The sequence below is a fragment of the Eleutherodactylus coqui genome, chromosome 3 (genome assembly GCF_035609145.1).
Source record: "Eleutherodactylus coqui strain aEleCoq1 chromosome 3, aEleCoq1.hap1, whole genome shotgun sequence".
NCBI lineage: Eukaryota > Metazoa > Chordata > Amphibia > Anura > Eleutherodactylidae > Eleutherodactylus > Eleutherodactylus coqui.
Genome location: NC_089839.1, coordinates 291,198,009 through 291,342,187, shown reverse-complemented (window position 1 = coordinate 291,342,187; position 144,179 = coordinate 291,198,009). Strand labels below are relative to the sequence as shown.

At 44.3% G+C, this 144,179-nt stretch overlaps 1 protein-coding gene across 1 annotated transcript; it reads left to right on the top strand.

The window, feature by feature from the left end:
- The first annotated feature begins 55,765 nt into the window (after nucleotides 1-55,765).
- On the top strand, nucleotides 55,766-133,942 carry LEPR (leptin receptor). Its single transcript, XM_066597674.1, has 19 exons — nucleotides 55,766-55,810; nucleotides 73,003-73,060; nucleotides 75,388-75,690; nucleotides 80,765-80,888; nucleotides 85,702-85,877; nucleotides 99,219-99,367; nucleotides 100,321-100,465; nucleotides 102,492-102,785; nucleotides 106,601-106,718; nucleotides 111,655-111,854; nucleotides 113,506-113,663; nucleotides 116,077-116,230; nucleotides 116,317-116,399; nucleotides 117,978-118,194; nucleotides 120,489-120,668; nucleotides 124,811-124,906; nucleotides 126,834-126,933; nucleotides 131,136-131,211; nucleotides 131,444-133,942. Exons 2-19 carry the CDS (start codon nucleotides 73,024-73,026, stop codon nucleotides 132,233-132,235), a joined length of 3,402 nt encoding a protein of 1,133 aa, XP_066453771.1. The 5' UTR covers nucleotides 55,766-55,810; nucleotides 73,003-73,023; the 3' UTR covers nucleotides 132,236-133,942.
- Nucleotides 133,943-144,179: the final 10,237 nt, after the last annotated feature.

Sequence of the window (144,179 nt, the reverse complement as noted above, 5' to 3'; positions counted from 1 at the left end):
ATGTCTGATGTACCCTTGCTAAAGTTACTAACTGCTAGCTTTGTTTACAGAGTTTAGTAAGCGGAAAGTTTCATGATATGAGGAAGTAGATATATTGGATACATGAAAGAATATATATATCTATATTCGTAGGAAAACAGACAACAATGGAAAAGTACTGTCATTTGGTATACAGAATGCTTAACATATAAAAACAGGTCCACTGCCCACTATTCAAAATATAGATGGCATGCAAACATTCCCTTTTTTTATCTTATGACAAGTTTTGATGAGTGGTCGAGACTTAAAATACCTGTCGTGCGGATCCAGAGCGATCGGCCTTGACACGGCACATAGGCAAGCTTGGAGTCAGCCACACAGGTATAGATAATTAATTTATCTTACCGTGTTCTGATGATTTGTTGGGCCCGCCAAGTCCAAGGTTGCCTATGTCCGCGCCTTGTTTCCGATTGTCTCTAGATCCTATCAACCACTCCCCGTACGGGCCACCAACTGTCGTGGATTTCCTTTTTGTGTCCACGGCCTACTCAATTAGGAATGTTTACACCCTTCCAGATTAATTATGAATTGATTATGCACATAAGAAGATTTCACACTGACACAGGTTCAGCATGTATAAGCTTCCTCAATTCTGCCTTATTGTTGGGCGCGCAGCCTCTTTTAAAGAGTTTAACATATCTGCCCATCTGGGCAGGTCAAAGATTACATAGATACAACATATTGTTTAATTATTGGATAAGCATCTTGAAATTCTTCCATCCTCCGGTCATCTGTTATTGGCCATCATGTGGTAGCAGGATGAGATGAGTGGGTTGTCTTGGCCCCACGTGTGGTTCCTCCGATATGATTGGAGCTTACAGCTTGAACTATTAATTGCATAAATTCCCCATGTTATTTGCATAAGTTTCCAGTAAAACTGCTTGGGTTATTATTGCGGTAGCTAGAAGCGGTAAAATGTAGATATATTGGATTTCCACTACAGTACTTCTGGACAATACCATCAACTCAGATGCAACATGTCCCTTAAAATCCCTTTTCTCCACTCCCACTTAGACTTTTTCCCTCCTAGTTGTGGAGCTGTCAGTGATGAACAGGGAGAAAGATTCCACCAGGATATTTCTGTGATGGAACAAAGATATCAGGTCCGTTGGAATGAAGCAATGCTTGTGGATTACTGCTGGTCTGTGTGTAGCGATGCTCCGGAACTCACTTACAAGAGGCAAGCCGAAAGAAAACGACCTCATGAAATCACCACATGATTCTCTTCACACCGAACCCCCTGCCAGGAATTCTTCCATCAGTTTAGAACTCTTAGGCCTCATGTCCACGGGCAAAAGAAGAATTAAAATCCGCAGCGGATTTTAACTCTTCTCCTGCACGCGGATCCACGCCCCATAGGGATGCATTGACCACCCGCGGGTAGATAAATACCCGCGGATGGTCAATAAAAGTGATTTTAAGAAAAAAAATGGAGCATGAAAAAATCTGGACCATGCTCCATTTTTGTGCGGGTCTCCCGTGGGCTTCTATTGAAGCCTATGGAAGCCGTCCGGATCCGCGGGAGACAAAAATCGGAATTTTCTCACCCGCTCCGGTTCTTCCCTTCGCCATGGCTCCATCTTCTCTCCGTCGCGGCCGGATCTTTTTTCTTCGGGCCGGCGCATGCGCGGGGCACGTCACTGACGTCACCATGCGCATCCGCCGGGCCGAAGAAAGAAGATCCGGCCGCGACGCAGAGAAGATGACGCTGCGGCGAAGGGAAGATCTGGAGCGGGCGAGAGGTGAGTTTATTCTTATTTTTATGCCTCATGTCCGTGGGGCAGGAGGGACCCGCTACGGATTCTCCATGGAGAATCCGTAGCGGGCCTGATTTTCCCCGTGGACATGAGGCCTTAGAATGTAACGGTCATTAAAAAAATTTCAAATGCACTTTCAATGTTGTAAGCATACGTAATTAAAATGTATCACTTTCTCTTAATCCGTTAAAATAACATACTTCCACCTATTGTATATCAGAGAAACTAGAGTTATTAAATATTGTTCTTTGTCATATTCGTTTTTCTCACCTCAAAATTAAGGAAACATTCCAAAATATTTTTTTTGTTGGCCAGTGTTATTGAAATTATTAAAATGCATGGTGAAGGAGTGGATGTTCCACCAAAAGAAATGTAGAAAACACAAAAAAAAAGATTATTATGTCTTTAAAATGACATATTTGCAAAAATATGAAATTTTATTTTTTCTCCTCTAAATTGCATTAATTTCTGAAAAGAAGTTATAGGGTCAAAATACTCATGTCACCCCCAGTGAATATATTAAAATGTGTATTTTTTAAAATGGGGTCATTTGTGGGGGTATCTATCATTCTGACACCTATGAGCCTTTGCAGTCTTGGCTTGGTGTAGGAAAACAAAAATGTTCCTCAAAATGTTAATAATCAATGTTAAATTTGTACGACTTCTAAATGGTTAAAAAAACTGAAGTTTTTCCAATGTGAGTCCAGAATAAAGTAAACAGATGAAAATATATCTCATCAAAAATTTGTACAGTATGTTTGCACATATTTGAGATATTGCAGTTCAAAATGTGAAAAAATGACAATTTTTAAAAAATGTTCCCAATGTTGTCGCTTTTAATAAATATACACAAATTCTATTGGTCTATTTTTACCACCTAAATGAAGTACAATACAGTGGTACCTTGGTTTACGAGTGACTCAGCTTGCAAGCTTCTTGACTTGCAAGAAATCCATAGCTGCACATTAAACTATGGCTGCAACATACAATAGAAGCAGAAACCAAAAATTCTTGTACAAAGATAGGTGTCATGTCTGTCAAGACCTGTTGATGAAATGATGGACAAACTCTAGGGGGCTGGATACAGGGACAGATTTGGTGATATGTTCACGGGAGATGTATAGTAGCTAGACGAAGGATCTGACAAACTAACTAAATAGCCAGATACTGTACTTAAAGGGGTTGTCCCGCGCCGAAACGGGTTTTTTTTTTTCAATAGCCCCCCCGTTCGGCGCGAGACAAACCCGATGCAGGGGTTAAAAAAGAAAACCGGATAGTGCTTACCTGAATCCCTGCACTCTGGTGACTTCTTACTTACCTGGTGAAGATGGCCGCCGGGATCTTCACCCTCGGTGGACCGCAGGGCTTCTGTGCGGTCCATTGCCGATTCCAGCCTCCTGATTGGCTGGAATCGGCACATGACAGGGCGGAGCTACACGGAGCCGCTCTCCGGCACGAGCGGCCCCATTCAGAAAAGAAGAAGACCGGACTGCGCAAGCGCGTCTAATCCGGCGATTAGACGCTGAAAATTAGACGGCACCATGGAGACGGGGACGCCAGCAACGGAACAGGTAAGTGAATAACTTCTGTATGGCTCATAATTAATGCACAATGTACATTACAAAGTGCATTAATATGGCCATACAGAAGTGTATACCCCCACTTGCTTTCGCGGGACAACCCCTTTAACATAACTCATTGAAATACTCTGACTGGATCTGCCATTAAGTGGAGCACCTGCCCCGTAAAGGGCAACCCTTCATTGCCTGAACGAGTTATGGTCTGAGGTCAAAGAGGGCACCAAACCAGAGATCACAGAATGCTGAACTCAAAACAATGAACACTGAATGAAGTGCACCAAAACATCAAGCATGGAAGTCTGAACACAGACCACTTTGCACTGACCAACAAACTAGTAGTATAACTGGCGTCTTCAGCCAGTTTAAATACCCACGAAGTGATCCTGATAGGCTGGCTGAGCTTTCAATCACCTCAGCCAGCCTATTAATGCTAGACCCAATTATTACTCTTTGTCTTGTGCTGAAATGACACTGGGTGGGGAAGGGTAACATCACTCATTAAGGAGAACACCAGGAAGATGAGTGAGGAGACTTATTAGGCCATCCATACTCCTCTGGGTATTATGCAAATAAGGGAGATGGAACTTATTTACCCAAAATTGCGTTACGTAAGCCCCGATAGAGTTGGGCTGTAGACCTCCTTGCTCCACTGACATGGGAAGTTCATCTGCCTACCCACTGTGACAACTTCCAACCATACCTCCCCACGCCTTTTTGCCTGACTCCCCAGCTACCTCCAGGGAGGGTGGGCGGGCGTCTTCCACACGATGCTGCGTCTGCTCTTCTCCTTTCTTCTTCACCTTCTGGCTTCTCCTCTTCCTCTTCTCACTCCCCCTACGCTAAACTCCCGGTCGTTCTTTCTGAACCCTTTCTCTCCCAAACCCCAACCACCAGTCCCTGGCAGCTTCCTTATTCAATTTGCTGCCCCCAGACTGGCGGTATACTACCATTACCTACTCCCTTTTCCCTAAAATAACCACACTCAACCATTTCTGGCTTCTCAAGTGGGATGGCCACAGCTTTATTAAAAACCGTTATCAACAATTTTAAAACATCTAAACATCTAGAAAAAACTATACCCTTCCCATGTATCTATACCCCTTTTTATTTACCCAAAATTGGCGTACGTAAGCCCCGATAGAGTCAGGCTGTAGACCACCTTACTCCACTTACATGGGAAGTTCATCTGCCTACCCGCTGTGACAACTTCCAACCGTACCTCCCCACGCCTTTTTGCCTGACTCCCCAGCTACCTCCCGGGAGGGTGGGCGGTTGTCTTCCACACGATGCTGCGTCTGCTCTTCTCCTTTCTTCTTCACCTTCTAGCTACTCCTCTTCTGACTCCCCCTCCACTAAACTCCTGGTCGTTCCTCCTTAACCCTTTCTCTTTCCAAACCCCAACCTCCAGTCCCTGGCAGCTTCCTTATTTAGTTTGCTGCCCCAATTCATGTTGATCCTTGTACTCAGGAAACCTCTCTTCCTCCTCTATTCTTCACTACATGAGGGCTGAAGGTGCCCCCATGTTGTTGGCACTTTTTGGCAGGAACCAGAAGACATAGACATCTTTCCCGCTCTCAAGCACTCCCTTTTATACCTTCACTCATACCACATGACATGAAAGAATTGTTACATTTACAGACAGTCAGCTCATACTTTGCAGACATTAACTTCTCATTTGCTGTAACTGTGCAATACACATACCAGAATGACAAGACATTTTGCACAGTGCATCAAGACAAGACATTACATGTATGATATTATGGAGAGGGCCAGGAAAGCATGTACTGGGACACTACAAGATCAATAGATAAATTTCAGATTTCTGCTAGATTTGAGTTAGCTAGAAAACAGTGCATTCTGGGAGTTCAGAGGACAGTGACAACATTTCAGAATTCTCCTGTCGCATCACATTAGGGTGGCTTCAGACGAGCGTATGCGCAAATATGCTCACTTCAGTACAACATATTTGCACAGTGAACAAATTTGGGTGTGAATGGAGATGAAATTGATATCCAGCTCAAAAACCATACATAATGGGTATCAAAAAAATTTTACAATCTACAGTTATAACTACGATACATAATAGTAGAAGACGCGAGGCTTTCTGCTCATTCCAACTATTATTTATACTGGAAACGGCCAATTTACGCAGGCCCCCCATCCGGTGATGCTTGTTACTAGACAGTGAGCTCTTAACAAATGAGCCTGAAGTATAATATCCATCTTGCTGATATCTCCTGGGTAATTAGGGGGGAGAAAAAGCAGCTTTATTCTGTTCTCACTTTGTTAAATATTCCGACTTCAAGAATCAACAAAAACACTGAAAATTGCCATAGAACAAAAGGAGCAGCTTACCCAGAACAAACAATCAGATTACGGCTTTCATTTCCCAAAGGGCTTCTGTAAGAATGAACGCTGGAAACTGATTGGTGGCTCTGGGCGACTCAACCGCTTTAGCTTTGTGCCAGTTCTGATACTTGTCCCCTATAGTGTTACATCATGTAATGTGTTGTACATGGAGCGCAGTGAAGTAAAACTCTCCCAACTGCAAAGTATTGTTCTACCAGCCCGTTGCGACCACGTTAGATCTACAGAAATGAACATCCTGAATTGTCACCCACCGATTGTAACTTCTCTCACTGGGGGCCCGCCTGAAAATATTTGAAGCTTTGCTTCTACTGGGAGCCTGAAATAATTGCTTACCATGATGTGCTTTCATGGGGGCAGCCCTTTAATACTTAAAAACAATGAGACAAAGCCAAGAGGTTGCATAATACAAGTCTTTAGATGTCATAGAGGGGTTGTCATGTTGTGTCCTGGGGGCTCATTGAAGTTAAAGGGGGTTGTCCGAGAATTTATATAGACTTTTAGTATTGATGATGAACTATCCTCAGGACAAGTAATCAATAGTTGATCGGCAGAGGTCAGCTGCTCAAGATTCTTGCCAATAAACTGATTTCCCACACTGCTCTCAGTGAATGAATGACATGAGAGAGCTGCCTGTGATTGGCTGAGCGCCTCAACCAATTAGAAGCAGCTCTTTCAGCAGGCGGGAATTTTAATTTCCTGGCCGCTGAAAAAACTTCAGTGCAGAGCCGGGGACTGCGCTGAGAGGACGCGGCTGAGCCTTGGCAGCTGAAGAAAAGTGAGTATGTTGTTTATTTTTTTTTACACTAGCTTGGCTTGTTTTTCAGGGAAGGGCTTATATTTAAAGCCCTTCCCAGAAAAACAATTAATGTGTACCAGCAGCTGGATCGTCTAGCACAGCTGTCATCTGTGACAGCTGCACTAGGGAATTCTTTATTCCCCTTGTGGATGAAGAATTCCTTTGCTACATCTGTCACATCCGTGACAAGTGCAGCAGGGAATTCTTTATTTCCCACGGGGATGAAGAAAACATCTGCCGCATGCCGGCAGCAGGCTTCATTGAAGGCAATGCACGGAACCTCACACATGCGTGTTTTTGTGTACATAGGTGCGCACCTATGTACACACACGCTCGTGTGAAGCCACCCTAAGGGCTTGATTTCTGCGTGGCTAGTTGTATTTTTCAGCTGTACTATTTAATGTACTCTATAATGTACTGAAAAACATTTAAAATTTCAAAGTGTTGTGAAATGGAAAAAAAACTAAATTCTGCCAACTTTGGGGGCTGTCTTGTTTTTAGGCCGTACACATTGCACACAAATGACAGAATTTTATTCCATCAGGCTGGATTCAGACGACCGTATATTGGCTCGGTTTTCATGCCCAGCCGATATACGTCGTCTCTCTCTGCAGGGGGGAAGCCTAGAAGAGCCAGGAGCACTGCTCTGAGCTCCCGCCCCCTCTCTGCCTCCTCTCCGCCCCTCTGCACTATTTGCAATGGGGAGAGGCGGGGCGGGGCTAATTCTTGACACTTAGCCCTGCCCCCGTCCCACCTCCTTTCATTGCAAATAGTGCAGAGGGGCGGAGAGGAGGCAGAGAGGGGGCGGGAGCTCAGTTCCTGCTCCTGGCTCTTCCATCCTCCCCCCCTGCAGATGAGGACACCGTATATCGGCGCGGCATGAAAACCGTGCCGATATACGTTCGTGTGAATCCAGCCTAAGTCAGTATGACTACGGCAATAACAAATTTATATATATTTTTGAAAAAACATGTAATTATTTTCTGCCGCCATCTTCTGACAGCCATAAGTTTTTTATTTTTCTGCCTGCATAGCTGTGTGGGGGCTCGGTTTTTGCAGAACATCATGTAGTTTCTACTGCTACCATACTGGGAGTACATATGACATTTTGATCGCTTTTTATTAAACATTTCTCTTTGAGACAGGGGGTTTAAAAAAGCCAGATTCTGGCGTTGTGTATTTCTTTTTTCCATATGACTTTAACCATGCGGGATAAATAATGCATTAGTTTGATAGGCTGGATGCTTACAAGCTCAACAATACCAAATATGTTTTTGGTTTAGCTTTTTTTAATTCTATATGAAATGAAAGGGTTATTTTGACTTTTAATATCTTTTATCTTTCTAATAATTAATTATAATTTTTTTAACTGATTTTTTACAGCTGTTTTTAGTCCCCATAGGGAACTTCAACTTGGAATTGTTTGATCGCTCCAACAGCATAATGTCATACAATAGTATTGTAATTCTGACAGACACAAACATGGCTTGATAGGCAAACAGCCATGGCAGCGCTTGGGGTCTTTAGAATGCTCCAGGCTGCCATCTCATCGCAAGCAGAGGGCTGTGTGGGACCCTGCAAAACTAATTGGAGTAATTAAATGCCGCTGTCAGAGTGTTGTATGCAACTTCCCATTGACTGAAGAGGCCAGTTGGGAGATCTGTTGGACTTGAGATCATATAGCGCTGCAAGCAGGAGAGCAATTCCCGTGGTACTGAGCCTTAAGAGAGACTGCTGGGAGAGAGAGCTGCCAAATGACTGAGGAGTCGGCTTGGGAATCCGTGGAGGACATGTGCTTGAGAATCTGTGCCTGTTAGAGAGGGACAGCGGCGTAAGAAAGGAGGCAGCTCCATAATGCTCCAGAACCGACATCACTGAGAGAACAAAGCCGCAGGGACTACAGCTAGAGAGACTGATACAAAGGATTTACATTGTCCTGCAGTTCTGCAAATTGGGGTACCCTCAACAGACATCGAAAGACATGTCACTTACATTACGATACTGAATATGCAACACCCCAGAGGGATGACCCCGGACACTTGACTATCGTGTAGAGCTGGGAGGGATAAGTGTTGGCTTGTCCTAGAGGCACTTACCAGGCTCTGGGATGACACGTAGCCAAGGCCAAAGCAGGATCGCAGGCTACCTTCGACACCCCTAGGCTAGGGAATGCCAATAAACGGGTTGATGGGGGTAGTAGTAGTTATCACTCGTGACGCCACCATTCACACACACCAATATGCCATGTGGTGGAGAAAATAACACAGAGACTTGTGTATGGTACCTCGGGTCCCCAGGAATGGTTAGGGCACAGTATACTTTACTTAATGAATAAACTTTTACAAACAGGTATTCGAGGCAATGCAGGTACAATTGTCCTTAAGTGCCAGCAGGCTAGAGCTCAGAGGTCAGGGAGGATACTCAGGATGAAAACGGTCCTACAGTCCATGTTATCTGTATGGCACCGCTACTGGACTGGGAGCACTCCAGAGGAGAAAGGAAGTAGGGGTGGCTCCACAGACTCTCTGGCAGACAATAATTTAAAGCAAAAGACTTAGCAATAACACCCTGCACAGCAGGCGCGTGGGTGTGTCTCAGTAGAGTACCTCTGTTGGGTGATCCTGACTTTGAACGGCCGCACAGGAAAAACCTGTAGTGTGAATTGGTACCTGTGCAATGGGTTCCTCTTTACAGAACTATTGTAAAGTGCTCTCTCTCAGATCTTGGGATTCGCTCCATTCACATCCAGAGTCCAATCGCTACAGGATATCTCTCCTCTTCCCCCATCTTCACCTAAATGGAAGCTGAAGGTGCTTCCATGTGGCTCTGTGTTAGCACTCTCACAGGTAGACAAGATGGATGGACCTTTTTCCGCTCTCAAGCACTCTTATTTATACCTTCACTCACACCACATGACATGACAAACTGATACATTTACATGCAGGCAATGGTTTTATTACTGTTAGGCTGCCTGCAGACCGGAGCCGGCGGCCGGGCAGTGACGTTTCTGTGCGGAGCCCCGCAGAGAAATTGAACATGCTGCGGTTTGTTTGCCGTGCGAGATTTTGCATGGACAAACCGCGGCCGTCTTCCTAGGATTGCGTTTGCTATCACAATCCTATGGCAGCTTCCAAGGGCAGAAATTCCGCGGGAAATCCCGCCGCAGAATTTCTGCCCGTCTGTAGGCGGCCTTAACCTCTCAAACGCCGCAGCTGTGCAACACACACACTGGATATGACAGGACAAGCTTTGCACAGTGCATCTACATAGGACAAAACATGCATGACATTTATGGAGGGGACCAGGATGGTGTTCTGGGCCACCACAGTTTCCCCCCTACTTAAAGGGGTTGTCCCACGCCGAAACGTTTTTTTTTTTTTTCAACAGCCCCCCCGTTCGGCGCGAGACAAACCCGATGCAGGGACTTAAAAAAAAAACCGCACAGCGCTTACCTGAATCCCCGCGCTCCGGTGACTTCTTACTTACCTGGTGAAGATGGCCGCCGGGATCTTCTCCCTCGGTGGACCGCAGGGCTTCTGTGCGGTCCATTGCCGATTGCAGCCTCCTGATTGGCTGGAATCGGCACGTGACGGGGCGGAGCTACACGGAGCCGCTCTCCGGCACGAGCGGCCCCATTCAGAAAAGAAGAAGACCGGACTGCGCAAGCGCGTCTAATCCGGCGATTAGACGCTGAAAATTAGACGGCACCATGGAGACGAGCACGCTAGCAACGGAACAGGTAAGTGGATAATTTCTGATAACTTCTGTATGGCTCATAATTAATGCACGATGTACATTACAAAGTGCATTAATATGGCCATACAGAAGTATATAGACCCACTTGCTTTCGCGGGACAACCCCTTTAACAATGAAGCCACCCCGCGCCTATGAAACAGAGTGTATATATCCAGAGTCGTGCCATCTTGAGTGTCTGACTTTCATCCCTTTAAGAACACACTGCGCAGTCATGGAGTGTGCAACTCCTACCTCCAGCCACCTATATATAAGGATGTACCCACCCCCAGTATACTCTGACTAAAGGAAGTGTCATTTCTATGTGTGGCTTCTATTTATGATAGCATGTAAAGAATTGTGACTTGCAAGTGCATTAGAGAAAAATCTACTAGGCTGGACAGAATCCAAACGAACTAGTATTGCTCTGGAGTTTCTTTCATTACTTCACTCCAAAGGCTAGTAGTGTAAGATCAGTGGAATAAACGTCACTATTTCTTACTGTACCATACACAAAAGTATGAAAGGATGGCTGGCAGGAAAAAGAGAGCAAAAATATCATGGGAGCAGTCAGTAGTTTAAGTTAATACCGCTGTCCGTGATTTGAATGAGGTGACTGAAAGGCCCCGCCCCCTGAGACAGACTAGAACGGGCTGCTGAATACTAAGGACTGGACTAGGGGTAAACAGGAGAGCTCCAGTCTTACCCATTTAACTATCACACCATACACACAGTCTCAAGCATACAGTGACTGTACTAAACTAGCATGAACTAGCATCAAATTGTTTTATAGGACTAAACATTAATTATGCATGAAAATACTGAATGACTTTAGGCATGAAAATTACTGTAGAGAGAATGAGCAAATGAACTTTAAACTTATAATGTGCCTTTACTTTACTTTACTTCTCTTTGCTTCCTCCAGCATATACTTAAACTTTAGTATAAAACTTTTAAATGCGAGAAAAACATTAGCAAGCAGATAATAACTTTGCAGTCCTTGTATTAGGCATTATGGAAAAAAAACAAGAAAACAAAATTGTCTCTTATGTAAAGAGTTTTAGGGAAAATGTAAGTCATTCTGCGGCAATAGCATTCTTCCTATTTCTGCCCACCGGCTCTCCCTGTCTTCCACATCAGCCGCAGCTGCTGCAGCACTGTCACCTACCAGTGACTCTTCATCATCCTCCATTCTTGTGGAGCTGGTAGAAGGAGAAGTAGACGCAGTGTCAATGCTGAGCACAGGGGACACAACGGGTCTCCTCAGCGGTGTCTGTCAGAGTAAACGGGCTGGAGTCTGTCTCTCTCCCATGAAGTGGAAGGTGAAGTTAGCGTCCCCATAAGTGAGTACAAATGGACACAGCAATTCTAGGATATATTCCCGGATGACTCCATTGCTCCGGTGAATCAGGATCCAAACCAGGTGTTCCGCCTAGGCCATCACACCATCCTTCCTGAAGAAGTATTGGGTTCGCGGAGGGCTTGCAAATCCCTCCATGTCTTCTAGCATTGGGAAGGTGGGCAGCCTAGTGATCTGTGGGCCCTCCTCCCAGTACAATGGCAGCCTTTGAGGAACCGGCTCCATAGCGGCCACAGGAACTCGGCGCAGCCTCTGTTTTATATCAGTGGGATTCATTTTGCTGATCACCTGGCCAAAGATGCTCTGGACCCTAGAGTCTGCAGTCGCAGTTAGCTCCTCCCACTTTGGGCACCAGCAAGTCCAAAAAGTAGGGGTAGTCCCCCCACCTACTTTGTGCCAGGCCAGGGTGTTGTTTTTTTGGTGCCAAGCAGCTTTGGTGGAAGCTACTTGGTGGGAGTGAGTCGTAAAGGAGAGCATTATGAAATGGGCGCCATCTTGGGTCGCCCCATTAGAACTTAATTGGCAGTCCATTAAACTTGTTTTGGCGCAGCAGATTAGATCCTGTGCCAGAAAAAGGTATGGCTGCAACACCCCAGAGGGATGACCCCGGACACTTGACTATCGTGTAGAGCTGAGAGGGATAAGTGTTGGCTTGTCACGGCGGCACTTACCAGGCTCTGGTCCCTGAGGGATGGGCTGATGGGGGAAGAAGTAGTTATCACTCGTGATGCCACCATTCCCACACACGCTACGCGGCAGAGAAAATAACACAGAGACTTGTGTATAGTACCTTGGGTCCCCAGGAATGGTTAGGGCCTGGTATACTTTACTTAAAGGGGTTGTCCCGCGCCGAAACGGGTTTTTTTTTTTTTCAACCCCCCCCCCGTTCGGCGCGAGACAACCCCGATGCAGGGAAGTAAAGGAAGCTTACCGGAGCGCTTACCTTAATCCCCGCGCTCCGGTGACTTCAATACTTACCGCTGAAGATGGCCGCCGGGATCCTCTGTCTTCGTGGACCGCAGCTCTTCTGTGCGGTCCACTGCCGATTCCAGCCTCCTGATTGGCTGGAATCGGCACGTGACGGGGCGGAGCTACACGGAGCCGCTCTCTGGCACGAGCGGCTCCATAGAAGACTACAGAAGACCCGGACTGCGCAAGCGCGGCTAATTTGGCCATCGGAGGGCGAAAATTAGTCGGCACCATGGGAACGAGGACGCCAGCAACGGAGCAGGTAAGTAAAAAACTTTTTATAACTTCTGTATGGCTCATAATTAATGCACAATGTATATTACAAAGTGCATTATTATGGCCATACAGAAGTGTATAGACCCACTTGCTGCCTCGGGACAACCCCTTTAATGAATAAACTTTTACAAACAGGTATTCGAGGCAATGCAGGTACAATTCTCTTTAAGTGCCAGTGGGCTAGAGCTCAGAGGTCAGGGAGGATACTCAGGATGAAAACCGGTCCTACAGTCCACGTTATCTGCACAGCACTGCTCCTGGACTGGGAGCACTCCAGAGGAGGAAAGGGGGTAGGGGTCGCTCCGCAGACTCTCTGGCAGACAATTATTTAAAGCAAAAGACTTAGCAATGGCACCACGCATGGCAGACACGTGGGTGTGTCTCAGTAGCGTACCTCTGTGCGGTGATCCTGACTTTTAACGGCTGCAGAGGAAAAATCTGTAGTGTGAATTGGTACCTGTGCAATGGGTTCCTTTATGCATAACTATTGTAAAGTGCTCTCTCTCAGATCTTGGGGCTCGCTCCATTCACATCCAGAGTCCAATCGCTACAGGATATCTCTCCTCTTCCTCCATCTTCACCTACATTGAAGCTGAAGGTGCTTCCATGTGGCTCTGTGTTAGCACTTCCGCAGGTAGACAAGATGGACGGACGTTTTCCCACTCTCAAGCACTCTTATTTATACATTCACTCACACCACATGACATGACAAACTGATACATTTACATGCAGGCAATGATTTTATTACTGTTAACCTCTCAAATGTCACAGCTATGCAACACACACACTGGATATGACAGGACAAGCTTTGCACAGTGCATCTACATAGAACAAAACATGTATGACATTTATGGAGGGGACCAGGATGGTGTTCTGGGCCACTACAAGCACGCTGGAGATATGTAAGTTAGGTCGGCCCTCAAGTAAAGGCCCGACATGTGCACATGGGTAGTGACTTAAACACAGCCCTGCTATTTGAAAAACACAAGAGGAACACATATTCATCCCCTAGTTGCGGACAAGTTATTGGCCAACACTTGCTTACTTTCGGACTGTGTGAGGGTGACCGCCATTGCTGGGATGAAATGTTCGTACCACCTATTCCACAGTGAAGTGTGCCGCTGATCTTAGTGATTTATAAGAGATTGTTACCACCTCCCAGTCACCTTAGAATTCTGCACCCTCTTTGCACAATGAACAAGGTTGATTTCTGCGCGGAACGGCGCATAGTACTGTACTTTTTGCGCATGCCAGGCCTGTTCACATGTACGACCACTCTCCACTCCGCCGCTATGATTTAAAAGGCTATTTAGCTTACTGAGTTGCAGATGTGTTATATTTTTCATGGAATTACGCAGTGTATTGCGGATTTGCACGTGCATTTGCACCCCTCCCATTGACTTCTATGGTCCCCTTTGCTACACAAATAGGCAGAAAGAGCAGATCTTTTTTTTCTACTCGTGACCGAAATGCGTGCAAAAAAATAGCTCATGTGAAAGAACCCATTAGCATCAATAGGTTTTATTCTCTGCATATTGCGCTTGTATATGTTGCGAGCTCAAAACACGCACAAATACGTCATTCTGGATAAGCCCCAAAAGTCCCAGACCAGCACTTAAGGCGGTTTCAGATGACCGTATGCGCAATTGTGCATGCTGCAGCTTTGATTTGCAAGTGTGTTTGCACATAGTACTGTACTTTTTGCGCACGCAGGGCCTGCCATGATTTAAAAGGCTATTTAGTCTACTGCAGTCCAGGTGTGTGCTATTCCCCGCAGTTTTGCGCAGTGTTTCATGCAGCCCTTTGTGTTTTGCTTGTTCATTTGCGCATCTCCCATAAACTTCTATGGGACCTTCATTATGCAAATACACAGGAAAATACAGCAGGTTTTATTTTTCTTGCGCGCCCATGCGATACACGTAAAAAAAATGTTAATGAAAACGAACCCATTGATGTAAATAGGTTCTATTCTCTACAAAAATGTGCGCAAATACGCCGTCTGAAGGCAAAAATATTTTCTGTTTTTTTTTTTTAACATAAAGTGTATCCATTGTAAAGTGATCTCTGCAAGTACCTAATGTACTTTCTGCATCTGTTTCTCGCCATTTTCAAGATCTCTGCTTTCTGTCATTGAATGGGAGCAACCATACTTTACTTTTAGAAGCAAATGTCCTATCCTGATCCTGTATAACCTGCCTCTCTGAATGTAAACCATGATTGTAGTCATTCACTAGCAGCAAGCAGAGATCTCACAAATGGTAAGGAAGTGATAGAAATTCACGGTCCAGATTTAGTTTCAAAGTTTTGCTTGAGTCCATTTTAGTCATCTGTCTCCTGCTAGGAGCATGACTGGTTTCTAACTTTTTTTTAACTTTTATTTTACCACCCTGTGATATATTCTGATTTGTCAGAGTTAAAAAAACTCTAGCAGGGTTGAAAGAACTGGAACATTCAGTGTTGCCAAAGAATCAATGACTTGAGATGATACGTGTCAGCTGGAGCAATCCAACCAATGACGTCTTAGGCCTCATGTCCACGGGTAAATTATTATTTGAAATCCGCAGCGGTTTTCCCGCACGCGGATCCGCGCCCCATAGGGATGCATTGGACACCCGCAGGTAGTTAAATACCAGCGGATGTCATTTTTACCGTCAGGCGCGGATCCGCATGCGGGAAAAAAAATGGACATGCTCCATTTTAGTGCGGGTCTCCCGCTGGCTTCTATTGAAGCCTATGGAAGCTGTCTGGATCCACGGGAGACCCGTACCAGAATTAAACTCACCTGCTCCAGACAATGCGGATCTTCCTTTCTTCGCGGCCGGATCTTCTTTCTTCAGCCCGGGTTAAAGAAAGAAGATCCAGCCGCGAAGGAAGGAAGATCCGCATCATCCGGGGCAGGTGAGTTTATTCTGATTTTTAGCCTCATGTCCGCGGGGCAGGAGGGACCTGCTATGGATTCTACATGGATAATCCGCGGCGGGCCTGATTTTCCCCGTGGACATGAGGCCTTAAAGCGCCGCTTACATATTGAGAAAGGAGCTACTGAATGGGATGAGCTCACTGGAAATGTGCGATATTACTGAACCAGGTCAGTGCAAATGTATATGATGCACTGGCTCACATGAGCGGGTCAGATTCCGCATGCAGGAGGCCAGCAGCAACTGTGGGCCCGCATTCAGCAATTAATTGTATTACTGCGGAGGCTCGCAGGCGGGCATGTGCAGTACAGTTTTTTTTAAATTTTGTTTGCATTTCCCGCACCCTTGCTTAGTGATGATGCGGGTACCTGCAGCCCTTTTGTAATGTTAATTGCATATGGGCTATGGGTCGGATGGCCTCCATTCACATCAATAGAGGTCATCTGCTCGCAGACTCTTGGGCAAAATAGAGCTTGCTGCAATTTTTCTTCTACTCGCAGAATACGCAATTCATATCCATGAGTGTAAATGAAAAATCAAAAATGCATGCCTTTGCAATGGACGGTGATCGCGGAATTCGCAATATAAATCCGTCCACATGAGCCCAGCCTTAAGGACATAGACCTGTGGTGGTGAACCTATGGCACACGTGCCAGAGTGGGCATGCAGAGCTCACCACAATAGTGATTATCAGCTGGGGTGCCGTGGCTCCCTGGCCGGTAATCACTCAGTGACGCTGTTAGCAGTGTGTGCACCCGGGATCCTCCTCCCCTGACCTCTCCTCCTTGATTCCGCAAGGGTAGCGAAGAAGGGAAGATGCTTCCGGGTGCACACACTGATGTCCACAGCAGTGCTGAGAAGAGAAGGAGGTAAGTATATGGGTTTCAGGGCCTCTCTATTACTGCCTGGGCTAATATAGGGGACACCACTGAGGCCACTATTACTACTGAGGCCACTCTGCACATGGCAGCATACCTCAAGCTGACCTAGGGTATGCTTACACGTGTCCGCAGCGGAAAGTTCTGCAGCAAATTCCTTAGTATTTCCTCATCCAAAAAAACAGTCAAAATCCGTACTATTCATGCAGATTTGGACTGGAAATCAACAGCGTATCCGCAGCTGATTTCATACTATGCGGCGCTCCCCCTCACTTCCTCCATAGGCTTTCTGCTGTCAGCGCTCCCCAGCTTCCGGTTCCAAACAGTCTGGTCAGGTGTGGCGCCGCTCGTCAGGTGAGAACACTACAGTCCGTTGGGAACCAGAACCAGGGAGTGCTGACAGCGGGAAGCCTACGGAGGAGGTGGGGGTTGGGGGGGGAGTGCCAAATAGCATGAAATCTGCTAATTTCCAGTCAAAATTCGCACCAATGGTACTGCAGTGCTCCAGCTAGAAAAAACATACAGGGCGTTCTACCCTGTCAGGAAATAATATCTAAAACATTATTATTATGTAGTAAAAACTAGAGATTTTTTAAAAATAAAATACATATAAAATATTAATTTATTAAAATACGTTTAAAATTAAAACATAGTAATAATCACTATAAATATATGGTAAAAAGACAAAATACACAAAAGATTGTTATATATATATTCAAAGAATAAGCCTTATTTCATAGTCCTACATCAATATTTTATTGCACAAGGTTTCAGTCCTTGAGGGCTAACAGTGGCATTGTGAGTGCAGCTTTAGATGTGACTAGAGAATAAGACATGAAGTAAATCAAGATCAGGAAAGCAGCGTTTCCCAACATTATATTTAAGATTAATCTGCAGGAACATCTTCTCCTGTCTGATGAGCACATCTACAGCAGGATAAACTGTTCATCACAGCAAAGTGCTCCTATGAAGACCCCCAACTCCCATCCTGCTGTCATTTGCTGTTCTCTAGGATCCTTGATTACCAAATAAAGCCAGTGTGACGTCTCAATCACCGGCTCTTCTCACGCACTCGCTGGATTTGTAGTTGGTAAGTGGCATTACAAGGTGAATACTTCATGAAGATATCATGAAAGGAGTCTGAGGTGGTGGGGGTAGTACCCCAGAGTTGGGGTCCCACAGTATTACTATTACCAGCTAATGTAAATGTGTGTATGGGTTTTTAAACACTGGAGTAACTATAGGGGATGCAGTTGCACCCGGGCTCTCCTCTTCATATAGGCAGCCCAGTACTATGAATGAAGCACTATAGTTGGGGGCCCTGTTACAGGTTTTGCATTGGGGCCCAGAAGCTTCAAGTTTTGCCTCTGTTTATAAATGTGTGTAATTGTGTTAAATTATGTGTATATGCCTTTAAATGGGCACTAAAGGGTTAATGTCTGGTGATTCTACCACCTAACCTGACATAATTGTGCATAGTACACCCTAACCTGCTTTCACACCCGTCAGTCACCCCTAGCTAGACTAGGATTGGGTAGTCAGTTTTCCCTTAGCTCAGGATTGGTTAGTGGGGAGAGTATAAACGTCTGAGAGTGGGTGGGGTTAGCTGGTCTAGTCCTGGAGTCAGCAGAGAAGAGAGCCAGAGATAGAGATCGGGGAGGAACAAGAAGTCCAAGGTGACTGACAGCCAGTGCGATGGGAAGCCAAAACATCTAAGTGTGAGTACATGAACACCAAGAACTGTTTACAGAAGAGGAGAGTTCAGAGGTGAGAGAGCACAGAGCAGAGAAATAGGGAAGGAAAGGAAAGGAAAGTCGTCAGTTAACCCTTGACAGTACATGTCAGCTAACGAAATTGATAATGAATGATGCTAGTAATTACTTGGTAATCTCAATAACGCCCAGTAATGGGAATTGTGTAAGTGTTGTTGAGCTGAAGTAATCTCCTAATAAAGTCTGGAATTGTTTTTATCTAAAGTCTGCTCCCTGAAGTGCTTCCCACCACCTACAACAACTGGACTGAGATACCACACGATATTACAGGAGAGTCAGTGCTACTAACCCCATTGTTTAGTTATGCACTTTTTGTATTTATTATTTTTGTCCGAAATGGGTCCCTAGCAGCTCCGCAGGTATCAGGCTACAACAACTGCTTATTTTATTATTTTAGCTTTTATTTTTACCACTGGTGTAGCTCAGTCCAGTAAACCACCATTTTTACCAGCTGCCAGGAGGAGCAGTAGAGTCACCGTATCTACCATCTCATTTTTGCCCTGCTGCTTAAACACCTCCTAGGTCTGGGTCACTACAGTGGTAATCTAAATAGGTCAGTATGTGGTTGGACTATATAGACTAATGTCAACCCTATAGAACACTTTGGGAAATGTCTGAACATGCATTTTATTTACATATGTACTATTTAGCTTGTGCCAGAATTGTGGTTTACATCATTTTTCACTAAGCCACACCTCCTTTCTTGTGAGGTGCAAAAAGTATCTAAAACATAATATGGTGTACAGCATGCACCGCAGTTTCTTGGCAAAGATTGAGCTAAAACTCTAGTGCATTTAGTTTAGTAGAGGTCTCCCATTTGTTTAGCTTCACAGGGGTCCAAAGGAGACCTACATTGACTGTGCCAATCCAGCTTTCGGGTTCTATCGACCCTTCGTCAGGCTTTGAGTAAAACTAGTTTGAGTGCCACACAAATATAACCTACAGATGCAGAGGGGAGCGGGGGGACGCCTCTTGATCTAAATAAATATTCACACACAGAAATCTGAGACTTAGAATAACATAAGACAATCTGAGCAGAGAGATAAATACTCAATCAGTCCACCGAGCTGAGGAATGTGACAGTTTTATGATGTCTGTTATCTTTAATGCACATCGAAGTAGATGGAAATAGACTGTACATAGAAGAAGATGGCAATACTAACTCTGCAGCACCACCTATGGGATGGCAACATTCTTCAATCAATTTCTTTTTTTTTTTCATGAGAAAAGCAAAAAACAAACAAAGTAATTGGACACTTGAGCAAGAATCATTCCCCTACTACACTACAGAAATGGGAGCCTGCATCTTCAACAGTGAAATAGGTCCCAGGACTATCTTTTGGGCCCAACATAAAAACGCCAGACGCTATATTGGCCCGGCCAGGCGCTTTTACGTCTCAGGAATAGGGCCATGTGATCTGATGCATGTGATCTGATGGAATCCAATGCATCAGATCACATCGTATATCAGCCGGCCGTGAAATAGTCGTATCCTGGACTCGGTGCAATGAGTTTGTTACAGGTTTTGCATTAGGTCGTTAGGGCATGATTATGAGACTTGTTGTTCTTCAATAATAAGCCGCAGTACCAGCAAAGTTACTGAGTTTCCATCTAGATGAAACTACTACATTCAGAAGGAGTCAGTAGTTTGCCTTCAAGTGGAAACTCATCATATCCATTGCTTTGATGGTTGGTAATGCCGGATTTAGTGTCTTGGTGGGTACAGACGATGACATGACTCGTTAGTAAAGGAAGCATTCACTGTAATGGCAGATGCCGCTCAGCTCTGTCCTCCCAACAATTAGGATCTCTAGAGCATAATTGTCAGTGAGGCTTTTTCTTGTTCTGTTTCTTTACCTCTTGACCATTAGCACAATGCACTCTATGCTGCACTCTCCGTGGAGATGGAAGACTCAACGAGCCACTCCAGTCTTTTCATCCTGCAACAAACAGCAATTTTTGACCCTAATTGGTCTAAATTCGGTATGGGCAAAGGTGGACTTTAATAGAAAACTAGACAAATAGCCCTTATATACCATGCTTGGTGTCTGCTAATGATATAAATTCATATACAACAAATAAATTGCCTGTTATTATATATTAGAGTACTTTGTGTCCAATATTCAGCTATTGTTCACTGTTTTCAAGCATTTCAGGATGTACCGACTGCAGATCATCCAGTAAGGCAGCCTGTATTCCTGTAAGGTTACGGCTCATAGAGTTAAAGGGCTTTTCCCATTAAAGACATTTATGGATAATTGACGGATTGTTTAGGCTTCTTTCACACGAGTGTATAAACGGCGACGCCGTTCTTACATTTTCATGCCCGCTCCATATAAGCTTCTGAAAGGGCGTTTTTCTGCGATCACGGACAGCGTTTTCTCAGCCATTCCCACAACCGTGAGCGTAATTTTTAGCAAGAAAATACGCCGCACCCCGGAAATCCCTCGTTCTGCCTTCCAATGCCTATATAGAGGCACCTGTAAGCTTTTCGCAGTGTTGGACGCTGCAAAAATGCCTCCCCCTCCCTTCTCTTTCCCTGCTCCCATAGGAGTCTATAGGACCCGCCAGCGTATATTGGCCGAAAGATAGTTCCAGAACTATCTTTTGTGTGAGTGTTTATGCGCCGGCCACGTATATGTTCTATTTTTCACGCTGCCGGCGTATTTATGCGCCGTATATTCCCCGTGTGAACGAATGCATTGAAAATTAATGCCTCTCATGGGCGCGTATATATACACCTGGGTGTAAAAACGCGCCGTTTATGCGCTCGTGTGAAAGAAGCCTAAGGGATCAACCGCTTGGACCCTTAGCAAGACCAATGCAGCTCTAAAGCTCCAGGTGAAAGTTTAGAACAAAACATTTCCTGTATTATAATAAAAAAATCAAAACATATTTATTATTGATCCATTCCTATTATTTATCCCGCACTGTAAATGTTATCCGGGGGGGAAAAAAAACAAAACGGTTTTTGGTCACTCCGTCTCCAAGAAAAACTTTAATAAAAACCTATCAAAAAGTTGTATTCACTCCCAAATGGTACCAAGAGAAACAACAGGACATCCTGCAATCAATAAACCCTGTTTACTAAGAGCTCATCCACACAGGACTGAAATCCGCAGGATATCTTGCAGAATGACCGAACGGAAATTTCGCGAGATTTCCGCGGGAGAAATGCAGCTTCAAAACCAATGGCCTTAGAGAGGAGAGAGGCCACCGCGGAAACGGAGAAAGAATTGACACGCCGTGCCTTTGAATTCCGTGCAACATGTCAATTTCAGGGCGGCTTGGCCGCAACGGATTGGCCGCTGCGTGTGGACGATATTTTTGCAGATCTCATCCACTTTGCTGGCTAATCCCGGGATTAATGTTGCAGGCGGAATTTCCCTGCCGATAACCTGTGTGAACCCCACCTTACAGCAAAAAAAATTCTGCAGGGGGTGATAGACATACTGCAGACTTCCAAATCCCCAGCTTGCTTTATTGTGGAAATGTCATGGATTTCCATGGAGAGATGTATTCATTGTAATGCAATCAGTGAATTCCTTTTAAAAATCTGCTCCAAAATCTACATGCGGATTTTGGTGTGGATTTTCTCGACCATGTGTGAACCCTAAATAATAAAATTTTGGCTACTAGCATCTGCCACCAGGGTCACTTAGATGCCTAAAGGGATTGTCCATTGTGTGGAATGGGAACTGAGTTGCAATACAAGACACAATTCACAGGGTGGCGCAACCATGTTATTCCAACCCTAGGCAACTCCTTTAATCACGAGAGCTATATAAATTTTCATGTAGTGAGCTCCCCCTAGTGGCAGCTGATGACAGCCTGAAATTTATCAATCTATGTGCACTGCTGCCAGTCAGATACTGGAAACAATGCCAACAGCTGGAGAGGAGTATGCTAATCTTGCGGAGGGCAGTGACCTGTCCACTCATCTGATGATGTTAGTGAGGAGAAGGCTGCATGTGAGCAGGACAATGATATTATGTGAGAAGGGGATGGAGATAAGTGAGAGGTCCAAGACTGACATACTAGAAGGAGCAGAGTCTTCTGCAGCACAGAGTATTTCAGCCAGGACTGTGCTGATATTGTAGGTGGCATTGACTGCTTGGGACAGACGCAATGTGCCAATGTGAGAAGGAGGACAGAAACACATAGTTTAGGGTTCTAAAGAGCACAGAGTTACGAAAAAGTCGTGGAAATGTTCAGAGTGACTTCTTACTGGAATTATTATCTCTGACAAATACATTCATTATTTAGATATTTGCTTTTTAGAAGAAAATTGTTTTCGCTGTCATTATAGTGTTCCTAAATTAGAAGCTTAGAGATTTGCTAATGGCGAATGTACCGAGTCTACATACGGTAATTTCCTATCACTCTAAAGAGATTATAAAGCATAAAGAGATAAATACTGAACAGAGAGCATTTCATTGTGACTATTTTACATCATGGCACAAAGAGATACATAACGTTCCTGCCTGTTGGACAATTATCAGCTATTGAGATTATTAAAACCTTAGAAAAATGCTGTGAGATATGAGTATTGGGCTTGACATTTGCCCTTAAAGCTGAATCATTGTTTCAACTTTCAAAAAACTTATAATAATAAGTATTTGTGAAAAATAATTTGCAGTTGCAGCACCACTAATTACCACCAGTTGGCAGTGTAGAGAGACCTTCATCTAAACTGTGGTAATCTTGTACAATGTAATTTGTATACTACTTTGTTCAGGAATGGTATATACCATACGTCTGTTATTGCCATGTATTGCATATATTATATGTTTTACTTACTTTTGGTGTGTGCGCCAAGCACATCTATAGATTCACACACTGATGGAGTGTCCTTTTTGGAGGCGTGGCCAGGCGTGGAACAGGGAGGACGCAGGGAGACCTTGTTCCTCAGATCTATAAATGTTCTAAGCAAAAATCTCCTGCTGCGGAATCTAAATCCCCCTATAAGTGCCCTCCTCTGTTTCCCTATACCCACCTGCACATCTTGAGTCTCTGGGTGGCTGCTGATTCCACCTGGTCTGTTCTGGGAAGACTGTAGGTCACAAGGGACAACATGATATGCTACTGCGTATCTCCAAAAAAGAGGACACTGTCTTATATAAATTTTTGCCTCAAAAGAGGCACAGTGTCTTATTTTCAGGGGTGTCTTATAATACTTATCTAACAACCAGTGTTTGGGTCCCTGGCGCTGGGCTGCAGCACTGCTACAGGCTTCTGTGTCCTCCTGCATGTCGACAGCGCAGTTCTTCCTGGTATCGGGGCTCTGATTGGTTAATTGAGCGCCACGCCAGCCAATGAGAGCTGACGCTCGATATACAAATCACAGCCATTCATTGAATTACATCATTGAATGGCTGTGATTGGTTAACGAGCGTTGGCTTTCATTGGCTAACGTGGCAGTCGATTAACCAATCAGAGCATTAGCTTGCTGGAAGCGGGGTATTTAAGAACCGCTACCAGGAAGAACTGCTCTGTCGGCGTGACGGCTGCTAGGTGAGTATTGTTTTTTTTTTTACATGTGGTCTAGCCAATTCTTATTTTCAGGGGAGGGCTTATATTTTAAACCCAACCCCCCCAAAATCAGGGTGGAGCTCAGTGTCGTGGTAGGGCTTATTATCAGGGAAACACAGTATTTCAGCATGTTCAACCTCTGCTTATGCTTGTTCCCTTTTTTCCTTTCCCTTAATACTTTAATGGTGGTGGACGCCTCATCCTTAACTTTTTTTTTCATTTTTTATGTACTTCTCTAGTTGGTTTACTGTTTGAAAATGTTTTCAATAAGGAAAATTTTTGGGTGCTCTCCTTGGGGAGACAAGACACCGCTCCTGCCCCCTGAGTAATAACACTATTATCTGGCCATTATATGACTTGTATCCTGGAATTAGCACAAGCTTTGCCCTTTGTAATTTTCAGTTCTCTCTCAGCTGGTGACTGTAGACTAGCTGCTTTGATGTCTTTCATACACCATACTTGAAGAAGTAGCAGATTCTGCTTCCTCTTTTTAGCGCACACAGAAAAAAAACTATCTGCTGGACAACAGTAGAGAAGCACTGAGCAGTGTAGATATGACTTAAGTAGCAATTGTAAGGACTGTGGATGTGGAGCCCCTGTGTCAACCTACCTGGTAGGTGAAGATCTGATTCGGCACGGCTGACAGCCAACCCCAGTGTGGAAGGTAAGATACCAGATGAACAGCCCCGTATATAGATGGAAACTACGTAAGGTATCTTGCTTGTCTTCTGCATCCCCCACTTGGAGTGCAAGGTGATCGCTTAACATTTGCGCAATCAACTTGTCCTGTAAATGCACGCAGCGACTATCACTCAAAAGTCGCTCAAAAGACATCTTTTGAGCGATCATCGTTGTGTCTAAACCAGGCTTAAGTCATACTACTTATTTCGTTGGTGTGAACCGTTCCCATGTCTCCTTATATTCTGCATTGTATCCTATAAGAATCCATGCACCTTACTCAAGACCTCCTCTATACATCCTTGACTTCTAGTTAGCACTGCAGGTAAGTGAACAGTTCTAAATACTGTACATGCGCCACCATAACTCCTAGACAACATGCCCGCTGCCTTGGGGTCATATTCGATTCTGACCTCTCTTTTACCCCCAACATCTAATCTTTCGCCCAAACATGTCAGCTGCACCTCAAGAACATCGCAAGAATCCACTCTTTTCTCACTGTGGACACGTTAAAAACGCTTACTGTTGCCCTCATCCACTCCCGGCTCGATTATTGCAACTCGTTGCTGATCGGCCTCCCCTGCACCAGACTGTACCCTCTCCAATCCATCCTGAATGCGGCAGCCAGGCCCATTTTCCTGTCCAGCCGCTACTCGGACGCCTCTGCCCTGTGCCGGTCACTGCACTGGCTGCCCGTTAAATACAGAATTCATTTTAAACTCACTACCTTCATCCACAAAGCCCTCCACAGCGCAGCGCCCCCCTATATTGCCTCCCTCATCTCAATCCATCAACCAGCCCGGGCTCTCCGCTCTGCTAACGAAACCAGACTGAGCGCCCCTTTAATTCGAACTTCTCATTCCCACCTCCAAGACTTCTCCAGAGCAGCACTGGTCCTCTGGAACGCACTACCAAAGGATACCCGGGCAATCCAGGACTCACAGAACTTCAGGCGTGCTCTAAAAACGCACCTCTTCAGGGAGGCATACCACATTCCCTAAACAAACCCCTCTGTACTCCGCCTGATAACATGCTCCCTGACCTACTGACTGCAATCCCTGCTAGCTATCATAAACCGCTCCTGCAGTCATCCTGTTTCTGCCGTCACACGGCACAATGTCTGACCATTGTCTGTGTATAGCATCCCTCACTCTCCACCTCGCCATACCGCGCACATCTCCAGCCCCTTTACCTTCTGTATCAGCCCATTACTTGTAGTATGTAAGCTTGTTGGAGCAGGACCCGCACCCCTACTGTCTCCATCAACTGATTACGATTGTAACCGTGGTTCTGTAATGTTTGTATTTTGTCTTTCTGTATCCCCCCTGTCTATGTAAGCGCTGCGGAATATGTTGGCGCTATACAAATAAAGTTTATTACTATTATTATAATTGCTTCTTATGTCAAAAAACACTTTTATATTATTGGGGGTTCAAAGTCTCATTTCTTACTGCTCAGAAGAGCTGGAACGATAGAAGGCAACTGGATTACAGAGGCCCAAGGAGGTACAAGATGTCCAATACGCCTATAATCCAGCCCTGTATATCTGTATCCGCCTTCGCATGGAATAAAGTATTGTAATTAATAGGTTCTTGCTGAGTCTGACATGGGCAGGAAGCATCATTGCCTCCCACGCAGCCTCCAGCCTCTTAGTTGTCCGGTTCACCACGGTAATGACTTATTTACCGCCAAACAGGTCTGATATTGATGCCGCTGCTGATCCTCCACCGGTGTGAGGCATTGATCCAGGTGATCGATACATATTACATTACTCTGCACATAACGCAGGACAAAGGTGTCATCCAAAGTTCTATACAATGTAGTCAGCGGGTCAGACGAGTCCATATTACCCCGTGTCTATATTACTATAGCATTGATCATTGATATTAGCCTTTGTGTTATTTCATGGTAATGGGCTGAAGAACATCTGCCGCATTTTCATGTCTGAGTGTCTGTTGTATCCTATGAGGTTTTAATTAGTAATGACTAAGCCTGATGCAATAAAACGGTGACAGTTTCACTCATGGAGCGATTTGCCTCCTCCTTTCATAAACAATGACACAGGCCGGCCGTCTGCGGGGAGCGTTGCATTAATAATACATTCACGCTGTCTTTCCTCGAATTAAATCACTAGACTGAATTACCTCATGTTCCTGCGCTTCTTCCCGACAAAATAACAGATCTGGTTTCATCACAACTAATGAATGTGAACAATGTTTAATCCTCGTTTTGATGCCAAAAATGATTGTTAAAGGGGTCTGCTGTGGACAATCCCTTTTAAAGGCCCATTCAGACACAACGATAATCTCTCAAAATTCGCTCAAACGGCAGTTGGAGTGACAGTTTTGAGCGGTCACTTTGCATAAGTGTGTAAATGAAGGCTCACGCTGTATGCAGAAGACAAGTGAGACTGCTGTCTTCTGCATACAGCTGTTGTCTACTCGGAGCGCTCAGCTGGTATACAGCTGAGTGCTCCGAGTGGGGAATGCAGAACACAGCTGGAGCACTGTCTTCTGTATACAGCTGTTGTGTTCTCTGGTATACAGCTAAGCGCTCAGATCGGGGTATACAGCTGGACCACTTCTGCAGACTTCTGCTGTGTTCTCCAAGTGGGATATGAGCTGAAACATTAGTATCAGCGGTATCCCGCTGAGAACTCAGGGCGCGGTCCTGATAAGACTCATCGTTGTCTTTCAACTTGCTGAAAAACAATGATGAGCGAATCATTAACGAAAACTGCACGATGTCCCAACGATTAGGTGTCCTGTTTAGACCCGATGATTCTCGCTCGGTTTTTAACGAATTTTGAATGAGAATTATTGGGTCTAAATGGGCCTTCAGTTAGAAAGGCCCCATGATAAGCTGATCACAGGGTGTCCTGCTGTTGAGACCCTGTGCAATCTGTGGGGGAAATCAGCAGCAAGTGTTCAATTTCCCTGCAGTGCCCCCACAGGAGAAATGAAGCATTACATGCTGCTTATTAAAATCAATGAGATGATGGAATGAGACCTATCAATATTAAGGAACCGATGACATCACTCACATGCGCTGCTCCATATTAACAGGTTTTACCGCCTGAATAAACTACTGATGAATGAGTGTAACATGCACAAGATTTGCTGCTACTCCTGAATCCTTTATTTTTGGCAGACACGACACTCCAGCTGTGAGTCTACAGCTGCTGATATTGAAGACATAGAAACAGCCCACCAGAGGAAGGAGCCCGAAGTGACGATCTCACTGAGAATGCCACATTTTAAAGCTATTAAACTAATTTGTTTCCAAATTTCTAAACCCTATCAAATAAACCTAAATTCTCACAAACGTCATCATGTGACTAGACAGGTCCCTGCCGCCCACAACGGGGAAAGAATTGACATGCCACGTCTTTGAATTCTGCACGGCATGTCAATTTCAGTGCGGCTTGGCCGCAACGGATCGACCGCAGTGTGTGGACGAGACTTGCAAAAATCTCATCCACTTTGCTGGCTAATCCCGGGATAAAAAGTTGCGGGTCGAATTTCCATGCAGAAAGTGTGCACGGAAATTGCGCAACAATTACACCCCGTGTGAACCCAGCCAAACTGTACTGTGTTGTAAGGGGATTGGGCCATCAGTGTGTGACTGTTAAAGTGCGTGACACTCCTGTTAAACCAACCTGATCAGCTTCTACGAGGAGGTAAGTTTTGGACTAGACCAGGGAGAGTCATTGTATCTGGACTTTTCCAAAGTGTTTGATTGGGTTACCGTTACTAGTGGGGTACCACAGGGGGCAGCATTGGGCCCTATTATTTTTAATATATTTATTAAAGGGGTTGTCCCGCGAAACAAAGTGGGGGTAAGCACTTCTGTATGGCCATATTAATGCAGTTTGTAATATACATCGTGCATTAAAGGGGTTGTCCCGCGCCGAAACGGGTTTTTTTTTTTTTCAACCCCCCCCCCGTTCGGCGCGAGACAACCCCGATGCAGGGAGGTAAAGAAAGCTCACCGGAGCGCTTACCTGAATCCCCGCGCTCCGGTGACTTCTCTACTCACCGCTGAAGATGGCCTCTTCCTCCGTGGACCGCAGCTCTTCTGTGCGGTCCACTGCCGATTCCAGCCTCCTGATTGGCTGGAATCGGCACGTGACGGGGCGGAGCTACACGGAGCTACACGGAGCCCCATAGAAGACTGCAGAAGACCCGGACTGCGCAAGCGCGGCTAATTTGGCCATCGGAGGGCGAAAATTAGTCGGCACCATGGAGACGAGGACGCCAGCAACGGAACAGGTAAGTATAAAACTTTTTATAACTTCTGCATGGCTCATAATTAATGCACAATGTACATTACAAAGTGCATTATTATGGCCATGCAGAAGTGTACAGACCCACTTGCTGCCTCGGGACAACCCCTTTAATTATGAGTCATACAGAAGTTATTCACTTACCTGTTCCGTTGCTAGCATCCTCGTCTCCATGGTGCCGTCTAATCTTCAGCGTCTAATCGCCCGATTAGACGCGCTTGCACAGTCCGGTCTTCTGCTTTGCTGAATGGGGCCGCTCGTGCCGGAGAGCGGCTCCTCGTAGCTCCGCCCCGTCACGTGTGCCGATTCCAGCCAATCAGGAGGCTGGAATCGGCAATGGACCGCACAGAAGCCCTGCGGTCCACCGAGGGTGAAGATCCCGGCGGCCATCTTCACAAGGTAAGTATGAAGACGCCGGACCGCGGGGATTCGGGTAAGTGCTATCTGTTTTTTTTTTATCCCTGCATCGGGTTTGTTTCGCGCCGAACGGGGGGGGCTATTGAAAAAAAAAAAAACGTTTCGGCGCGGACAACCCTTTTAATGACCTGGCAGAAGGATTGTGCAGTAAAATATAAATATTTACAGATGATACAAAACTATGTAAAGAAGTTAACACAAGAGGGAACACAAAGTGGTTGCAAGAGGATTCGGATAAGTTGGGGGTTTGGGCAGAAAAGTGGCAAATGAAGTTTGACACTGATAAATGTAAAGCTATGCACATGGGCAGAGGAAATACATGTCACCATTACACACTAAATGAGAAACCACTGGGGAACACTGACATGGAAAAGGACTTTGGATTTTAGTTTACCGTAAGCTTAACTGGAGCAACCAGTGTCAGGCAGCTGCTGCCAAGGCAAATAGGATCATGGGGTGCATCAGAAGAGGTCTAGGGGCACATGATGAGAACATTGTTCTTCCTCTTTACAAGTCACTGGTCAGACCACACATGGAATATTGTGGACAGTTTTGGCCACCAGTACTCAAGAAGGACATATCAGAGCTCGAGTGGGTACAAAGGTGGGCAACTAAAGTAATAAATGGAACGGGCGGACTACAATACCCAGAGAGGTCATCAAAATTGAGATTGTTTAATTCAGAAAAAGACGAGTGAGGGGAGACTTAATAACTATGTATAAATATATCAAGGGACAATACAGAGATCTCTCCCATCATCTATTTATACCCAGGACTGTGACAAGGGGGCACTCTCTACGTCTAAAGGAAAAAGGGTTTCTACACCAAGATAGAAGGCGGTTCCTTGCTGTAAGAGCAGTGAGACTATGGAATTCTCTGCCTGACGACGTGGGGATGACAAATTCGATAAAAGAGTTCAAGAGGGGCTGGATGTCTTTGTTGAGTGATACAATATTATATGTTAAAGTCACTTCTAGAGTAGCCAGGGTCAGGATTTCACTGCCAACCTTGTGGGTTTTCTTGTGCAGGGTGTGTTGGGTATACCAAGCATGGTGTGATTGAGAATAAACATGCAGTGAAAGGGGGATCCTGTAGATGGAAACAGCTTGTCACTGAAAGGGGTCAGAGGAGGAGGTCAGGAATCATTCTGATGAACAGCTGGTGCACAGTCAAGAGAGACCAAATACAGTGCTGGTGCTCCAACTAATGCGACCAAACATAGAGCTTGTCATTCCTTAACATGGATAAGCTATATTAGGAACCAACCAGTTCCAGCGCCATTGCCGTCTAACAGAAAGGGATGACACAAAAGGCAAAAGAGTGTAAAGATTGTATCACTGAGCAGTGGAAAGAAAATAGCCTGATCAGATAAATCTAGATTTTTATTGCATCTTGTTGATGGGAGGGTCAGAATTTGGAGCAACTGCACTAATCGATCACCCCCTCCTGTCAGATGAACGATTTCTTGGCACAACCTGGGTCCTCTGATACCTGTGGATGGGCAGCATGATGATGCTGCAGTCCTGAAGGAGGTCCAATACACTACTAGATGGGGGTCTCTAATAAAGTGCCCGTTCAGTGTATAAATCCCAGCTTGTAACCATCCACTTGTCCCATTCACATCATGACAATGCCCTGTGACCTGCAGTCCTATACTCACTAACCTCAAGTGAACAGGTCACTGCCCCCCACATGATCAGCACACTCTTCTGCTGCTGTCAGATCCCATGATCTGATTGATAACATGTGTTAAAGAGTCTAACTAATACTGAGCCATAACAGCCTGGCAGGGAGAGGTTTATGTATTTACTTTAGTAGTAAAATTTATATAGCATGCACCAGTGGGCACACATAGCCGATCAATTCCTACATTACCGGTCATCAAAACCTACAGAGACAAGCTGGACAAGGATGAGAAGTTGCAAAGATGAGAGTTTTCTGGGAAATTCTAGGACCTTTTGAAGACGATGAAATGAAATCCACATAACATTCTGTTCAATTCTTTGAAGGAGTGAGGGCGACCGTGAGACAGCGAGTCTGTGAGCTGGTGCAGACACAATGCATATGGAGGGGATGAATAGAAGTGAGAGGATGTGGATGTTCAGCTGGCGGAGGCTCTGAATGGGCTGGGCTGCTCATCCATCGTATGCAACGTCACTAGGGGAATGAGTCAGTCGTGTAAGATGACATCCCCCACCATCTGCAGGTTGTGATTCACGCCATAACTTCACCAAATGTAAAACTGTCAGCTTCTAGATGGAACTTCAGCTGCTGACCTTTATTAAGTAGATCACATGATCTTCTTACGTGTCCCCAAAAGTTTATGAATGAAATGAGGACGTGCAGCTGCTTCGGTTTCAATTATTTCCAGATGTTTAAAAACTGGACATAACTAAGTTATCCACATGTACGACATGTACGCACCCTTTTACTCATATCAAGTAAGCGCCCCAATATACATGTATACATCATGCAAGCACTCTATTACTCTTAGATCTATCATGTAAGTGCCCCAATACTTGTGAATCCATCATGTAAGTACCCCATTGCTCATATATCTGTTATGTAAGTACCCTATTACTCTTGTAGCCATCATGTAAGTCCACCGTTACTCATGTCTGTTATGTTAGCACCCTATTACTCATATATCCATCTCAAGTAAGCAGCCCAATATTATGTATCCATCATGTAAGCATCCATACGCTCATGTACCCATCATCTAAACACCTTATTATTAATCTCTCCATCATATAAGCATCCATATACTCATGTATCTATCATGTAAGCACCCTATTACGTTTATGTCTATCATATAAATGCCCCAATAGTCATGAATTCATCATGTAAGCACCCCATTACTCATATTTACACAAGCACCCTATAACTCATGTAGCCATCATGTAAGAAACCCATTACTCATGTATCCATCATGTAAGCACCATATTACTAATGTATCCATCTCAAGTAAGTGGTCTGATATTCATGTATCCATTATGCAAGCACCCTATTACTTTTATATCCATCATGTACGCATCCCTATATGCATGCACCCATCATCTAAGCACCCCATTACTCATATATCTGTCATGTAAGCTCCCTATTATTCATGTATCCATCATGTAAGAAACCCATTACTCATGTCTGTCATGTATGCACCCTATTACTTATGTATCCATTATATAAGCACCCTATTACTCTTATATTTATCATGTAAGCACGCTATTACTTTTATGTCTTTCATGTAAGTGCCCCAATACTCATGCATCTATCATGTAAGCGGGCTACTATTACTCATGTCTGTCATGTAAACACCCCATTACTCATGCACCCATCATCTAAGCACCCCATTGCTCATAGATATGTCATGTAAGCTCCCTATTACTCATATATCCATCATGTAAGCCCCCTAATACTTTTATATCTATCATGTAAGCGCCCCAATACTCATGCATCCATCATGTAAGCGGCCTATTACTCATGTATCCATCATGTAAGCGGCCTATTACTCATGTCTGTCATGTATGCACCCTATTACTTATGTATCCATTATATAAGCACCCTATTACTCTTACATTTATCATGTAAGCCCCCTATTACTTTTATATCTATCATGTAAGCGCCCCAATACTCATGCATCCATCATGTAAGCGCCCCAATACTCATGCATCCATCATGTAAGCGCCCCAATACTCATGCATCCATCATGTAAGCGCCCTACTACTCAACAGCCTGTGCATTGGCTCTCACACTGGACCAAGACATGGACAATTACGCAGGAATGCAGAGTATGGCACAAAAGACCAAGTGATTCATCCAGCCGCAATGCATAAACCATCAGGAAACTGTTGCCAGTCCCATCAAAATGATACAAATACAAGGTTTGTATCGGCTCCTTCATGTGAGATGGAATGTTACATAATAGTGGATGTGTAACTGTGTATAACATAGAAACCTAGTAAACTTGCTGACTGTTTGCAGCTGCAGCATGATCCCTGCCAGAACACTAAAGAATCCCAACGGACTCAAGAAATGCATCCTACATTCTTGTGTTCACTCCTTTATAATAAGAAACATTCCACATACAAGACCAACGTATTCTGACTCATATAAACATCTCCACCGGGGTCAGTTTCAACAATTTAGTATAATAAACTGATAGCCTTTAGGGGGCAGCACATTACTTTCTGTGAAATGCATCAAAGTACTTAAGAGTAATTTTGTCTAATGTGGATAGGAGCATAAAAGGTATTGTAGGTAGTTTTATATATACATACACCAACATGCCAAAAGTCATGGGACAGTAACTAATATGTAGGATCCTCCCTAGCCTGGCAAAATGCAGTAACTTGACGTAGCATCAATTCCACAACATCTGGAGGTAAAATGAGCCATGGAGTCTAGATAGCAACATTATATATATATATATATATATATATATATATATATATATATATATAGGCAAAACAGTGCAGGTAGGAGCTGCTAGAAGGCTATATCATGGTCAGTCCAGTACAGAAAGAGTGCCTCTATTGGTTAATCAAAAGGCACCTGTGAGGTTTAGGTAAAACGAGTGGGAGTGCCACTCACAGTTACTAATGAGCAACTGCAGCCTGAGCTTGGAGGTCCTGGGGTTCTGCCACCCTGTCTGTGAGAGAAGAGATGCCTGTACTGCAGCCGAAGAGTAGGCAATAGACTGAGATTAGGATAATGTGTAATGTTAGGGCCACAATTGATGTATAGTTAGTGGCCAAATGGCCAGGGTTTGTTTGTGCACTGGTTTACTGTCAAAGTGTGGATTGCTGTACACCATTGCTGTGCTTCAAAAAAACTGGCAGGTGCCATATAGAGTTCCAGTTGTCAAGTGAGTTTCTCAGAGTGACGCCAACCACATTAGCCTAAACGCCCAATTTCACTATATACATTGTTTAGTATATGTTACAAGTATGGAAAGCTTGAGCCTTTCTGTGCTCTTAGGTAGCCAACACAATGCCAATCAAAGTCCTCTGTCACCTCATTATAAACTCAAAATGTATGTCATAGATGTACAAAAATTAAACTGAACTTCATGATTACAGACAATATTGAAAGACTTTTGAATGTTATTATTTTCGTCATTATAGATTTACTTTAACCCTTTCCAATCCACTGTCTGACGTCTGAAGACATTCTGATTGAAGGCTGTACAGCTCGATGTTGGAAGACGTCTGGCAGGGTATTCTTACTGTATATTACTGGCTGCTCTGTTGTCAAGGGGCCTCTCTAGCATTTCCCATACCGCAGTACTGGCTCTAGCCAGCAGATGGTGCCAATGTATAATGGCAGAAAGAGACAGCCCTCTAGGAAGCCCTGAATCCAAAATTGGATTGCAAAGGGTTAATATATTTCTAATTATTGTTCTTTCAAACAAAATTACTGGAATTGCTGAATTCTATGCAAACCAAGCCCCATATCCTGTTCTGGAGCAGTGGGACTCAGGATTTTGAAGTTTTTATGTTTGATGATGAATTGTTATGTTTGTAAATTTTTTGGTAACAAGAAGAGGAAACATATGAAAAAAAGAGACAATCTGTACAACAGTCAGAATACCCAGGGTGCAACATGAGAGGCAAAGGATAGGCAAATACTGGAGTAGAAGTCAGGATAATCTCCCACCGTGTGTGTTAATATGCATTGTTCTCCAGCTTTCAGAGAAACCTATAAAAATGAGCGGTCATGGTCTTTTTCATCATTATCAGTAAATAAGAAAGAACTCACTGAAACATGAAATTACTGGTATTACAAGGAATATATTGTTTAATAATTTGACACTGACCATGAACAACTTTAGAACAGGCTTCAACCTATGGAAAATGTATTTGATATAATACTGCCATCTATGTACTTAACATATAACTACTATAATACTGCTCCCTATGTACAAGTATACACCTACTGTAATAATGCTCCTTATATACGAAACTATAACTATTACAATACTGCCATCTATGTACTTACCATATAACTACTATAATACTGCTACTATATACAAGTATACACCTACTGTAATACTGCTCCTTATATGCAAAACTATAACTATTACAATATTGCCATCTTTGTGCAAGAATATAACCACTATAATACTTTGAACGCTGGGGGAGTACAGATTACCAGTGCCAGTGTGATTCACCTACGAGGTACAGGGCAACCTGCTGGATTGAAATATGATGTCATTAATAGGTTGTATGCCTGTATGGTTCACTACACGTACCATGTAGCCTGACACGGTGTATATGCCTTTTTTGTGCAATAATAGTACTAAGCAGCCACCCCGTCAGAATAGGGAAGGCGTGTGAGTAGTTATTCATCAGTTCGTTCCACCTGTGCAATGTTCTCCTCCTTAAAGCAATTTGACTGTCTGCATATTGAGGGATGCGGTGCTTCTACCTGCCCTCCTGTATCAGTACAATGTTAAGTGTATAGCTAAATTCTGTGATAAACATAGGACTTCTATAATTATGGGACAGAAAATAATTACTATAATACTGCCCTCTATGTACAAGAATATAACTACTATAATATTGCCCACTTTATACAAGAATATAACTAATATAATACTGCCCCCTATGTACAAGAATAGAACTACTATAGTACTGCCCCCTATGTACAAGAATATAACTACTATAATACTGCCCCCTATGTACAAGAATAGAACTACTATAGTACTGCCCCCTATGTACAAGAATATAACTACTATAATACTGATCCTAAGCATATAAATATAACTACTACAATCCTGCCCCCAATGCACAAGAACATAAATACTATAATACTGCCCCGTATGTACAAGAATATAACTACTATAGTACTGCCCCCTATGTACAAGAATATAACTACTATAATACTGCCTCCTATGTACAACAATATAACTAATATGATAATGCCCCCTATGTACAAGAATGTAACTATTATAATACTGCCCCCTATGTACAAGAATATAACTACTATAATACTGCCCCCCTAAGTACAAGAATATAACTACTATAATACTGCCCCCTATGTACAAGAATATAACTACTATAATACTGCCCCTATGTACAAGAATATAACTACTATAATACTGCCCCCTATGTACAAGTATATAACTATTATAATACTGCTCCCTGTGTACAGGAAAATAACTACTATAATACTGCACCCTATGTACAAGAATATATCTACTATATTACTGCCCCCTATGTACAAGAATATAACTGCTATACTGCTCCCTATGTACAGGAATATATCTACTATAATACTGCCCCCTATGTACAAGAATATAACTACTATAATACTGCCCCCCCTGTACAAGAATATAACTACTATAATACTGCCCCCTATGTACAAGAATATAACTACTATAGTACTGCCCGCTATGTAAAAGAATATAACTACTATAATGCTGCCTCCTATGTACAAGACTATAACTACTATAATACTGCACCCTATGTACGAGAATGTAACTACTATAATACTACTCCTATGTACAAGAATATAACTACTATAATACTGCCCCCTATGTACAAGAATATAACTACTATAATGCTGCCCCTATGTACAAGACTATAACTACTATAATACTGCACCCTATGTACAAGAATGTAACTACTATAATACTGCCCTCTATGTACAAGACTATAACTACTATAATACTGCACCCTATGTACAATAATGTAACTACTATAATACTGCCATCTATGTACAAGAATATAACTACTATAATACTGCACCCTATGTACGAGAATATAACTACTATAATACTGCCCCCTATGTACAAGAATATAACTTTTTTAATACTACCACCTATGTACAAGAATATAACTACTATAATTCTGCACCCTATGTACGAGAATATAACTACTATAATACTGCCCCCTATGTACAAGAATATAACTTTTTTAATACTACCACCTATGTACAAGAATATAACTACTATAATACTGCCCCCTATGTACAAGAATATAACTACTATAATACTGCCCCTATATACAAGAATATAACTACTATAATACTGCCCCCTATGTACAAGAATATAACTACTATAATACTGCCCCCTATGTACAAGAATATAACTACTATAATACTGCACCCTATGTACGAGAATATAACTACTATAATACTGCCCCCTATGTACAAGAATATAACTTTTTTAATACTACCACCTATGTACAAGAATATAACTACTATAATACTGCCCCCTATGTACAAGAATATAACTACTATAATACTGCCCCTATATACAAGAATATGACTACTATAATACTGCCCCCTATGTACAAGAATATAACTACTATAATACTGCCCCCTATGTACAAGAATATAACTACTATAATACTGCCCCCTATGTACAAGAATATAACTACTATAATACCGCACCCTATGTATGAGAATATAACTACTATAATACTGCCCCCTATGTACAAGAATATAACTACTATAATACTGCCCCCTATGTACAAGAATATAACTGCTATAATTCTGCCTCCTATGTACGAGAATATAACTACTATAATACTGCCCCCTATGTACAAGAATATAACTACTATAATACTGCCCCCTATGTACAAGGATATAACTACTAAAATACTGCTCCTATGTACAAGGATATAACTACTATAATACTGCCCCCTATGTACAAGAATATAACTACTATAACACTGCCTCCTATGTACAAGAATATAACTACTATAACACTGCCCTCTATGTACAAGAATATAACTACTATAATACTGCTCCTATGTACAAGAATATAACTACTATAATACTGCCCCCCTATGTACAAGAATATAACTACTATAATACTGCTCCTATGTACAAGAATATAACTACTATAATACTGCCCCCTATGTACAAGAATATAACTACTATAATACTGCTCCCTATGTACAAGAATATAACTACTATAATACTGCTCCCTATGTACAAGAATATAACTACTATAATACTGCTCCTATGTACAAGAATATAACTACTATAATACTGCCGCCTATGTACAAGAATATAACTACTATAATACTGCTCCTATGTACAAGAATATAACTACTATAATACTACCCCCTATGTACAAGAATATAACTACTATAATACTGCCCCCTATGTACAAGAATATAACTACTATAATACTGCCCCCTATGTACAAGAATATAACTACTATAATGCTGCTCCTATGTACAAGAATATAACTACTATAATACTGCCCCCTATGTACAAGAATATAACTACTATAACACTGGCCCCTACTTCAAATCATATCTGCCCTTTGCTAAAATCAGCTCAGCACACAAGGGCACAGTCTGGCAAACAGCTGATTGGCAGGCGTCTTGGGCGATGGATGCCCACCAATCTACTGTTGATGAGTTGTCTTGAGAATCGGCCTTCAATGGTTTATAAATGGACAGCCTCTTTAAACCTTATGTATTTCGCATAGAAGACGGAGAAGGGGGGTGGGGGTGGAGGCAAAGATATTGTCTGAAAGGAGCTGGTATTTCACATATCTATACTGTATATGTACAATATCTGGAGAGATTCAAATTGCATGCCTACTTGTGGAGCTTCCACTGTTTCCTGCGACGGTTCTTGGTCCCGCGCTCCGGTCACTGTTTACAGCTGCAGTTTCGCCCGATTTATGGGGCGTGACAGGGGCTGCAACCAATAAAAGAGCTCAGCAATCGATCGCTGGTCCCCATTTTACTGCCAAAACAGACTTCATCTAATGTATTCTGCTGCCTAATAATGAAGAGCTTTTCATTGGTGTGCATTCACTATAACTGTCAGTGCCCTAGAATGAATGAACATATACCGCATGTGCATCCAGTACTAATTATTATCACATCAGTACCATTAGGGTCCAGCACCGACCATTGAGTGTTTGTAGAGTACAGCTCTGTACATAATGTTCCAGATGAGAGAACATGATAAATACTGGATATTCATATCAGCTATTAACTGTTATTCTGCCTATCTCAAAAGCAGTCCCCACAAATCCTGATGTCTGTGTTACATAATGTTTCTTCTTTCTAAATACTTAGAATGCTCACTTTTAAGGCTCATTCAGACAGACATATTTTCGATTTGGGTGCTGTCTGTGTATTCTATGGACAGAACACAGCCCCATTATAAGGTTATACTGGCCTTCACAATGGAACACTTAAGGCCCATTTACACGGAACAATGATCTTTCAAAATTCCCTCAAACGACAGTTTGAGTGACAGTTTTGAGCGACCATCTTTGCCTAACTCTAAGTAGCTAATTAGCTACTTAAGAGTTATGTAGGCAGAGGTGCATCCACTGCCATAGCTCCACGAACAAAGCAGCTGTTTTGTATATGCAAACAGCTGGATTGTTCTTGGAGCTTTCAGCTGGTGTCCCGCTGAGAACTGCTCTCCGCCCGAACTGCTGAGAAAATCAGCATGCAGCGCTGATAAGAGTCATTGGTGATTTTGTGGCGTGCTAGAAATCACTGATGAACAAATAGTGCATGATGGCCACACATTTAGATGCAACGATTATTGCTCAAAGGACAGCTTTTGAGCGATAATCGTTGCGTCCAAATGGGCCTTAAGATAGTCGCTCTAAACAAACTGAGCATGCTCACAGGGAACTACCTGGTAGCAGCACTGGTTATATAAAGGACATTTTTTGCTGTGTCACAGGAGAGAGCAGCAGAAACTACGGTACCTATGAGAATTAAGGTGCTTCTGGGATCTGCAGAAGGACATGTAACAGTCTTCAGAAGAGCTGTCTCTAGAGAGGTGTAACAGTCTGCATAGAATACAATCAATATTGTATCATTTTGTAACTTCTTCTGCTGCATTATATCCTGAATCTGCATCGCAGTACCCCCATCTACGACACCACAATAGCCTATTGGAACCCAAAACTGTGACAAAGATTTAGGGGCTCCCTGGTGTGAGACAGGGGCCAAGCTGGCCATAGGATGGTTAACTAGGCCAAATAGTGGAGGTGCTAGAATACAGAAAGGTAGGTAGAGGGGATACAGGATAAACAGTGTGGGGAGAAAGGATTTAAAGGGTGGAGGAAAAAGGGGCAAAAATAATGATAAAATAAATGATTTTAAAAAATCACAACATAACATAAATACTAAAAATAAACTATAAATTCATGAAAACCATAAGATCAGATAAGAACATGTCTAATTAAAAATCAAATGACGTTTAAAATATAGCGCATCAGATAAAACAAAGCAAAAACCTGTTAAATAGAAAAGGCTTAGTATTGTAATGATAATGACATAGACATGAAGTGGATATCATTACATACATGAACCCAAACATCAAAATAGAGGACAATGACATATAAAGACTAGTTTTAGACTAAAGGCTATAGGTCCCAAGTGCCAAATGTGGTTGTAGTGTGAAATTACCATAAAACATATTCCTAGCCAATATATGCAAAACACTAAGTGACACTTACATAAAAGGTGATGGGCTGCAGGCTTTCTCCCTTTCTCTCTCCATCCCTGACTGCCCTTTTCCAGTTGTTCAGTTCTATCTGTTTGTCCTCTTTTGATTCTATCCAGGTTCGCTTCCCCGGAGCGTTTCTGATTTGGAGATATCTACATGGAATCTTATGCATTTTGCCTCAGTTTTTTAGCGTTTTTTTTAACGCTTTTTTCTGTGCACAGTCAAAAGCATGTGCAACTTATTGTATGCGTCGTTACGGACGCGACAAAATACCAAATATGTTGTCTTTTTTTTACCTTTTTTTTTCTTTGCTAATATGAGAAAAAGCACAAAAAAAGGTTTTTTCTTAAACTTTTTTTTTACATTTTTCTTTTTTTGTTCATTTCTATTATCTTTTTTTTTTACACTATTTGTGTCCCTCTGGGGGACTTACAGCACTGCACTGATGATCGCTGTGATAAGGCAGGGTAGAGCTACTGCCCTGCAATGCCTTATCGCTTATACAGCGATCACAGGCTATGGCAATACAGGACACCGGTATCTGGCGTCCTGTTGCGATGGCAACCAGCTGGGCTATCTGCAATTATATCGCGAGAGCCCAGCAACTTCACAGAGGGAGCACGCTCCCTCTGTGAACCCTTCCCATGCCGCAATCTACATAGACTGACAGCCGGCTCCCGCTGCGGGATAGCGCGAGATCATAAGTGATCTTGCGCTATCCCCAGGATGTAATTTTACGCCCTGTTGCGGGAAGTACCCCACTGCCAGGACGTAAACTTACGCCCTGGAGCGGGAAAGGGTTAAAGGGGACAACCTCAAATTGAAAATTAAGGACTATCAAAATGACCGGCAACTCTGCCCTCATCTATGTTCTGATTAATTTAACAACCTCAAGCTTCTTTCACATGAGCGCATATCGGCCACCGATACGCGCTGTAATCTGATACAATGGTTTTCAATGCATCAGATCACATTGGCGTATTGGTGAGGCGTAAAAACGCCCGGCCAAGCCAATATAGCTTTTTTATGTCGGAGCCAAAACATAGTTCTGGAACTATGTTTTAGTCGGAATACGTCCAGCCGCTGCATGGGCTTCTATGGGAACCCATGGCAGCGGCCGTAGGTGGGAGGGAGTTTAGCAGCGTGGCTGTTAAACTCCCTCCCGCGGTCCTCCCTCCCCACCCGTGCAGGCTTACCTCTTCCTCCCCTTTTGTTCTGTGGAATGGGAGGGGGAGGGACAGGGGCGGAGCTAAGCAACGGTCTGTCCTGCCTCCTCCCATTGATGCTATGGTCAGGGGCGGAACAGAGGTGGAGCTAAGTGCCCACCCTCTCCCCGCCCCTTGTCCATAGCCATCAATGGGAGGAGGCAGGGCAGACCGATGCTTGGCTCTGCCCCCGTCCCGCCCCCTCCCATTGCACAGAATGAAAGAGGAGGAAGACAGGTGAGCCTGCAATGAGGAGGGAGGGGAAATGGGAGATGGCCTGGTGAGGTTGCAAAATTTGCGCCGGCCACACCAGGCCATATGAATGGGCGCACAAACGTTTGAGTTGTGCGCCCGTTCACCCAATCTTTCACTTACAACGTAGCGTATATCGGCCAGCTGTGAAAACGGACAGCTGATATGTGCCCATGTGAAAGAAGACTCAGTATCATAAATTACTGAAATTAACTTATTAACCCCTTCACAGCTGAGTCCCTTTAACTCAGGCACATATAAGCCATACCAGAGGCCTTCTTTAATGAGCCGGTCCTACTTCCAATATGATAGCCTCACTGGAGTCTTGCCTTTTTGCAGGAAATTCTCTATTTCCTGGATGCAAGGAATGTGTACTGATTTCTGACTAAAACAAACATAAATGGATGAGACCGGCACAATATTTACCTTGATTCCCATACATGTAACAACACCTCCAGGTAGTGAGGCGCCCCAAGAATGTCTAACAACCACCTGACTAGTTACACCGAGGAAACACCAACATCCCGGTAACAATTATTCATCATTAGATTCTGATTCTTTATATGAAAGTAACAGTTATAAAATAACCAGTAACTATAAACCAAATCTGATTACCAGCAGCAGCCTTCTCAACCACAGACTGTGTGCAGTAGTTACCTCAGAGCTGACAGACTGTGTGCAGTAGTTACCTCAGAGCTGACAGACTGCATGCAGTAGTTACCTCAGAGCTGACAGACTGCGTGCAGTAGTTACCTCAGAGCTGACAGACTGCATGCAGTAGTTACCTCAGAGCTGACAGACTGTGTGCAGTAGTTACCTCAGAGCTGACAGACTGCGTGCAGTAGTTACCTCAGAGCTGACAGACTGTGTGCAGTAGTTACCTCAGAGCTGACAGACTGTTTGCAGTAGTTACCTCAGAGCTGACAGACTGTGTGCAGTAGTTACCTCAGAGCTGACAGACTGCATGCAGTAGTTACCTCAGAGCTGACAGACTGCGTGCAGTGGTTACCTCAGAGCTGACAGACTGCCTGCAGTAGTTACCTCAGAGCTGACAGACTGCGTGCAGTAGTTACCTCAGAGCTGACAGACTGCATGCAGTAGTTACCTCAGAGCTGACAGAAAGCGTGCAGTAGTCACCTCAGAGCTGACAGACTGTGTGCAGTGGTTACCTCAGAGCCGACAGACTGCCTGCAGCAGTTACCTCAGAGCTGACAGACTGTGTGCAGTAGTTACCTCAGAGCTGACAGACTGCATGCAGTAGTTACCTCAGAGTTGACAGGCTGCGTGCAGTAGTTACCTCAGAGCTGACAGACTGCATGCAGTAGTTACCTCAGAGCTGACAGACTGCATGCAGTAGTTACCTCAGAGCTGACAGACTGCATGCAGTAGTTACCTCAGAGCTGACAGACTGTGTGCAGCAGTCACCTCAGAGCTGACAGACTGTGTGCAGTGGTTACCTCAGAGCCGACAGACTGCCTGCAGCAGTTACCTCAGAGCTGACAGACTGCGTGCAGTAGTTACCTCAGAGCTGACAGACTGTGTGCAGTAGTTACCTCTGAGCTGACAGACTGCATGCAGTAGTTACCTCAGAGCTGACAGACTGCGTGCAGTAGTCACCTCAGAGCTGACAGACAGTGTGCAGTGGTTACCTCAGAGCTGACAGACTGCCTGCAGCAGTTACCTCAGAGCTGACAGACTGCGTGCAGTAGTTACCTCAGAGCTGACAGTCTGCATACAGTGGTTACCTCAGAGCTGACAGACTGCGTGCAGTAGTTACCTCAGAGCTGACAGACTGCATGCAGTAGTTACCTCAGAGCTGACAGACTGCATGCAGTAGTTACCTCAGAGCTGACAGACTGCATGCAGTAGTTACCTCAGAGCTGACAGACTGCGTGCAGTAGTCACCTCAGAGCTGACACACTGTGTGCAGTGGTCACCTCAGAGCCGACAGACTGCCTGCAGCAGTTACCTCAGAGCTGACAGACTGCGTGCCGTAGTTACCTCAGAGCTGACAGACTGCGTGCAGTAGTCACCTCAGAGCTGACAGACTGTGTGCAGTGGTTACCTCAGAGCTGACAGACTGCGTGCAGTGGTTACCTCAGAGCTGACAGACTGCGTGCCGTAGTTACCTCAGAGCTGACAGACTGCGTGCAGTAGTCACCTCAGAGCTGACACACTGTGTGCAGTGGTCACCTCAGAGCCGACAGACTGCCTGCAGCAGTTACCTCAGAGCTGACAGACTGCATGCAGTAGTTACCTCAGAGCTGACAGACTGCGTGCAGTTGTCACCTCAGAGCTGACAGACAGTGTGCAGTGGTTACCTCAGAGCCGACAGACTGCCTGCAGCAGTTACCTCAGAGCTGACAGACTGTGTGCAGTAGTTACCTCAGAGCCGACAGACTGCGTGCAGTAGTTACCTCAGAGCTGACAGACTGCGTGCAGTAGTTACCTCAGAGCTGACAGTCTGGGTACAGTATTTACCTCAGAGCTGACAGTCTCCTGCAGTGCTCAGCTACCTCAGTGCAGTGCCCAGTTACCTCAGCTCAGAGATGATACCATTAATAAAACACAACTGTTAAGCAGACATACCTTTACCATCATCACCCTGACTCGCCCTTTCTTTAGAGCCTAGTAAGGGTTAACACTAACACATTTAAACTGACAAATCTACCTTAGCCCCCTGCCCAGCACCTCGTGAGCCAAAGCCAGGAGCAGAGAGAAAGTATTATGGAAAGATTTGCATGTCTTCCCCATAATGGACCCACTCCTGGATCCGGCGCGGCAAAAAACTGAACACAAAAACCGCCGTGCAAAATCACTCCCAACTGGTACACAAGCTAAATCCTTCTATACACAGGTGTCAGTAACCAGGGGTACCACCTGGTTACTGGGGGTCTCGCCAACTTGTAGAGCTTCACCTGTACCCTGCAACTGCAGCAGCACAGGACTTGGCAGAGGTGCCGTCGCCATCTTGTAGAGCTTCACCTGTATGCTGCGTCTGCAGCAGCACAGGACTTGGTGTTGTCAGGTCGGCACTGTTCCTGCTGGCATTGGCATCTGCTGGGTACTGTCACGCTGCCAGGTTTCAGTCGCCTCCTAGCAGATGAAGGTAAAGGCAGCCTCTACGTTTGCTTCGCTGGTGGTTTTCTACTGACAAGTTCTCCTCAGATACAAGTGTTCACACAATGTCCTCTGCCTGTTCAGCTCCTCCTGGCCGGCGCTTCTGACAAGTCCTAAGCTGAAGTGCAGGGGATTCTAGACATCGCCGCAGCTATTCCTCACCGTCCGCTTCAACCTTGCCGACGATCAGCCGCTGCAGAAGGTCCTCCATCTTCACAGAGGATCTGAAGCTGTGACAGGAATTGTGAGGGGAGCTGACAGGAATAGGGAGCTGTCACCTGGATGCTGCTTGCTGCTTTCTTTCCAGATGATGATGGCCCACATCTCTGCACCTCCATATCTCACTGCTGCTCCTCCCAGCTTGTTCCTCTGGACCAATCACCAGCCACTGTCAGGCCGCCAGATTCTGCCTGACTACCACAGGCATTTCCTGCCATTTTTCTTCAGCCAATCATCTGCTGCTGCCAGCCACTCCATTACGGGGCAGAACTCACTCTCTACCATCTCATCGGACCCAGTGATGACCTTTGTAACATATCATGGTTAACCAGAAAACCTCCTCCATAGAAGGTGACATATCAGCCATCCATCATGTACATAAAGCTCCCAGATCCCATGAGGCTCCATAGAGGGTGACATATCATCCATCCATCATGTACATAAAGCTCCCAGATCCCATGAGGCTTTATAGAAGGTGACATATCATCCATCTATAATGTACATAAAGCTCCCAGATCCCATGAGGCTCCATAGAAGGTGACATATCAGCCATCCATCATGTACATAAAGCTCCCAGATCCCATGAGGCTCCATAGAGGGTGACATATCATCCATCCATCATGTACATAAAGCTCCCAGATCCCATAAGGCTTTCCCTCCTAACTGTCCCTCAAGCCTTACAATAGATTTATTAATGGAACTTGTATTAATTTTTCTTGTGCTTGACATTTGCTCCTCAATATGGCCACATTCACACCGCAGAGCCAGATTCCGCATTTGGAATCCAGCCCTGACTGCGGCCGGCGTTGTCGTACATGCGCAGTATAGAATTTCTTGCGCCGACACAAGGCAATGACACAGCACATTATAAATAATAATAATAATAAACTTTATTTGTATAGCTCCAACATATTCCGCAGCGCTTACATAGACAGGGGGGGATACAGAAAGACAAAAGTACAAACATTACAGAACCACGGTTACATAGTAATCACTTGATGGAAACAATAGGGGTGAGGGTCCTGCTCCAACGAGCTTACATACTACGAATAGTGGGGTGATACAGAAGGTAAAGGGGCTGGAGATGTGCACGGTATGGCAAGGTGGAGAGTGAATGATGTTATACACATAGACAATGGTGAGACATTTAGCCGTGTAACGGCAGAAACTGCAGGAGCGGTTTATGATGGCTAGCAGGGATTGCAGTCAGTAGGTCAGGGAGCATGTTATCAGGTGGCATACAGAGGAGTTTGTTTAGGGAATGCGTTATGCCTCCCTGAAGAGGTGCGTTTTTAGAGCACGCCTGAAGTTCTGCGAGTCCTGGATTGCCCGGGTATCCTTTGGTAGTGCGTTCCAGAGGACCGTTGCTGCTCTGGAGAAGTCTTGGAGGCGGGAATGAGAAGTTCGAATTAAAGGGGCGCTCAGTCTGGTTTCGTTAGCAGAGCGGAGAGCCCGGGCTGGGTGATGGATTGAGATGAGGGAGGCGATATAGGGGGGTGCTGCACTGTGGAGGGTTTTGTGGATGAAGGTAGCGAGTTTAAATTGAATTCTGTATTTAATGGGCAGCCAGTGCAGTGACCGGCACAGGGCAGAGGTGTCCGAGTAGCGGCTGGACAGGAAGATGAGCCTGGCTGCCGCATTCAGGATGGATTGGAGAGGGTAGAGTCTGGTGCAGGGGAGGCCGATCAGCAACGAGTTGCAATAATCGAGCCGGGAGTGGATGAGGGCAACGGTAAGCGTTTTTAACGTGTCTACAGTGAGAAAAGAGCTGATTCTTGCAATGTTTTTGAGGTGCAGCTGACAGGTTCGGGCCAGGGATTGGATGTAGGGGGTAAAAGAGAGATCAGAATCGAATATGACCCCAAGGCAGCGGGCGTGTTATGGTGCCACACGCTGAGATGGAGATGTCAGGATGAGGTCGGTTAGTGGAGGGTGGAAATACCAGTAAGTCAGTTTTAGAGAGGTTTAGTTTTAGGTAGAGAGAACGTAGTGTTAGAGACAGCGGACAGACAGTTGGTGATGTTTTGGAGTAAAGGGGCAGAGATGTCACGGGAAGAGGTGTAGAGCTGGGTGTCATCAGCATACAGGTGGTATTGGAGGCCAAATCTCCTGATGGTTTGTCCAATAGGGGCTGTGTAGATAGAGAAAAGAAGGGGGCTGAGGACTGAGCCCTGGGGGACGCCAACAGCAAGGGGAAGAGGAGGGGAGGGAAATAGGCCGCGGATTGGACGGCTTTCATTAACTTCAATGGAAACCGTCCGTGCAGAGCCAGCACAAAAAAGGAACATGCTGCAATTTTTCATCTGCAAGCAGAAACCACAATTGCTTTCCGCTCATCTGCATGAAGTATCACTTTGCCATAGCATGCTATGGGCAGTATTTGCTGTGGAATCCTGAGGGCAGACGCCCGCCACAAATTCCACAATTCAAATCCGCCGTATATGTGTGAGACCCTAATCGGTCCTTTAACATAATGTGTATCATGCTGATATGCTTCACATCATATATTTGACATTTTATTATTTTTAACATTTGACTATATTAAGACTTTGGTTCAAGTCAAGTCAATTTTATGTAATCGCATGTTCTCTTTTTACTATATATATTTACAATACGAATATATTATGTTTTATGTATATTCATGCATTTTAGATATATTTTTTAATTATTACTAGAGATGAGCGAATATACTCGTTTTGAGTAATTACTCGATCGAGCACCGCGATTTTCGAGTACTTCCGTACTCAGGTGAAAAGTTTCAGGGGGCGGGGGGAGGCGTGGCGGAGCGGGGGGTAGCAGTGGGGAACAGGGGGGAGCCCTCTCTCTTTCCCTCTCCCCCCCACTCCCCGCTGCAACCCCCCACTCACTCACGGCGCCCCCCCGATCTTTTCGCTCGAGTACGGAAGTACTCGAAAATCGCGGCGCTCTGGTGAAAAAGGGGCGTGGCTGAGTAGGTTTGCTCATCTCTAATTATTACCCTTATATCACCCCTCCCCCGCACACTCCACCCACACACTGTTTTTACTCTAATTTAATACAGATTTATTTTTTATTAATAGCTATTTTTAATATTTTTCACCAATATTTAATTTCTGTTTTCTGCTTCTACACATCCTATTAATTAAGGCACCAGGTTTGTTTGCCTACCTGTGGCCCTTATTTTGTGTATGTGTTGCTCATGTGTTTTGTATATATTGGCTAGGAATATGCTTTATATTCATTTCACACTACAACCACATTCGGTGTTTGGGACCTATAGGTTTTGGTGCAAAACTATTCTCTATATGTCATTGCCACCTATTTTGATGTTCGGGTACATGTAGGTTATAAACATTCACTTCATGTATATATCAATATAATTTCCAACTATTTTTTTTTCTATTTAACTCATTTTTGCTTTGTCTTGTCTGCTGCACCATATTTTATCTTATACGTTGTTTGATTTTTATTAGAGCTTACGGTTTTCATGATTTATATATAGTTTATTTATTGTACATTTATGTTATTAGGTTGGGATTTCTTTGATTAATCATATACTTATGTTTATGCTCATTTTTTTGCCCTGTTTCCGTCCACACTTATCCTGTAACCCCTCTACCTACTTTTCTGTATGCTACTGTCCCCTGTCTGACTGATGAAGGGACTCGCCCCAAAATGCATTTACTGTTGGATATATTTATCTGAATAATAGAGATGTTAGATTCTTCATTACATTATCTCACAACTTGTTTCTGGAGTGTTACGCTGACTCACTAGTGCTTTAGGCCTCTTTCCCATGAGCAATGCGATATTGCCGCGAGAAAATCACAGCAATATCGCATTGGTGGTCCGTGTTATTTAGCTGTGTTTTCTCAAGTGATACCGCGATTTTGTGGTGCTACAAAGTCGAACGTGGCGCTACAAAGTCGCGGAACTTTATAGCACCACCTGCGAGGATTTTCGGGGTGGAGGGGTGGCTTGAAATATAAGCCCTCCCACGAATATAAGCCATAGCTGCAATAAAAAAAAAAAATAATAATACATCACCTAACAAGCGATGTCATTTCCAGCGTAGGTCTCCTTTTAAACTCACACTTGTCTTCAGTCTTCTGCCAGCCCTTCCTGGATTGGAGGATCAAATTTCCCGCCTCCAGAAAGGGCTGGCTGTGATTGGTTGAGGAGCGCCCTTGCTCATCCAATTATTGCCAGTGCTCAATGAACCAATCACAGCCATTCATTCATTCATTGAATGACTGTGATTTGCCATGGAGCTCGTGAACCAGTCATAGCCAGCTCTTCCTGGAGGCGGGATTTTGATCCTCCAATCGAGGAAAGGTTGGCAGAAGACTTTAAGCAAATACCATTTGTCCTAAGCGGATAGTAGACCCCTATAAACCCCTATGAGACGGCTCAGAGATTTCTCTTACTAAGCACATGATTATTGATGAATGATGTGAATGGAGCTTTGCTTAGAAAATCGTGTTACATTTCCAGCAACATAAATCTATAAGCAGTGTAAAGAGGGTTTCATTAATCCGTAGAGCCCCCTCCATTCTGGAAATCAGTGGTGGCCCAAGATCACAGACTTCACCCAATGTCATCATGTATCTGAGGCCTTAGTCACACGGGCGTTTTTTTGCGCGATTTGCGCATCGCATGACGGATGCGCATGCGCAAATCGCGTGACCGGCGCCGAAAAATCAGCCAAAAAAATCGCCCGAAAATCTGCTCCTAGCTGCGTTTCATTAGAAACGGGCTGGAGCTGTCCAGCGCATTGCATTCAATGGAGCAGGCAATACAGCCGTCTCCATTGAAAGCAATGCGCTGCGGGCGAGTGTGGGATGAATTGTCGGGAAGGGCTTAAATATATAAGCCCTTCCCTGCAATTCATCCAGAAAAGTGTTAAAATAAAAAATATATATGTACTCACCTGTTCCCGGCAGCCGGAGATCCGCACGGCCGTCCTGCAGTGGGTGTGAAGGAGGTGTGACTCAGACTTGCCCCTGATTGGCTCAGCCTGAGCCAATCAGAGGCAAGTCTCAGTCACACCCATTCATGAATTCATGAAGTCTCAGTCACACCCATTCATGAAGCCCCTAGGGCTTCAGTAGACCCCTTGGAAGTTTCTTGACTCTTCTCAGATCCATCAGTCACTTGCTTATAAGAAATGAGAGGGTCTGACGCCTCTGTATCCTGTTACACTGTAATAAATAAAATGTTATCAGAGAAGTGAATGAAATGCATTCAATTACGAAACATTGTGGCCTCTTTAATGAATAGCTATTGATTCTCATAATACTCATGACGGCACTCAGACTTGAAGTGATTGTTACTGACTTTATAGACGAGGATCTCCAGCTTCATTACTGGGTCATCGTGGGGGCATGACGCATCATCTTCCGAGGTGGTTGGTTTTATAGCATTAGATGTAAATGAGAAATAATAACATGCGCTTCTCCTTGTGCTGCTTTCAAGACTATATTCATATCACATTTGGAGCTTATGTTTGTGTAAGGGGAAAGCTCTGCCGCTGCTGTTAAGCTTTGCCCCCTCCGTCTCGGCTTAAGAGAGGAGCAGCAGAGACTGTTGACAGCATCTGCTTACTGTAGGGGCCACTGCAGCGCTGTTCCCCTGCTGGGGAACAGTGCGAGAGAGCACTGAAAGGGCCCTGATGACCTGGGGCCAAAGATGGACTGGACTGACCACTGGGGTGAAGGATCTCGGAGAATGTGAGAGGAGAGGGAGTCTCCCTTCCTACAGATACAGGACACCAAGGCGTCAGTGTCAAAGTACGACAGGACCTCTGTGCTATCATGTAACATTCACCTGCTTCATCAGGCATTACATGCCACGAAGAGCATGCATTCTTTACAATGGGAGCCTATCGGTGATGTATCCAACTCTATGTCTGTACAGGGGAATGTTTGGCAGACTTCTGTTGGAGGTATATGTTAGGAGATAATCCCAGAATAAATCTTGAATGTAGGCTATAGTGTAGGCTATAAATGTGATGTGAGCTGAACCCTACTGTTCAGTATGTGATTACGAGTGATGTTTCTTTTGTTCTGTTTTTGCTCTTTTTTATACCTTTTTGTACTTTCTTTCAAAATTCTTCACACTCGCTGGCAAAATTTGCAGGTTAAAGAGTGTGATACCGATTTGAGTTTCTTACTCTTTATCTTGTTCTGTTTCTTAAGCTAGTTTCTGTACTCTTTGCCCTGTTCATTATGTTCTTTGAACCTTTTGTGTTGCTATTTTATCACTTCAACAGCCAAAATGTTGCATTTTTGTTAATGACAAGGAAATCCGATTCTTACAATAAACATAGTTTTTTATCAAAAAAATAAAGGGAACACTTAAATCACACATTGGACCTCAATAAACTAAAGATCCAAGTTGAAAATCTTTACTGATGTAAATTTGTTTAATTAGTTGAGAACAACATGACAAATCAACAGTGAATGATAACCAAAATGATTAAGAAGAAAATTGGCAGTTTACTCTTATTTTACTTTGTATGTTTATTAGAAATTACTAGAGATGAGTCAATATACTCGCTAAAGGCAATTGCTCGAGCGAGCATTGCCTTTAGCGAGTACCTCCCCGCTCGAGACTGCAGGTTCGGGTGCCGGCGCGGGGGAGCGGTGAGTAGCGGCTGTCAGCAGGAGGGAGCGGGGGGGAGAGAGGGAGAGAGAGATCTCCCCTCCGTTCCGCCCCGCTCTCCCCCGCAGCTCCCTGCCCGCTGCCGGCACCCGAACCTTCCGTCTCGAGCGGGGGAGATACTCGCTAAAGGCAATGCTTGCTCGAGCAATTGCCTTTAGCGAGTATACTCGCTCATCTCTAGAAATTACACCTCGCATTTTAACTCCTGATTTAGCGGTTGAATCTACCTGCCGCTGGACTTTTCACATGACTGTAATGTTGTAATTCTTGATTGATATATTTTGGAACATCATAAAACCAATAAATATTTTGTTAAACAAAACTATGAAGAAAACCGGGTGCCAATGGCGGATTGGCCAATTCTGGTGTTCTCTTTCGAATGCCAATCAAGTCGCATGGTGCTGGGCTATGAGCACAGGTCCCACTACAAGATGTTCGGCTCTTGTGCCACCCTCATGGAGTCGGTTTCATTTAGTTTAGTCAGAAACATGTAGACTGTGCTGTGAGACAGAGCAAACCTTCCTGTGGTGGTGTAAGTGGTGCTGACTAGCACTCCTGCTTACACAATAGCAGCAATCTCCTACTGTCAGACTGCCCGATGGCTGCATGTTCAAGCCATGCTACCCACTAGTCTGGGACCCGGACGGAAGGGGGACGGGAAGTAGGGCAGCAGACAGCGCTTGATAGAGTTGATGAGGGCAGCGTTGCGACGCCGTGTAGAAGGCTCCCCTTCACCAGCCAGAGAGAAACTGCCGGAGTGAGCAGGCAGAGTTGAGGCATTGGAGGCACCAATTTGATGAAGCCTTATAGACCCTGAATGTAAGAATGTTCTGCCCCCAAAGTAGTGGTCATGTGGCTAGCATGTCACCGCTATGAAGATCAACTCCCTGGATATGAAAATGAACAGGACTGGACCCTGCCCACATCTTGAAAGGCAGGAGAGGATTTTGGTACACAGCCAGGCACATATATATAGAAAACAAGCTGCATCACAAACAGCAGATGCAGTCAGAGCTCCATAGAGGCCAGGTCCAGCAGCGTGCGTGTGCTGTTCAGCAGCATGTCTTGTGTAGTAGACGCAGCTCAAAAGGAGGGCTGCAGAGTTCGTGATGGCGGCCAGTGAGTGTGGTGACCAAAGTGCTACCCCCATGCTAGGGGAGCAGTGCTATAAAAACAGCGCCACAACAAAAGGGCCTGATGACCAGGGGCCGAAAATGCCAACATATCCCACCCCCGAGTCTCCTTTCCCGAGGGGATCGGGGTCTGCGAAGTAGATGACTGCTCCATAACTTGGAATCCGGACGAAGGAGCAAGCTTCTAGACATACAAGACTGACCGGTCCAATAATGTTAGTGTGCGCACACTAGGGATATTATGACAGTCGAGTTTGGACCGGGGGAGTAATTAGGCAACGTTTAACTACTTGTGCCCAACTATAAAGGAAAGCCTCAATTACCAGTTTGTTAAGTAAAAAAGCAAACTTTTCTGAAAAAAGTGCTGCCTCCACCTCTGCCTGTCACGCCACGCCATCCTGAACGTGTCAGACCACCACCCACGGCAAATGCATATAGGCATGTGACATCCGGGAGGAGCCGGACTACCTGTGCAACCTGATTGGGCTGCAGATAGCGCCTCATGTACCAGTAGTGATAAGGACAGGAGCAAAACGCAGAACTAGAGAAGCAGCAGTCATGAAGGAGAAGGAGAGAGGAACCGTCTCCATTTACTTTTTGGGAGTGTCTTGCTGTTTCCTCTCCGGTGCTCTTGCTGTAATTTTCATTTGTACCAAAGCAGGAGAAATTGATGCACAATCAACTACTTCCTGCTGGGACGGATCGATATCCCTGAAGTGTAAGTGACCTGGAGTTATACTGTGATGCTTAAAGGGGTATCCCAGTTACACAAAGCTGCTCTCAAATAATGCTAATCAAAAGTTATTAAAGTCTGCAATTTGGTTCTGCATGGGACTTTGTCAGGACCAAATTGCTGACCAATAGCAGAGCAGCGGTTAGCGAGGACGTGCCCAGGAGGGAAGTCCAAAGTGGGGAATTTTGGTAAGGGTATTTTCAAGCACAGCAGAAATAATACGGCAACCATATTGAAAAATAACAATGTGGGGAAACATCAGAAACGGGGGACAGGATAAGAACGTAACGGTTGCTTGATTCATACCCTCAAACCGCTGTGTATATATATGACACAAAGTATATTATCGTCCTATTGACTTTATTATGAAAAAACTTCAGCACTCAAAACCAGCCCCATACAAGCCTGTTCGGGGTCTGTATTTCTATTGGCCTATATTTATTTTGGGGTCTGTAGAAAGTGCTATACTGTATATAAGGGCCCCTTCACACAAACGTATTTACATGCACAATACGTAGAGAATAGAACCCATTGATCCCAATGGGTTAATTACCACATTTACACAAAAATTGCAGAATGCTCTATTTTGCACATATTGTTCACACCAAGGGACCCCATTGATACCTAAAGAAGGTGCATAAATCTGCACAAAATACACGTGCAAATGCTCAATACACTACACAATTATGTGGAAAAAAAGCATTCTAGCCCACCCTTCTTTCTAGCCCTGCCCTCTCTTTCCTTTTTATGGGGAAATCCCTCAAGGATCCCCCCTATCCCGCTCTCTCTCCCCGGTATGGGTGAATTCCTCAGGGATCCCCTCTAGCCCACTCTCTTTCTCTCCCTGCTATGGGTAAATCCCTCAGGGATCGCTTCTAGCCTCGCTCTATCTTTCTCCCTACTATGGGGAAATCCCAAAGCCCCGAGGGGCTTCATCTCTCTCTCTTCCTTAAGCAGCAGCACTTTTTTTAAGCAACATGCTGCTCCCAATCATGTGAATGCACAATTTTCATGCCAATTAAAACTCGGGACTTCTGTGCGGAAAAATCTCCCGTTCACGCAATTTTGTTTACGCAGTTAGCCACTTTCTTGTGTGACTAACTTCTGCGCAATTTGCATGCTCATGTGAATAAGCCCATGCAGCGTATGGGAAAGACTGAAGGTCCTCGTTTGAATGAACCAACAACGTATCTACTCTAAACAGAATACACAAGTGAATGAGCTAACGATGACGTCACTCGCTCGCTCAAACGATAAATGGGCTTGTCTAAAAGCACCCTCATGCATAGGGCCATTAGCAGAGAACCCGTAAGTGCGCTATGACACATTCGGTCTCCTCCGTGCCCACAGGTCTGGCTCCGCCATGCGATAGACACATTGCAGCAGTTGGTAATTGCATTGATCAGATTTGCACTTTCACGCTCCGGTGTCGCTTTCCAATGAATGAAAGATCCTGATGGATACAGATGTCCCTGGTGTCCTGATGGCATCTCTGCCCGCTCACTTCACCCTTCAACGAACAGCTGTGTGATTCAGCTTTGCAGTCCTCAGCATGTCAGTCCCTCTACCCTCCCCTGTATGTGTGGGAGCTGGGCTGGCTGTACTAGGGGGTGTGATAGCTGACATACCCACATCAGGATCTGCAACTGCACACAGAGCTAGAAGAACTTCACACACTGACACAACACCGCTGCTGCAGCTGCGCTGGTAATGTAGGAGATTTCTGGGGCTCCATCAATACTTGGCACTTTAGTATTTTCCATTCTTCTTATTTTTGTCAGATGTTGCAGAGCTGAGTTTGTCATTTGGCACTGGTGATATATCTTAAGGTGTTATCGGTAGTTTTGCAGGTAAACTTTGTGTGTCATCTGCAGCGCTAAAGAGATAAATGACCAATACAGCTCTGCTACGTTAATTGATGCAGTGGATGTTTTATAGTAATACTTTAACATGAGTTAATTAGGAAATCTGAGTTTGATTTTATGTGTCAGTATCAATATTATAGTTTATATCTTTCTCTATTGTCAGTAGTCATGTCATAAACATATCATTATAGTCATCTGTTTCATCTATGTAGTATCCGCTACAAGTATCAATATATATGCATGTATCATTATTGCATTATCGTCAACTGTCATGTCATAAATATATCATTATACTCATCTGCCTTATCTATGTAATATCAGCTGCCAGTATTTATATATATGCATGTATTATTATTGCATTATTGTCAAATATCAGAGTCATGCTATATGCACATATCTTCATTGTCAGATATCATAAATATTGTTATTCTCAGTGCCAGTCTATATACATATCCCATATCTTGCTGTATAGTATTGATGTAACTGCATTTGTCCTAGTCGACTGCCATCATCTTACTATGTGCAGAGTTAAAAATGTATGAATCTTTGATGTCAACTATCAGTGTCAATGTACATGTCAATATTGTCACCTCCCAGCCTCATACTGCATGCATCTGTTTTGACTGGCAACTGATGACATGACTATATCTGCAGCGTATGGGCATATGCTAACAGTCAATATAGGGTTGTCAGTTCAGTCACAGTTTAGTTCTGATGACTTGTGATAGGGGACTGTAGGATGAATATTAAAGGGATATTCCTATCTTTGACATTTCTAGTATAGGATATGCCTAAATGTCTAATTGATGCAGATTCCGACTCTGGTCTCCACACCTATTGCCAGAATGTGGGTCCCCTGACCATGTCTTAGCTTGCTGCCTTGGTTGGGATTACAGAAGCAGCCAAAGTAACTATTCTATGCTACTTCTGTAATTCTGGCCAATGGTGGCCACGGCATTGAGGCTGGTATTCGTTTCTCAGCCATATTAAGAGGAGATGGGAATATGTTAATAATGACGGATTTCAGGTGAATCCTATAGTGATCCAGGTTGAGTCTAGTTGAACTGTGGGAAGTGGTGGCATTACAATGCACCTGTATTAGGGTGCTTTTACAAATGCATCAGGGTTCCCGCTTTCCTGCTCCGTTCGGGGAGCAGCAAAGGAAAATCCCTGTGGCCAAAAGCCTCTGTCTTAGGATGGAACCGAACAGCGCCGAACGGACCCATTGACTATAACGGGGTCAGTTTGCTTTCCGCCCAGTTGCTTGGCTTTTACATGCAGTGATTTCTCTTCCGGTATTTTGTGCCGAATCTGCAGCGGAACGTCCGACCGGATGTTCCAATGCAGATGTGAAACCACCCTTACTATTGCCGGTCCCTGAAATCAGCCTTGGTCCTAAATGGGTTGAATGAATGTAGAAAAACATAGCTGCATTAGAAGTGGGGCCACTTTTGCCCATGTGGCTGTGCTTGGTATTGCAACACATCAGCATTGAGATCAATAGTTGTCACCCTGTATCTGGAAGAAGCTATGTTTTTCTAATCTCCTACAACTTCTTACATTTTTGTATACCCTTTTTGGCGTCTATTTATGTATCTTCATATCCTTTTTATATAGATCCAGAACACTTGGAAACTTTTTGACTTATTAATGTACAGCAAAGATGTGAAAGTTTTGGAAGTATCGAATGTCTTAGCAGTCATTTGATTTTTTCATTTCTAGTAAAAATATTCTTATTAATTATTAGTCCTAGTAATAAGAGCTGGGATCTGATTGGTTCCTAGAAAGTATACCTGTATTTCTTGCCTGAACTAGTTTTTATACATGATAACCATTGACAATACATTACTATAGGGTAGCTATAGTAACAGTGTTGACTAGTGATTTCACTTCTATCACATATTGAGAAACCTAGATAGAACTGCTGGATTATGGTGCAACCCTCTAAAAAAAACTTATTGAAGAACCAGTTAGGATACAAATCCACCACATAGAAATGATGAACCAAATCAAAGTGGACTAGGCAGCTGTTGAGATTTTCTCCGATCTTAAAGTTTTGACCTCCCAGACTGCTATGAGTAAGTTTGTGACATACATTTGTACCATTTCCCCTCATGTCAAGAAATAAATGGGGCGCGAATAGCATCTCCATGGAGACTCCGCCCACTTGTATTGTCACTTTTCAGATTTGGTGAGTAAAAGGAAAAGTTGCTAAATATGGTCCAAAAAAGAAGTGGTCATGTGACCGCTGGACATCACATCATTCACAGCCATGGGGTTTAAGAAAGGGGAGATTTTAGGAAAATAATAGGGGAGATATTAGGAAATCCCTTATTTTTATTGAAGCAACTTTTTGAATTACAAGGAGTTATCAGAGTATTTCTGGACGCCCCTTTAAGTTCCTTTTGAGTAGCATTCGTCAGCCCTGAGTCAGTAACATCTCATTATATCAATCTGTCGACTATAGAATACTATATGTATGCTATGTTGAGAAGACTTTCTGCATCCCCATGTACTATATGTCATTGTGACATCTTCAGCTTTGATGCAGTCATTTATGTGAGGGTTCGTTAGGGAGACATTAATGAGCTCTGGTAACTGAGAGGAGTTTTATAGATCAGCACCTGCTTGTGAAATAATGAGTATTCATCCATTTGCCTGGATATACACTCTTCCTGGAAGACATGGGGAATCAGGTTACGAATCCGCTGTGATTTATGCAGAACGGTTCAGCCAGACGGCAGCACAAAAACTTGGAGGGTTTCCAGAAGTGTCTTCATTTGCATTTGATGATGTCATCATTAGATCATCATGTAGTCCAAGGCACTGACATCATGACCTAAAATAAGATAGAATCAACTAGTTAACCATGGCAATGTGCAGGTGTCACCTAATCGGGAGGGGTAACCTTAGGGAGAGCACCAAGAAGGTGAGTGAGGAGACTTACAAGGCTTGATAAAATATAAGGTCCTAGTTACAATTCGTACCACTGGTTTGAGACTTACTTTTCACACCACATTCTTAGGCTTCATTCACATGAATGCGTGTTTTCACGCTAGCCGCACATGCCTGAAGAATAGCCACGTTCGAGTCCCGAGATTAATTTGCATTTTCTCGTCGATTCACATTGGGCGTATCGCGGGAAAAATTCCTTTGGTCGGTAGGATGACTTCTATTAACTTAAACAGCTTAAATAGAGCTAGCTGTCTTCTTTTCCAAGCGCCGGACGCAGGTAAACTTCCTCCCCCTCCCTTTTTTTTTTTTTTAGCTCTCATAGGAGTCTATAGGAGGTTCCTATCTTTTTCGTCAAAAAATAGGTCGGTGATTTGACATTTTGACAACGCGATTTTTTCACGCGCCTGAAAATTGCCCATGTGAATGAATGCATTGGAATCCAATGCTTCACGTGGTCATGATTTTCTGCCGACGGTTTATCACGGCAAAATAGATGCATAAAACCGTTCTTGTGAATGAGGCCTTAGCAGGCCAGCTAATCCCTGACGGTCATTATGAATGCACATTCCGTTTTTAATGAGGCTGTCCTCACTTACGACCCATCGTTTACTTACAGATTGTTGCTCCCTGTAGCAGCCTCAGTAAAAACCTCTGAGTCCCTGAAGGGCGCACCAAGAGCCCCCGTAAAAGTCTATTTGAGGTGTGCAAATGCATGCACTATACGCAAGGAGATGCGTGAACCACTGTGCAATTCTGCCTTGAAAAAGAACACATCTGAACCTCATTAGATGAATTAGCTATTTAAATTGGGGCGTGGTTATGTCCCATCCGCATAAAACCATACCTTGCACAAGACATGCACACAAAAAAGACTCATTACAGGGCAAAAATGTTGCGCTGAAGCACGCAAAGGCGCATGCACCCATGTGAAGCCGCTCTAAAAGAGCTTGCTGGTTAGCTGCATATCTCTCCTTGTGAACATGGTGCAGCTGACCAGTGATTGTTGGCATTCATCTCCATGAAGACAATCAGCTGGCGCATGTGAACGATTGCCGATCGGCATGCTTTGGCGATCTGTGCTCCTTACAACTAACCGCTTCTCGGCCAGTCTATGAGCGCCCTGACACACCTCGTTTACCGTCCCCTCGGTAGAATATTAATTGATATAGAAAGGTTTGTTGTTTGCTCAGGTTCAATATTCCAAAGCTTTTAAGAGAACCTGGGACAGATTTACTGAAAAGCACTTAATTGCTTCACCTGCAGAATAAGCGCAGCGTGGCGTTGGCAGGACGGACTCCTAATGAACACTGCATAATTTTGCCTCTTACCTGTTTACGGTTGAGCTCTCCCATTATAGAGATGAACATTACATTTCACTTGTGGTAAATAATGGCTTTACTGTAAAACCAGCCTAGGTTACTGGATGAAAAAGCAAAATTGGAACAGGACGCAATGTGAGCAGCGCCGGAGCGCCTGCTGGGAGCCGTGCATTAGGGTTAGCAGGTCAGTCATTTAAAGCAAGGCAGCATGAGTGCAATATACAGGGGGGCAAAGAAATCACAATACAACTAGAAGAATGATAGGCATACCTGTTACAGGAAATGTTGGAAGCAGACCTACGCATTTCGTGACTTTTCCGTGTTCTGTGTTGTTTGGTGATTTAGGCTGACATAACTTTTTTTGGTTCAAACACCTTTCGTAGCTTCCTGCAGAGTACAATCTGGAGGTGTGAGATTGGGTGACCATGGGGGCCGTATAGCACTGAGGATTAATTTATCCCCAAAACGGTCCAGCAATATCCTGATGGGAAAGAGAACAGTCCAATCAAGGAACACAAAATCACTCCAGAATATTGACCCCCCCCCCTCTTCTGATGCCATCGAAGAAGATATATATCTGCTTTGTGCTTTAGGGCAAAAACACGTGGCCATAGGCGCAACTATGCTCGCCGGTACAGAGGGTAAGTGCGCATGAATGCTTTTTTTTCCCTTGGAGTATTCACACTCCGCACTATAGTAGGTTGGCATAAAACAGCAGGAACATACGTCCTGCCCTGTCTTTCCCGCACGTAGTATTAACGGGCAAGGATACCATTAACAATAGCATTGAAATCAATGGTTTTGTTTCGTCCCGCCATGCAGCCGTGATGAGCAATGGGTTCATCACATTTACAAACTTTGCGTGCGCATTTCGGTTGCACAACAATATATTAAATATGCTCTATCTTTCTGCATATTTGCGCTCCAAAGGTCCCATAGAAGTCGATGGTGGGTGCGCAAATCTGCACGCAATACCCGCTGAGATGCGTGATACGCCGCATTATTGCACTGGAAAAAGAACACATCTGCAACTAATTAGCCATTTCAATTGGTGTGTTTGCTGCGCACAAATGTATATGGCATGAGGGCAGAAAAAGTACAGTACTATATGCCAATCCATGCGCAAAAAAGCCCTGTTCAGTGCACAAATACATTGCACTGAAGTATGTATAATTACGCTTACGCCCGTGTGAAGTCACCCTTCAGGCCCATTTATAATGGATGAATGTTGGGCAAACGATGCCCAACACTTGTCCCTGCACATACTCGCTCTTGAGCTGCTGCGCAAGAGCTGCTCAGAGAGCTGCCAGCAGGGGGCCGGGCAGGCTGCAGGAGATTTCACTCATCGCGCTCCCCCACCCCTCTCCATTGACTTAACATAGCGGCCGTTCAGTACTGAACAGCTGCTGTTTATACTCATCATTCATCGTTCAGGATTTTATGCAGCGTAAAAGGTTTGTACTAGGTTTTTTTGTACACATTGTACACATGTCCGCATTTCATACTGCACTGGAGTTGGGGATCTCTGCACTACCCCATACTATGTGAGTAGCGTGCCATCAATGCAAAGCGAATGGCAACAACCATGCTACACAAATAGTTTGGTGATCATTACTATTAATGTAGAGTGTTGGCAGTCCAGCAGACAAATGATACATGTGTGCATACATTTACCCGCATATACATACATGTATACACACTGTCGGACTGGGCTGCCCTAAAGTCCACTAATATAATTCATTTCTGTAACATGAAAATATTACCTGTCTGAGCTGCTCTATGCTGCGTATCTGTATGTAGGGCAGCGGGTGCATTGTTCATGAGGCGGGTGAGAGGCTGGGGGCCCAATCCTGGTTAAGGGCCCATTGGGGAGTCACTTGTTCCTCAATGGGCCAGGCCAAGCCTGTTTGACACACATGTATATATACATACTGTAACACATATATACACATTCTGGGTTTCTTTCACCGAGGGGTTGGGTACAGCAGGGCAGAGTTGTTCCAGTATAAAGTTCTTCTCCTCACACATTTCGCCAACTATTGCGTGTATGTGATGCTGTCTGTACATGAGCCAGGCAGGACAACAATGATGGGAGGCTGGCAATGGGGGTTGTGTCCCTACTGGGGGACTCATGGAATGGCCGTTCGGACATACCTTCAACTCAGATATGTTGCTCGAACTTAACTATATTCCGAAATCACAACTCGAACTCAGGCTGTTTTTGGAACTGATGGACAAGTGGAACCAGCCGACAGCGATGGCGTTGTTTTGCTGAGGCGGGTGGGCGGCACTGGGCCTAAAGCTGAGACGAGGACATTTCACAAAGTACGCTTGTCGCGGTGGGGCGCCCCCAATAGCCTGTAGGGTGAGTTCCAAACCTGACTTTCAAAAAACGCACAAAACACTTCTCTCTGCTCCCGCTCACGCCACCTGACCCCCATAGGGAGATGAATGTAGGACGACCAAAACAATATGTTCACATTGCTCAACCACCTGATTCCACCTGTCCAATCAGCTGGCTCGACACTTGAACAAAACTTTTACAAATGGTTAACAAAAAATTAACCATTTGGTCACCACGTGGCACCATTTTCCCACTAATACCTCTTAGCGGGGGCCCGGATACCACAACTCTACATAGAGGGGCTACTCTTTTACATACATCCCCCCTTTAATCTTGATCATCCTGATTAGGCTTTACAACAATTTCTTTCACACAATAACTTTTCAAACACAAACACAAAGCAAAGAAAAAACAGAAAAGTCTGGCTTAGTCTGTGTCCTTCTTAAAATCCATAGAGGTCCTCATAGGAGTTGGACACAACCAGACCCCATACACATTCAGGGTCGGATTAGGGCTCAGTTCCAAAGCCCCAAATTCATGGCACTGGCAAGGCACCTCAAGGAGTTGTGTACACACATTGTTGGAGCATAGTGTGGTGCAGAGTGTGAAGGCAGCAGACATGTAGTCCTAAGCCATCACTCATGACCTAAAGGTTGCAAGTTCAATCCCTGCATGGTTCAGGTCACCAGCTCAAGGTTGACTCATCCTTCTGAGGTTGGTCAAATGAGTACCCAGCTTGGTAGGGGGTAATAAATTACCTGAAAGCGCTGCGAAACAAGTTGGCAATATACAAATAAGATTTATTTTAATTTAGTAGACGACATTAGTGTCGTAGGAGGAGGTATCGATTGCGACAGGCAAAGTGGTCACAAAGCTCTGGGGCTGGGCAAACAGCCTTGTGGACCATACCCAGTTCAGCTGCACTTATCTGCTGGCAGATCCCATTCCTCCTTCACTAGGTTTTGACCCTCAGACATCCCTGGTCTCTCTATGGCAGTGATCCCAGTACGCTGGTGAAGAAAACAATTTCCTCATCCTGCAGGTCTCGCAAGTCTGAGGAAAGTTGTTTGTGGGCAATTGAAGTCTAACACATAAATATCACGTCCCATTCTGTTTGTGATGCCAAGATCTAAACAGGTAGTCGCACGAGGGGCAGGCAATGGGGGTAGTGTCTCTATTGAGGGTCTCAGGGAATGGCCATATGGAACCAGGTGACAGCCATGGTGATATTTTGTTGAGGCAGCTGGGTAGCAGTAGGCCTTAGGCTTAGACTAGGACAGTCCACAATGTACACTTAGTACTGTGGTGCACCTCCAATAGTCCATAGCGCCTTTTCCAAACTGGACTTTCAGAGAGCACAATAAACACCTCTTCTTCTGCTCCAACTTGCGCCACCTGACCTCTCACAGTAAGATACACGTAGAACGACCAAAACAACATTTGTATTAACTATTTGGCCTCTAGGTGGTGCCGTCTACCTCTTAGCAGGGCTCAGATACCACAACTGTACATAGAAGGGCTACTCCTCTACAAAAGCACCATAGCGGAGTCCTCTAAAGTGCAAGAGGCCCTTTGTACAGTAGCTACTGCGAGATGTGAACCCTGAATCAGTGAGCCTTCTATTAAAGGGTTTGTCCAGTTGTAAACCATCGATGGCCCATTGATGGTCCTGCCAGCCGACTGTTTGCCGAGCTGGTGTTCTTGTGCACTGAGCTGATTTTGTCAAGTAGCAGACAGCTCCGCTCTCACTGCAGTGGTCAGGCTTGGTATTACACACAAATTTCCCATTGATGTGAATAAGTGTATCGAGTTGTACCACAGCAGCAGAAACAGAGCTGTCTGCTTCCAGCAGAAATTAGCTCAATGTATGAACGCACTGACCCTCCAATGCAGATGTGAACAAGTCTAACTTGGAATCCCCAAATAAAGTTGCAATGGGAACAAATGTTCTCATCTATTTGCAATCTTCATTGTAACCACAGTCCCAGCATCACAGATAAAGTCAGTCTGAGATATATCATAAAACTCCTCGGTTTCCTATGTGTACCCAGGACTCCCAATTGTCACATGCCATTTATAGTACCGCTGTTCCCTAATGTGGCACTAAGAACTTTGGACCCCATCAGGGCCTGCGTGTGATTAGAACCCCTGCACCTCTTCTAGTTCTGACATTGGAGTGCAGGCTGTAATCATTATTTCTGCTGCTTTTTTTTTAAAGTGAAGTCAGCTTGTATTCCAAAACCAAAAGACCTCAAAAAGACCTCAAAAAGTTCTGTCACATTTCACTGCTCAGCGAAGACAGAACATTGTGTCTCTCTGCTTGTTTGGGAGGGAAATAATGAGAGCAATGACAATGCTTATATCTATAACTGTTTATCGGGGCTTTAATCTGCTTTTTGTATAGCGCCAATTAGATTGAGCGCAAAATGTTCAATTATTCTACCATCTGGAAGCGCTTTATAATAGGAATACAGCCGAGGAGATCGAAAGTCTCAACCTGGGAGTTACGGTTAATGGTTCCATCAAATTGGTCCTCAGAATATGAGATTGATTGCTGTTATGCCAAAAGGAATGACGGCGTGTATGACAGATATATTCTGAATGGCTGCGGAACTTGGCAAGCATTGGGAGAAGGGAAGGCCACTGCCAAGGGAGGCTGAGAACTTTGGGCGGCTTTAGATGAGCGTATTCGCAAATATGCACGTTTCGGCGCAACATGCGTATTTGCACAGTTAAGAAGTTGATTTGTGCGCATAGAACTTTACCCTTTTGCGCATGCAGGGCCTATTCATATGTTCGTGCGGCATCCACCGACCTGATTTAAAAGGCTATTTAGCTTAGTGAGGTCAAGATGTGTTCTTTTCTCCACGGTTTTCTGCAGCGTATTGCACATGAATTTGCGCACCTCCCATAGACCTCTATGGAGGTCTGTGGTGCGTAAAACACAGAAAGATAGATTAGGTCCTATTTTTTTGCACCGACGAAAACAATGAGCGCAAAAAAAGAAAGATAAAATTTACCCATTGAAACCCATGAATTAAAGGTGCTGGGCTCTAATTGAGGCCACGGGCTTTGTAGGAGCTTCTATTGGTACCGTGTTTCCCTGAAAATAAGACACTGTCTGATTTTTCCCTCAGAAAGAGCAGTGTGTCTTATTTTCAGGGGGGGCTTATACTCAGCTGGTCCGTGGTGCCCTGATGCTTCCTGATGCTCTTCAGCGGCATTACGATAAACTGCGTCCTCCTCTTTTAACAGCTGAGCTTCTGCTGGTGATGGGGCTTTGAATACCCTGCCTCCAGCAAATCTAACGCTAGCAGCCAATCACAGCTGGCGCTTGATGAGCCAATCACAGCGCTCGCTGCTGGAGGCGGGGTATTCAAAGCCCCATCACCAGCAGAAGCTGAGATACCAGACGGGGAGGACTCAGCAGTTTGCCGCAGCGCCGACGGAGAACATCCGGACGCCGTGGATCAAGTGAGTATTGATTTTTTTCTGGGGGAGCACATTAGCTAGGTCCTATTTTCGAGGGAGGTCTTATATTTCAAGCTTCCTCCGAAAACCTAGTAGGTCTTACTATCGGGATAGGACCTATTTTTGGGGAAACACAGTAGTATTGCAGTATATTGTAGAAACAATCCAACAACCAAAAGAGAGCTAAAAATGTGATATTGAGGCCTCACTAGGCCATCGCCCATTTCCCCTCCCTCCCCATCGCAGGCTCACCTCTTGTTCCTCCCCGCTTGCAATGGGCGGTGAGGGACGGGGGTGGAGCGAAGTGCTGGTTCGCCCCACCTCCTCCCATTGATGGCTATGGACAAGGGGCGGGCACTTAGCTCTGCCCACATCCCAGCCCTTGTTCATAGCCATCAATGGGAGGAGGCAGGATGGACCATCGCTTAGCTCCGCCTCTGTCCCGCCCACTCCCATTGCACAGAACGAGCAGGGAGGAACAAGGGATGAACCTGCATTGGGAAGGGGGAGGAGAACAGAGGGAGGGAGTTTAGCAGCCGCGCTGCTAAACTCGCTCCCACCTACTGCCGCTCCCATGGAAGGAGCCCATGCAGCGACCGACGTATTTTACATCTCAGAAATGCGCCCATGTGATTTGATGCATTAGAATCAGCTGCGTGTTATGCGTTATCCAGCTCCAATAGGAGTCTATGGAGACTCTTGCACTTCACGCACCAAAGATAGGTCAGGTCCTATCTCTTCTCGCAGCACGGACCTTAGGGTGCAAGTTTTTTGCGCATCTTAAATTCCTTCATCTGAACGTTTCTATAGGAAACTACTGGTTCTAATAGATGCAATTTTTTTCATATGCCTATCCTGCGTGAAAACGACTCCCGTGTAAAAGAGCCCTAAAAATGGAATAAAAAGTGATCATATGTACCCAAACATGGCAGCAATAAAAACTACAACTCAACTTTCAAAGTGACAGTGCTGTTACAGTGTTCAGTGAGGGAACTCCTTGTAACATCACATGATGTTACACGCAGCACGAACCTTCCCGGCGCACAGATGTCCTATCTTTTGAAGGTGTGAGTAGAAAAAGAATTGCAGCTTGTCGGGCGAGAAAAAACATGTCAATGTGCGGTGTTCAGCACATCGGACAGTACACGGACAGAATTTCCATGTACAGTCTGATGCGAGTTACGCTCGGGTGCAACTTTTAAAACACCCATGTGCATATATCCAAAAGATTTTTTATTTTTATTAACCCTTTCCAATCCACTGTCTGACGTCTGAAGACATTCTGATTATGGGGTGTACAGCTCCGATGTCGGAAGACATCCGGCAGGGTATTCTTACTGTATATTACTGTCCGTTCTGTTGTCAGGGGCCTCTCCAGCATGTCCCATACCGCAGTACTGGCTCTAGCCAGCAGATGGCGCGATTATATAATGTCAGAAAGAGAAAACCCCCTAGGAAATCCAGATTGGATTGCAAAGGGTTAAGGGCGCCCACCCACTGGCGTTTGCGATTTTCGTGCGTGAAAAACGCAGCGTTTTCGGCGCGTTTTTGCCGCGTTTTCGCGGCTTTTTCGCGCCTTTTCCATTAATTTCCATTGACATTCATGGGTGCATTAGGAGAAAAATAAGGACACATATGCAACTGACAGTTCCTATGTTAAAAATCGCAACGCACCGCAAAAAAAAACGCCAGTGGACAGGAGTACATTCAATTCTAATTGCTCTTGAGAAAAAATGCAAAACGCAAAGAAAAAAAAATCGCCAGTGGGTGGGCACCCTTAATAGTAAAACGTTAAAAAAATATATAAAAATAGTAGCGTTATAATTACACCCATAGAATAAAACGAATATGTTAGTTTTACTGCACTATGAACACTGCAAAAGCAAAAAAAAACATTGAAAAAGGAAACAATTGAGGGGGGGTTGCATTTTCACCACACTTAAAAATGTTAAATTTTCCAACACACCATATGGCGGCCCAGTAAATAATACTATTTGACCTGCAAAAATAAGCGTTTATACGGCTATGTCTACGGAAAAATAAAAAAGTTCTGGCTCTTCAAAATTAAGGATGAGAAAAGGCAAACCCCAAAATGTGCCTGGTAGTTAAAGGTTTAAACAGTACCATTAAAAACAACTTATTATGCAAATAACAAGTTGGCATACAGTGATATTTATAAACAAAAAAGGTTGAATATTTAACCCTCTCCAATCCACTGTCTGACGTCTAAAGGTTCTACAGCTCCGATGTTGGAAGACGTCCGTCGGGGGTTTCTCTTACTGTATATTGCCAGCCTCTCTGCTGTTGGAGCCTATCCAACGTGTCACCTCATGCAGTACTGGCTTTAGCCAGCAGATAGCGCCGTTGTATAATAGCAGAGAAAGAGTAAGCCCCCTAGGAAAACCAGGATACAAATTGGATTGGAAAGGGTTAAGAAGGAGACAAAAAAACGACAAAGCTAACAATAAAAACGTCTGTGTCAGGAAGAAGTTAAAGGGGTTGTCTCGAGGCAAGAGTGGAATTTTTTTTATTGCCCAGTCCCCCTTTTTAAGCATACATAACTATGCACACGTGTAAATGGGTTTTAAAGCTGGATTCTACTCACAGTTCTTGTCTTTCAGCAACTTATATCACGTTTCCCAAAGATGGCCGCCGGTTCTTTTCCCAAGGTGCACCGCGGGTTTCTCCCATGGTGCACTGCGCTTGCTGTAGCCCGACGTGCGCGCTCCCGAGACGCTACCAGCTGTGTCTCCCTGACAACCAGACGCCCCGCAGCCGCCGACCGGACCCCGGGATTGAACGCGGCCGACCACGGCACACAGTCACCCACCGCCAGGCAGCAGATAACCGGCGCTAGGCCCCGGCTCCCCCGCGCTAGGCCCCCGCTCCCCCGCGCTAGGCCCCTGACAACAGACGAAGGCTCCGGGGCCCAGCGGCAGTCCCCTCAAGACAGGTGAAGGTCCCGGGCCACAGCGGTAGGCCCCGTAGCCCAGCGCTAGGCTCCGGAGCCCAGCGCTAGGCTCCGGGGCCCAGCACTAGGCTCCGGAGCCCAGCGCTAGGCTCCGGGGCCCAGTGCTAGGCTCCGGAGCCCAGCGCTAGGCTCCGGGGCCCAGCGCTAGGACACCCGGAGGGGCCCACGCCTGTTAGTGACACATCACCCCCGACCCATCACTTACCTGGGCGGCTGGGCAGCTGGGCGGCTTCTCGGGACAGCTGGGCGGCTCAAGTTTCTGCACCTTTCTCTAAGAGAGGATGGTATAGAATGGCCGCTCCAGCGCGCTCCCGAGAAGTTACAGCTTGTCTGTGCAGAAGAGCTGTAGCGGCTAGCACACTGAAGCAGCTCGTGCTGAGAGCAGAAGAACAGACTGCGCAAGCGCGTCTAAAAAAGCAAGCTGCCGGCGAATTTAGACGGAGCCATGGAGACGAGGACGCTAGCAACGGAGCAGGTAAGTGAATAACTTCTGTATGGCTCATATTTAATGCACGATGTATATTACAAAGTGCATTAATATGGCCATACGGAAGTGTATAGACCCACTTGCTCCTGCGAGACAACCCCTTTAAGGACAGGGCTGTGGAATCTGAGTCAGAGTCCCATTTCGGTGGAATTGGGGTCGGATTGGTAGAAATTAACCGACTCCAACTCCAGTTGATAAAAACATGTCCTATAAATATATGTTCTATTCATATAAACCCCTATTTATCTACACCTCTTCCCGTGACATCTCTGCACCTTTCCTTCAAAACATCACCGACTGTCTGTCCGCTGTCTCTAACACTATGTCCTCTCTCTACCTAAAACTAAACCTCTCTAAAACTGACTTACTGGTATTTCCACCCTCCACTAACCGACCTCCTCCTGACATCTCCATCTCAGTGTGTGGCGCCACCATAACTCCTAGACAGCACGCCCGCTGCCTTGGGGTCATATTCATCTCCGATCTATCATTTACCCCCTACATCCAATCTCTCACCCGAACATGTCAGCTGCACTTCAAGAATATCACAAGAATCTGCTCTTTTCTCACCATAGACTCGCTAAAACCGCTTATTGTTGCCCTCATTCACTCCCGGCTCGATTATTGCAACTCGTTGCTGATCGGCCTCCCCTGCACCAGACTCTACCCTCTCCAATCCATCCTGAGTGCGGCAGCCAGGCTCATCTTCCTGTCCAGCCGCTACTCTGATGCCTCTGCCCTGTGCCGGTCACTGCACTGGCTGCCCGTTACATACAGAATTCAATTTAAACTCGCTACCTTCATCCACAAAACCCTCCACAGCGCAGCGCCCCCCTATATCGCCTCCCTTATCACAATTCATCACCCAGCCCGGGCTCTCTGGGTGATGATACGCACAGTGTATTACATATTTACAATTGAGGAAAGTTTTGTGTTCTGAAATTGTATGTCAATAAATACATTTCATGTTCTATCTAGCTTGTTTGTTTTATCATAAAACTGTCACAATACTTGCCAGTGGACTGATTAAGTATTTACTTCTCTGCTCATCTTGTCTGGTGTTGTTTTCAGTACCAATTAGTCTCTGATTTCTGTGCCTTTTCATGTGTGAACATTCGTATTTATGTATTTAGTATGTAGTTACATCTCCTGTGATGTAAAACGATTCTACATAGGCGCCGTGCATTTGTTGTTGATGGTGTCACAATGCAGATTCAGGATACGATGCAACAGAAAGAGTTACAAAAATATGCAATATTTATTCACGAATAAAGGAATGAAAATGAATAATGTTGTAATAACAAACAAATAGTAATATTTTAATGTGGATTTACCTGATTCTTACTACAGGTAACGTAATTCTAGGATTAACAATGCTCTATGCGCAATATGAAATAACAGTCAGGGCTCCTGCACACTTGCGGTTTTTTTCCACGTTTTTTCACGCGATATCACTGCGTTTTTTTTCACGCGATTGTCAATGGGACTTTCTAATGTTAAAAATGCATCGCAAGTTGGTGCTTTGCAATTTTTGCGCGATGCGTTTTTAATATTAGAAAGACCCATTGACAATCACGTGAAAAAAACACAGCGATAACGTGTGAAAAAACGCGCAAGAAAAATCCAAGTGTGCAGGAGCCCTACGCAGATAATAGTAACAATAATGATGAAAGAGATCACTCCTGTTAAATTGAAATAGAAATCACGCAGTCTATACTTTAAGGGATTAGCATGTTGCTACTAGCAACGCAGTTCACCTGAGACACAGCCTTCGAACTCCTGCTGATAAGTCTCTATTCCATAGGCTCACGTCCCTATGACACTATCTCAGGTCATACCAAGAGCACCAGTACAGTCCTACACAACAGGCCTGTTGTTTAACTGTTTGTGTCCCTATGTTGTGCACACTTTTTTTTGCCGAGGCCGGTCTCACTTACGACTCACTGATAAACTCCTCAGGGTCCTCTTTGGTCTTGGTTCATTGCTCTGTTTCACAGTCCCGTGCTCTCCCTGCCTCCAAGATGCCTCTTCTCCCTGGATCTTGGTGTTCACTCACACCCTACACCAGCAGCAACTCAAACAGTCCATCTCACATCAAGGAGTTCCAACTCCTGCTGCCTTTACCTAAATGAGAGCAGCAGCTACAGATTATTACATGTCTTCAGCAGCAGCAGCAGCTCCACTCAGTAGTTCGGTCTATACACGCAGTCTGTGGCGCAGCAGACATTCCTTTTCTATTGCTGTTATCATTTTACTACAAAGTTCCCAGGGAGCATTCTCAGTTCAGAGTGGCCATGTTGGTCCCCCATTGTGAAGCCCAGTACACCCTTTAGGGGAGTTCCTTACACACTGAAGGCATGCAGTGTGCCTGATCTCACATATACATTACTCATTCGCCTTAGGTCTTTCCCAATGCATAAAAATAATGCACACCACTCACAAAGCAGCAGAAATAACATGGGACCAGAGGTGGGGGTCAATCACATGGGGGGAGGGGTAATCTGGATCCAATTGACAGAATATAGATTAACCAATAAACCTAGTATGCTGCAGAAATCTTGATGTATTGTGCAGGTCAGGAAGGAAGTTTATTGCTGTTCTGTGTTAATGTGGCTCACTTTTAGGACCCAAAAATATAAATTCATAAAAATTAACTTTTAATAAATATTGCTTAAAAACCTTATGGACACACAAACAGCAAAAAATCCACTATCCGGTAGGGGATGTGAAATTGTATCATACAGTAACACTTCAAGGTCAGTATCGATCTTGGATGTTTTCTTTATTATGTCTTTTACGTCCAAAAGATAGCTCTTTTTTGGGGGGGTTTCTTGGTTTTAATGTTCCAAAAAACCTATGCATTTTTTCCGAACCTGAACATGATGTCGTAATCAGCCGGAATCTACATGCAACTCATATAGTCCAATATATAATAGACACGAGATGTTTTTATGTACAGAATAGACCTTGTAATTGCCCAGATGTTTTTATGTACAAAATAGACCTTGTAATTCCCCTACGCGTTTCGCCCACTGCGTGGGCTCCTCAGGGGCTCAAGTATCTCCTGGGATGATTCCCTGGAGAAAGGTTATCAGTCTGTATTGGACTATATGAGTTGCATGTAGATTCCGGCTGATTACGACATCATGTTCAGGTTCGGAAAAAATGCATAGGTTTTTTGGAACATTAAAACCAAGAACCCCCCCCCCCCCAAAAAGAGCTATCTTTTGGACGTAAAAGACATAATAAAGAAAACGTCCAAGATCGATACTGATCTTGAAGTGTTACTGTATGATACAATTTCACATCCCCTACCGGATAGTGGATTTTTTTTTTGTTTGTGTGTCCATAAGGTTTTTAAGCAATATTTATTAAATTTAATTTTTATGAATTTATATTTTTGGGTCCTAAAAGTGAACTTGATTAAGTAATTGGGACCTTACTGCCTCTGTGAATTGTGTTAATGTGATCACATATTGTATTTCAGGTTTGTGTTTAAGAAGAAGACATGGTTCTACAATGGATACTGGCAGCCTTACTTCATGGTGAGAAAAAAATCTATCTATCTCATATCTATCTATCTATCTATCTATCTATCTATCTATCTATCTATCTATCTATCTATCTATCTATCTCATATCTATCTAATATCTATCTATCCCATATCTATCTATCTGTCTATCTCACATCTATCTATCTATCTATCTAATATCTATCTATCTATCTATCTATCTATCTATCTATCTATCTATCTATCTATCTATCTATCTATCTATCTATCTATCTATCTCATATCGATCAATCTATCTCATATCTATTTCTCTATCCAAGCTGAACTTCCAGGCCCCGGAGCCTTTAGGTATGCCCCTGGTCTGAGTACTGGTTTTGCCAGACTACACAAGGCAATCTGTAACCATAAAAACATATAGGGGGACATTTATAAAGCCTCTTATGCCAGTCTCAGGCATAAAAAGTAGCAATTTTTTGCACAAGTGGAGACTTGCACAAAAAGTTGCAACTTTTCAGCTTTTTGCAGTGCACTTGCCACTTTTCTAAAAAGTGGGCAGTGCTTGGCAGGAGGGTTGGTCGCCACCCAAACTAACAGATTTATGCCAGAAACTGGTGCAAATTATACCAGAAATGTAAGCCCCGGTCAGACCTGGTATAGTTTCCGTGCATGGAGAAGCCAAGATGCACCTAATATATGAAGCGCCGTGCGCCTGCACTGGGGAAATCATATTAAGATCGACGTTTAAGATGCTGATGTTGATAAATTCACCCATAATTCTGCCTAAGAGCTGTATACCCAAATGGAAGACATTTTTAACTCCCTCCAGCTACAGCATGTTTAAAAAACCCTAAAAAATAGTAATTAAAAACAAAACCTTTTTTTACACACTTTTTCCTCTTTGTTTATAAAAAAATTAAAACCCACATGTCCGGTATCATCGCACCCGTAATGACCTGCGCAATAAAATGAACACAGTTTTTATCCTGCATGGCAAATGCTATGAAAGAGGGGAAAAAAAGAAAAAAATATAAGAAAAATACTTTTTTTTGTTCATTTCGCCTCCCAAAAAAGCAATACAATTGATCAAAAATGCCATATGTAACCCAAAATGGTACCAATAAAAACTACAGCTACAAAAAACAAGCCCTCACAGAGCTCCGTTGATGGAAAAATAAAAAACGTTAAGGGAATTTGAATGCAGTGATGCAGCGCAAAAATAAGTTACCAAAAAAAACTTTGTTATTTTGCAAAAGTAGAAAAAACTATTAATACTTCATGATTAACGCTGTTAAAAAATGAATAAATAGCAGAATTGATGTTTTTTTTCTCTCCCTGCCCTCCAAAATTTTTTTATAGAAGTTATACAATGCATTATATGTTTGTAAAGTTTTTTTTTTTTCTCATCCTAGCTATTTCGGAACAGTTAAAAACACGGTTGCAAAAGTATACACACCCTTTATTGAACTCGTAGGCCCAATGTCCATGTGTGGATTTTAATTATAAAATCCGCGCGTGTCTCACACGCAGGTGATCCGCAGCTCTTGAAGCCCATAGGGATGCTTTAGCATCCACGGGGTCATTTGAAGCATGCGGATGTAATTTTTTCCCGGCGTGCGGATCGTACGTGGATGAAGAAATCGCAGCATACTCCATTTTGTCTGTGGATCCTGCAGGACGGCTTCCATTGAAGTCGATGGAAGCCGTCATATCCGCGGCACAGCCACAGCTGTCATTGTGGCTGTGCTGCGGATCTGCAGGAAAGCAGGACATTCAAAAACAAAAAAGCATTGCACATGCACAAGTCGCCGGCACGTCTGGATACATCCGCGTGCTGAAGATCCGGATGGCGCAGAGGAGATCCGCGCTGGAGCTGGACAGGTAAAAACAACTTTTTTTCCCCAATATCCGCGGGCACGACTGGATTCCGCTGCGGGATTCAGCAGTGGGATCCGTACATGCAAGTGGACATTGGGCCTAATATGATAACTCAGGTTCTGTTTGTCTAAAGTTACATTGAAAAATCCAAATCCATTCTGCGTGAAACATCTCATCAATGGTAGACGGGGGTAAATACTTTTTCACAGCACTGTAGCTCGGAACAATATGAGAGGGGAAGCTGCTGAGATCTGGGGTATGGTAAAAGATCTGAAGACTCCATATAGAGATGCTGTAAATTGATTGCTCCAACCTGTGGCTCTCCAGCTGTTCCAAGACTACAACTCCCAGCATGCCCCGAGATCCTGTAGATAGCAAGGCATGCTGGGAATCATACTTTTGCAACAGCAGGGGGGCTGAACATTGGAGACCGCTGCTATGGATTTAACTACTAATCTGGATGCAAATAATTTGTTTTTTTTCTAGAATGTCTCACATCATCCTTACTATCTCCTGGGGTTCACATACTTCCCCCTTCAGGAGCCTATGTCTCCTACCTGTTGACCAATGCATCTTCATATTCTCCACCACTGGTACCAGAAGTGGTCACCCAGCAGCACAGAGCTTTACAGCAGTGGAGCTTCTCATGTATCGATGTCCAACACAGCCACACCGCAGAATATGGCGTCCTTTGCCTCTGGAATGGGACAAGACATGATGAGGACACAATTGTAAAGGAGTATGTGGAGTTCAAGAAGACTATGTTCCCTGAAGATTCACATCTAGTAGGTGTGTGGGTAATGTGCAGCACAGCAATGTAGGTACATCCTATGCAGATCCTCAGTTTCAGAATGTTTTGTACTTCAGAGCTGTGTTTATAATTCTGCTGCTTGCTAGTCTGCAGAATTATAAATGCAGATCTGGAGAATAATACAGGATATAACTGAGGATCAGTACAGGATAAGTAATGAATGTACACAGTGACTCCACCAGCAGAATAGTGAGTGCAGCTCTGGAGTTTAATACAGGATGTAACTCAGCATCAGTACAGGATAAGTAATATATGTACACAATGACTCCACCAGCAGAATAGTGAGTGCAGCTCTGGAGTATAATACAGGATGTGACTCAGAATCAGTAGAGGATAAGTAATGTATGTACACAGTGACTCCACCAGCAGAATAGTGAGTGCAGCTCTGGAGTATAATACATGATGTAACTCAGGATCAGTACAGGATAAGTGATGTATGTACACAGTGACTCCACCAGCAGAATAGTGAGTGCAGCTCTGGAGTATAATACAGGATGTAACTCAGGATCAGTACAGGATAAGTAATGTATGTACACAGTGACTCCACCAGCGGAATATTGAGTACAGCTCTGCAGCATAATACAGGATGTAACTCAGGATCAGTACAGGATAAGTAATGTATGTACACAGTGACTCCACCAGCAGAATAGTGAGTGCAGCTCTGGAGTATAACATAGGATGTAACTCTGGATTAGTACAGGATAAGTAATGTATGTACGCAGTGACTCCACCAGCAGAATAGTGAGTGCAGCTCTGGAGTATAATACAGGATATAACTGAGGATCAGTACAGGATAAGTAATGTATGTACTAAGTCATTCCAGCAGCAGAATGTTGAGTGCAGCTCTGAGGTATAACACAGGATGTAACTCAGAATCACTACATGATAAGCAATGATATTTATGTACACAGTGACTCCACCAGCAGAATAGTGAGCACAGATCTGGAGTATAACCAATCCATAACCCTTATCCAACTGCACACCTTGATGTTATGTGCTGTAATCTGCTCCTGGGGTAGATGTTACAGTGTAGCATGTTGCAGGTCTCCCCGTGGGAAGAAACTACAGGAGTCGGGAAGGGGTTAACAGCAAAACTTACTTTTATTGAAACTTCAGGCAAACAAGGTGGCTGTCCATACAGGTAATTTTCATATATCCTGGCGCAGAGTTGGTGCCTGGAGATACCGCCGGTCCTCCACAATAATTCCTATATTGCTTGTCCAGGTTTCTCACTGGGGCCCAGGGAAGAATATTACAGCATTATATCTGGCACCTAACTCCTTCCTCAGACTCAATGATGAGGCTGTATATACCTGTCACAACTAGCTGTCTGCACTACTTGCTAAACTTAGGCCGCCTGCACACGGGCATATTTGCATTGCGGAATCCGGAGTGTGCGTTCGCCCCCGGGTTCTGCAGCAAACACCAGCCATAGCATGCACACGAGTGAAAATCAAGGAAAAATCGCAGCATGCTCTATTTTAGTGCGGTGTCCACACAGCCGGCTTCCATTGAAGTCAATAAAAGCCGCCTGACCTGCAGTAAAGGTTGCGGTGTCCGGGTCATCGCTTAGCGACAGCACGGGGAAATCAATACTGCGCATGTCCAATGGCGGACCATCCGCAGTAAAGAGAAAGAAGAAAAAAGTCAGGTACGCAGGGTCACCGGCCGGGCACAGAGTCGGATTTCGGTGTGGCATCCCACATCCGGCATCCGATCCATTCATATTCAGGCGGCCTTAGTATGCTCTACTGACCTGAAGATTCTGGAACTAAACAGGAATATTTATAAACTTTTGGGTCCTTCCAGCAGCACAGAGCTAAATAATACTGACGATCAGAGGCTATTTTATGCTTCTGTCTGATCTCTATGATCACTAATTCCACTTTAAACATCCATTCAGCTTGTTTAACAGGAAAAAAACACAGAATCATCACAGTAATAAACAGTTCTATAGCCCTACTTTCCCAGAATTGTATTAACACTCAGTAGTGACAAGTCTGGGTCACTACAATTCTCCCCATTTTTAACCTAAGCTGTCCTCGACGTTTGGCTAAATTAAAGACAGCAACACACCCACTTTGTCTAAGACACAGGACAAAAATATATATAGAAATATCATGCTTTATTACAAATAATTACAAGCACACAAATATAAAAAACATATATAAAAGGGAAAGACAGCGTCCTCACAATCAGCGGGTATAGGTATGTGAAATCACAATAATAAATATATATAAAGCTATAACTATAACTCTGCCAGCAGAATACAAGGTACAACCCGCGAACCTATAAGAGTACACAACAGTGGATTCACTTAACTCCTCTGTTTATTGTATAAGCAGCATATCTATGCGTTTCGAGGCTTCTGAGGATGTGGCGATCATTGGGGTTGGCTGTACCTGATATAAAGAAAAATTCCCTACTTTCAAGAGTCAAACCTACACATCCCTACAAATTGTACAGTGCCTCTTTTCCTTGTTTCAGGGTGTTCTACCTTTTTCTCTGTACTGTCCAATAGCAGAATAGTGAGTGCAGCACTGGAGTATAATACTGGATGTAACTCAGGATCAGTACAGGATAAGTAATGTATGTACACGGTGACTCCACCAGCAGAATAGTGAGTGCAGCTCTGGAGTATAATACTGGATGTAAGTCAGGATCAGTACAGGATAAGTAATGTATGTACACAGTGACTCCACCAGCAGAATAGTGAGTGCAGCTCTGGAGTATAATACAGGATGTAGCTCAGGATCAGTACAGAATAAGTAATGTATGTACACAGTGCCTCTACCAGCAGAACAGTGAGTGCAGCTCTGGAGTATAATAAGGATGTAACTCAGGATCAGTACAGGATAAGTAATGTATGTACACACTGACTCCACCAGCAGAACAGTGAGTGCAGCTCTGGAGTATAATACAGTATGTAGCTCAGGATCAGTGCAGGATAAGTAATGTATGTACACCGTGACTCCACCAGCAGAATAGTGAGTGCAGCTCTGGAGTATAATACAGGATGTAACTCAGGATCAGTACAGGATAAGTAATGTATGTACACAGTGCCTCTACCAGCAGAACAGTGAGTGCAGCTCTGGAGTATAATACAGTATGTAACTCAGGATCAATATAGGATAAGTAATGTATGTACACAGTGACTCTAGCAGCAGAATAGTGAGTGCAGCTCTGGAGTATAATACAGGATGTAACTCAGAATCAGTACAGGATAAGTAATGTATGTACACAGTGCCTCTACCAGCAGAACAGTGAGTGCAGCTCTGGAGTATAATACAGGATGTAGCTCAGGATCAGTGCAGGATAAGTAATGTATGTACACAGTGACTCCACCAGCAGAATAGTGAGTGCAGCTCTGGAGTATAATACAGGATGTAGCTCAGGATCAGTGCAGAATAGGTAATGCATGTAATTTTTATGGAATTTCTTTAGGCTGCTGTCACACAGGCGTCTGTAAAAACATGGCATCCTAAACCCTACGTTTTGCAGCATTTTCGAACTGTGTTTTCAAATACATTCGACGGCATTTATTAATGCACCCCATCATTGCAATGCGTGATGAGCTGCATTAAAAATTGCTGAAATGCACTAAAATAGAGCAGACACTGTTAGACATGCCACGCTCATCTGAGAAGCCCCATTGAAATGCCGCGCTGAATGCTGTAAAACACGGGTTGTGTGAGAGTGGCCTTAGCAATGTAAATATATGGGGAGGTTCATGTTAAAAAATGTTGGCTCATCATAGGGTGTCCTACTGCTGAGACCCAAAGCAATTAGCAATTACAATCCATGGGAAAACATGACAGCAAACTTTGAATTTCCCTGCAACGCCACCACAGGAGAAATGAAGTCTTCTTGCAATTATTGGGCTGTCAATGTAGTGCATGGACGTGTTGGGTCCTCCAGACCACCAAAAACAGTTTGCAACTGCTTTCCGCTTTCTTCTTTATGAGGACTCTCAATGAGGGACTGTCCTCTATTAACTCAGGTATTCAGTCCAAAAGAAATTGCACCAGCAGCACAATAGATACAACACCCTGTTTAGGGGAGGCAAAGTCTGCACAGCCAATCCGGAAAATGGGCTCCAATTTCCCAATCCCAAGCAATTTCCAACGAAGGTATGAATAGCAGCAGTACAGCTCCGGTGCATAAAACATTTTATTCCATCTTCTAAAATAATGCAAGCGACGTTTCGACCATTCCAATGGTCTTCATCATGCTTGATAATGCTGCCATGCATACCTTTGTTGGAATTAACTCCACTAATTAACTGGAATTAGTGTAACTACATGGGGTGTAAAGATAATAATCTCACCGATGGCCTGCTGTCTAAAACCCTTGTATTATAAATGGCACATGGTAGGAGGGAGTCTATTATAGATTTTACACTTAGAACCCTGAGTAGTGAGGAGCAAACTTTTGCCAGTTCACTGAACTTTTGCAAAAAGTTTGGTTCTGCCCAAATTAATTTGAACCAAACTATTAGTTCCTCAAAAGCCTTTTGAACTGGTACATAATGCTACGAGCTATAATAGCCCCGCATATCACATCTTTATATCAGGCGCTACCTTGTGTCTGAGCTGCGCCTGATATAGAGACGTCCAGCACATGGACATGTGTAACTGCGTGAAAAATCATTGTAGTGTGTGCTGCCTCATTGCATAATGACATTCGTATGTTGTCTGTGTGTCAGACATTTTTTTCATATCCGACACACAGATACAAAAAAACATTAGTGTTTTGAAGGCCCTAGACAGTGTTATACATCAGTGTTCAGGACTAGCGTTGAGCGAACGGAACCAATAGAACACTGTTTCGGGTAGATCTTTGCTAACATCTTAGTTGGGGTTCTTGCCGAACTGATCTTTAAGAAAAGTTCTACCTGAAACACGGTTCTACTGGTTCGGTTCGCGCAACAGTAGTCCTGAGCATTAGGTTGGACCTCTGAACCAGACAATCTCTCCTGGTGTACACCTGAAGTCTATTTTACTCTTACCAGTTGGCCTGTAGATATAATATGTGTATTTCTTCCCATGACAGATCACACGTGGCAGTTGCAGTGCTTTATGAGAGAAAATACTACGCAGATAACCTGCGAGATACAATATGTGACACAGGAGATATTCATCAACATGGAGTTTATGCCTCATCTATATTATGCAAGGTCAGTGTGTATATGCTGCAGTGTTCAATATGTAATATTGTAATCACCTAATTAATTAGGAGGAAACACTAGAATTCATTTATGAAAACTGTTTTGGAGGAGAAATAGTCATTGGTCTTGTTGCTAGTAGTAACCAACAGCAGTGCATGGGCAGCCCAGAGGAAGTATAGTTTCACCTATGTTCACCCGTTTTGGTTGGCGGCAAACTGGGTAATTGCCTGGGACCTCTGTTTCCTAGGAGGCTCCGGAGGGTGGGGTACTCAACTGTAACCTGTGAGCAGAGCATGTAAACCTTTAGACCCCCTTCACATGGGCGTATGCGCATTTCCGCACAACTGAGCGCTGTATATTTGTGGAATGAACGTTGATTTTTTTTTGCGCACGCATCAGCTTATTTTACTGTACTTTTTGCACCAAGGCGTGTTAATTTTTATGCAACAAAGACGCATCGATTGAAATGGCTAATTAGTCTATTGAGTTACAGAAGTATTCTATTTCCTGTGCAATTACTCAGTGGCTCACGCATCACCTTGCGTATTTGGGTGCATTTGCACATCGCCATTGACTTCTACAGGGACTTTGGGTGCACAAATGCACAGGAAAATAGAGCATGCTGCGGTTTGTTTTTCTGCAACCGAAATGCGCAGGAAAATACACGCATGTGAACGAATCCATTGAAATCAGTGGTTCTATTCTTTGAGTATTGCTATAGGCTGCGTTGGTCTGCAGCAGGGGTGTAACTATAGCGGATGCAGGGGATGCGGTTGCACCCGGGCCCAGGAGCCTTAGGGGGCCCATAAGGCCTCTCTTCTCCATATTGGGAGCCCAGTACTATGAATAAAGCATTATAGTTGGGGGCCCTGTTACAGGTTTTGCATCGGGTCCCAGGAGCTTCAGGTTACGCCTCTGGTCTGAAGCAATGACGTCCTGACGTCCTGGGCTGCTGCACTGCAGACAGCGCAATCTGCTCCCTTCACTGTCCATAGTGACAGCCAGTCTGGGAATCAACTGATCGGCAGCGATCCCGAGTGGTGAACTCCCACCGACCATCTACTGATGACCTATCCTGAAGATAGGTCATCAGTAGAAAAAAACTCCAAACTCCTGGACAACCCCTTTATGATGGGCTCTTTATGTTCCAATTCTTACATTTTTGCTTTTGTTTGTTTTGCCTTTTTGTTTGCTATTTTTGATTGTTTTTTCTCGCTTACAATATCTGAGACACAAGTAGAATAGATTCAATCTGTCGGCCACATGAACACAGAACATTAGAGCTCAGCCAAAAGGAACAGCATGTATCCATGCAGGGGATTAGGAAATATTCAAAACAGAGCGCGGTCCATCTAACGCTCTCGTCTGTAAACGATTCATATTTAATATGCCAAGATTCCAGAATATTTCCAAGAAAACCAGCTTGGAGTAGAAATACAAATACTGTTCCATATGTGCAGCAGAGGGAGATCTTCCCTGACGACTCAGAAATGAGCTTTTTAATAAAATATAAACGGTATATAAAGTTTTACAACCATTTTATTTCATTGGTCAAAAGCAAAAACCGCTTGCTTAAAGAGTAGCTGCACTTTTCACATGTCAGCGAGGCATGTCATAAGTTTTGATCGGTGGGGGTCCAGCTGCTGAGACCCCCACTGATCGCTAGAACTAGGAAGCTGCGGCACTCACCTGAGCTCTGTGTGTCTTTGCTGCTTTTCACCTCTTTCTGCCAGCTGAAGACAAACACAAAGAGATCTATACAAGCTTTCTATACACCTGTTTGTGGCCATCCACAGCTGCCGGGAGGCACAGAGCTCAGGTGAGTGCTGCAGCCCCCTCACCCTAGCAATCAGCGGGGGTCTCAGCAGCGGGACCCCCATTGATCAAAACTTTTGACATGTCTCTCTGACATATGAAAAGTACAGCTACTCTATAAATTTACACATCCTACATATATGCAGTTAGTGGGTTGAAAAATGTCATATATCAAGTTCTACGTTTTATATTTAATCATTCTATTAATGACAAATCAAGTAAATGGGAACAAATCTACTTCATGTCAGTGAATGGAAACATTACAGACTTACTATTCTGCACAGCTGAGAGTCTGCTACAATTGTATCTGGTCTAGATATTACCTTTGGTAAACCTCCTGGACTCAAGGCTAAGGGCGTATTCACACGAGCGTATATCGGCCGGCCGATATACGCTACCGTGTGATGCATGGGGCGGTGTTTACGCCGTTGGGCAGGAGGAGATAGCCCTTTCCTCCCCCTCGCCAACTCTCTCCAAGGGGAGGAGGTGGGACGGGTGGGAGCTAGTGTGCTGAGCTCCCACCCCTCTTTACCCCTTGCCGCTGTTTGCAATGGGAGGGATGGGGCAGGCTCCGCCCCTGTCCCGCCCCTCCTATTGCAAATAGCGGCAAGGGGCAGAGAGGAGAAGAAAAGGGAGATGGAGTTTAGCTGTCACGCTGCTAAACTCCCTCCCACCTCCCTTCTCCTGCAGCTGTCATTGGCTCCCATATGAGTCCATGCAGCTGCCACCGCCATCATATAAAAGCGGCCGACCGTCCGCTTTTACGTTGCAGAGATATGCCCCTGTGCACTGATGCATTGTAAACCAATGCATCAGAGGGACAGCGTATATCGGCTGGGGCGTTAAAACCCGGCCAATATACGCCTGTGTGAATAAGCCCTTGTACATCGCAACAAGCTATTGTATCGAAACAGGAGACAGATTTGTGCTGCTGATGTGTTTAGCTCACAGAGGATTCTCCAGACTAGATATAAATGTCACAAACTCTCAGCTGTGAGAAGTATTAGAGGGGTTTTCTTGTGAAGAATACCTTTATCCTATCTAAAGGATAGAAGATAAGTGTCTGATCATTGTGTGTCCAACCCATGAGACCCCCGTAGATCATGAGAATGGGGCTCCTGTGCCCCCTGTTTTAATGCAGTGGCAGTCATGCCTTTCAACCCTAAGAGATCAAAAGAGATCTATGCTGGCATTAACCTTAAATGATAGCAGAAATGCACTGCAACCTGGGAGCTAACAGGAATGAAGCAACATTTTGAAAGCAGCTTTGGTTGTGAATGGAGTATAAGATATAATGGCGGCCGTAAATTAAGGTGAACGTCTGGTTCGGGAAAAATCAAGACACCACTTCTCTGAGTGATTACCTGATGCACACTGTACATTGCTCTAAGACACTACACACTACTTTGATTGGCCAATGGTAGTCATGCGAGCAGCACTGGCCAATCAGAGCAGCATGCAGTGTCTTAGACTACCCATGCATACTCTTTGTTTGTCCACTACTGGAGGGTTGTTTTAAACTCAAACACTGAGCTTAAAGAAGCAATCCCTTGAAAACACATTTAAGCAGCAACATTTCGACCAAAAGGTCTTTGTCAAGTTTGGCAGAGAACTTTTACTCGAAATCCTGCTGCTGTTATGTCATTGGAGGAATAAAGACTTGATTGCTGTCTTCCTTCTATTACTCAAGATTGGATCCATGGATTCTGGCTCCAGGAGAATTTCCTTCAGTTGCCCCACTTATAAAGTGTTCTAGGTTGCTCTCCTCGCACCGTATTTATTTCTACTAGTGAAAAAAAATCAGAGAATGAGTTCTTTAATAAAATCCCCACTGGCACACCATGCGCCTAATATATACACGGGCGTATATCGGCCGGGTTTTCACGCCCAGCCGATATATACTGCCCCTCTGATGCATCGGTTTACAATGCATTAGTGAACATGGGCGTATTTCCACGGCGTAAATGCGCCCAGCCAGCCAAGATAGTGCATTTCAGCAGGGCGCTTTTTTTTACACCGGCAGTGGCTTCATAGACTCCTATGTGAGTCTATGACAACTATCGGAGAAGGAAGGTGGGAGAGAGTTTAACAGTGGGACTGCTAAACTCCCACCTCCTTCCCTGCTCCTCTCTGCCCTTTGCCGGCTGTTTGCAAAAGGAATGCGCGGAAAGGGGGTGAAGCTAAGCTCCACCCCCATCCCTCCCTCTCCCATTGCTGGCTGTGACCAGGGGTCGGAGAGGGGTGGGAGCTTAGCACACAAGCTCCCACCCCATTCCGCCTCCTCCCCTTGCAGAGATCCGGCGAAGGGGAGAACAGCTTAGCAGAGCTAAACTGTTTCCTCCCATCCAACGGCATTGCGGCCTTGGCATATATGTACCGGGCCAGGGCCATCTGAACGGGTGCACAAACGTTAGATTTGTGCGTCCGTTTCCGCATTTTTACGACGCCCATGGGAATCCAGCCTTAGGGCTCTTTCACATGAGCGCATAAACGGCGCATATTTATGCCCGGGCGTATATACGCTCGTAATAGAGCCACAGTATTGCAATCGATTCGTTCACACAGGCGAAAATACGGCGATCAAATACGCCGGCAGCGTAAAAAATAGAACATACGCTTCCAGCGTATATACGCTCAGCCAAAACATAGTTCTGGAACTATTTTGGCCGAAATACGGTGGAGCGTGAAAACGTCCTTTCGGGCAATTAAACATTGATGCAGAGTGAGCGTATTTTCTCCGGCGTAAATATGCGCCGTTTCTGCGCTCGTGTGAAAGAGCCCTTAAGGTGATTAATCCAACTCAATGTGTTTAGTAATTGTTCACTAATTTTTTGCTGCACTGGGGGATGGGGGTAATGAAGCTGTCACTTATGTTAGTAGGGTTCATATATAAGCACCATTAAGATGAAATGATAGCAGCTGCGATGTCTTATTAATCACACCTCCGTCTTATGAATTGTCTTCTGTCTGTATAAAACGTTTAGAACTTTCCTTTACATTTCTGTAGGAATGACAGCAAGGAACACAGAGTGGGAGCTGATTGCAGATGCCACAGACATGAGCGGTGTGAGTGCCGCATCTCTCCTGCTGCACACAATGAGTCCTACATCCTGTGGATGGAAATCGTAGACCCTGTCACATCTCTGCGCTCCCCTCCCATGCTGCTCCGAGCTGCCGCCATTAGTAAGTGACGCTTCTCAATGCACAACCTGTACAGAAATGATTAAATATGCAGAATAATTAATGTTCCATATAGAACGACAGCCACCTGACGATCATATAGAACGACAACCACCTGACGATCATATAGAACGACAACCACCTGACGATCATATAGAACGACAACCACCTGACGATCATATAGAACCACAACCACCTGACGATCATATAGAACCACAGCCACCTGATGATCATATAGAACGACAGCCACCTGATGATCATATAGAACGACAGCCACCTGATGATCATATAGAACGACAGCCACCTGATGATCATATAGAACGACAGCCACCTGATGATCATATAGAACGACAGCCACCTAACGATCATATAGAACCACAACCACCTGGTGATCATATAGAACGACAACCACCTGATGATCATATAGAACGACAACCACCTGATGATCATATAGAACGACAGCCACCTGACGATCATATAGAACGACAGCCATCTGATGATCATATAGAACGACAACCACCTGATGATCATATAGAACGACAGCCACCTGACGATCATATAGAACCACAACCACCTGACGATCATATAGAACCACAACCACCTGATGATCATATAGAACGACAGCCACCTGACGATCATATAGAACCACAACCACCTGACGATCATATAGAACCACAACCACCTGACGATCATATAGAACGACAGCCACCTGATGATCATATAGAACGACAGCCACCTGGTGATCATATAGAACGACAGCCACCTGACGATCATATAGAACGAGAGCCACCTGATGATCATATAGAACGACAACCACCTGATGATCATATAGAACGACAACCACCTGACGATCATATAGAACGAGAGCCACCTGACGATCATATAGAACGACAGCCACCTGACGATCATATAGAACGACAGCCACCTGATGATCATATAGAACGACAGCCACCTGATGATCATATAGAACCACAGCCACCTGATGATCATATAGAACCACAGCCACCTGACGATCATATAGAACGACAGCCACCTGATGATCATATAGAACCACAACCACCTGACCATCATATAGAATGACAGCCACCTGACGATCATATAGAACGACAGCCACCTGATGATCATATAGAACGACAACCACCTGATGATCATATAGAACGACAACCACCTGACGATCATATAGAACGACAGCCACCTGACGATTATATAGAACGACAGCCACCTGACGATCATATAGAACGACAGCCACCTGACGATCATATAGAACCACAACCACCTGACGATCATATAGAACGACAGCCACCTGACGATCATATAGAACGACAGCCACCTGATGATCATATAGAACCACAACCACCTGATGATCATATAGAACGACAGCCATCTGACGATCATATAGAACGACAGCCACCTGACGATCATATAGAACGACAGCCACCTGACGATCATATGGAACGACAGCCACCTGACGATCATATAGAATGACAGCCACCTGACCATCATATAGAACGACAGCCACCTGACCATCATATAGAACGACAGCCACCTGACCATCATGTAGAATGACAGCCACCTGACGATCATATAGAACGACAGCCACCTGATGATCATATAGAACGACAGACACCTGATGATCATATAGAACAGCCACCTGACGATAATATAGAACAACAGCCACCTGATGATCATATAGAACAACAGCCACCTGATGATCATATAGAACGACAGCCACCTGATGATCATATAGAACGACAACCACCTGATGATCATATAGAACGACAACCACCTGATGATCATATAGAACGACAACCATCTGACAATCATATAGAACGACAGCCACCTGACGATCATATAGAACCACAGCCACCTGACAATCATATAGAACCACAACCACCTGACGATCATATAGAACCACAACCACCTGACGATCATATAGAACCAGAACCACCTGACGATCATATAGAACCACAACCACCTGACGATCATATAGAACGACAGCCACCTGACGATCATATGGAACGACAGCCACCTGATGATCATATAGAACCACAACCACCTGACGATCATATAGAATGACAGCCACCTGACCATCATATAGAACGACAGCCACCTGACGATCATATGGAATGACAGCCACCTGATGATCATATAGAACGACAACCACCTGATGATCATATAGAACCACAACCACCTGACGATCATATAGAACGACAGCCACCTGACGATCATATGGAACGACAGCCACCTGATGATCATATAGAACCACAGCCACCTGACAATCATATAGAATGACAGCCACCTGACCATCATATAGAACGACAGCCACCTGACCATCATATAGAACGACAGCCACCTGACCATCATGTAGAATGACAGCCACCTGACGATCATATAGAACGACAGCCACCTGATGATCATATAGAACGACAGACACCTGATGATCATATAGAACAGCCACCTGACGATAATATAGAACAACAGCCACCTGATGATCATATAGAACAACAGCCACCTGACGATCATATAGAACAGCCACCTATTGATCGTATAGAACGACAGCCACCTGACGATCATATAGAACGACAACCACCTGACGATCATATAGAACGACAGCCACCTGACGATCGTATAGAACGACAACCACCTGATGATCATATAGAACCACAACCACCTGACGATCATATAGAACGACAACCACCTGACGATCATATAGAACGACAACCACCTGATGATCATATAGAACGACAGCCACTTGATGATCATATAGAACGACAACCACCTGACGATCATATAGAACAACAGCCACCTGATGATCATATAGAACGACAGCCACCTGATGATCATATAGAACCACAACCACCTGACGATCATATAGAACGACAGCCACCTGATGATCATATAGAACGACAGCCACCTGATGATCATATAGAACGACAGCCACCTGATGATCATATAGAACCACAACCACCTGACGATCATATAGAACGACAGCCACCTGACGATCGTATAGAACGACAGCCACCTGACGATCGTATAGAACGACAACCACCTGATGATCATATAGAACCACAACCACCTGACGATCATATAGAACGACAACCACCTGATGATCGTATAGAACGACAGCCACCTGACGATCGTATAGAACGACAGCCACCTGACGATCATATAGAACGACAGCCACCTGATGATCATATAGAACGACAACCACCTGATGATCATATAGAACCACAACCACCTGACGATCATATAGAACGACAGCCACCTGACGATCATATAGAACGACAGCCACCTGATGATCATATAGAACGACAGCCACCTGATGACCATATAGAACGACAGCCACCTGATGATCATATAGAACGACAACCACCTGATGATCATATAGAACCACAACCACCTGACGATCATATAGAACCACAACCACCTGACGATCATATAGAACCACAACCACCTGACGATCATATAGAACCACAACCACCTGATGATCATATAGAACCACAACCACCTGACGATCATATAGAACCACAACCACCTGATGATCATATAGAACGACAGCCACCTGATGATCATATAGAACGACAACCACCTGATGATCATATAGAACCACAACCACCTGACGATCATATAGAACCACAACCACCTGATGATCATATAGAACGACAGCCACCTGACCATCATATAGAACGACAGCCACCTGACGATCATATAGAACCACAACCACCTGATGATCATATAGAACCACAACCACCTGACGATCGTATAGAACAACAGCCACATGATGATCATATAGAACCACAACCACCTGACGATCGTATAGAATGACAGCCACATGATGATCACATATAGATTGACAGCCTCAGGGTGAACACAGAAGTGTTGTAATTATAAATGTACCAAGATCTTATATAAATGTCACTAATAGTGGATTTTTCAGTTATTTTTCCTCCTTTAAAAGGGGAAACACGAACAACATCTAAATAATTGCAGAAATGTTGCTTTGTCAAAATCATTGATCTATTAGTAGGTATGCGGGGAATGATTAGTGTGGCAGACTTAATGGGGGAATTTATGGGGGCAAAACTGGTATGAAAAAGTCAAGTTATCTTGCTTGCACAAAAAATTTGTGACGTTTTCCAATTTATGCTAGCTAATGCCTCTTTTTAGAAAAGGGGTGTGGCTTGACAGGAGGGTGTGGCCACCCAGCCCAACATAATTATAATTAATTTATATGCTGTAAATTATACAAGAAATATACTCCAGCTCTTTGTTATTGTGGATTTTCATGTTGGTGCACAGATGGCTCAAGATGCGCCTAATGAATTAAGAGGTGTACTGGTGGGCATTATATTAGAACTGGTGTTTGAAACACCGGATTTAATATATTCCCCCAGTATTAGTCACATCCTCAATATCAGCTGCAAAATCTATCTATCTATCTCATTTCTATAAATCTCATATCTATCTCATATCTATCTATCTATCTCATATCTATCTATCTATCTCATATCTATCTATCTAATATCTATCCATCTATCTCATATCTATCTATCTATCTATCTATCTATCTATCTATCTATCTATCTATCTATCTCATATCTATCTATCTCATATCTATCTATCTATCTATCTATCTATCTCATATCTATCTATCTCATATCTATCTATCTATCTATCTATCTCATATCTATCTATCTCATATATATCTATCTATCTATCTCACATCTATCTATCTATCTCATATCTATCTAATTATCTATCTATCTATCTCATATCTATCTATCTATCTATCTCATATCTATCTATCTCACATCTATCTATCTCACATCTATCTATCTCACATCTATCTATCTATCTATCTATCTCATATCTATCTATCTATCTATCTCACATCTATCTATCTATCTATCTCATATCTATCTATCTCACATCTATCTATCTCATATCTATCTATCTATCTATCTATCTATCTATCTATCTAGCTCATATCTAGCTCATATCTATCTATCTATCTATCTATCTCATATCTATCTATCTATCTCATATCTATCTATCTCATATCTATCTATCTATCTCACATCTATCTATCTCACATCTATCTATCTATCTCATATCTATCTAATTATCTATCTATCTATCCCATATCCATCTATCTATCTCATATCTATCTCATATCTATCTATCTATCTATCTATCTCATATCTATCTATCTCATATCTATCTATCTCACATCTATCTATCTCACATCTATCTATCTATCTCATATCTATCTAATTATCTATCTAATTATCTATCTATCTATCTCATATCTATCTATCTATCTATCTCACATCTATCTATCTATCTATCTATCTATCTATCTCATATCTATCTATCTATCTCACATCTATCTATCTATCTATCTATCTATCTATCTATCTATCTATCTATCTCACATCTATCTGTCTATCTATCTATCTCATATCTATCTAATTATCTATCTAATTATCTATCTATCTATCTATCTATCTCATATCTATCTATCTCATATCTACCTACCTACCTATCTATCTATCTATCTCCTGCCTTTAGTTCCTGTTACTGAGAATACATTAACTACACAGGAACATATCCTTAAGCTATACATAAATTCACCTTTTCGTCCCCCTGGTGGTGCGGAAATTACATTCCTGGTAATCGTGTTGTCCTGAATTCCTGGTGTTCTCTCCTTGGGACGTTGATAAATATTCCCATTAGTGATAATTACCTGCTGTCTCTCCAGACTGCCCACCCTGTTAGACAGACACTTCTAATGTGTTTAATGTAATCACCTGGAGGAGCGTATCTCTCATATCTCGCCCACTGGAGATCAATAACCATGTTACTGTTCATTTAGTTACTGGAGCGGAATGGTATATGTGAAGCACCAGTCATACCATCTCTCACCCACTTGCATAAGCTATATGGTCAATGGTTGTTGGATGGCAGAGCTGACACTATAAAGCTGCAGTGATTATCCGATTCTGAGCACTAAACCAGGGTTGTTTTTAAGAAATTTTCTGAGACTCTGGTATTGATAGTGTATAGGTCCGCAATATCCGATCAGTAGGTGGGGTCGATGCATGGGACCCCCCCTACAGATCAGATGAGTGCCATGGCCTCTTCTCAGGCCGATTAATGTCACTTTCAACTATCACGTGGCTTGAGAGCAACTCAGTCCTATTCAAGTGAATGCAAATAAGCAGGTTGTACCAGGCTCAGCCGCTACGAAATGTACAGTGATGTGCTTGGTGCTGAATGCAGTGAAGACACCATGGAGCTGACCTGAGTGGTGCGGCCATTTCAAGCAGCTAATTGGCGGGGGACCTGAGCGGCAGATCCCTACTGATCAGATATTCATGACATACTGAGAATAGGACATCAATATGCAAATCCCAGGAAACTCCTCTAGAGGTTTCTAAAAATAACAATTTTTGGTAATAAAGTTTAGCAATTCTCTAATATCATCCATGTTTCAGTTTATTCCCTTTTTCAAGATCTCTGCTTGCCGAGAACAGACTTGTTTACAGCACATCTAGAAACTGAGTACATGTACAGATTAGAGATGAGCGAGCACCAAAATGCTCGGGTGCTCGTTACTCGCGACGAACTTTTCGCGATGCTCGAGGGTTCGTTTCGAGTAACGAACCCCATTGAAGTCAATGGGCGACCCGAGTATTTTTGTATATCGCCGATGCTCGCTAAGGTTTTCATTTGTGAAAATCTGGGCAATTCAAGAAAGTGATGGGAACGACACAGAAACGGATAGGGCAGGCGAGGGGCTACATGTTGGGCTGCATCTCAAGTTCCCAGGTCCCACTATTAAGCCACAATAGCCCCCCCCTCCCAACAACTTTTACTTCTGAAAAGCCCTCATTAGCAATGCATACCTTAGCTAAGCACCACACTACCTCCAACAAAGCACAATCACTGCCTGCATGACACTCCGCTGCCTCTTCTCCTGGGTTACATGCTGCCAAACCCCCCCGCACGACCCAGTGTCCACAGCGCACACCAAACTGTCCCTGCCCAGCCTTCAGCTGCCCTCATGCCACGCCACCCTCATGTCTATTTATAAGTGCGTCTGCCAGAGAAAAAGCAGGAACACACTGCACAGGGTTGGCACGGCTAGGCAGCGACCCTCTTTAAAAGGGGCGGGGCGATAGTCCACAATGCTGTACAGAAGCAATGAAAAATCCAATCCTGTGCCACCTCCATCTGGAGCTGCACACGTGGGCATAGCAATGGGGAACCTATGTGCCACACACTATTCATTCTGTCAAGGTGTCTGCATGCCCCAGTCAGACCGCGGTTTTTTATAAATAGTCACAGGCAGGTACTACTCCGCAATGGGAATTCCGTGTGCACCCACAGCATGGGTGGCTCCCTGGAACCCACCGGCTGTACATAAACGTATCCCATTGCAGTGCCCATCACAGCTGAGGTAACGTCCGATTAAATGCAGGTGGACTTCGGCCCACACTGCATGCCCCAACCTGACCAGGGTTTTTAATTCATAGACACAGGCAGGTACAACTCCCGATTGTGAAGTCCCTGTGGACCGACAGCATGGGTGGGTGCCAGGAAGCCACTGGCGGTACATAAATATATCCCATTGCATTGCCCATCACAGCTGAGGTAATGTCGTGCTTAATGCAGGTGGGCTTCGGCCCACGCTGCATGCCCCAGTCAGACTGGGGTTCTTTAGAAATGGACACATGCAGTTACAACTTCCTGTGGACCGACAGCATGGGTGGGTGCCAGGAAGCCACCGGCGGTACATAAATATATCCCATTGCAGTGCCCAACACAGCTGATGTAACGTCAGCTGTAATGCAGGTGGGCTAAAAATTCATTTGATTACACTGTAGGCGAGGGCCCCCAAAAATTGGTGTACCAACAGTACTAATGTACCTGAGAAAAATTGCCCATGCCCAACCAAGAGGGCAGGTGAAACCCATTAATCGCTTTGGTTAATGTGGCTTAATTGGTAACTAGGCCTGGAGGCAGCCCAGTTAAAATAAAAATTGGTTGAGGTGAAAGTTTTAACGCTTTAATGAGCATTGAAACGTATAAAAATTGTTTAGAAAAATTATATGACTGAGCCTTGTGGGCCTAAGAAAAATTGCCCGTTCGGCGTGATTACGTGAGGTTTCAGGAGGAGCCACACTAAACACCCTCTCTGACAAGACACTAGCCGCAGGGCAAGCAAGCACCTCCAGGGCATACAGCGCGAGTTCAGGCCACGTGTCCAGCTTCGACACCCAGTAGTTGTAGGGGGCAGAGGCGTCACGGAGGACGGTCGTGCGATCGGCTACGTACTCCCTCACCATCCTTTTACAGTGCTCCCGCCAACTCAGCCTTGACTGGGGACCGGTGACACAGTCTTGCTGGGGAGCCAAAAAGCTGGCAAAGGCCTTGGAGAATGGTCCCCTGCCTGCGCTGTACATGCTGCCTGATCTCTGCGCCTCCCCTGCTACCTGGCCCTCGGAACTGCACCTTCAGCCACTAGCGCTGTCGGATGGGAAGTTTACCATCAGTTTGTCCACCAGCGCCCTGTGGTATAGCATCATTCTGGAACCCCTTTCCTCTTCGGGAATGAGAGTGGAAAGGTTCTCCTTATACCGTGGGTCGAGCAGTGTGTACACCCAGTAATCCGTAGTGGCCAGAATGCGTGTAACGCGAGGGTCACGAGAAAGGCATCCTAACATGAAGTCAGCCATGTGTGCCGGGGTACCTGTACGCAACACATGGCTGTCCTCACTAGGAAGATCACTTTCAGGATCCTCCTCCTCCTCCTCCTCTGGCCATACACGCTGAAAGGATGACAGGCAAGCAGCATGTGTACCCTTAGCAGTGGGCCAAGCTGTCTCTTCCCCCTTCTCCTCATGCTCCTCCCCCTCCTCCTCTTCCTCCTCCTCCTCCTCTGGCCATACACGCTGAAAGGATGACAGGCAAGCAGCATGTGTACCCTCAGCAGTGGCCAAGCTGTCTCTTCCCCCTCCTTCTCATGCTCCTCCCCCTCCTCCTCCTCAATGCACTGAGATATATACATGAGGGTGCTCTGACTATCCAGCGACATACTGTCTTCCCCCGCCTCCGTTTCCGAGTGCAAAGCGTCTGCCTTTATGCTTTGCAGGGAACTTCTCAAGAGGCATAGCAGAGGAATGGTGACGCTAATGATTGCAGCATCCCTGCTCAGCATCTGGGTAGACTCCTCAAAGTTTCCAAGGACCTGGCAGATGGCTGCCAACCAGGCCCACTCTTCTGTAAATAATTGAGGAGGCTGACTCCCACTGCGCCGCCCATGTTGGAGTTGGTATTCCACTATAGCTCTACGCTGCTCATAGAGTCTGGCCAACATGTGGAGCGTAGAGTTCCACTGCGTGGGCACGTCACACAGCAATCGGTGCACTGGCAGATGAAACCGATGTTGCAGGGTCCGCAGGGTGGCAGCGTCCGTCTTGGAGTTGCGGAAATGTGCGCAGAGCCGGCGCACCTTTCCGAGCAGGTCTGACAAGTGTGGGTAGCTTTTCAGAAAGCGCTGAACCACCAAATTAAAGACATGGGCCAGGCATGGCACGTGCGTGAGGCTGCCGAGCTGCAGAGCCGCCACCAGGTTACGGCCGTTGTCACACACGACCATGCCCGGGTTGGAGGCTCAGCGGCGCAAGCCAGCGGTCGGTCTGCTCTGTCAGACCCTGCAGCAGTTCGTGGGACGTCTGCCCCTTCTCTCCTAAGCTGAGTAGTTTCAGCACGGCCTGCTGACGCTTGCCCACCGCTGTGCTGCCATGCCGCGCGACACCGACTGCTGGTGACGTGCTGCTGCTGACACATCTTGATTACGAGACAAAGGTTGCGTAGGAGGAGGAGGAGGGTGGTTTAGTGGAGGAAGCATACACCGCCGCAGATACCAGCACCGAGCTGGGGCCCGCAACTCGGGGGGTGGGTAGGACGTGAGCGGTCCCAGGCTCTGACTCTGTCCCAGCCTCCACTAAATTCACCCAATGTGCCGTCAGGGAGATATAGTGGCCCTGCCCGCCTGTGCTTGTCCACGTGTCTGTTGTTAAGTGGACCTTGGCAGTAACCGCGTTGGTGAGGGCGCGTACAATGTTGCGGGAGACGTGGTCGTGCAGGGCTGGGACGGCACATCGGGAAAAGTAGTGGCGACTGGGAACCGAGTAGCGCGGGGCCGCCGCCGCCATCATGCTTTTGAAAGCCTCCGTTTCCACAAGCCTATACGGCAGCATCTCCAGGCTGATCAATTTGGCAATGTGCACGTTTAACGCTTGAGCGTGCGGGTGCGTGGCGGCGTACTTGCGCTTGCGCTCAAACAGTGGCGCTAGCGACGTCTGGATGCTGTGCTGAGAGACATTGCTGGATGGGTGCAGGCTAGGAGACGGTAGTGCCTGTGTCCTCAGAGGGGGGTTGGATCTCAGTGGCAGGTTGGGGCACAGGGGGAGAAGCAGTGGTGCAAACCGGAGGCGGTGAACGGCCTTCGTCCCACCTTGTGGGGTGCTTGGCCATCATATGCCTGCGCATGCTGGTGGTGGGGGCTCCCCAGCTGATCTTGGCGCGACAAAGGTTGCACACCACTGTTCGTCGGTCGTCAGGCGTCTCTGTGAAAAACTGCCACACCGTTGAGCACCTTGACCTCTGCAGGGTGGCATGGCGCGAGGGGGCGCTTTGGGAAACATTTGGTAGATTATTCGGTCTGGCCCTGCCTCTACCCCTAGCCACCGCACTGGCTCGGCCTGTGCCCACACCCTGACTTGGGCCTCCGTGTCCTCGCCCGCGTCCACGTCCTATAGGCCTACCCCTACCCCTCAGCATGGTGTATTACCAGTAGTGCAGAAACAGAACGCTGTAATTAAATGTGCCGCTTACTGGCCTGTGGTTGGAGGCTGACTTCGCTTACGGAACGCCAGGAAATAATTTGGAGGACTACTACACCCAGCAGAGACCCAGAACACTGAGGACAGTGACAGGCAGCCCAAATAGATTTTTTTCCCCAAATGTTTTTGCAAAGGCCCACTGCCTATATTCAATCAATATGTCTTCTGTCCCTGCCTAAGCGCTTCTGGCCCTGGAGTATGTCAAAGAACTGCAGAGTGTTGCACTGTGGACTGCAATACAGCGGTGATTTAACAGCCCAGACAGAGCCAGGAAATAATTTTGCGCAAGCCTGCTGTAACACTTAGCTGGCTGCGTATGAATTTGGAGGACTACTACACCCAGCAGAGACCCAGAACACTGAGGACAGTCACAGGCAGCCCAAATAGATTTTTTTCCCCAAATGTTTTTGCAAAGGCCCACTGCCTATATTCAATCAATATGTCTTCTGTCCCTGCCTAACCACCACTTCTGGCCCTGGAGTATTACTGCAGGGCGCAATGCTCTGCACGGCCGATATACCCCCCCCAAAAAAAGTGCAACACTGCAAAAAGCAGCCTCCACAGTACTGCACATGGTTAGATGTGGCCCTAAGAAGGACCGTTGGGGTTCTTGAAGCCTAAAATACCCCTAACACTCTCCCTATAGCAGCTCCGGCACCAACAGCACTTTCCCTGAGCTATGTCAGAATGCATCTGTGGCGAGCCGCGGGAGGGGCCGATTTATATACTCGGGTGACACCTGATCTCGCCAGCCACTCACTGCAGAGGGGTGGTATAGGGCTTGAACGTCGCAGGGGGAAGTTGTAATGCCTTCCCTGTCTTTCTATTGGCCAGAAAAGCGCGCTAACGTCTCAGAGATGAAAGTGAAAGTAACCCGAACATCGCGTGGTACTCGTCACGAGTAACGAGCATCTCGAACACGCTAATACTCGAACGAGTATCAAGCTCGGACGAGTACGTTCGCTCATCTCTAGTACAGATCTAATATTTCTCAATACTGAGGTTTGTTGCAACTGTAGTGTAACAAGTCTAGATATACAGTATTAGCTAAACATCCTGGACTCTAGACTGATACATTGTAACCAACTATCAGAACAGGACAGAGTCTTGTGCTGATGATATTTTAAGGGAGACCTTTCAGCATTTTTGAGTCCTTAGACTTGTCTACAACAGTAAAACTATGAAGTTGTGTAGTTTTCAAATTGTATTTTGTAACAGTTTTTGATCATCATGTCTTACCTTTAAAAAGAACATATAAACTTTTCCCACAATATATGATAATTCCTGGCAAGTAGTCAGGTGGGCGAGCCAAACCGTCTCTCCTGGCCGGCTAGGTCCCTTAACACCACTGCTATCTGTAATGTGACATGAATGATGTAGGAGTCATCCACGCACTGCTCAAAGTCTCATGTAAATGCCTAGAGATCCCAAACATGTACATGCGCAGTTCTTTTGGCCCTTTCGTGGGCCGTCTCACTAGACTAAACTGCACATGCGCCCCTAACCCCCACCTCCGGATCTATGAGCAGTGGCATCTCAGCAGATTTTGAGCAGCACATGGAAGACATCTACTACATCACCATTTCACGGTGCTGGAGAGGGGCAGTGTAAGGGGGACATAGTCTGGCCAGGAGAGGTGGTCTGGCCCACCTACCACACCGCTTGCCAAGAATTATCATGCAGCGCGGGAAAAGTTTATAATTCTTTTTAAAGACATGCATTGATCAAAAAATATAACAACATACATTTTAAAAACTACAGTACTTCATTGTTTTACCAGTGTAAACAGGTTTAAGGACACACAAGTGATGACAGGTTAAGCTCTTGGATTGTCTAGACTGGAGCAACTATGGAAAAAAATCTCAGCTGTGATCTATATGGAATATTAGCCTTTGCATGTAAACAAGAATGATTTATTTAATGACAGCAAGCAAATATCTTGAAAATGGTGAGGAATTGAGGCACACATTGTAATATGCAAATTATAGTAGAAAGTTGCAGAATTTTGCAAATTAGCATTTTGAGATTGCGTTTTTTAATTGAGGTTGTTTTTTTTTTTCACGGCTAGGGCTACACTGTGAATATTGGTTGTCTGTGATTTGTTGTAAAATCGCAGCACTGTCACAAAGCAACCTTAAGGTCTCTAGTGATTCAGTGACCATTGCAAAAAAGTTTTCACTGGCTGAATTTTTGGCCAGTTTTGAAAGGTCACCCGCTACATTATTGTATCATGGCCATGGTGATGCCATGAGTTTACTACAACTTGAAGGTGACTGAACATTGTCATTTTGCTCTAACATAAAACTGCAAAACTCTTGGAAATGAAAAGGGGGCCTAATATATTATAATCACACTCATGAATAAGTATCTCAAAGAAATCTCTCCTATCAGTAAGGCAACAACTTATTGATGACATTCTTATTTTTCACAGTAAAGCCGGACCCTCCGAGGGACATGCGGGCAGAGATAACCAGTGACGGAAAATTAAAAATTCTCTGGTCCAGTTTCGTATCCACGTCCAGCAGGTTTCAGTGTCAAGTGAAACATTATATGAACACCACAGCGGAGATCTCGCCTCCGGTAAATACCTGCATTTCACGCTCCAACGAGGCTCCAATAATATGTTACTGCAGAACTTAATTGAAAATGTCATTGAGCTCGACAGGGGATCAGTGGCCTCATTATTACAAGACTGTCATGATGGAAAGTCTGTAAAGTGCGATGTGTGAGGTTTAAAATGTGATGTAAATCTGTAAATACTGCACACAGACAGGGTCAGAGGTATAGCAGCGAGTTCCTGAACCCAATAATTGCCACTGAGCATTTCTAACACTGCTGCCTTTTATGTAGTGGAGGGCCAAGAAGTGTTTTGGACCCCAGGGCCTAGTTGGCTTAGTTGTTGCAGCAGAGCATGAAGAACCATCAAAGACTTTTTACAGTAATTATATTACATAGTGAAATGATCAAATTCTGGCTGCTGGCAGCTGCCACTAGAGGGAACTCTGTATGTAGAACTCTATATTTAGTGGTCCTGTGCACAGCCAGAATTATAGAATTGATGTAGAAATCAAGGGATTTGGAGCTCTATAGAAAAAAAATGAAGATCTGAGCGACTATAAAGATATATGCTTAAAATTCCAGGTGGAGAGCTGCAGGTCCCCCTATTGCAATGGGGTCTTGGAAGTGCCTGACTGTGAAATGGTCAGTCTGCCCCTGCCTTGAGCCCCATCAGGCAACAGGGCTGCATCTCCTATAGGAAGAGCATTGGTCAGATGATGAAAAGCTAATTTTAGAAAAATGACAAACAATATGGCTGCTATTCCGGATGTCATTTTTGCAAACTGACTGCAGCAGCAATACATAATATAATGCAATCAGAAATCTGTAATGTTGGCTGCTGCTTTAATTTCGGATTTCCTAATTTTAGAATTGCTTTCAGTTGCTCAAATAGATTCTTTTACTCTAGTTTAAAAATGCTCAAAGTCACGTCAGCTCTTGTCATTAGCAGAAACTTACCCTCTGTTTCTCTCCAGTCTTATGTGTTTGTGGAGAACACCTATATCATCCTGGATGTCCCAGAATCCTGCTCACCACTGGTATTTGAGGTACGATGCAGAGGATTCCCTGAACTTGGTGTTTGGAGCAACTGGAGCGTTCCCATAGTTCTTAAGTCCAAAGGTAAAAATATATAGATAACAGATCAGCAGAGAAAAATGGCTGCATGGAATCTCACCAGATTAGACAAATAACATACCTTTTACAAAATCAGAATAGTTGGTTCCTTAAATACTTTGTCCTGCTCCCTATGTACAAGAATCTAACTACTAGAATACTGCCCCCTATGTACAAGAATAAAACTACTATAATACTGCCCCCTATGTACAAGAATAAAACTACTATAATACTGCCCCCTATGTACAAGAATATAACTACTATAATACTGCCCCCTATGTACAAGAATATAACTACTATAATACTGCCTCCTATGTACAAGAATATAACTACTATAATACTGCCCCCTATGTACAAGAATATAACTGCTATAATACTGCCCTCTATGTACAAGAATATAACTACTATAATACTGCCCCCTATGTACAAGAATATAACTACTATAATACTGCCTCCTATGTACAAGAATATAACTACTATAATACTGCCCCCTATGTACAAGAATATAACTACTATAATACTGCTCCTATGTACAAGAATATAACTACTATAATACTGCTCCCTATGTATAAGAATATAACTACTATAATACTGCCTCCTATGTACAAGAATATAGCTACTATAATACTGCCCCCTATGTACAAGAATATAACTACTATAATACTGCCCCCTATGTACAAGAATATAACTACTATAATACTGCCCCCTATGTACAAGAATATAACTACTATAATACTGCCCCTATGTACAAGAATATAACTACTATAATACTGCCCCCTATGTACAAGAATATAACTACTATAATACTGCCCCTATGTACAAGAATATAACTACTATAATACTGCCCCTATGTACAAGAATATAACTACTATAATACTGCCCCTATGTACAAGAATATAACTACTATAATACTGCCCCCTATGTACAAGAATATAACTACTATAATACAGTCCCCTATGTACAAGAATATAACTACTATAATACTGCCCCCTATGTACAAGAATATAACTACTATAATACTGCCCCCTATGTGCAAGAATATAACTACTATAATACAGCCCCCTATGTACAAGAATATAACTACTATAATACTGTCCCCTATGTACAAGAATATAACTACTATAATACTGTCCCCTATGTATAAGAATATAACTACTATAATACTGCTCCCTGTGTACAAGAATATAACTACTATAATACTGCCCCCTATGTACAAGAATATACCTACTATAATACTGCCCTCTATGTACAAGAATATAACTACTATAATACTGCCCCCTATGTACAAGAATATAACTACTATAATACTGTCCCCTATATACAAGAATATAACTACTATAATACTGCCCCCTATGTACAAGAATATACCTACTATAATACTGCCCCCTATGTACAAGAATATAACTACTATAATACTGCCCCCTATGTACAAGAATATAACTACTATAATACTGCCCCCTATGTATAAGAATATATCTACTATAATACTGCTCCCTATGTACAAGAATATAACTACTATAATACTGTCCCCTATGTATAAGAATATATCTACTATAATACTGCCTCCTATGTACAAGAATATAACTACTATAATACTGCCCCCTATGTATAAGAATATATCTACTATAATACTGCCTCCTATGTACAAGAATATAACTACTATAATACTGCCTCCTATGTACAAGAATATAACTACTATAATACTGCCCCCTATGTACAAGAATATAACTACTATAATACTGCCCCCTATGTACAAGAATATAACTACTATAATACTGCCCCCTATGTACAAGAATATAACTAGTATAATACTGCCCCCTATGTACAAGAATATAACTACTATAATACTGCCCCCTATGTACAAGAATACTGTATATCTTCTATAATACTGCCCCTTATCGTCCACATAACGGTTGTGACCAGATAGATGAATTTACTCTACTTTCTTTATTTATAGTCTGCTTAATAATAACTGTCGCACTGTCTCATGTTACTGGCATGACCGGCTTTATACCAATATTTTTCTCTACAGATGGATATTATTTCCCCCAGAGAGTTGTGGTCAGCAGTGAATCCAGTGCTTCAATTTTTTGCATGTTCTGTGATAAAAACAAGAAAATTCCATCCAGTGCCATAACCTGGGGTCTGAACCTGGTGGAGCAAATCCCCGCTAACCAATATACAACAGTGAGCAACTATGTTGCAAAAGTCACAATTAACAATCTAAACATAACGAAGCCAAAGGGAAAGTTTCAGTTTGATGCTTTGTATTGCTGTGTCCAGGGCATCGAATGCCAGCCGCGGTATGCAGAAATCTATGTCATAGGTAAGAATATTGGTGGTTATCTTCAGTGCTCCATGAACACAGGTACAAAGGTAACAAACCCATCCAAGCTCTGATGCCTGAGGGGTCCTCTCTGCGACATAATAAGAGACCAGTTCTATAAATAGAACATAGTAGATTATATGGGGCCCTTTTAAATTTTAGCATTTAGGGACAGAAGCCAAGATGCACAACCCCTTTAAAAATAAAGGGGTCACCTTGAATCTCATTCTCAGCACCCCAGGCAAACAACTGAATGTGCTGGGGCGAGCTTTGGCCAGCCTGACCTTTCTCATGCAAGTGCCCATTCATTGGCTTGGCCATTTTGTAATAAAAGGACAGCAGAAGGTCCGTTAGGACGGGAGTCACTTTTACTGAGAAGCTCTCTATTTTCAGACCCAAAGGCGGTCCTGAGCAGGGAACCCAACTCTATCATCTTCATATGTGCTGTGAAGACACCTCTACAGGGTATGCCATCTTGGCACTACTCCTTTAAGTTTCGCCTTTATCCATGGTGTTGCGCCTGTTGGCTTTAGATTTGATAAAGTACAATGTCTCTCCCAAGCTGCTAAGGTCCTGTCATCAGGTCCTGGGGATAGGCTGCAGTACTTTATAATGAAATGCTATCTTCCAACCATCCTGAGGAATTGCCCTGCAGTATTGAATTGAGTGGAGCTCATGTAAATATACCCCAAAATGCGTTTTCTGGGAGGCTTAATATATTTAGGTTCCATTAGAGGCCTTTAGTCATAATTCCGTTCCTCTGCTCCGTTTTTGGAACAGAGAAACTAAATTAAACCGGAAACCAACTGGTCATTTTTTCCCCCTGTTAAGCCTGTCCAATGCAATTTGTATTCTGGTTTTCCTAGGGGGCTTACTCTTTTTCTGCCGTTATACAACGGTGCTATCTGCTGGCTAAAGCCAGAACTGCATGAGGTGACACATTGGATAGGCTCCGACAGCAGAGAGGCTGGCAATATACAGTAAGAGAACCCCGATGGACGTCTTCCAACATCGGAGCTGTACAGCCTTAAATCATAATGTCTTCAGAGGTCAGACAGTGGATTGGAAAGGGTTAATTTTAGTGGGGGTTTTCTAAAACGTAAAGCAAATGTTAAGCCTTCCGTTTGCTTCCATTCCATTCGGTTTCTGGTCTGCAGGACTATTTGTTCCATTAAAAAAAACAAAAAAAAAACCCAAATGAAATGGAAAGAAATGGAAAGTTTTTCATTTGCTTTCCGTTTTTGAGAAACCCCATTGAAATCAACAGAGAAAAACTGATCTCTGTTTTAGTTCCGTTTCTCAGTTTCAAAAACGGAGCAGAGGAATGGAATTAGGACTAAAGCCCTAACGTAGCTGTGAATGGAGCCTTACATGGGGATGCAAGTTGCGCCCAGGATTCTGGGGTGCAGCTCACATTGCATAGCACTGAGGCCCTGTCTGAGTGCTGTGCGATGTGTGGGACTCCGCTTGTTATAGGTCCTATTATCACGCATGACGAGCATAGAAATAGGAGATGCCGCCATTTTTTTCTAACTCAGACCAATTTTTTTGTGCGATTTGTTTTTTTTTTTTATGCATTTCTGCCATTTTTTTTCAACAGCTTTGTATCCGATTTTTACATGCGCAAATAAACCCGCCTGATTGGTTGCACACACCTCCTGGTTCTTCACATTTTTTTTAAACGTTATCATGGTTACATATGATAAAAACAGATTACAATCACATGAAACGAGTGTAATCCGCTTTTTTTAAACGCACTCATGGATTCGAATGAGTGATTTTTATCTGAAAAGCCCAACAAAATACGACCGGCTGTAATTTTGTTTTTTGCCTAGACTGTTTGTCCAATGAAAAAAAAAAAAATCGCACGTGTGAATTTAGCCATTTAAAATAATATGCTTTATTTTCGTCTGATTTTGGTCCAATTTTTATGGACAGAACGTCAGATGGAAAAAATTGTTGGTATGCATATACCCTAAGGGCTCATTGACACGAGGGAATTTGTGCAGCTAACTTACGCACACAAAAATAACGCGACTATTAGAGCCAATGGTTTCCTATGGAAACAATCAAATGAGGGAATTTTAGGCGCGCCAAAAAATTGCACCTAAAAAGATAGGACATCAACGACTGAAATTAAATCTTTGCAATCTAATTGTGGATTCAGGTTTTCCTAGGGGGCTTTGTCTTTCTGCCATTATACAATGGCGCCATCTGCTGGCTAGAGCCAGTACTGCGGTATGGGACATGCTGGAGAGGCCCCCGACAAGAGAGCGTCCAGTAATATACAGTAAGAATACCCTGCCGGACGTCTTCTGACATCGGAGCTGTACAGGCTTCAAACAGAATGTCTTTAGACGTCAGACAGTGGATTGGAAAGGGTTAAGCAACTTAAGTTGCCTGCTACGCGAAAATATAGGTCTTGACCTATATCTGGTGCGCAAAGCGCAGGAGTATCCATAGGCTCCTATAGGAGCTGGAAAAAAGGTAGGGGGAGGGAGATCAGCTGCGTCCGCTAAACCCAGAAGCACGGTGTTCCCGTGGGCATTAAGGGAAGGTCTGGAAGATGAAGGGAAGCCCTGTGGGTTCCCTTCATCCCCACGATAAAGGGAACCCCTGGGGAGATGAAGAGAACCCTCACCGCGGGGACGAAGAGAGTCCCTGGGAGGGATTCCCTTCAGCACTACTGAGGACTCCCTTATCCCCAATGGGGACTAACAGGAGCTTACAGCAGGACATTTAAAAAGTGAAAACTTGCCGTTCATAGGGACTTCAGGGCTGCTGCCGCAATCTCTCTCTCTTATCCCTGAACTCCCAAACAGCAGCGCATTTTTTCCTTCGCTCATCAGCGTTGTTTCAGATCTGGACTTTAGCGCAGAAAAGTCGTCCATTCAGACGATATTTCATCAGCTAGAGTTGCGTTTTTTTGTGTGTGAGTTCCACACCCATGTGAACAAGCCCTAAGGGTATTAAGCCAAGCATGGAGTACATGGGGCACAGTGTGAATTCAGCCAAGGGTCCAAATGCACCTGGAGCCCACCATAGATGAGGAAGTACCTGTAATAAGTGCTTGCCCTGCTCCCTGAGAGGAGGATATTTGGCACTGAGTATCAGAGCGCAAAAGTCTCCAAATTGTTTTTCTATGGTTCCACTATGCAGTAAAATATGTGCTATAAAGTAAGTAAAAGTACTTGAGCAGTAGTGGGCATCAGGGTCAGAAAGGGTGAGCTTCGCCTCCTGACTCTTCCAAAATAGACAAACTCTTTTACAGATTAGGGTTGAATTGACCATTTGAGCATTGCTAAGGGTCCATGGCCAAAATGACTCCCACCTGTTCCCCCCCTCCTACACACACTGTTATATGCAGGACCTATCAGAGAATGTAAATGAAGTATTGCATGGACGGGACAAGATAAATGTTGCCGAAAGAATTCTCTGTCACATACACGTTACATGTGTAATGCCAGTGAGTACTGAGGAAGAGGCTCCCATACCTCGAAACGTGTATACAAATTGGTTTTAATAGTAAACTTTTTGGCAACATACCTTATCTTCATAATGTATACCATGTCTGAAGGTCGCGCCACATTCACCCCTCCATGAGATAGTTTTTTTTTTTCCTTATCTGTTGCTCCCCAACCACCATGTGCCATCTTTGATACTGGTGTCTTCTTATGTGACTGAAGAGTATTTAGACCCCTCAGACACCAGGGCCAGGATACAACTGCTACAGCTGATCCCCCTATACCTGCACCGCACTACTGATGGAGCCTTATTTTATTAATCTCATTACTATTTCTTTTTGATCATTTCAGACACTAACATCAGCATTACCTGTGAAACCAACGGAGAACTTACGGTGATGACCTGCAGGTGGACCCCTAAACAAATCATCCCCCTTAGAGACATCACCCTAACCTTCCGATATTATGAGTGAGTAGAAGCCTTAACTCCCGGGATGTCAAACTCATTTTCACCGAGGGCTACATTAGCATTATGGTCTCCTTCAAAGGGCCATTTCTAATTGTAAGGGCTCAGTCACACGGGCGTTTATTGCCACGATTTGCGCATGCGCATGCGTCCGGCGATTTTTTAAAACCATTGCTTTGCAATGGTATCGGACACATGAGCGCTTTTTATGCGCTCGTCCGATAAATTAGAGAACAGAAATCGCAGATCGCACCTATCTGCGATCTGCGATTCCTGTTCTCTTCTCTATATGCGCTCAATGGGGCTGGCGGCAGCAGCGCCGACCCCATTGAGAACATATAGAAGACAAATCATTCTTCTCTGCCACAGCTGGAACAGCTGTGGCAGAGAAGAACGATGTTTGCCCATTGAATTCAATGGAGCGGCAATACAGCCGCTCCATTGAAAGCAATGGGCTGCCGGCGTGCGCGGGGTTAATTGTCGGGAAGGGGTTAAATATATAACCCCTTCCCTGCAATGCATCCTGAAAAGTGAAAAAATAAAAAAAAAGGATGTACTCACCTGCTCCCGGCAGCCTGAGATCCCCGCGGCCGTCCTGCAGTGGGCGTGAAGGGGGTGTGACTCAGGCTTGCCCCTGATTGGCTCAGCCTGAGCCAATCAGAGGCTGATCTCAGTCACACCCATTCATGAATTCATGAATGGGTGTGACTGAGACTTGCCTCTGATTGGCTCAGCGCTGAGCCAATCAGGGGCAAGCCTGAGTCACACCCCCTTCACACCCACTGCAGGACGGCCGCGGGGATCTCCGCCTGCCAGGAGCAGGTAAGTACATACATTTTTTTTATTTTTTCACTTTTCAGGATGCATTGCAGGGAAGGGGTTATATATTTAACCCCTTCCCGACAATTCATTCCACACTCGCCCGCAGCGCTTGCATTCAATGGAGGCGGCTGTATTGCCGGCTCCATTGAATGCAATGCGCTGGACAGCTCCGGCCCGTTTCTAATGAAACGCGGCTAGGAGCAGATTTTCGGGCGATTTTTCGGCGCCGGTCACGCGATTTGCGCATGCGCATCCGTCATGCGATGCGCAAATCGCGTGAAAAAACGCCCGTGTGACTAAGGCCTAAGACTGTATTTTAAAGGATATATTAAAAAGCGGGGACCAGAGGCAGGTTCTAGTCCAGAAAAATTGGGTCTCAAATCCCCCATCACAAATACCTGACTCCAAACTGCCAGGTAGTCAAAAAAAAGGAAAAAGCATGGGAGTTAGCAGAATCTGGTGAAAGGTTTCCAAAAAATTCCTTAAGGTAAAGTCATTACACACTGGGGTAAGCAGCGGTATAACACAACGTCCTCTTTGATCAGTGCAGCAGGCTCACAGAGTATGGATAGGCAGGCTGGAACAGACTGTCCTCTGTAGGATGGCAGCGAGGACCTGCTGGGATGTGCAAGCCGCCTCACGGTCTGACCCCAGGCAAGCAGGAGAGGCTCAGCGGGAGAAGTAGACAGGGGAGCGAAAACTAAAAGCTCTGGGGGCTGCAGTAACAGCCACAGTACTCAGCCCACATGCACCAACGTCACAATGTAGAACCAAAATGGCGTCTGCGATCCCTGTACCCAGCAGCAGGCTACATACGAATCCACAGTACACCAGAGGGTCTTCCTGACACAACTGAGGACCCTCTGATCTAGAAGAGGCTCTTCTGTATTGGGAACTTATGGGCCACATAAAATCATGTGGCGGGCTCGGTTCGGCCCACGGGTCTTGACTTTGACACATGTTCCCCATTCCATGTGACAAAGAGGTGGGACTTTGTCGCCATCCTGGGGCTTACTGTGCGTATAGGTGAGCAAAAAAATTCTCCTCCCCACTAGTTCTCCTCTCCTGCACTGGCAGCAGAGACCAATTATGGAAGCTGGAAAGTCTGTGCCTACCAAGACTGACCACCGGACCACCAGGAATAACATTAACTCACTAGCCACCAGGGATTAAAATATTAGCCCACAAGACTTCTGCGAAAAACACTGTGACCTACTATATTCCAGGGAGCAATCAGGAATAGCAGAGTTTAAAGGGGCTATCCAGTTGTAAACTATTGATGGCCTAGCTTTTGGATAAGTAATCAATAGTAGATTGACGGGGGTCCTTTTTCTGCGGACCCCTGCCAGTCACCTCTTCGCTGGGGTTGTGTACTTGTGCGCTGAGCTGACGTGTACAAGAAGCAGACAACTCCATTCTCACTGCAGTGGCCAGGCTTGGTATTATAGGAAAAGTTCCCACTAAAATGAATGGGACAGAGCTTGCAATACCTAGCCTGGCCACTGTAGTGGGAACAGAGCTGTCTGGTCCTTGCAGAAATCAGCTCATTGCGTTAGCACAGCAAAGAACTGATCGGTGGAGATCTATTATTGATGGCTTATCCTGCTGATAGGCCATCAGTAGTTTACAACTGGACAACCCCTTAAGGCTGCTTGCATGCGGCCAGATCAGATTCCCGCAGCGTAATACAACCCTGTGACCGGCAGGGGCCCCCCGCATACTTGTCTGCAGTTTTTGTAATCTGTGCTGCGGATGTGCCGGACGGTGCATATGCACAGTACAGATCATGCCGCGCTGTCGCTAGTCGATGGCGCAGATTCCGGGTTGGATGGCTTCCATTGACTTCAATGCAAGCCGTCCGTGCGGAATATGCCTTTAAATAGAGCATGCTGCAATTTTTTTTCCCCCCGTGAGCGGAATATCTCAATTAATTTCTACTCGTGAGCAGGAAAAAATGCTTTTCCATAGCTTGCTATGGGCGGTATTTGCTGGAGATAGACGCCCGCTCTGAATTACGCAATGCAAATCTGCCCATGTGCAGGCGGCCTTAACCTACTAGACACCAGGGATATACATAATAACCTAATAGACACCAGGGATACACATATTAGCCCACTAGACACCAGGGATATACATATTAACCTAATAGATACCGGGTATATATATATTAACCCACCAGATACCAGGGATATACATATTAACCCACTAGACACCAGGGATATGCATATTAACCCATTAGACATCAGGGGTATACATATTAACCCACTAGACACCAGGGATATACATATTAACCTAATAGACACCAGGGATATACATATTAGCCCACTAGACACCAGGGATATACATATTAACCTAATAGACACCAGGGATACACATATTAGCCCACTAGACACAAGGGATATACATATTAACCTAATAGACACCGGGTATATACATATTAACCCACCAGATACCAGGGATATACATATTAACCCACTAGACACCAGGGATATGCATATTAACCCATTAGACATCAGGGGTATACATATTAACCCACTAGACACCAGGGGTATACATATTAACCTAATAGACACCAGGGATATAAACATTAACCCACTAGACACCAGGGAAATAAACATTAACCCACTGGGCACTAGGGATACATATATTAACCCACTAGACAAAAACTAGACGCCAGCGATAAACATATTAACCCACTAGACACCAGGTATATAAACATTAACCCACTAGACGCCAAGGATATACATATTAACCCACTAGACACCAGGTATATAAACATTAACCCACTAGACGCCAAGAATATACATATTAACCCACTAGATACCAGGGATATAAATATTAACCTAATAGACACTGGGTATATACATATTAACCCACCAGATACCAGGGATATAAACATTAACCCACTAGACGCCAAGGATATACATATTAACCCACTAGATACCAGGGATATAAATATTAACCTAATAGACACTGGGTATATACATATTAACCCACCAGATACCAGGGATATAAACATTAACCTACTAGACGCCAAGGATATACATATTAACCCACTAGATACCAGGGATATAAATATTAATCTAATAGACACAGGGTATATACATAATAACCCACCAGATACCAGGGATATAAACATTAACCCACTAGGCGCCAAGGATATACATATTAAGCCACTAGATACCAGGGATATACATATTAACCGAATAGACACCAGGGATATACATATTAGCCCACTAGACACCAGGGATATAAACATTACCCCACTGGACACCAGGGATACATATATTAACCCACTAGATAAAAACCTTGTTCACCATTTGTAATCCAACCGCGTTCTCAAGCCATCCTGATGGAGATAGAGAACTATTGTTTAAATAAAGCAGGAAGATATTTATTTACGAAACCCGTGTTCCCGAAGTTTTACGTTCATGCATACTGCTACTGTTAGGCTGCCTTCACAGAGGCGTAAAATCGTGCGAGATTTGTGCGTTGCGAGACGCACAAATATGAACCCCATTCTTTTGAACGAGGTTATACACATGAGCGATGTTCTCTTGCATGGCACCACGATGCGGGATACAAATCGCGGCATGTTCTATCTTGCTGCGTGCTCTTGCATTGCAACGCCCATTGTTTTCAATGGGGCTGGTGGCAGCATCGAACCATATGCAAACTGCGCGCGATGCGGGATCTCCTGTTGCAAACAATGGGAGAAACTCTGTGATTCTCCCATTGTTGGGGACTTCACATGTATGGCGAGTGCAATATGGGGAATCACGGCCAATATTGCGCTCGCCCATGAGAAGTTAGTCCAACTCTTATTCCTAGTGGTACTACTACCACTGATAGAACCACTACTCGCAATACTTTACTACCAAGGATACTACTAATACTCCCAATACTATCCCTTCTCCGCTGCACCTCCTTATGCTCGTTCTGTACATGTCCCTGCATACGGCGCTCCACAGCAGCAGTTCTTCATGGAGGAAATGACTCTGCAAAGAGGTCTATCGCTGACATGATTGCCTCTCCTAGTATTAGTGCTACAGCTGATATTACTAATATGTTGACGATTAAATATAAATTGCATTATCTTATCCTCTTTTTTTTCCAGGGACAAAAACTATATGTTTGTGACAGATATAGAGTACCACACTTCTACCATAAAGCGCTGTGATTTGCAGCAGGACGGCTCCTATCAGTGCATTTTTAAAATAATTAAGATGATGTATATATACCACATGTGGGTTGAAATACAACATCCAGGCGGCACGCTGCGATCGCCCCCCGTGTCTCTGAAGCCCATTGAAGTTGGTAAGACACTCACTCAATTACATACCCCGTTTCCCTGAAAATAAGACATACCCTGAAAATAAGACATAGCATGATTTTTCAGAATTTTTGAGGATGCAAAATGATTTTTCAGGCTTTTTGAGGATGCTTGAAATATAAGCCCTACTCCAAAATTAAGCCCTGCTAACAGTTAATTTAAAAAAGTCAATTTAAATAGTGCCCAGGCAGCTATACATGTAAAAAAGTTAAACGCTTTTGAACAAAAATTTATATACTGTCTTATTTTCGGGGAAACACGGTAGTTGCCTCGATCTGTATAACATGGTGACCATCAAATCATATTTTACGCCCCCCTGAAATATGGCCAAAGATAGAGAGCTGCATGAGTTCCAGGGAGCTCCCCAGGAGTTCACAGGGGTGCAGAACACAACAAATTCAAAAAGTTGGAAAAAATCCCTGCGCTTTATGAGCCTTTTTTTTAAATTTATTTGCGTAGGGCATACATAGGAGATGTGGGAATGCAGACTTTTCCCTACACAGAGTCAACACAATGGCTTACTGCTTGTCAAGCCCCCAGTCACTGCAGTGAGGAACCCCAATACTACTTAGTGCATCAAATACCTGAACTTTTCTCATAGTTTGGTATTCATGTCTATTTGTCGCCACCTGCAGGGAGAGGGTGGAATTTCCACATCTTTGAACAGGTAAGAGGATGCACAGTAAGGGCTCAATCTACATGGGCGTAAGCGCATTGGTGATATGCACCAATATAGGAAATGCTGCCTAATAATTCTATTCACTGCATCTTACACGCAAAAATAACATGCGGCACAAATCCGCTCGTGTGAACGATGCTTTAGGGTGCTTTCACAAGGGCAGAATTAGAGAATTGGTATCCCAGAATTCCGCACTGAAATCGAATTTTGATGCGAAATTGCTGGCAGAATTCTGCTATTTTCAATCCTGCATCAAAATGCATGCACTAGCAGAATATTCCACAAGAGGGCAGCACCCACCTGTGTGAACACACACTTGAATTCCTTTAGGCTGCGTTCACAGGTAGCAGATTTGATGCAGATTCACCGCAGTGGAAAAAAAATCATCAGCAAATCCATATCAAAATCAGAATCATTTGATGCGGATTTTGGTGCGGATCCACAGCAGATTTCACCCCTTCAAATGAATTTAGGGCTTAGACACATGACCGCTTGCAAAACATGACTAAAAATCTAGAAGTCATTGTGGCCAAACAGAACCGTCATATGATGGAACTGAATGGACCACATTGACATAGTCAATAGGGTCCATTCGGCTTCTGACTTTCAACTCATAAAATATACCGCAGCTGCTGCAGAACCTCATAATATACACATCAGCTGCTGCAGAAATATTAATGCTCACATCTTCTCCTGCAGAACTTCCCACTACACACCTCAGCTGCTGCAGAACCTCTTATTATACACACTACCTGGTGCAGAAACTTGTAATACAGATCTCTAGACCTCAGCTGCTGCAGAACCTCATACATCTCTTCTTCTTTATAAACACTGTAGGATTTTAGGTTGAACCTGATGGACCTGTGTCTTCTTTCTTCCTTACTAATTATATTATCATGGCTCTTCCGTTATATACTATGGTGTTATATAGACTTTCTTGTCTCTTCTGTATATAGTAAAGCCGAACGCTCCACCGATGCTTCAGGCTGAGATGGTAGATGCTGAACACGACACAAGACATATACATGTGACATGGGGACGGCCAAAATTAGGTTTTGATGATGTCTTTTACCAGCTCCGTTATCGGGTGCAAGAACTGGAGGCAGAATGGCAGGTACTCAATCCCTAAAGAGGAAGCGGCTCTTATATCTTCACAACTAATACGCATCTTTGATGGAAGTTATCATAGACAGAAGTAGAAATATAGATATTTGTGAAAATTGTTTAAATTCAGAAATTAATGACGCAGCAATCGCAATAGTCTATTTGGATCTGAGAGCAGCCTGTGTATCATAATTCAATGTATCTAAAGAATTGTTACTTATTACGTATTTTAGTGTATAGTGGTTACATATAAAGTAACATATTAGCAGCAGATTTCTTTCTATACCATTAGAATCTATCCTTACAGGTCTTGTTGCTTTCTTCTTGCCCAAATCTCTTATACCGAGTGAAAAGGAAGGAATCTATCACCTGTACTTTTTTAACTTATTAAAACCGGATAGTGAAACAGTTTTTATTTTCTAACCTGTTTTTTTCTATTTTTCTATTTTCTATCTATTGTCTCTAAATTCCATCGTCTAGACATGACTATAGGGGCGGCCATCTTGCTGAGCTGCAGATAACAGCATTTAGAGATATGGTTTATAGCAGCCTCCTGAGGCATAGATACATTGTAAAGATGCAGACCCATTAGCTTCTATGTTGGCATGTTTTGTAACCTGTTCAGGGAGGGGGAGGAGGTAAGCTGTGAGTTTCACCTATTGAGAATGGTTGATTCTGTGGTATCTGTATTCAGATGTCACTTTTTATTGTAATCCTGACTGTGATGATACTGAAATGACTGCTGAGAAGTTTGTTTTTGCTATAGAACAGGATGTGTCAGACTGTTGTTAGTCGTAGTGGTCAGTGTGAGACCTGCGGGATTTTAACATTTTATTAAATACATGTTGTGAAATTGACAATTGAAAAAAATATAACAAAAATGCTAACAAATAAGTTTCACATAAGAACCTCATGTAGGCCTTATTCACACGAGCGCTGTTTTAGCACAGTATAGGTATGCAAAAAAAAAAAATCACACATATACTGAGCTAAAATGCTTTAAAAAGCACAGCTGCTCCAGGAGGAGAAAGAGAAGAAGCCCCGCTTTGTCTCTCCCTGCTATGGGTTAATCCCCCATAGCCCTGCTCTGTCTCTCCCTGCTATGGTGAATGTTAACCCATAGCCTACTCTGTCTCTCTCTGCTATGGGGATCCCCAAGGGATATCCCCATAGCGCAGACAGAGTGTGCAGGGCTAGAGAAAGGGGTGGGGTTACATGGCATCTCACATTAGAGCTAGAAGGGCAGGGCTATGGGGCTGGATCCCTCTAGCCCCGAATCTCCCACGCTCTCCGGGAAAGCCATGTAACCCCACCCCCTCTCTCTCCCTGGAGAGAGGTGGAGGGAGTCCCCTACTCCTCCCAGCTGCTGTGGAATTGCCCAGCGGCGAGGCTGGAGGAATTCCCAGCTGCTTACAGTGGGACATTTAAAACATGCTGCCAAGAAGAACATTTTAAATGTCCTGTTGTAAATTCCTGTTAGTTGCCACGGGAATTAAATTCCTGTTAGTCCTCGCAGTTTAAATGTCCTGCTGTTATCAGCGGGGAATCTTCTTTTCTTGCGTAGGAGTTTCCATAAACTCCTGCTCCCATAGGAGTCTATGGAAACTCTGCTCAGCACTCACCACAGATAGGATAGGTCCTATCTTTTCGCGCAGCACGGACCTTAGATGTGGGCATTGTAGCCATGCATGTCCTATCTTTGTTAGATGTGCTAATTTACTGCGTCTAACAATCGTTCATGGGAACGCTTCTATAGGAACCCATTGCTTCCTATAGAAGCGCTTTCTGTGTTCACCTTTCATGCTCTTAAGCAACGCTTGTCTGAATGAGGCCTTAGGGAGTGTTCACACCTTGCTGATTTGCTGCAGATTTTAGTGCAGATCTGCAGCAAAGTTCACCCTTTCAATTGAATTAAATTGAAGGGTTAAAATCTGCTACAAAACTCACAGCAAACCAGCAACGCATGAACACACCCTTTTATAATGACACATTCCTTTTTAATCTTAACATTTTTTGTCCTTGCAGTCGCCACTAGAGGGAGCCTCCTGTACACAAAATAATTATTGATCTCAATGGGAGCTATATACAGGTAGTTCCTAAGGCCCCATTCACATCCCATTTAAGCCACCCCTTGGGGGTCTATATATTGGGTGACTTTCCCATTACACATCTCTGATGAAGGCTGTAACGTATGCCACTGTACATACTGTAACCTCGCATAGCTCCTTTTAATGGTGGCTACAAGTAAAGAGAGTCGTTGACTTTCACAGATAGAGCAAAATTTAGGGACTATATAGAAAAAATTGAAACAATAGCCACATTTAAGGTTATTGTCAGAATTGGCCACGCTATATGTAGACTGAAAGATATTCAGAAGATTGACGTAATCACAAAGTCATGTATTAAACCTCTGCATCCCCAAGGTTGTAGACATTTACAACAATGAATCTGCCAACATACTCCAAGTAGGCGCCTGTCAAGCTTACACCATTCAAGTCCGATGCCAATTGGTTAACCTGTCTGACATCTGGAGTGATTGGTCCATCGCCACTAAGACAGAAGTCAAAGATATCAAAGGTTGGAATATTATCAGTGAGGGCCAAGTGGCCAAGGAAAGTGACTAAACTGATGTCAAGTCTTATTTGTATTTATTTATTTTTCAGAACCTTCGAGAGGGCCAGAATTTTGGAGAATTATGCCAGAAAATTACATCCAGAAAGGAGACAGAATTACTCTGGTTTGGAAAGTAAATATGTCTAAAATCTATTTTATTGGAGATGTAGTGGAGTTAAAGGGGTTGTCCCGAGGCAGCAAGTGGGTCTATACACTTCTGCATGGCCATAATAATGCACTTTGTAATGTACATTGTGCATTAATTATGAGCCATACAGAAGTTATAAAAAGTTTTATACTTACCTGCTCCGTTGCTGGCGTCCTCGTCTCCATGGTGCCGACTAATTTTCGCCCTCCGATGGCCAAATTAGCCGCGCTTGCGCAGTCCGGGTCTTCTCCTCTTCTCTATGGGGCTCCGTGTAGCTCCGTGTAGCTCCGCCCCGTCACGTGCCGATTCCAGCCAATCAGGAGGCTGGAATCGGCAATGGACCGCACAGAAGCCCTGCGGTCCATGGAGACAGAGGATCCCGGCGGCCATCTTCAGCAGGTGAGTATGAAGACGCCGGACCGCCGGGATTCAGGTAAGCGCTGTGGGGGTTGTTTTTTTAACCCCTGCATCGGGGTTGTCTCGCGCCGAACGGGGGGGGGGTTTAAAAAAAAAAAAAAAAACCGTTTCGGCGCGGGACAACCCCTTTAAGTTTGTCTTTTTGGAGATGACAGGGCTGGCAGCCTAATGGGGAGGAAGGAGATAACCAAGCCGTTATCATTGAAATATGGTTGACCATGTCTCTGGTGTTCAATTAGAATTTTAGCTCCTCTCCAGAACGCACAGTTATCATCAATGACTCCAGCTTTACTGCATTGTCTATTACAGTCTAGGCAAGTCTAAAATTCACCTCCTGTCTTGGCAGGCAAACTGGGTGGAGCTCTGTGATCAGGGATGACATCCCTTCTGAATGGAGTTGTTAATTTTTCCCTTTCTTCTGCTACTGGCCCAGACCACCATAATGACTTCTCCTGGTCACAAATTGTCTCCTACGAAATTGACACACATACATCTTTGGCTCCTGAATTTTGCAGCATCCTGCCTTCGATTTCCATATTTTTACATAATCTCCTCATCCATAGTGCCCCAGATAGTAATAATATCCCCATATTTGTGCTCCCTGCTCCTCTCTGGGCCCTATGCATCCGAACCAGCTCCTCAAGCGGTATATCCATCCTTGAGCTCTTCTTGTTCAGATAGGCTACTGTGTATGAGCACAAGCTCTCCATGAACTCAGCATATGAAATGCTGATTTCTTTTTCAGAAAAGATTAAATAATTATACATTACAAGCAACTGAGCCACCAGTGAAGAAGAGAAGATAATCCTGCAGCTGCCACAACTAGCCTGAGGCAAATGAGCCTCAATAAGGGGAATCTAACTTTAAAGTAACACTTTAGGCGACACTGATAAACTGTGTTCTGCCAAGTGAAAGGGCTGTGAGGGTGGAGCATGGGAATGATAGAACACCTATGAGAGAATCCCTATATTATGCCCCACCCCTGAGGACCTGCAAACACAATATCAGTTTTACCTGGAGTGTTTCTTTAAAAGTGGAAAGTTATAATAATAGCTCTAAATACCACCATCTTCAGGCACTGAACAGTGGAGTCTGATTTTTATAACTTCATACACAATGGATAACTGCATTCTTTGTTCTATGCAGCCATTACTGAAGGAGGAGTCACTATGCAGCATCCAGGGGTATGAAGTTGTACAGCAGGTGTCTGATAGCATCACCTCCTCCATGTATGTGGGCAATGTGACAAGCTACATCCTGACCTTACAGCACAGCAAAGTGACTCTGACCGTCCGAGCAATCAACTCTTTTGGGCGGTCAAAAGTGAACCACAATTTAACTCTGTCAGAGGACATAAGCAAAGGTAATGTACAGTAATGCTTTATCAATAATAGTGCTGTGTGATGGTGAAAAATGGGGCGCATCTAATAAATTTGGTGATTCTTAACCACACCCCTTTTTTCTTCACAATTTTTAAATATAAAAGGATTTTAAAAAAGGGTCTAACAAGACACATAATTCACACGAGCATGTTTTTGTGTGTGCATACGCGCACACAAAAACACTCCTCTATTACAACACATGCATTCTTTATGGTGTGTTCACATGTCCGTATTTTACAGGTGCCTGCCTGTAAAGATAGGGCATGTGTGCACAGTAGGGAATGCACGCATTGTCTTCAATAGAGCCGCAGCTGCTGCCGGTGAATCCATTAAAGACAATGATCTGCCGGCACCCCGTAATTGTTTTTCAGGGAAGAGCTTTAAATATAAGCTCTTCCCTGAAAAACAAAGATTTTAGGGTAAAAAAAAAAATACTCACCTGTTCGCCGCTGCCGTGTCCCCTGCGGGGATGAAGAAAACATCTGCTGCATGCAGCAGATGTTTTCTTCATCCTCGCGGGAAAAAAGAATTCCCTGCTGCACCTGCCACATCTGTGACAGATGCGGTAAAGGAATTCTAAATCCCCGTGGGGAATGAAGGATTGCCTACCGCAGTTGTCACAGATGACAGCTGTGGTAGGGGGATCCAGCTGCCGGCATCCTGTGGTTGTTTTTCAGGGAAGGGCTTTAAGTATAAGCCCTTCCCTGAAAAAAAAGGCAAGGTAGTGTAAAAAATAATAAACACCACATACTCACCTTCCTTCAGCTGCTGGGGCTCAGCTGCGTCCTCTCAGTGCTGTCCCCGGCTTTGTAATGCAGTTCTTTGAGCAGGTGGGGATTTAAAATTCCCGCTTGCTGAAAGAGCTGCTTGTGATTGGCTGAGGTGCTCAGTCAATCACATGCAGCTCTCGCCTGTCATTCATTCAGCAAGAGCTGCCTGGGATTGGCCTGTGATTGGCTGAGGCAGCTCTCGCTGGCTTGCCATTGGACATGCACCATACAGATTTTTTTCAAAATTCCTGCTTTTCCTGCGTCATTGTCTATAGATGCTGCAGAATCTGAGATCTTTCTGCAATGTCAATTGCAGAAGCCCTGCAGATTGGACTGCTTCCATTAAAGTCCGTGAAAAAATGGAGCATGCTTTGATTTTCCTCCGTTTGCAGAAACCGCAATTGGATTCTACAAGTGTGTGGGAAAAATCGATTTCCCATAACATGTTATAGATGCTATGTGCTGCAGATCTGCGGTGCGGACGCCCGCCACGGATTCCACAGCAAATATCCGCCCATGAGCAGGAGCCCTAAAGGCCCATTTAGACATCAACAATTATCGCTCAAAAGCCATAATTGTTGTGTCTAAATGCACGGCCATCGTGCACTATTCTATTCATTCATCAGGCAGCTCCATCCAGGGGTTTCACTTTGTGCTCAATGGGGCCGGCGTCAGCAGCGCCGACCCCATTGAGAACATATAGTGAAGATCGCGATCCTCTGGCACAGCTGTGACACCGTGATGTTCTCCCATTAAATTCAATAGAGCTGGCGCTACAGCCGGCTCTATTGGATTCAATGGAGCCGACGCTACAGCTGACTCCATTGAAAGCAATGGGCTGCCGGCAAGCCCTGCAGTGATTTTTGGGGAAGGGCTTTAAATATAAGCCCTTCCCCGAAAATCATTCCTAAAATGTGTAAAAAATAAAAAAATATATATACTCAACTCTTTGCAGCTGCCGGCGCTCAGGCGCATCCAGCAGGCTTTTCTCTTGCACTGCTCTAAAGTGCTTTCAGCAGTCGGGGATTTTAAATAGCTGAGAGCTGCCTCTGATTGGCTGAGCACTGTGACCAATCAGAGACAGCTCTCAGCTATTGAATGACAGTTGAGAGCTGCCTGTGATTGGTCCCTGTTCTCAGCCAATCAAAGGCAGCACTCACCCATTCATGAATTCAGCCATTGATTAGCGGACAGCGCACTTTATGTGCAGACAAATGCAGCCAAGTGCGTTTTTTTCTGCGTGCTGCCCTCTTCGGTTATGCGAATTTTTGTGCATTTGCGTTCTGCGTGCAAAAAGGGATTCTGTCACCATGACCTCACACGGCTCACAAACCGAGCATGTATTTGTCAAGAGCAGAAGATTAGTTATTGATGGTAAAGTGGTGCCATATATGCCAAAGCTATTGATGAGTGGGGGGTGCTGAGACCCTATCTGTTGTGTTATATGTGCTTTCATACTATTGTATATATGCCCAGGTTTTCATCAGATGTATTTTCGTTTTAAGTGAAGGCAATGGAGTCGTTGGACATGTACGCCCTGAATAAAACCGTACTTGCAGTCTGGAAAATGCCTCCAGTACCGTATGAGCTCCTGGGGTTTGTCTTGGAATGGAAGAACCTTGGAAGAAGGTCGCAAATGCGCTGGACTTACATCCCCCCCAATGTCCGTAGATATTACATTAAAGGTTTGTGAAATCATTAGGCTTTCATATGAATAGTTCCCTATGATCAGTTGTTATCACTGGGGGGAGACGATAAGATGAAGTAGGGATCCTTTTAGACGAGCCGACTTATTGTTAGAACGACCGAGTGACGCAATTGTTCGCTCGTGCAGCCTGTTTAGACAGGCAGATACGTCGTCGGCTCATTCAAACGAGAAATTGCTTGTTCATATTCACTGTATTAGTGACTGAGAGGGACTGAACGATAACGAGCCAATGATGAATGACGAGGAATGATTATCGTTTGTCGTTCGGTCTTTGCTTCGCGTTTAGACTGAACAATTATTGTTCACTTTTGGTCGTTTAAATCATTTTTTGAACAATAATCGTTCCACCTAAAAGCCCCCGTATATAAGGCCCATTATAATTTATTTAATGTATATACAATACAGGAGCCTCCAACACCACACTATATCAATATGTATTAACAGGGGCACATGCAAAACTATTAGCTATGGCGTCAGTTTATCGCCAGATCAGAATTGCATTGGCACATACTATACTATAAGAGACGAACAGCAGTTGTGTTTGATGGTTCACAGAGGCACCATACCATGCTTCTGTATTGTAGACCTGTAGCATACCTCACAACCTGTGAGCAATTGCAATTTTTTTTATTTATGAGCCATGCCTCTTGTGTCCCCTTACAGTAATTTCCCCACATGCGACACGTTATGCCAATAGCCCATTAATTTCTATTGGGCTACTCACACCTGCTTTTTTTAGATTTACGTATTACTAGAGATGAGCGAGCATACTCGTCCGAGCTTGATACTCGTTGGAATATTAGCGTGTTCGAGATGCTCGTTACTCGTAACGAGTACCACGCGGTGTTCGGGTTACTTTCATTTTCTTCCCTGAGAAATTTGCGCGCTTTTCTGGCCAATAGAAAGACAGGGAAGGCATTACAACTTCCCCCTGCGACGTTCAAGCCCTATACCACCCCCCTGCAGTGAGTGGCTGGTGAGATTAGGTGTCACCCGAGTATTAAAATCTGCCCACAGATGCCTTCTGACATAAATCAGGGAAAGTGCTGCTGCTATAGGGAGACCGTTAGGAGTTATTTTAGGCTTCAAGAACCCCAACGGTCCTTCTTAGGCCATAGAAATCGCAGATCGCACCTATGTGCGATCTGCGATTCCTGTTCTCTTCTCTATATGCGCTCAATGGGGCCGGCGGCAGCAGCGCCGACCCCATTGAGAACATATAGAAGACAAATCATTCTTCTCTGCCACAGCTGTAACAGCTGTCGCAGAGAAGAACGATGTTCGCCCATTGAATTCAATGGAGCCGGCAATACAGCAGGTTCCACTGAAAGCAATGGGCTGCCGGCGATCGCGGGATGAATTGTCGGGAAGGGCTTAAATATATAAGCCCTTCCCTGCAATTCATCCAGAAATGTGTTACAATAAAAATATATACCGGCGTATAAGGCGACGGAACGTATAAGACGACCCCCCAACTGTCACCTTATACGCCGGGAATACAGTGGAGCAAAGAATAAAAATCATTACTCACTTCTTCTGGCGTTCTGCGCCGCTGCTGCAGGCTGTCGCTCCCTCCTGGTCCACGGCAGAGCATTGCTTTCTCTACGAAGGGCTTTAAATCCCCGCCTCCAGAAACACACGAGCCTTCAGCCAATCACAGCCAATGACAATGATGTCATTGAATGGCTGTGATTGGCTGAAGGCACGTGTGTTTCTGGAGGCGGGGATTTCAAGCCCTGCGTCCAGAAAGCAATGCTCTGCCGTGGACCAGGAGGGAGCGACAGCCTGCAGGAGCACCACAGAACGTCAGAAGAAGTGAGTAATGATTTTTATTCTTTGCTCCGCTGTATTCCCGGCGTATAAGGTGACAGTTGGGGGGCCATCTTATACGCCCCGTCGCCTTATACGCCGGTATATATTTTTATTGTAACACATTTCTGGATGAATTGCAGGGAAGGGCTTCTATATTTAAGCCCTTCCCGACAATTCATCCCGCGATCGCCGGCAGCCCATTGCTTTCAGTGGAACCTGCTGTATTGCTGGCTCCATTGAATTCAATGGGCAAACATCGTTCTTCTCTGCCACAGCTGTTACAGCTATGGCAGAGGAGAACGATCTTTATGCTGACAGTGCGGGGAGGGGGGGGGGGCACTCTTGCCGCTATTGTGGCTTAATAGTGGGACCTGGGAACTTGAGATGCAGCCCAACATGTAGCCCCTCGCCTGCCCTATCCGTTGCTGTGTCGTTCCCATCACTTTCTTGAATTGCCCAGATTTTCACAAACGAAAACCTTAGCGAGCATCGGCGAAATACAAAAATGCTCTGGTCGCCCATTGACTTCAATGGGGTTCGTTACTCGAAACGAACCCTCGAGCATCGCGAAAAGTTCGTCCCGAGTAACGAGCACCCGAGCATTTTGGTGCTCGCTCATCTCTACGTATAACCCACGCAAAAAAATCTATCTTAGAGCGTAATATACAAGCATGTACGTCAAGATTGTGCTTGGGTATTGGCAGCAAGCAGCGGGTGCGCATGTCATTGCACTGATACTTATGTCTGTCTGAGGTCGGCCTTATTTTCATAGTCTGTATTCCAGACTGACTAACGCAAATGAAAGTTTGTTAGAATGTATCACCGTTCATATCTGCTAGGACTCCCTTTTGGTATATGCTGAATACATGCAGATTTATGGATACCTTTATTATGTGTGCTGGCTATGATGAGCATGAAGTAGAAACAAAATGTGAACAGATACTAAGAAACTCTCAGTCTGAAGTCCGAAGTCCAGTACGGGTCAGATATTACGGCTGCTACTGTGTACAACGTATGGGGGACTGCCTGTCACTCATACACAGTCCAGCCACATTATTATGACCACCTCCTTCTTTAGACAATGGCAACCCATGGAAGAAGTGACATGTCATGGACTGGCTTGGTGGGTATATGAGGTATACGATAGGCCGTTTGCTCACATATCACTTGTTGCTGTCGGGGGTAAAATGGGCGATTTATCAGAGTTGCATAAAGGGATGACCATTGGCTCTTAGGCCAGGGGTGATGGTATTTGTCAAACAGCGCAGTTTGCGGACTGTTCGCGTGCCGCTGTGGTGAAAGTGTATCATGAGTGGACAAATGGTACCATTGGGAATAACTGATGTGGAAACTGCGGAGCAGCACATGCGTTGATGTGAGAGGTGATCGTTGGTTATGACGGTGTGCGAGGGACGACTGATATGCTACAGTGGGGCAGATCATCATGAAAATGAACCAGGGGGCTACCAGTATGTATGTAGTAACAGTTCAGCAAACCCTACTGTGTATGGGACTCCGAAGTGGACAGAATCAGAATTGGACCACCGCTGATTGTCAGAGGGTTTGCCATTTCTGAGGAGTCACATTTTCTGCTGCATCAAATGGATGGATGTTGGCGTGTCAGGCAAAAAACATAGGAGAACAAACACCCTGCAGCCCCTGGGTGAGCTGGTGGCGTCAGCGTACTGATCTGGGGAAGTTTCCGTGGCATTCCCTGGGCTGTTCATCCATGTGGAAGGAACTTGGAACTGATTTGGTTATGACTCCATCCCAGTAAATAACGTACACCCATACATGCTGTTGTCTTCCACGGGGCAGATGGGATCTTCCAGCAAGACAATGTGACGTGGCTAGAAATGTCCATCGGTGGTTGAAAGAGCGTGACTAAGACTTCCAAGTATTTTCCTGGCCCCCTAATTCCCCAGACTTGAACTCAACTGAACATTTGTGGGACCACCTCAATTGTCGTGTTCGCTCTACGCAAACATCAGTAACTGTGAGATGAACTACAGTCAGCAAGACTCCAGATCCCTGCGACAACCTACCGGCCCGTCTAGCTGCGGTCCGTGCGGCACACGGCGGTTACTCTGGATATTAGCTGGTGGTCATAATAATGTAACTCAATTCTGTATACAGGGTATCACATTGTAACAAACCCATCTGCTGTGTAAGCAGGTCAGGTCAGGCAGAACAACTTTGTCAGAGACAACCCCACAATAGACTGAATTGCTCTGTATACCAATTCACAGACATGTTGGCACTTGTTTAGTAAAATCCACTCACGCTCTTATCTGTGTGTTTTTACAGATCACTTTTTTGCTATTGAGAAATATAAGTTTAGCCTGACTCCGGTGTTTCTGGAAGGTGTCGGCAGCCCTATCATCACGTATGACATCTCTAGAGGTAAGGTTCTTGATATAAACCGCATGCTTTCAGTTAAACTACAAAGGATGGTAACATTCCTTCACTTTAACTGATGTTCCAGAAATTCCGATAGTTGTGTGTTTCCTTGACATTTCCTTGACACGTCTGCAAGATACTTTGGAATAACACAAAATGCAAAAATAGAGACGGAGCAAACATGGATAAATAGGAGCCTCTTAAGGTGGAAATAAATGCTAGTATAGCAGCAGGGACTGCGGTGGTGTATACGGCGCAGTGGTGACAGACAGAAGCGACACATATAAAAACTGAACTTTACTAAAAATGGAAGTTAGCTGTATGCTCTGCATGGGAGGGCAAGTGTACTTAAACATTAATAACATCACTGCCAGGTATCACCAATAAAATTCAGATAGATGGCATCCAATACATGGCAGTCGATCTCCGGTGGCAGCGACTCACCTGTACGACATACTGGCCGTAGGCTTCTATTGCAACTGCTTCCCATAGCACAGACCTCTTGCATCCGTAAAGGTTGCATCTCTGTACATGAGACGTCAGACTGTTAGATGTCACAGCTTACCTCGTGGTCTGTGAAAGTATTAAATTATACTTTATACAGTAAGGCCAAATACACACAGCCGACAGCGGCAGGTGACCCTGCGTACCTGTCGTCTCCTTCGGTGACGGCCACATGGACCTGTCTTCTTCGGCTTCTCTGTCCTGCGGATGGTCCATACGGCTCGCCGTCGGCATGCGCAGTCCAGATGAACTTTTCCCGCAGAATCCGTGGCCCGTATGCAATATCAATTGCGGACAGGCCGAGAATCGGACGGCTTCTATTGACTTCAATGAAAGCGTCCATGCGGGAACCGCAGAAAAATGGAGTATGCTGTTATTTTTCATCCGCAAGTGGAAACCACAATTTGTTTCTGCTCGTGTGCATGAAGAATCACTTTTCCATATCATGCTATGGAGGGTTTTATTGCTGCGGAACTCGGAGATGGACGCCCACACCGGATTCCGCAGCAAAATTCCGCCCGTGGACACGAGGCCTTATGTTGTGTATATAACAAAAAGTATCTGTGTGTAAAAGAAAGGTATTGTATTTTTGCTAACAGGGTCTAAGATGCTCAGCATGCAGCTTTGCTATAATTAACCTTTGTAATTTTATAATAGGGCCTTTTTCACATGGGTGTGCTTTTAATGCTCGGCTATCTGAGCATTAAAGGGGTTGTCCCGCGCCTAAACGTTTTTTTTTTTTTCAATAGCCCCCCCGTTCGGCGCAAGACAAACCCAATGCATCAGTTAAAAAAAAAACCCGTTTAGTACTTACCCGAATCCCCGCGCTCCGGTGACTTCTTACTTACCTTAGTAAGATGGCTGCCGGTATCTTCACCCACGATGCACCGCGGGTCTTCTCCCATGGTGCACCGTAGGCTCTGTGCGGTCCATTGCCGATTCCAGCCTCCTGATTGGCTGGAATCGGCACATGTGACGGGGCGGAGCTACGAGAAGCAGCTCTCTGGCACGAGCGGCCCCATTCACCAGGGAGAAGACCGGACTGCGCAAGCGCGTCTAATCGGGCGATTAGACGCTGAAATTAGACGGCACCATGGAGACGAGGACGCTAGCAACGGAGCAGGTAAGTGAATAACTTCTGTATGGCTCATAATTAATGCACGATGTATATTACAAAGTGCATTAATATGGCCATACAGAAGTGTATACCCCCACGTGCTTTCGCAGGACAACCCCTTTAAATCGTGTGAACGAATAGCAGCTGCAAGCATGTCGTGGCTAGTATTCATAAGCATGCCGTTCCCTTCCCTCTCCAATTGCTGGCTGGCTGGTATAGCCAGTGTTTTGCCGTCAGATTTCTTCAGATGTCTTAGGAAACAAATTCTATTAAAGTCTGACTGTAGATGTTACCATCTTTCTATTTCAGAGGATGCAATGCAGAAGAACACGGGCTTATACATTATTTTACCTGTGCTTACCGCAACGTCTTTTCTTCTGGTGATAACTCTCGCAATCTCACGCGAAAGGTAATTTCTAAAGAATTGAAAAGCACTTATTATCTGTACTATATATTTCACTCATTGTGTGTTTTTATTTCAGTCAGTACATTTAAAGTGTAGTTGTGCTTTCAAAAAACATTTAACTTGTCATAGGGACGTGTGAAAAGTTTTGTTCGCTGGGGTCCGGTCGCTCAGACGTCCAGTGAGCGCTCCTATGAAGCAGCTGAAGCACTTGTCTGAGCTGTCTCACTGCTCGCTAGTTGAAGACAGACTCATAGACTTTCTGCAAGTCCAGAATGGCGCTGCATTGTTTCTTATATGTTTTCTATTGAGCCTGCCTTTAGCTAGCAAGCAGTGACAGCACTCGATCGAGCACTTCAGCTGCTTTGTGCTAGCGATTGGTGGGGTCCGAGCACCCCGAGACCTGGGGATCGAAACTTTATATATGTCAAAAATTTTCTGAAAGCATTCATACACTTTAGAGGGTGTTTATTTGTACTATTTGCCACCAATTTTGTATTGCTACAAAGTATCCAAATGAGAAACTGAAACAACTTTGTAAATGGTCTTGATTCAAAAATCTTCTACTCTTTTCTATATACAGACCTTTGTATCCTAATGGTTACAGACTACAAAAAAATCCAGTATAATAAAATCTGCTTTTGCAGTCATGTGCTACCCTCTTCCGTTTGTCCTTGCTAATCAACTGATAGGGGCAATATTGGAAATATGAATTGTCAGCCCAACGGTATAATCTAGGCATGTAGGTGTCACAACCAGGTACCATCTCTGTATACAGGGTTATTGGAAATGATCTTCCTGATTTAAAACACTCACATTTAATGACGCTCCTATATATACATTTGATATTAATTCAAACAGAAGCTCCAAAAGTTTTGTTGCACATCTGTTTCGGCTGCGGCAGAAGCCATGTCTGTAGATGTACAGGTACAAAATCCCTGGGATTGTTTCCTCTTGGAAAAAGAAGGGGCCATATACCTTCCCACAGGTTACAGCGCAATACACATTCACCTTGGGGGAGTCTCCTGTACGCTCCACGTAGACAGGTGGGTTTTCCCTCCCCAGATTCTGACTATTACGTTTGTTGCCCGAAAGATGGAAGGCGGCTTCATAACCAAACACTAAAGATTCCATGAAACCATCGCTTTCCATTAGAGTTTACGTCAGAGGCTTAACTTGAAGCTTCTGGGCCCCAATGCAAAATCTGTAACAGGGCCCCCAACTATAATGCCTTATACATGCTACTAGGCTTACTATATGGATAACATAGACCTTATGGGCCCCCTAAAGCACCTAAGCCAGGCGCAACTGCATCCCCTATAGTTACGCCCCTGGTTTACATATTTTTGCAGAACTTCGCCTCGCTTTGTTGTCCGGTTTCAGGGACGATAACGATTGCTCTCGGTAGGGATAACATTGCAAATGTGTGCGCAGAATTTTCCATGTAGTCAGCGGCTTGATGTCGAATGCTCTGCTTGCTCCGCTGTTTCCATGGCTACTGTTGGACAGCAAGATGATTTTCGCCTACTAATGCATCCTTTTTACTTAAAATTGGAGTACCAGTTACGGATTGTGTGCACACTGCGTTGATCTTCACCAAACTCTGCTTGAAAATGACAATGCACACTAATAACAGACCAGTTGTTAAAATGCCTGCAAATGAAGAGAGCATTTTGTGTCCTTGATTTCGTTTTATATCCCCCTAGCAATGACTTCCGCAGATAAAAGGTTTTTGGGTTCATTTAGAAAAACTGCCTGTGGTTTGGGTGCTTTTTAGGTCCCGATGACATCATCAGAGTGACTGCCACTCATAGTGTTGGCTGGGAAAGTTTGTAGTAGTGACAAACTTTCCCAACATTTCAGTGTTAACAGCCTCTCTCCCCCTCTCTCCTGTTAATATGAGATTGGAGAAGAGAAAAATAGAAATGATTGTGAAACACCACACATTAGCAACAAGGTAACCCCTTGTATTACAATCACCTGTAATAGTTAGTATAGGTCATTGCATAGTGTAGAGTTCACCTTTTGGTGCAAATTTTGACATGGTTTTTGACACAGATCCGCAGCTGATTTCCACTCTTTCAAATGAAGGTGTGAAGTCAGTTGCAAACGCTCATCAAAATCTGTGTCCAAATCCTCACCGTTGGTGTAATATAGGATTTGATGCGGTTTATTGTGAGGACTTTCCGCTGCGGAATATCCATACCAATTCTGCTGCATGTGAACGTGCCCCTACATTAATTTATTACATCAGTTCGTTATTACATAAATGAATTTAACTTGTTCATTAGTAGCAGTTGTATAAATTAAAATGATAAATGAAATACATTAAAATTAAATACAATATATTTCTAAATTTTAAAAATTAATTTCAAATTAGTTATTATTATTAGTAAGCAGAAACACGCTAAATTTCTCAAATATGCTTCCAAAATAAAGTAAACAAATGGAAATTAACCTCTGATAAAAAAAATAGTAGAATGTGCATGTAGAGATTTGATATACTGTGGTTGAAAATATGAAAAATCACCAGTTTTTTAAAAAAATTCACACAATTTCAGTGTTTTTTAATAAATATTTGCAAAGTGTACCAATCTACTTTTACCACCTAAGGCCTCGGTCACACGGACGTTTTTGGGTCTGACTTGCAGACGCGCTTGCGATCTGCAGATTTATAGACCCAATGCAAAGCAATGGGATCGGTCACATGTCCGTTTTTGATGCGGATGTGCTGATAATTTTAGGACTCAACGATTCGCAGAACGCATGTAACTGCATTCTGCGCAAATCGATCAATGTATATGCGCTCAATGGGGCCGTCGGCAGCAGCGCCGACCCCATTGAGAACATATACTAAGATTGTTCTCCTCTGCCACACCTGTGCCACAACTGTGGCAGAGAAGAACAATGTTCTCCCATTGAAGTCAATGGAGCCGGCAATACAGCCAGCTCCGTTGAAAGCAATGGGCTGCCGGCAAGCGCTGGATGAATTTTCGGGGAAGGGCTTAAAATATAAGCCCTTCCCTGAAAACCATCCTGAAAATGTGTAAAAATAAAAAAAAGTATAATTACCTTTTTCCTGCAGCCGGAGTTCAGCCGCGTCCGGCCGACAGTTCTCCTGAACTGCTCTCTGTAGTATTCAGCAGGCGGGGATTAAACAATCCCTGCCTGCTGAATGGGCTGCCTCTGATTGGTCACAGCCCTCACCAATCAGAGGCAGCTCTCACTCACCCATTCCTGAATTTTAAATCCCCGTCTGCTGTATACTACACAAAGCAGTTCAGGAGAACTGCCGGCCAGACACGGCTGAACAGTGGCTGCAGGAAAAAGGTGAGTATACTTTTTTTTTTTTTTTTTACACATTTTCAGGATGGTTTTCAGAGAAGGGCTTATATTTTAAGCCCTTCCCCGAAAATTCATCCAGTGCTTGCCGGCAGTCCATTGCTTTCAATGGATCCGGCTGTATTGCCGGCTCCATTGAATTCAATGGGCGAACATCGTTCTCCTCTGCCACAGCTGTGGCACAGCTGTGGCAGAGGATAGCGGGCAGTGCTGGGCTGTTTTGCTGAAAACGCTGCTAGGTGCAGATTTTTTTAATGTTGAAAATATGTTACAATTGCTTGGATGTATAAAACTCTTACAGAATTATTCTCTTTTAAGGTGACGCATACCAGATTTCCAAAATATGGCTTGCTTATTAAGGCCCAAAAGGCATGGTTTTGAAAAAGTCAAGAATTTTTGTTTTTAGAATTTAAAATAAATTTAAATTTCTGAAAAAAAAGCATCTTGTATTGGATGGTTGTTGGATATAAGGATTGATTTAGCATTTTTTAAATGAGCAAACTTCAAAGGGGAGGGTTTCTTATAAAGAACCCCTATCTATATGTCCTACTATAGAAAGGGCCAGCAGCTGCTGCTGGGGAAATACGGGCCTATCACATGGTTGACCGCTCATCTGAATGAGCACCATGTGATATTACATTTTCACCCCAGCAGTTACTTGAGGAGTAGGGTAAGACCAGATAGCATTTGCTCGCTGTAGGTTCTAGGAGCCAGACATGTGTTGACCAGCTGATCACTGGAGTAGATGTTTTTAAAGAAGAGGTTTCCCTTATAAGACAACCCTACTAAATAAAAAACATGACTTGTTATGAACCATTTCGAATGTTATATATGACTTCCAACACAACATATCTATTGTATTTCAGAATGAAGCAATTGTTCTGGAAGGAAGTGCCCAACCCCAAGTACTGCTCCTGGGCTCAAGGAGTCAATTTTCAAAAGGTTAGTTTGTCCACATCAGTTGAGTTGTTTTTGTCTGAGCATTTACAAGAGTCCTTGTACGTTCAGTAGAAAGTCTTCTGAAAAATCATATTAGGATATTAAGCCAATAAACACAAATCATCCATCATTGACATTCTGTGAATCTTCCTCTAATCTAGTTACTGTAGAGCATTTATGTGTTTCCCGGCATGAGCAAGCTTTACTAAGAATAAGTAATTGCGTTTTTGTCCAGCCAGATACATTAGAAAACCTTTTCATGAAGCACCATCAACACCTGGCCTACGATTTTCCATTCATCTTGGAACCTGAAGCTATTTTTGAAAATCTGAATATCGATAAAGGGTGGATGAAAGAAGATGTAGACAAAGTCTCAATAGTAGACAAGTTGTCCGCCGACCACGATTCTGCGTGCGACTCAAGCAATTTTAGCAGCTGCACGTACGCAGATGAACCTGTGGCTTCCATATACGGAGATGGCTTATGCCAATCCAGTGTCAAATATGCAACCATAATCAGCAACCCTCAACAAAGCAAGCAGTGCATCAACGAGAGGAAAATTAGCATCAGCTCTGGAGATGGATGTTTTTTGAGAAACAATTCTATTGTTATCGGGAATTTAGGAGATGAGGACCAAGCATTTCTCATCATGGCTGCATTGCATACAAAGGAACCTAAGATGACATCTTCAAACTCTAATGTTTCATCTGAAGGATTTTCTGAGCCTACTGACCAGGAGGAAAGTTTTGAAGGAGACAGCCCTGAAAGAAATCTCTATTACTTGGGGCTGGATGCCAACCAAAATAATGAAGAGGACAATTATTTCTCAAATAACCCCTTGTTGACCTACCACATCCAGGAGAGCATATCATATCAGGACCTGAATTTTAGGACAGAGAAGTCTTCCAAGCTAAAAGAAAATGACTATGGGCACCCAGGTTTTCTGAAGAGAACGTTGCGCCCGTATATGCCACAGTTTCAGATCCAGTCATCAGATGACATAGAGGTGTTTGATATGTGTACGTGATACATTGTCCATGATGCATAGCACACAATCGTTTAATGTGAATGTGAAAAGATGGCCATTTTACTAGGGGTGGATTGAGTGTTTGGGTTGTGCCTGAAGTTCAAGAGTGGCATAGGCCAATCAGCTGCTCCTTGCACTCCACTTGGGTGGTGGACCTGAGTCGTGGATCCTTGCCTGAAACTGGATAGTCCCCACCATTCACAGTCCAACGTCACCCATTGAGAGTGAGCTATGCAGCCAGCTCCGCTAACTGTATCCAGTGACAGATCCTCTTTAAGCTACAATTTCTAAATGAACTGAACCTCTTTAAAATGTGAGCTATTGTTGTAAAGAATGCCTTCAAATCACTTATCTTGTACTGATCTTTATTTATACAATATCATCTACTTTACTCACATCCAGAGCTGCATTCAAAATTCTGCTGACTTCCTTTTACCACGTTGCAATGCATTGTGGGAGATGAAAAGATCTATGTTCTATCGTCAAATATCTGACAGTGGAGTGTAGAGAAAATTTTTATAATTTTTGGGAAATCAAGAATTATGAAAGCAGCTATGGGTGTGACTGAGGTATCAGACATGACGTCAATTAAATTCAGTACAAAGTAGGTGAAACTAAGAAGTTGTTTTACTGTGCAATGATATAATAGAGATAGGCAACCTAAAGCGGCTGTCCAGATGTGAGACAATTTCTTTAATGATAGATGCAAATATATGGAAATAATAAGAGCATCAGTATTTTCCCATCATCACCCCCGGCGCTCCAGTGCTGCAGCTCCCATAGTCCCCAATGTTGGCTTAGGAACAGCTACCACCTGACTGCCACAATCAAGCAGAGGCCATAACGGTCACATGCTGTTCTCCTGGCACCATGGCTCCTAGCATCTGGGCGGTGATGCCAGGAGAATGGTGCCTGACTGCTGCAGCCTCTGATTGGCAGCAGTGTTCAGGTCGTAGGTCTTCCTGAACAAAAACCATGAGGGCCGTGGGAGTTGCAGTGCTGGACCTCCGGGGGTGAGGATGAGTGAGTATTGCTGCTTTTAACACATTTATATCTATAGTTAAAAAGTTCCTTCAATACCTGGTCAACCCGTTTCAAGCATTTTACCAGGACTATAGTATTGATGACCTCCCTATAAATGGGGTTTACCAGGACTATAGTATTGATGACCTCCCTATAAATGGGGTTTACCAGGACTATAGTATTGATGACCTCACTATAAATGGGGTTTACCAGGACTATAGTATTGATGACCTCCCTATAAATGGGGTTTACCAAGACTATAGTATTGATGACCTCCCTATAAATGGGGTTTACCAAGACTATAGTATTGATGACCTCCCTATAAATGGGGTTAACCAGAACTATAGTATTGATGACCTCCCTATAAATTGGGTTTACCAGGACTATAGTATTGATGACCTCCCTATAAATGGGGTTTACCAGGACTATAGTATTGATGACCTCCCTATAAATGGGGTTTACTGGGACTATAGTATTGATGACCTCCCTATAAATGGGGTTTACTGGGACTATAGTATTGATGACCTCCCTATAAATGGGGTTTACTGGGACTATAGTATTGATGACCTCCCTATAAATGGGGTTTACCAGGACTATAGTATTGATGACCTCCCTATAAATGGGGTTTACCAGGACTATAGTATTGATGACCTCCCTATAAATGGGGTTTACCAAGACTATAGTATTGATGACCTCCCTATAAATGGGGTTTACCAAGACTATAGTATTGATGACCTCCCTATAAATGGGGTTAACCAGAACTATAGTATTGATGACCTCCCTATAAATTGGGTTTACCAGGACTATAGTATTGATGACCTCCCTATAAATGGGGTTTACCAGGACTATAGTATTGATGACCTCCCTATAAATGGGGTTTACTGGGACTATAGTATTGATGACCTCCCTATAAATGGGGTTTACTGGGACTATAGTATTGATGACCTCCCTATAAATGGGGTTTACTGGGACTATAGTATTGATGACCTCCCTATAAATGGGGTTTACCAGGACTATAGTATTGATGACCTCCCTATAAATGGGGTTTACCAGGACTATAGTATTGATGACCTCCCTATAAATGGGGTTTACCAAGACTATAGTATTGATGACCTCCCTATAAATGGGGTTAACCAGAACTATAGTATTGATGACCTCCCTATAAATTGGGTTTACCAGGACTATAGTATTGATGACCTCCCTATAAATGGGGTTTACCAGGACTATAGTATTGATGACCTCCCTATAAATGGGGTTTACTGGGACTATAGTATTGATGACCTCCCTATAAATGGGGTTTACTAGGACTATAGTATTGATGACCTCCCTATAAATGGGGTTTACTGGGACTATAGTATTGATGACCTCCCTATAAATGGGGTTTACCAGGACTATAGTATTGATGACCTCCCTATAAATGGGGTTTACCAGGACTATAGTATTGATGACCTCCCTATAAATGGGGTTTACTGGGACTATAGTATTGATGACCTCCCTATAAATGGGGTTTACCAGGACTATAGTATTTATGACCTCCCTATAAATGGGGTTTACCAGGACTATAGTATTGATGACCTCCCTATAAATAGGGTTTACCAGGACTATAGTATTGATGACCTCCCTATAAATGGGGTTTACCAGGACTATAGTATTGATGACCTCCCTATAAATGGGGTTTACTAGGAATATAGTACTGATTAGCTATCCTTAGAATGCACCATCAATATCTGACTGGTGATAGTGAGATTCCCGCCACCCCTAAGTGAAGGGATCATGATGCTCCAGCTTGTGATACATCTCTTTATTCTTTACCCAAGCACAGCGCTGTACATTTGGCTGTGGCAGTGCCTTGTACTGCAGATCACGACACATCAGTACCAATCAAAATAATGGGACTGAGCTGTAATACCAAATGTACAGCGCTGTGTCTTAGTAAACAATGAAGGGTCTGCAGCACTTATTTCCTTCAGCTAAAGTGGGGTGAGGTGAGTCCGATCCCCTACAAACAGATACTGATGACTTATTCAATGGATAGGCCATGGATATTACATTACTGTTTAAATTAAAGGGGTTGTCCGGTCAAGGGGCTTTTAGACGGGCCGATATCGTTCAAAAAATTGTTAAAACGAGCAAAAGTGGCCGATAATCGTTTGGTCTAAACGCGAGCCAACAACTGGACATCGAAAGAGAACCGTTCATTATTTGCTCATTGTTTCTTTTATGCCGACATAAAAATCACCGGTGGCTCGTTCACTTGACGATCCGTTTAAACAGCGCTCGTTAACGTTTTCACATTCGCTAATGTGGAAGACTTAACGATTCTTGTTGAATGAGGAATGAGTCAACGATGAATCTGCCTGTCTAGATAGGCTGCATGAGAGCGAACGAGCCGGCGGTGACGTCAACTGCTCATTCGCTCACGGAAAAGAGAACCGGTTCGTCTAAAAGGAGCCTTACAAATTGACATTTCATAATTAGATCAAAATGAGTTAAAACAATAAAACCAACGATCCAGCGCTGTCTTGATGGTGGAAGTCAGGTGACTGCTGCCTGCCAATCAGAGGCAGCACTGTTCCGAACTTCAGGCATCATGGAACCCAGGATGTGAGGACAACAGGCAGTAATGCTGTCGCCTCTGATTGACAGGCAGTGATCACCTGACTTCCACTGTCGACACAGACCTGGACAATGTTCGGGGTTGCAGCGCTAGATCGCCAGGGCTGAGAGTTTAGTATTTGTTTTAACTCATTTGGATCTAATTTAAAAAGGTCCATTTGTAACTGGACAACCCCTTTAATGCTGGCTCTGAGATCGCCATGGTAACATCACTGCACTGATTGGTTTTTTTTTAGAAGTAGAGGTCACATGTTTTTCTGTTGGTGCTACCACAGCAACCCCAGAGCAAGCAGAATACTGCAGCAGTAAAGGGATTAAAGGGGTTTTCCAAGAGTGAAAAAATTATATAGACAGGGAAAAAAAATAAGGCATACTCCCCTCTCTTGTGCCCCTCCCAAACCCAGATCCAGCGCAGGAGCCCAGTCCCTGCTTGTCAGGTTCCAGAAGAAGCTGAGACAGTTGCGTGCCATTCATTGGGCACTTGACCACCTTGCCAATCACAAGTCATTCATGGCAAAATTAGCAGAAAATCTCTTTAAAGGGGTTGTACCAGGATCCCCTCTCTTCAAGATAGAGGATAACTTTCTGATTGGTGGAAGTCTCACTGCTGAGACCCAATTGATCTCAAGAACAAGGATCCTGTTTCCCCTTCTGTCTGTCACTGTGGGGTCGCTTCTTCCCCTGCAGTGACAATAACATGAAGGGAGCACTGGCCGAGCATGAATGTTCAGTGCTCTATTTATTTCAATGGAGCTGACAGAAATACCCAAGTGCTTGCCCCCAACTATCTCTACAGTCCCATTGAAAGTTAATGGCGCATCATCACACATGCACGACCAGCACTCCATTGAGTCTCCTCCTCATTGCAAGTGGAGGAGAATGGGAGGGAAATGGGACCTCAGAGGTGAGATCCCCACCAATCAAGTTATCCCCTAACCTGTGGGTACTAACTTGTATTCCTGGTACAACCACTTTAGGGTGGCTACTTTTTGTTGGATAGAGCAAAAACTACGAGACTGAGGCCTGTCTATATAGTAGGAACCAGTATCCTATAAATGTACAATGGGCCTCGTGTACTAACTATATACAAGAAAAATAGCGCAACTACGAAGCAATGGCTAGACAATCACAATACAGGCAGATAAGTTAGGGTGACTTCATATCTGCACATGGGGTTCAGCTCTCCACCTCCACTCGAGGTGCAGGAAAGGGGATTCCCCGTGGCGGAACGGGTACGTCTTAGGTTGGAACCAAACAGAACCAGACGGACCCACTGACTATGGGGTCTGTTCACTTTCCGCTCAGCTGCCCAGTTTTTAGCAAGTAGAAAAAAACGCTACATGCAACGTTTTTTCTTCTGGTATTTTTTGCCGGATCTGTGGCGGGACTTGGGGTCAGAGGTTCCAACGCAGATGTGAAACCACCCTTAATTTGTTGTGCAGGATATTCTTGCATACGTTGTAGATGCTTCAATCTTGGCGCACCCTCCTGGTTATTAAAGTACATCTCCACTGCAGCCATTGTATACACATACAGCAGTATATATAGTATCCTGTACAATTACATATCTCTTCTTTTCTGCCTAGCAACTGCCTAACTTTCTTTCTAGGTGACCATTTCAGCACCTGTGGTTATATTCTCCCTGCTGTACAACAGACTGACCCTCCATGTTGCACAGACTTGTTTTAAGTTCCAATCACTCAGGAAGCTAGAAAGGCAAGAGAAGAAAGTTCAAGAACAAGAGGGGTCGCACATGTTGTGCTATCGTTGTGCGAGGGAGCATTCTTTCTTAAATCTTGTATGCTAAATTTCTGGCCTGCAAAAGTCTCAAATTATGATGCATGCCATAACTTGCAACTTTTGGCCTTTTTACATCGGCCTGTGCTACTTTTCTAAAAGTGGGCAGGGCTAAGGGAAAAGGGGGCATGGCCTCACTGGCCAATCAGATTTATTAAAATTTATGGAAGAAACTACTGTGAATTATAGCTGAGACCTACACCAGCTAGTACCAGGTGTAGATTTCAGAGATGGCACCTATGAATACATTTGTTGCACTTGCACCTGGGAAAAATTTTCTAAGACCTGCGTAAAAGAATTGGTCTCAGTAAATATTCCCCATTGTGTAGGACACGACCAGGGTCTGTCCTTTTGTGATATTGCCAGGGAAAAATGGTGACAGCCATCGCAGGGATAATATAGTATTACAAGACGGTCATTCAAATGACGGGCAGCCATGCAACATAATAGACAATCCTTTTGAGCCCGCCAGTTGGACGCTGCTCACAAGCTTAAAGAGGGAGGGATTAAGTGGGGGACCCCCCTCTGTGATGTTCTTATGCCCTAATAGGGTATATCGACAAGGCTTATCCTTATGGAACATCCCTCTTTAAGTTTTGTCCAACCACAAATAGTCTTGGGTGTTTTTGTAATTCCTCTGCTATTTTTGGATCCTGAGGTATATTTTACTCTAAACTGAAAGTTAAACACATCATAATGTATAAATTGTAAAACTATTTTTGTATATGTGCCCTCCGCAAAGATGCTCAGATATATGTTATATTTTTGTGTCTCAAAAAAATCTAGTTCTAGAAATAAAAAGGCTTAAATAAATAGAAATCATCCAGTTTTGTTCTTCCATTGATCTTTAATTACAGTTGGGAGGAATAGCATAAAGTTTGACCTTAAGGCCTCATGTCCACGATGAAAATCAGGCACGCTACGGATTCTCCATGGAGAATCCGTAGCGGGTCCCTCCTGCCCCGCGGACATGAGCGCTGAAAATAAGAATAAATCAGAATAAACTTAGCTCCCGCCCGCTCCGGATACTTCCTTCGCTGCGGCGTCATCTTCTCTGCGTCGCGGCCGGATCTTCTTTCTTCAGCCCGGCGGATGCGCAGGATGACGTCGGTGACGTGCCCCGCGCATGCGCCGGCCCGAAGCAAAATGATCCGGCCGCGACTGAGAGAAGATGGCGCCGCGGCGAAGAGAAGAACCGGAGAGGGTGAGTAAAATCTGATTTTTGTCTCCCGCGGATCCGGACGGCTTCCATAGGCTTCAATAGAAGCCCGCGGGAGCCGTCCCCGCGGGAGACCCGCATGAAAATGGAGCATGGTCCAGATTTTTTCATGCTCCATTTTTTTTTAAATCACTTTTATTGACCATCCGCGGGTATTAATCTACCCGCGGGTGGTCAATGCATCCCTATGGGGTGCGGATCCGCGTGCGGGAGAAGAGTTAAAATCCGCTGCGGATTTTAATTCTTCTTTTGCCCGTGGACATAAGGCCTAAAGGGCTTATCCCAGAGTCATGTTTTATCATCTAACTGTGGGATAGGTGATGAAACTCTGATTAAGGGAAGTCGTGCCACTAAGACCCCCACCGATCCTGGGGACTGGGGTCCCAAGACCTACGCTCCTCCTTACAGTAGCCACCACAGGGAGGAGGAGCTTGAATGGAGTGGTGGCCAAGGATATGTAGTCCTGCTTCATTCGTTTTTAATAGACTCGTGGAAACACCCGAGCACTTGTACTTGTATATTTCTAACAACCCCATTGAAATGAATGGAGCTGTACCATGCATGTCCAGCCTCTGCTGCATTCACACTCTTCTTCACTGTGGGGTTTGCAGTGAGGAGGAGAGAGGAACATGGGTGTCATGGATTCGAGAGGGCGGGAACCCCGACAGATCCTGCCTCTATCACAGATTTGCCATAGACCGACTGTTCCGGGCACTCTAGCCGCTATGACTGCTTGTCACAGCAGAGCCTATATATTGAATATCCAGGCAGCATGAGATGCAATTAAGGTTTAAATTCTTTATTCCTCCATGTTAAAAGAAACACCAGCGACGTTTCGACCCGTCAATGGGTCTGAAGCATGATTAAGACCCACTAACGGGTCGAAACGTCACTGGTGTTTCTTTTAACATGGAGGAATAAAGAATTTAAACCTTAATTGCATCTCATGCTGCTTGGATAATCACTATATTTTCTGGAGACAATTGTGGTCTGCATCCGGACCTCACAGCCGGGCTTTACATTATACTCTCCTTGTCTTGGAAGTCAGGTTTGTATAACACCAGGGAACTCTAGTGGTCTCCAGTTGCTGCTGTCTACATTTATTTTGTCTACTGTCACAGCCGAACCTTGATCGATCACTCTAGCAGGATTGCAAGCATTGAGTCCTTAGAATATAGGTGGATCTGTACCTAGCTTTCCCAGGCTTCTGCACGCATGCAGACTGAAAGCTCAGATCACCCCCTGCTCCGTTCTAACAGCCCAGCGACCTGCAACACCCACATATACACTGCCTCCACCAGCTGGTAAGGGAAGCTGGGACCCGGACTATGAATTATGAACACAATCTTCGGAGTTTGTGGTTCATTTTAAAACAGACAAGGCTGACTAATTAATTGCAAATTAACTCTAAAAAACAAGCAGTATATATATATATATATATATATATATATATATATATATACACACACGCATGAAGGATATACAAAAAGGTTGTTACATGGGAGTATAAGGGTATACAGGTATACACAACAAGACAGTATTTTAGAATAAACAGGGAGAAAAATAAACAACAGATACCAGATTTGGGATTCTGATCCATGCGGAGCCATTGAAGCAATAGGAAAGGCCTTACGCTGAGCATATCTCCGAAGGTCTGACAACAGGGCTCTGTGGAGCCCCAAATTATAAAGGATCCCTCAGAACACTCCTCCCCCGCCACCTCCGATGTCAGTCAGGAGGGTTTGGGTGGGGCCATGCATCACTTGTGGAAAAATCATAATTCCCCATTTTCGTCATATCTTAGTGGGAGGCCTTCCGATCAGAAATATAGGCCCGACATATTTCTGGTCATGATTATATCGACATCAAGCATGACATGTAAATTATAACCAGGTATGTAACATGGATAGATGCATTTTTTTTAGCTGGCCCATCCGATTCCAAAAACAAAACTCATATTAGGATAGGACCTTCGCACGACTAATAACCTTTATTAAAAGATTCCCCACTAATCTGACTTTCGGTGACAGGGAATCTGCGATAACTACCCAAGGTCTTAAGTCTGACTGGTACGGGGGTTAATTAGCATCTACCTGTCACTGGCTAGTTTTATTGCCATCATGACCAAAACACTTCCTAAGGAAGAATACACATCAGAGACGTGAGGGGAGGAAGAGAAGATTAAAACATTGAATTCATCTTTCTCAGTATCCTGAGTGGCAAGTTGCTATGGATAGTTTGGGGACACTTTATTAATATCTCTATATCACAATGAGATCTACATTCTTGGGATCTGTTGGGTCTCAGTGGTAAGACCCACCCAATCAGTGTTTTTCATTTATCCTTTGTGTAGGTGATTAAAGGGGTTGTCCAGTTACCACCCACCCCCCTTTAAGAGGTCTGCCTCTGTTAAAAAATTAAACTGAGCAATACTTACCCCTCCTCTTCTACCGGGATCTAGGGTTGCAGCCCCACAGTGTTTGCTGTGGCAGATGATGTCACAGGAAGTCAGGTGGCGGCTGTAGGCAATCAGAGACTCTGATGTCACTGCTCGTCCTCTTGGTATTGGCGCTCACATTCTGAATGTGATGCCGCAGTCTCTGATTGGCTGCATCAGTCACCTGATTTCATGTGACATCATCTTTGATAGCAACTGCCAGGACCACAGCAGGGCTGCAGTGCTGGGTTCCGGCAGAGGGTTAAGAATGGTTTATCTTATTATTTTAAAACAAGGAGACCTCTTGAGGGGGAATAGTCGGCTAACTGGAAAACCCCTTTAATCATAACTCTGGGAATATCTCTTTAAAGGACTTTGGAAATAATAAAATCATCATAGGTGTACATTATGGGATCTGCAGCTGCCACATGCACAGCTTTCTATTGAGACAGGGAATAATGCAGTTCTCTAGGTCTCTATCACAGCGGGAAATCCCAGCATGGAATGAGGCAACAATCAACTGCTGAGGTACATCGAGGAGATATCTCCAACCAATGGCTTGAGAAACCTACCTCAGTGCTTGTACAACCATGCACACATATTGTCAACAAGGTCAGTCATCGAGCAATTACCCCTTTGCAAATGTAGAAGCTCATTAAAGTGGTGTTGTAATTTAGAAAATTAATTGGGTGATTCTGAATAAATAGGGGAGGGGGTGTCCCCTGTCAAGGACCCTTGGAAAGCGTGTACAATAGAGGAGCCAGCACATCTGTGCATTATGTGGACAGCCAGCTGAAGATGGTGTAAAGGCTGATTTAGACACAACGTGAATCGCTCAAAATTCGCTCAAAAGAATCTGTTGAGTGAATCTCATTCTGTCTAAATCCACTGACATTGTGCAGTTTTCGTGCATGGGTTCTTGATTGCTCACTTCAAATTTTCTTGAACTAAGCAATCAGCTGTTATCAGCGGAGCAGGCTGTTATCACAGCCGGCTGCGCTGATAAGATTCTCTCTGCCTGTGTCCTTCTGTTATTTCACAGCTGGGCAGGGGCTGTAAGCCTGTAGAACAATACAGCTGTTTGCTTATGCAAAACAGCTGTATTGTTCAGCGAGAGATAGCAGCGGTGTCCCGCTGTGCCTGCATAGCTCTACAGGGGACTATTGATGTGCAATACGGACCTATGGTGCACACAAGTCCTATGTTAACAAGTGCGTGCGTTTGAATGCCTGTAAAACACGGACATGTGAACACACCATAGGGAACCAATCGTTCTAATAGACACGTGGTTTTGCACGCTCGTCTGAAAGCACCCTAAGGGGTTAACAATGTGGTGACTTATTTTTGCTTAAGGAGGAGACTCTTTATAAAATAGTCTCCATATAAAAAATAAAATAGTGAAAAGCACGGTTGGAATTTTCCCATGATGCCACATGGATCAATGTGCAAAATTGCACTCAGCAAGTGCAAAAATGCCTCCTGCCTCCTCCTCTAATCCTACAACTAAGTTAATTGCTGTTAACACTGTACTCAGCAACCGGTAAAACTTTGATGAGCAGATACATAATTATGCTTCCTGAACAGCCGCAGCGAGAGACGTCCTCTGAGAATTTACAGAACAGTCCTATTAATTGCATGAATGTTTTCACAGATTCTAGGAGTGAAGGAACAATGACTACAAAAAGTGCGGCCTGTCACCCGCCTGTCACCGACTGCCTGCGGTGTAGAAGCCTGCCTATGTATTGACTCTAATATTAGAGAGGTATTCTGGAGACTTGACAAAATTTTCAAACGTTCCCTAACGTTTCCTCACATTATTCCAAACGTGCTTCTAAATCGCCAAACTGAACTCCAGTACCTTTTTTTTGCCAACCTGCGCCATTACAACTTTTCAGCCGGCTTCATTACAATGGCTGCAGGGAAGTGCAAAAACTACATCTCCCACAATGCCTTATTGGCAGTAACGGAGGCGTACACATTCATGACTGTACGAAATGTGTCAGCATTACAGAATTTGAAGGCGCTGAGCATGCCTAATTAGTAATATAGTGCCGCATGCAGGTCGGGGCTATTGGATACCAATGGAGACCTAAGTGGGGGGGAGGGGTAGACCACAGGTAAAGCCATATCTCTGCAGCTTTGTAAAACAATTTCTAACAATATATTACAAAATTACATGTTAACACCTTATGAAGTAGAGATGAGCGAACACCAAAATGTTCGGGTGTTCGTTATTCGGAACGAACTTCCCGTGATGCTCGAGGGTTCGTTTCGAACAACGAACCCCATTGAAGTCAATGGGCGACCAGAACATTTTTGTATTTCGCCGATGCTCGCTAAGGTTTTCATGTGTGAAAATCTGGGCAATTCAGGAAAGTGATGGGAATGACACAGTGACGGATAGGGCAGGCAAGGGGCTACGTGTTGGGCTGCATCTCAAGTTCACAGGTCCCACTATTAAGCCACAATACCGGCAAGAGTGGGCCCCCCCCCCCCCCCTCCCAACAACTTTTACTTCTGAAAAGCCCTCATTAGCATGGCATACCTTTGCTAAGCACCACACTACCTCCAACAAAGCACAATCACTGCCTGCATGACACTCCACTGACACTTCTCCTGGGTTACATGCTGCCCAACCGCCCCCCCTCCCCCCCCCACAGCGCACACCAAAGTGTCCCTGGGCAGCCTTCAGCTGCCCTCATGCCACACCACGCTCATGTCTATTTAGAATTGCGTCTGCCATGACGAGGGACCGCAGGCACACACTGCAGAGGTTGGCACGGCTAGGCAGCGACCCTCTTTAAAAGTGGCGGAGCGATAGCCCACAATGCTCTACAGAAGCAATGAGAAAT

What these genes read in the sequence shown, in the direction of transcription:
- LEPR (XM_066597674.1), top strand. Translation starts at nt 73,024, where the DNA reads ATGGTTCTACAATGGATACTGGCAGCCTTACTTCATG. An exon ending in AACTGGAGGCAGAATGGCAG is followed by an intron (nt 113,664 to 116,076) that starts GTACTCAATCCC and finishes TGCATCCCCAAG; the next exon opens with GTTGTAGACATTTACAACAA. An exon ending in CTCGCAATCTCACGCGAAAG is followed by an intron (nt 126,934 to 131,135) that starts GTAATTTCTAAA and finishes ATTGTATTTCAG; the next exon opens with AATGAAGCAATTGTTCTGGA.